The following is a 118,727-nucleotide window of genomic DNA, read 5'->3' on the forward strand; positions in this document are numbered from 1 at the left end:
TGCCTTGGTCCATCAGTTAGGCAATTAGGGATGAGCAGGGCTTCCCAGTGAGAAGTACTGACACAGTATATAGTCTGGAGAGTCCCTCCAAGGCCCATGCTGTGAAATGCATCCTACAACTCGCACTGACTGCTTGAGAAGCAGAGGAAACCTCACTACCTAGGCTGTGCCTGAGAGAAGCCCCCTTCAGGGAAAGCAGGGCAGGGCAAGGAAAGAAGAAGGTCTATGCCATTCTCTGGCCTCAGGTGAGTCACTGTGTCCCTCTACCTCTGTTCCCTTTCCTGTAAGACGGGCTTACAGAAATGATCATACCCCATGGACTTTGGGTGAAGAATGAAAGAGGCGCATGTCTGGGGAAAGCACTCTGCATCGGGACAGCATTACCCTCTCGGCAGGAAAACTGCTCTCCGCCTGGTACATACATTAGATGTTCTTCCAAGAGTTTCACACTTGCGGCCTGGCTGAGCGCACACACAATTTTAGAGGAACTGCTATCCACCCCCAGGATTCTGGATTAGATTCCTATTGTTCTAATAAATACCAGAGGTGACCAGGTCATAAAGAAGGGAAGTTTCATTGTCTGTCCGTCTGTCTGTTTACTTGTCTGTTTGTTTATGCCTTAGGACCTCTGACCTCAGCCTCCTGAGGGATGGAATTATTGACAAGTGTGAGCTACATTCTTACTCTATCTTGTATCAAATCCATTTCCTATCCATGATTGTTGTTGCTGTCTCTGGCCCTGCCTGCCACATGGTGGTGGGAACACATAGTCAAAAAAGCCATGAACCGATATAAGAGAGAGGAAGAGGCAGGGTCAGCAAGCCCCCAAGCCACCTAACTTCCTCTCCCCAAGTCCCACTTCCAGTACTACTGGTGCCATAGGCTAGGGACCGAGCTTTGAACAACACAGGGTGAAATAAAAGTGCTGACTAGAACCAATGGCCAGTGAAAGAAATGCGCACAACAGCAGAGCTAGACAGTCCGGGGAAGGGCTGCCTGTTTCATTTCTCCAACGCTAATAGTCTCATTTATTTCAGCTCAGCCAGCAGAAACCATAGGAATTGGTATGATCCGGAAGATTTGATTGTGGTTTGGGGGAGAGGGATTAGCTAATGCTTTCCCAGAGACACAGGGGTCTAGAAGAAATGACCCCTGATCGCCCATTCTAGCTGTCTAGAATCCATCACATCTGAGCTGTAATAGATGTGGCCACTGTCCCCTCCACAGCTGTACCTTCTTGCCTACAGCTGAACAGATCCAGGTGAGAACCCTGGGGCCTTCTGTGCTACAGTGAGAGAATTTATTCTTAGATGGTGTCCTATAAGTGTCCACAGAGACAGGAAGGGACAGATGGTGGGTGCAGTTAGGACTCTGAACCAGAATGATCCAAGAGCATGAGGTCTTTGGGCATCTAAGTTATACCCAATATCCCTGTTGCACTACCAAATTACTGCGTAATTATTACTTTTAATATGCATATTTGTTACTTTTCAGGTTGTCTGGATAAAGTGCCCTGGCAAAAGCAATGTAAGAAGGGTTTACTTTGACTCTGTTCAAGGATAGAGCTCATCATAGCGGGAAGTCATGATGGCAGATCCTTGAGGCTACTGGTCCACATCCAGGAAGCAGAAAGCAATGAGTGGCAGTTCTTGGTTGGCTTTCTCCTTTCATTCAGTCCAGGATCCCAGTCTGTGGAGTGGAGTTACTCACATTCATGACTGGTCTTTCTGCCTTCACAGAACTAACCTAGATAATCCCTCTCAGGCAACATCTGAGGCATCTTATTGTCAGTCACGCATGCATGTCTCTCAACTGATTCCAGACTCAGTCAAACTGACAAGGAACATAGCCATCACGACATGTGTGTATCACAGCTAAGGGGGAGCCTAGAAATGACCTGTTCTACAGTCTCAATTTTTTTTATTAATTCTTTAAGACTCTCATTCAATCTGTTTGCATCATATTCACCCCTACCCCAACTCCTTCCAGGTCCACTCCCCTCCCCTACTCATCCAACTCTGTGTACCTCCTCCATCCCTTTTAACGCCATCAGATTCAGTTTGCACTGCCCAAACATGCTTGGATGTGTGGCCTTCCACTGGAACACGGCCTGCAACTTAGCAGGAGTTACGTTCTCAGAGAAAATTCTCTCCCTCTCCGAGCAGTTCTCAGTTGCCAAGAGTTCCTTAGCTAGGGGAGATGCGTCATGCCCATCTCCTCTCTGTGTGATGGGATTTGGTGAGGGTAGAGCTTTCACGGGTCATGTGTATGCAGTCACAACCCCTGTGAGTTCATATGTCCAACTGTCCCACTTCATCCACAAGATACTGTTGTAGTTATATGCTACCTCCTGTCTTCCTCTATCGCGGCTCCCATTCTGCCATAATCCCTGAGTCTTGAGGGGGAAGTGTGATATAGATGGCCCATTTATGGATGCCATGGTAAGGATACAGAAAATTAGAGATTTTGTGTATTGGCCAGTTGTGGAGTCTCTGAGTTAATCGCCATCTACTGCAAATAGAAGCTTCCCTGATAAGGATTTGAGAGAAGCAGGAATCTATGTGTATAACAATAAGTCATTAGAAGCTGGTAAATACTATGTACAGTTAGGAGAGCAATAATGGTGAGTTCTCCCCTACGGCCTATGACCTATCGAGTCAAAAGCTCTTAATTTTGAAACATTGTATTGTTAATTATATATACAAGGAAAAATATAAAGTATATATTTCTGTGACTATATGTGATAACTGTATACACATGTGATATATAGTATATATTTGCACATATAACTTGTCAAAAATATAATTTTACTTTTCATACTTTATTATTCATTTATTCTGCCATCCTGGAGATCAAGTCCAGGGCCTCTTGCATGATAAGCAAATTGCTCTAGTATTTAAATACACTTTCTGTTCTTATAATGCTTTTTCAGCAAGTGAGACATCCAGCTCGTGGCTTGGAGTGTATTTTATATGGCTGCATTCTCCCCTGCCCCCGAACACAATTGTTGTCCTTCATTTCTTTCTCTCGACTACTTACTACCTCATAATTTTATTTACAGAGGGTCCAGCCTTCTGCTTGTTTTCTAGTGTCATGGAGTCAATTGTTTAAAGCTTTGTGTTAGCTATGATGCACACCTAAACCCATGAACACATTCTCTAATATCAGAAAGAACTTGGGCTAACTCCTGGGACTCGAATATTTTCCTTAATCATTAACTAAACCATAGTCTATATGGCTCCTCAAGAGAAATTCATGAGTCCTAACTACATGCCTCTTCTTCGGTCCTAATCTCTATCCTTTGTAATCCCTGCTTCATCAGGGGCAGGGGCAACACTATATCCTACTGATGTTAATTTTCCCACCAAACTAACCTCTATCACAATCCTTTACTAATTTGTTAAAAACCCTTAATCATTAAAATTCTACTTAAACTAACAGTACTATTGTGTAAAGTCATTACTTCAATTAAACAGCACAGCTTAAAGGGAAATCATCTTCATAATAATCCACAGGTAAAATGCTCAATAGAAAGGGATATTTCCATGAGATAATCACACTACATTAAAGGCAGTGAGAATCCCCCCATACTCATTCACACCATGCCAGATTACAGAGAAAATGGCAGCAGCAAACAGGTAAAGACACAGCAGTAGCAAGAGACATTCTGGTGCCAAAGTCCTCGGGACTTTGCCTAGCTGAGATTCACCCATGAGTGCTTTGCATTCTGGTGAGCAGACCTCCTGAAGTCAAGTGCCACCTGCTGCTGCTCTGACATGGCTACTGGCATTTATTGAACATACTGTTTGAATATCTATTGTACCCAAACCTTAGACTTGGGGTAGGATGGATTAATGAGTAGGTACCCAGATTCATGAGATATTCATAAAGAGTTTACAATCTTATGGGAGAAGAAAACTCTACAGTTAACAGTAACAGAGAGAGTAGTGACTGCCAAGGAGAGCTAGAGCAAGCTGATACAGAAATCACCCAGAAGAAGAGAAATCCAAAGCTACTCATGGCATAAGGTACAGAGCCTTGATCGGACAGGATTGGAACATGTAGGGATTTGAGATGAGGAAGAGCATGTTAGACAGAGTAGAAACATCAGGAAGACAGAAGATGTGGTTTACTCTTAATGTCTGTATAACGCTTGACCAGGATCTTCTGGCTTTCATTGTTTCCATTGAGAAATCAGTGTAATTCTGATAGGTCTGCCTTTATATACTACTTGGCCTTTTTCCTTTACAGTTCTTAATATTATTTCTTTATTCTGTGTGTTTAGTGTTTTGATTATTATGTGGCGAGGGGACTTTTTTTTGATCCAGTTTATTTGGTGTTCTGTAAGCTTCTTATATCTTCATATGCATATCTTTATTAGGTTGGGAGAGTTTTCTTCTATGACTTTGTTTAATATATTTTCTGTGGTTTTTTTGAGTTGGACTTCTCCTCCTATCCCTATTATTCTTAGGTTTTGTTTTTTCATATTGTCCCAAATTTACTGGACCATATTTTGTGTTAAACTTTTGTTAGATTTAACATTTTTGTTGACCGATAAGTCTATTTCCTCTATCATATCTTCAAGACTTGAGATTTTCTTTTCCATCTCTTATATTCTGCTATTAATGCTTGCATTTGTGGTTCCTGATCATTTTCCCACATTTTCCACTTCCAGAATTTCCTTGGTTTTTGTTTACTTTATCATCTCTATCTCGGTTTTCAAGTCTTGAATTGTTTCTTCCAGCTGTCTGATTGCTTTTCTTGGTTTTCTTTAAAGAATTTGTTGATTTCTTCCCATTTTTTGTATGTCTTTTCCTCCATTTCTTTGAGAGAATTTTTCATTTCCTCTTTAAAGACCTGAAACATTCTCCTAAAGGTATTTTTTAGGTCATTTTCTTCTGCTTCATCTGTACTGGGGTGTTCAAGTCTTACTGTTTTAGAGTCACTACTTTTTGTTGGTTTCATGTTGCTCTTTGTGGTGTTAAATATGTTCATACCTTGTCTACCCATCTTTTCCTCTGATTGGTGTAGCTGGGGATGTATCTATGGTGACCACTCTTCCAGGTGCCAGTGGATCCAAGGCTCAGATGGTTGCTCCTCGTGGTAAAGTCCGGGGCGTGGTTCTAGTCACCCCAGAGGTCACTCAGCACTCCCGGGGGTTGCTCTGCAATCCTGGAGGTCGGTCCAGCACACTCCCTTGGAGGTCATTTGCTTGGATCTGCTTCCGTGGGGGTCACTGGCTCAGGCCTGTTCCAGAGGAGGTTGCTGGCTCAGGCAATAAAGAAAATACAGACTTCTGGAAAGACAAAATACAGGAGAACAATCAAGAACTACAAGGAAGACCTATCAGAATTACATCTGCGTTCTCAGTGGAAACAACGAAAGCCAGAAGGTCCTGGCTGAGTGTTATGCAGACATTAAGAGACCACGGATACAAGCCTAGACCACTATACCCAGGAAAATGTTCAGTCACCACAGAAGGACAAAGCAAGATATTTCATGACAGAAGATTTAAACAGTACCTAGCCACAAACCCAGGCCTACAAGAAGTACTAGAAGGAAAACTCCAACCCAAGAAAGTTAGCTTCATCCACAAAAACACAGACAATAGATGACCTCACAGCAGCAAATCATAAAGAAGGAGGAAATGTATGCAATAACATCATCAATGATAAAAACTAAAATGACAGGAATTAGCAATCACTGGACATTAATATCCCTTAACATAAATGTACTCAACTCACCTTTAAAAAGACACAGGCCAACAGATTGGATATGAAAACATTATCTATCCTTCTGCTGCATTCAATAAACACACTTCAACCTCAAAGATATCACCTCAGAGTAAAGGGTTGGGAAAAAAATTTTCCAATCAAATGGACCTAAGAAACAAGCTGGCATAGGTATACTAGTATCTAACAAAGTAGACTTCAAACTAAAATCAATCAAAAGAGACAAAGAAGGACATTTCATATTAACCACAGGAAAAATACATCAAGAGGAAATCTCAATTATGAACATCTATGCCCCAAATACAAAGGCACCCTCATATGTAATAGAAACATTACTAAAATTTAAATCACATATTAAGCCACACACACTAAAAGTGGAAGACTTCAAAACTCCACTCTCACAACTGGACAGGTATGTCAGACAAAGAATTAGCAGAGAAATAAGGGAACTAACAGATGTTATGACTCAAATGGACTTAACAGAGATCTATAGAACATTCCATCCAAACATAAAAGAATATACCTTCTTCTCAGCACCTCATGGAACCTTCTCAAAAATTGACCACATAATCAGAAACAAAGCAAACCTCAACAGATATTTTTAAAAATTAGAATAACCCCATGTATCTTATCAGATCATCATGGCTTAAAATTAGAATTCAACAGCAACACTAATTTCAGAAAGCCCACAAACATGGAAATTAAACAATGCTCATTGAAATCACCAATGGGTCAAGGAAGAAATAAAGGAAGAAATTAAAGACTTCTTAAAATTCAACAAAAATGACTATACCAACATGCCCAAATTTATGGGACACAATGAAGGCTGTGCTAAAAGGAAAGTTCATAGCACTAAATGCCTACATAAAGAAGCTGGAAAAAATCCCACACTAGCCAGTTAACATAACACCTGAAAATTTTAGAACAAAAAGAAGCAAACTCACCAAGGAAGACTGGAAGGCATGAAATAATCAAATTGAGAACTGAAATCAACAAAATAGAAACAAAGAAAACAATACAAAGATCTTCACCAACCCTACATATGACAGAGGGTTAATTTCCAAAATATACAAATAACTCAAGAAATTGGTCATCAAAAGAACAAATGAGCATGCATCCATGTTCCCTTAGTGTCTGTAGCACATCCATCCAAAACCTTCTGGCTTTCATGGTTTCCCTTCATGAGAAGTCAGGTGTAATTCTGATAGGTTTCCCTTTGTATGTTACTTGACCTTTTTTCCTTTGCAGCTCTTAATAACTGTTCTTTATTCTGTATGTTTTGTGTTTTGATTATTATATGGCATGGGGATGCTTTCTTTTGATCCAGTCTATTTGGTGTTCTGTAGGCTTCTTGTAGCTTCATAGGAATATCCTTCTTTAGGTTGGGGAAATTTTCTTCTATAATTTTGTTTAATATATTTTCTGGGCCTTTGAGTTGTAATTCTTCTCCTTCTTCTACCCCAATTATTCTTAAGTTTGGTCTTTTCATGGTGTCCCAGATTTCCTGGATGTTCTGTGTTAAGAATTTGTTGGATTTGTTTTGTTCTTTAATCTGTGATTTTATTTCCTCTATAGTATCTTCAGAGTCCGATATTCTTTCTTCCATCTCTTGTATTTGGTTGGAAATACTTGTCTCTGAAGTTTCTGATCGTTTACTCAGAATTTCCATTTCCAGTCTTCCCTCGGATTGTGTTTTCCTCATTACCTCCATTTCATTTTTCAGGTCTTGTACTGTTTCCCTTACCTGTTTGATTTCTTTTTCTTGTTTTTCTTGGGTATCTTTGAGAGATTTATTTATTTCATCCACTTTTTTGTTTGTCATCTCCATTTCTTTATGGCAGTTTTTTACCTCCTGTTTAAGGTCCTCTATTATTTTCATGAAGTACTGTTTAAGGTCGATTTCTTCTATTTCTTCAATCGGTTTCTAGCCATAATTAAAGGACATCGAGCCTATAATTCATGATCCTTGAGAAGATAATAAGAAGGTGAACCCAAAGAAAAACATATAGTAATCCTTCTGGATATTGGAAGTAGACACAATCGCCGGGCAAAAGTTGGGAATTTGAGGGTGGGGCGAGACGGGGCCAAGGGAAGATGGGGAGAGAAAAGCGTGAAGGGGAGAATGGGGGGAGCTAGGAGGAATGGGATGCTTGGGATACAGGAAGGGTGGATATGGGATCAGGGAAGTATATATCTTAATTAAGGGAGCCATCTGAGGGTTGTCAAGAGACTTGACTCTAGAGGGGTTCCCAGGTTTCCAGGGAGATGCCCCCAGCTAGTTCCTTGGGCAGCTGAGGAGAGGGAGCCCGAAAAGGCCAGTTTCTATAGCCATACTGATGAATTTCTTGCATATCACCATAGAACCTCCACCTGGCAATAGATGAAGAAAATGACTGAGCCCCACATTGGAGCACTGGACTGAGCGCCCAAGGTCCTGATGAGGAGCAGAAGGAGGGAGAACATGAGAAAGAAAGTCAGGACCGTGAGGGGTGCGTTCACCCATGGAGACGGTGGGACAGAACTAACTGGAGATCACCAACTCCAGTTGGAATGGGACTGATGGAACATGCGACCAAACCCGTCTCTCTGAATGTGGCCAACAGTGGGGGCTGACTGAGAAGCCAAGGACAAAGGCGCTGGGCTCTGATTCTTCTGCATGGACGGGCTCTGTGGGAGCCTTCTCAGCTTGGTTGATCATCTTCCTGGACCTGGGGGGAGTTGGGAGGACCTTGGTCTTAATATAGAGTAGGGAACCCTGATGGCTCCTTGGCCTGGAGAGGGAGGGAAGGGGGGTATGGGTGGAGGGGATGGGAGGGAAAAGGGAGGAGGAGGGGATGAGATGGAAATTTTAAAATATAAAAAATTAACCATAAAAAAGAAGAAGAAGAAAAAGAAAAGAACAAATGATTCAATTAAAAAATGGAGCACAGATCCAAACAGAGAACTCTCAACAGAGGAATCTAAAAAGGCTGAAAGACACTTAAGAAAATGTTCAACATCCTTAACCATCAGGGAAATGTAAATCAAAACAACTCAGATTCCATCTTACACCTGCAAGAAGGGCCAAGTTCAAAAACCCTAATGACAGCTTATGCTGGAGAGATTGTGGGATAAAGGGATCACTTCTGCATTGCTGGTGGGAATGCAAACTTGTACAGTCACTGTAGAAATCAGTATGGCAATTTCTAAAAAAATTAGGAAACCACCTACCTCAAGACCCAGCCAATACCACTTTGGGTGTATACCCAAAGGATGCTCAATCATACCACAAGGACATGTGTTCAACTATGTTCATAGCAGCATTATTTGTCATAGGCAGAACCTGGAAGCAACCTAAATGCCCCTCAACTGAAGAATGGATAAAGAAGATGTGGTACTTTTATACAATGGCATACTACACAGTGGAAAAATAATGACACTTTGAAATTTGTGGGCAAATGGATAGATCTAGAAAAAACAATATTGAGTGAGGTAACTCAGATCTAGAAAGACAAATATAATATGTACTCACTCATAAATGGCTTTTGGACATAAAACAAATACCAGCATAGAATTCACAAACCCAGAAAACCTAGACAACAAAGAGGACCGTAAGAGAGACATACATAAATCTAATAGACATGGGAAGTAGGAAAAGACATGATCTCCTGAGTAAATTAGGAGTGTGGGGATTCTGGGAGAGGATAGAAGGGGAGGGAGAAGGAAAGAAGAAAAATGGAGAAAATACATAGCTCAATAAAAACAATTTTAAAAAGATGATCTAAACCATTTCCTCCACAAGTTGCTTGTGGTCATGATGTTTATCCCAGAAATATAGAAGGAAAACTATGACAGAAGGCAAAGAAGGACCTCCAGAAACTGAAGAATCCCCTTTGAATCTGCTAACAAATGTCAACAGCAGCAGGGAGAGAGACACAGCTCCATGCTGTCACTCCCAGCAGCCAGAGGAGGTCATTAGTTGTCTTAGGGAAGTCATATTAGATAAACTGCTCCTTGGCTTAGACACAGAAAAGAATTTCAGGACAAACCAGTATGAAACAGAGTTGGAGTATATTGAAAAGAGCAAGATACTCAGGGAATAAATAAAGTACACATGGGTGTGGGGGGAGCACAGGTGTGGGGAGAGCATGGGTGTGGGGGGAGCACAGGTGTGGGGAGAGCATGGGTGTGGGGGGAGCACAGGTGTGGGGAGAGCATGGGTGTGGGGGGAGCACAGGTGTGGGGAGAGCATGGGTGTGGGGGGAGCACAGGTGTGGGGAGAGCATGGGTGTGGGGGGAGCACAGGTGTGGGGAGAGCATTGGTGTGGGGGGAGCACAGGTGTGAGGAGAGCATGGGTGTGGGGGGAGCACAGGTGTGGGGAGAGCATGGGTGTGGGGGGAGCACAGGTGTGGGGAGAGCATGGGTGTTGGGGGAGCACAGGTGTGGGGAGAGCATGGGTGTGGGGGGACCACAGGTGTGGGGAGAGCATGGGTGTGGGGAGAGCACAGCTGTGGGGAGAGCATGGGTGTGGTGAGAGCATGGGTGTGGGGGGAGCATGGGTGTGGGGGGACCACAGGTGTGGGGGGAGCATGGGTGTGGGGAGAGCACGGGTGTGGGGAGAGCATGGGTGTGGGGAGAGCACAGCTGTGGGGAGAGCATGGGTGTGGTGAGAGCATGGGTGTGGGGGGAGCATGGGTGTGGGGGGACCACAGGTGTGGGGGGAGCATGGGTGTGGGGAGAGCACGGGTGTGGGGAGAGCATGGGTGTGGGGAGAGCATGGGTGTGGGGAGAGCATGGGGCCTGGACTTCTTAAGGGATAGTTACCGTTTACTAAAAGACATTTTACCTTAGATGCCAAGAACAATAGCTAAGAGAAAGAGATATCCAGGGAAAGAATAAGACATTCAAGTGTGGACAAGGACTATCATCATGATCATGATCATGATCATCATCATCATCATCATTTGAGACGGGGTTTCTTTGTGTAGCCCTGGAACCAGTTCTATAGACCAGGCTGGCCTCTAACTCACAGGGATCCACCTGGCTCTGCCCCCCGAGTGCTAGAATTAAAGGTGTGCACCACCACCGCCCAGGGCATATGGGTTTTTAAAGGAAAGTAATAGTTAAGTGTCTTAAAATTAACCATATACATCATGTTAGTAACTCTCAAGCTATTTTTAGAAAAATGAGAGAAATTCTGCAGAAAGTTTATTCAGGTAAGGTGGGGATGTGAATATTTGTGAATTTTGCATAAACAAGTGGTCTTTGGAAACTGGGAGATAAGTCAAAATAAAGGGACTTCCACTTTAATATCCTACACAACCATCATGTTCCCATACTGTTCAAACTACATTCCATAGGGCTACTCTTTTTGATAAGGGAAATTATAGGGTGGCTCCAGAAGTATCTTAGGTGGGGTTGTAATCTGACAAGGGTGAATCAGAAGTCACTGGGATTGCATAAGGGATTAGAAGGTATCCTTTAACTATAAAGGGAACTTCTGACAAGATGTCTAAAATTTTCAGATCTTTATCTGAAAAGAGAGAAGGACCTTTACGAAATGTTGCTCATTGTGTTAGAATCCTTGATTCTCAGTTTCCAAAAGTCTTCAACACAGTTCCTAGGGGAGGGGCCCCTTTCACTGCTTATGTCCCCATAGTGTTCCATTTTCCATTCTGCCTCATGGTTACTAAGCTGAAATGTACAGAGTGGAACTCCGTGAGACTCACCACAGCGGGATCCCAACGAGCACTGGTGGACTGCGGACTGAACACTTGGGGCTCATACAGGCTGGAGGAGATGGCATAGTGATCAGCCCTCAGCCACAGAGTGGCCATCATCCTACCAAAGCTCAAAACCAAGCCGACCCCCAGTGGACTTATGTATATGCTAGAACAGTGGCCAGTGTTCTTTTAAAAAAAAATACAACAAAATATGGACTTAGCAAAACCACAATCAAAATGTAAAATATTGCCATGTATGTGCAGAGACATGAAAAGTATGGGAGAAAACAAGCATAGGCAACCAAGAGCAAATTTGGGAAAGACATTTTTAGAAAAGAAATAGGTGGAATTTATACAGTTGAATCTTCAAACTGTAACATAGAAAATTAAAAAACTGAAAAGAATGACACTAGAGATTCAGTGACCTATCGAGGAACATTAGCCAATTTAGATAGTTTATGTTTGCTCTCACTGATACTTGGACCTGCTGTAGTCTAGATCTGCTGGGAATCCCAGCCAGGACAAATTTCATTTCGGATATTACATTCTGAGAAGTGAAAACTGCCTAGAAATCCCATTTAGTTATTTTTTTAAAATCACATTTCTTGCTTCATTGTGTTTACATATATCTTTAAATCCTTAAACATATGTAGTGCAGCTGTTCAAAACTCTGCCTGTGAATTCCACTTCCCTGTCGTTCACATGGTTTCTATTTTTCTCTGTCTCTTGAGTCATAATGGGAATAAAATGGTCATCAGAAAATGCAAGCCAAGGACCCTGGCATCGTGTGTGGTAGCGCTGAAAGAAATTAAAAGCCAACCTGGGACAAAGAAACTCCAGCAAAGAGAAATACCAGAGCGCTCTTCCCTGCTGCTGAGATCAAAGGCAGCCACCCTGAAAAGATTATCAGGAAGTTTCTTCCAAAGCTAAACCTGCTCTGACAATCCAAGAATTTCAATTCCAGATTTGTACTCTTTGCAAAACATTCAAAAACATGTGTCCACTTGCCTTTTAATAATATAGCTGATTCTATACCATTGAGGCAAACATCTGTTGGTTCCTGATACTACCCAGCCCCTTTCCCTTTGAAGTACAATCAACAAACTTTTATTTCCTAAAATAAAAGTGCTAAACCACCAAAATGTCCATCAACAGTATCAGCAGGTAGACAGGAGAAATGATTGTGCTATATCTGCTGTTAATCACTCTGCAATAACAATTAGTGGTAGTTGTTACAGAATGGATGGACCTCAAACACATCAGACACAGCAAGTATACATTATCCAATTTTAATAACATTAAATTCCAGGTAAGACTAATGTGTTAGAGGAAGCAGATGTTTGCTTAGTTGGGGAGGGGGACAAGATGTTGAACAGAGTGAAGGGGAACTTATTACATGTAGCAGTTTTGCTTGTAATGATGAATGGTTGGTGTACACTGTCAAAATCCACTGAACTGTGTAGCCAGAATGAGTACAGATTGTTGCATATGAATTATGACTCCAAGTGCCCTGAGACCTCATTTCTAGAGAAAATCCAGCACTAGCAGCCGCCTTTCTGCCTTAATTTTCTTCCTGGCTGACCTAATATGATGCTGTATTCAGTGGGTGTTTATATGCAAAGACTGTGAATAGATCATTCCATGTTGATTCACGTCTCTGAGCTTCCAGAAAAACCCTTCGCTCCTCACATGTTAACTCTTCCAAGCTCAGACTGGTGGCTCTGACAATGCTCTGGTCACAACTCTGTCTTATTGCCGCATTTCAGAATTAACTATCGCCTCTTTGGTCCACTGTTTGTTAACTACAAGAAGCCAGCAAACCTACCCTGGTCTAGCAGTATCATTATACTGTCTCCTCGTCCAGCATTTACGAATTGTGAGCACTTCCTCGATGTCTAGCGGAATGGTTGCTTCAAAAGGTGCTGGAAACAGTGGCCTCAGAGGCCCGGCTCTATTCCGTTTCTGTTCTAGCACAAAGAGCCATGAGATGTCATTTCCAGAGAAAATCCTTCATGAGCAGCCTTCCTGCCTTAATTTACCCTTGGCAGAACTAAACAACAGACACACGTGTTTTCTCAAGTCTCTCGACTGTTCATGGCCTCTGTTCCAGGGCATCCCTAAAAGCAAATTGTTGAGCATCAAAGAGGCAGGTGTGCCCCCTCCTCAGAAGGTCTTAGGAAAAAAAAAGATTGTGACCTTTTAGAGCCGGGTGCCTATATTTCTATCTTCCTCTGTACCCGTCTCCCTTTATTCTTCCTCTTTCTCTTGCAGTTTCCTTTTTTTTCTTTTTCTTGGTCCTATCGCACTTTCCCAGCACTGCTGCTTGGGTTGGCTGTTCCTTCCTCACCGGTAGGACTGATCTCCTTTCTCGGTTCTCATGGAGTATCCCGCCAGGCCCAGCCTCTTCCCCGCTGCTCCCCTCTCGCCTCCCTCCTCTCCCCCCCGCCCCACGGAAAGCAGAGTTCCTCACGAAACCCAGAGGTGGGAGGTGGGTCCTGGCGCCGGGTCCGCCCCTCAGTGCGTGTGCGAATGCCTGTGTGGCGGTGACGCGCAGGCGGCGGTGGGAAGGGGAGGGAGAGGGAGAGAAAGAGAAAGAGGGAAGGAGGCCGTCGACCGCCTGGGCTGCTGGGCTCCTGCGCGCTCACGCACCTCGCCGCCCGCCGAGGCAGGCGCAGGCAGGGCGCAGGCGGCGGCGGGCGGCATGGAGAGCCTGCTGGAGAACCCGGTGCGCGCCGTGCTCTACCTCAAGGAGCTCACGGCCATCGTGCAGAACCAGCAAAGTCTCATCCACACCCAGCGCCAGCGCATCGATGAGCTGGAGCGGCGTCTAGACGAGCTGAGCGCGGAAAACCGCAGCCTGTGGGAACATCAGCAGCTGCTGCAAGCCCAACCTCCGCCCGGGCTCGTTCCCCCGCCGTCCGCCCTACTGCCTGCTCCTACAACAACCGCTCCGGCCGCCACTGCGGCCCAGGAGCCTCTCCAGGACCACGGACAGCTCACACTCGCCACGCCGGAGCCGCCGCTTCAGCACCACGGACAGCTCCTGGCGCAGCCCCAGCCTAGCGGCAGGGTTCAGGCTCCCCAGTCGCCCCACCAGCACTCCGTGGCACCGGGGGCCGCAGCGGAAAAGGAGAAGGAGCGTCCCCCGAGTTGTTGCGCTGCCGCCGGAGCCCTGCTTCAGCACACATCCCCCGCCGCCCTCGGCAAGGGCGTCCTGAGCAGGAGACCCGAGTGAGTGGGGAAGAGGAGGTGGGAGAAGCAAGTGGGTGTGAGGAGGGGAAAGCAGCATGTAAGAGTGAAGGACTGGGGTAATGACAAGTAAAGCAGTGAAGATGCCTTGCGTAGAAACGTGTCAAGGAGATCCCCGCAAGGAAGGGTTTGAGATCCGCGTTTGAGGGTTTGTGGTGGTTGGAGCAAAAGGAAGTATCTAGACCATCTTTGGGGCAAAGAATGAGAGACAAGGACTTAAACTGGTTGGGGATATTGGTAACTTCTAGGAATTAAAGGGATAGAATTGAGGAAGATGGGGGTAAAAATTAAGCTGAGGGACCGTTGGAGGATTTAAGCTAGGAAATATTCGGAAAGTAGTTTGCCTAGTATAACCGTTAAAATAGTGAGATGCCAAGAAGGCAGGCTTCATCTGGAGGTTTGTTAAGAGCTTCAAAGGGGCTGGAGTCCAGCAACGATGATTAGAGCAGACAGGATAAAGCCGAAGGACAGCAGGGAACAGGGAAAGGGGGCCGGATACAGGGAGATGAAGGGTGGGAGACAGCACTGCCCAGGCGAAAGAGGTGGTTCTTTATCTGATGCAGTGGGAGTCAAAACCAGGAGTAACTCACTTGGGGAAGCTTTCTCCCTTCTGACCCAAGTGAGCATCTTCATTCTGTGTCCCTGAAGTGCCAACGGGGAACGCAGAAACAACCTTCCAGACTTGTGGGTGCCTCTGTTACAGCTTCAGGATCACCTGGCTGGAGCTTGTCTCTGACTCAGGAGCACACAGGGGTGCAGGGTGATTGGCACTCATGGGAAGGGAGCAGTGAGAATGGAGACAGCTGGGCAACAGTTCCATGAACTCAATCCCTCTGTAAATTTCTGTTGTGGCTACTATGGCAAGACCTCTTTCTCTTTGGTTATTTGGAAACCTCATCTTGGATTCCAGCGGAAATGTTAATTGTCTCCAGGCAGTCTAAGGCCTGGAGATTTTTCTTCACTCATGAAGTCCCTGGAATAAGAACGTGGGAGGAAGAGATGAAGGGGGCTGGAATGTTTTCTCCTCTGTATTAGGGAAGCTTGACAACCCTGTCAGTATTACTTCTCTGATTAGACGGGAGGAAAGAAGAGCTCTGTGGCAATCAGTACCTGGTCAACACTAGCCCTGATGATGTGATGCTACAGGAGAGGGAGGGGCAGAGTGAGGAGAGCTGAGCTCTTCACCTCTACTGGTCTCACATGGGATTTATGTCTGGAAGACACTCGTGAAGAAAGGCTGCATTTCTTAAGAGCTCACCTCTTCTCTGCCCCTTACCTCCCTGTCTCTCTCATCTCCGTGAAGAAGGTGGGTCAGGCATGCTCCATCACAGGGTAGGTTTGACCAGAGCACAGGATCCCAGGGGTGGAGAGCTAGGATAACCCCGCTTGATAGACCCAAAACATCTGATGCAAACCCCGAGAAAATTCTCCGTGGCCTGTTTGTCTTTCAGTTTTATGGATGTCTTTCTTTTCTGGCATGAAAAGCAGCAAGGCAGTTTTTCCTCAACACCCACATCTCAGCTAAGGACAATACTCCTCCAAGATATTCTATGGCCTTTTCTCCCAATAGAGGGAACAAATCCACCTCACTGTCCTTGGGGGCAGCCAGAGCAGCCTGGCGTTAGGATTCACCACCTGAATTCTCTCCTCATCACATCTGGTGTCTGGCTTCTCTCCTGCTACATTCTCACTTTCTTTGCATCCCACTGGGAAGCTGTGGTCATGAAGGATTGATGGCAGATCTTGTTCTGGGATAAAGACTTCTCTGTAGCCCCCAAGGGGTCCTAGAGAGCCCATACCTTCCATGTGGATATTCCTGCTAGGAATCCAGAGGTTGAGGGATCACCTGGATTCCTCTCCAGCCTCACATGCCAATACCATGTGACGTCCTTCTTTCTCTATCTTCCCTGCCCTGCTTCTGCTTCCCATGGGGCAAAAATAAAAACCAACCAGCATGATGGAGGGGAGTCGAAGCTTCTGGGCACCTTTTACCGGGGAAGCTGTGCCAGGCACTGAGGGGCTCATTGTACCATTCGCTTCTAACTTTCTCTGGTGTCTCCAGCCTTTCCCCTTCTCCCCAGGCTTACATACCCAGAAACTTCGAATGAGCACGTACTTACCTCTCCACTTTCTTCCCTTCTTTGCAAAATAACTCATACCTTGGATGGCTGGAGGCCCCCGGGGTCCCATTTCTTCTTCCATGTTTTAGCCTGACTTAACCGACATTTCCCTATAGAACTCGAGAGTGAGTCACTGTTGCTCCCTGGGTGTTTATCCCTGGGTGTGTAGCCCACTCTACCCTCTACTGGTGAACCTATTCTGAATGTTTAAGCTCTGTGCATCTCGTATTCCACAGGGCAGGACTAGATGAAGCCAGCAGGCAAAGAGAGAGAGAGGAGAGAGAGAGAGAGAGAGAGAGAGAGAGAGAGAGAGAGAGAGAGAGAGAGAGAGAGAGAGGGGGGGGAGATTTATGTAAAAGGTGGGGACCTACTTGGCCTTTCCGCCCATGCTTCTGCTAAGTCAGTTCTCTATCATGCAGAGGAGGAAGGGATGCAAGAGAGGGCTTCAGATCATAATTTTTCTGAAAAGCTTTGCTTTCTCCTCTTTGTCCTCATTATAGAAGAATGTGGCTCTAGGTAGGTGGCTACAGATGGACAAACGGTTCAAAGGGCCAGGCATTGTTAGGTACCATCTACAACATGCACAAGCACGTGCATACACGCACATGCACACCACACCAGCCGTATAGTCCCTCAACTCCTCCCCTCGCCCAACCCTGGGAGAATAAGGAGCTCAGGACCTAGGGAATGATGGATCATTTAGTGGCCATCTAATGAAGATGAGTGTGCAGCCTGTCCTCCCTCCTTCAGCTGGGGGACACACAAAGGGGCCAGCCTTGGGATCCAGGCTAAGGAAGCAGCAGTGGGGAGGCGGAGGCGGTTGAACAAGGCAATGTTACAGAAACCCTAGGGGTTAACATCCTTTCTCTGCCCGCTTCCTGCTCCCGGTAAGCAGGAGCCCCTACTGTTTATGCTGCTTAATGAAAGCAGCAAACACAGATCCTTCCTCTTTGTTTGTTTCAATCAAGGCTCCCAGTAGCTACAGAATTGATTATTATCTTTTTCCTGGCTGGAACCAGGCCTTAACCTGACCTGGAAAAGACCCCTTGCAAGGACGTACAGGACCCTAAGATGACTTCATGGCTGCAGCTTCTCTTACAACACACTTGCCCACATACTCAGCCACTTGTTTAGTTGGGAATCCCCGAGCTTGCCTGCATCTCCAGCCCCAGAGGCAGGCGATTACTGACTTCAAGATAAGATTTGGGCATTGTGTCTCAAATTCAGCTTTCACTCCAAGATCCCCCACTCAGGGTAAAAGTACAGGAACCTGAGTATTTACTATGGCTTTCTGTCTTCCTCCCTCACCTTCCTGGAGCATCCTTGCCATTATTCATTACTTTCGTCTTTTCTTCTTCACCCCCTCTCTTTTTTCCTCTGTTCCCCATTTCCTTCTCCCAGTGGAGATTGAACCCATGGCTTTGTACATGCTAGCATGCTAAGTGTATATTCTAGCACTGTGCTTCATTCGCCAGCACTACATGAAAGTCTTGAGTCATCTCCAGACCTTAGATTCACACTGGCTAGGGTCTGGGGATGGCTAAATGACTTATACGTCTTTCAATCACAGTTGTCTAGGATGCTGACTGAAGCAGAGATCTCTACTGCTGAGTGAGGGTGGTCTGCCTGAAGGTGGCAGTGTCTGGCTAGCTCACCCTGGAAGCTAGCCAACATGAAGCTAACCATCAGTGAGCTAAGTGCATCAGATGTTTGGTCTGTTGAAAAGCTGAATTCTGTGCTGTGGAGAGACGGGAAGGAAGGAAGTGGTCCTTACATGACATATAACAAAACACATCTAGAAACATTTAAGCAGGTGTGAGCATACTGCAGCTGCCTAGAGCCACCCTTTCTTCAAACATTAAAGTAAAAGAAATGGACACACAGAGATTTGGAACCAGGCGGAAGAGTTTCTTGGCTAGAGGTGAGAATTCATGTCAGAAAACAGCAAGAGCGAAAGACAGCCAGAAGGAAACTTGTCTAGCAGATTCAGCCCTGGAGACATCTGTGTCGCATGCAGACATCCCTTCCTCTGACTGGACGTACCTGCCTGAGCCATGTCCGTGGGTATGGACAGTCTCAGCATGTGTGCCTAGAATGCCTGCTTGCCCAAGCTCATTTATTTGTCTATCCACATCCACAGATTAGTCAGAAAGTGGGGTCAGAGGAAGGGTCACTCGAGGAGGGAGTGAATCCTTTTGCTCATTCCCAGAATCTGGCACACCGCAGATCTTCATAAAGATTTGCTGCCCAGACCTTTGCAAAAGCCCAAACTTATCCTCTTCCTGCCAGGGAAGAAAAACAAAAACAAAAACAAAACAGTTGTAGACACTCAAGCCATTCCTTAGCCTCTGGTGAAACACCGCCATACCCCATTCATCAGGTGACATGCCCCCCATACCCCCATGCATCAGGTGACACACCCCTCCATGCTCCCATGCATCAGGTGACACAACCCCCATGCCTCCATGCATTAGGTGACATGCCCCCATTCATCAGGTGACATGCCCCCATTCATCAGGTGACACAACCCCCATGCTTCCATTCCTTAGCCTCTGGCGACACGGCCCCCCATACCCCCATGCATCAGGTGACACGCCCCCCGATGCCCCCATGCATCAGGCGACACGCCTTCCCCACCCCCCATTCCTTAGCCTCTGGCGACACAACTCCCCTATGTCCCCATGCAAGCATCTCTCTTTCCTCACACAGCCCCACAGAAACATCCTGGCACAGGTTCCTCTTGGTCCCAGCCTAAGCAAGAAGCACAGCAGTTGGTAATGCTCACTCAGCAAGTATCTGTGCTGCCTGCATCCCAAAGGTCTCTTCCTGGGGAGGAGAGGGAGACAGAGCCTGAGTCCCAAAGGTCACTTCCTGGGGAGGAAATGGAGACAGATGGGCAGGGAGGAAAGGTAAGGGGTGTGGCTTGCAAAAGAAGAGTAAGCAAGGACCCATAGCTGGGGCCAAGTTCTAAACGAAGATCCAATTCTTGAATTTAAGTCCCACGTAGAGATCTTTTACACTAACTTCCCTTATTGGGAAGGCAGACCATTTTTTTCCCACAGCAGTCTGGACATCAACTCCATGGTCCAGGACATCAGATGGCAGCAGCTTGCTAAGAGATCCTGGGGACACTCTGGCAGGCTTCCAAGTCAGGTCACTGCAGTCACTTTCTGCTTCTCTGGAAAAGCACCGAGTACAGGTCCCTATAGAAGCTGTGCAGGGGGTGGGGGCAGACAGCTGGCTTCACTTCAGGTTCTGCAGGCCCTCAGAGTTACGAGTGAAGCGAGAGGACAAGCTGGAGTTCTCACCCACAACGAGCTCCGGGAAACCACCGCGGCACAGCCCATTTAAGGTCTAAGAGTCCGAGAACCTGGGATCTCAGAGCCTCCCCTCTAGCGGGGGTGGGGGGGAAGTCCGGTCTTAGCACGGACCAGCTGACCTCACTTGGTCCCTGCTTTCAGCCCAATTTTGCATGCAGGAAAGGGAGGAGTCGCTGTGAAGTTTAAGACTGCACTGTCTCTTATGTAGCACGACACTGGGCTCTTATTGAACACTTAATACAGCACAGTATTTCAGCATATAAAGAAACCAAGACCAAGGGAAGATAAGTGGATCATCTGCTCTCAGACAGCAGCAGTAGACGGAATCCACGCAGGTTCCTCCGGGTCTGTTAGGTCACCTTTGGACACGTGTCCCTTGCTCCTTCCTTCCTCTACTACCAGACATCATGCAAGCTAGTCCCGAGCTGGGACTGTGAGCTGGGACTGTCAGCTCGACCTTGTCAGGCAGCCAGGCAGGGCAAAGCCACCGTGGCCTGTGATCTCTATGAGCGGTGACAGCGTCACAGCGAGAAAATGCGTCTCCAACTGCACGCTCTCTTGCAGTACTTTAAGATCATTTGCCCTTCTCTTAAGGCTATCAGGGACATGTGAGTTATCACCATGCCCTATGGTGAGAAGAACTCTGTGACATTTTTTCTAAAATGGGAAGTCACAGTGTTCTCAAGGAAAAGGCAAAGTGACCTGCCAGGGACAGCAGTAGCCGGTGAGGAGGACAGAGTACAACTGGTACTTCCACGTTCATATAAAGCGGACCAGTGAGTCCGTCCCTTCTGCAGACTCCTCCTGCTGGGGGTGAAGGGGGGGACCTTCACTAGACAGCACCCTCAGAGGTGGAAAGGATGCAGGGAGAGACCAAAAGGAGAAGAGGCCCATGTGATACTAAATAGTGGCAGGGGACTGAGGGGACCCTATTATCTCAGGCCAGTCGTAAAGGATATGAGTCTTCTTTCTGATATTTTTCTTAAATGAGACACTTTTGGAAAAAAAGAAAAAACACATGAAAAGGAAGAGAGTTTCTCAGATTCTCCCAGGTGATAGTGACTACAAAAACACCATTGGCAAAAATGTGTAGTGTGTGTGGGGGTGTGGGTGTGGGTGTGTGGGGGGGTGTACATGTATCTGTGTGTTGGGGTTCTGGGAGCAGGCTCTCTTGCTGATGTTCCTTGCTGGGATCAGGAGGGTTATGCAGCTATAAAAGCAATGCTGTACTGAGTGGTATCTGGCCTTTTCATGGTGGGCTGCTATGGACAGAGGGTCTGCAGGCATCCTTCCTAAGTCCCTTCCCAGAGAAGGTCCCTGTGCTCTGTGCTGTCATCTTTTCCATCTTGTCCAGGGACTAAAGGATTTCATGGACCCCTCTGGGAAATCAAGAAAATGTCAGCTCTAGAAGGATGCTTTAAGGCCACCTGGACCAGTCTGGCAGGGTTTGGGGGAGTGACTGGGGCTTCCAAACAAGTTAGCGGCAAGACTAGGCTTAGAGCTCCTGTTCTTCTAACTCCATCCTGTTCCTCTGACTCCATGGTGATGGATCAGAAGACCCTTCACGGTTCCTGTGCTTGAGAGCAAACCTGCAGCTACCTACCTAGGTTCAGAGGGGTGGGAAATGGGGGACCCACTGCCATCTCCAGGCTATCTTCCCTATGACACAATTCCACAGAGACTGTTCTGAGCACTTCAGAGCTATCTCTTTTGGTAAAAACACCATTTCTGGGACAAGATCAAAACCATCCACACAGCTTTATCAGTCTTTCCCCACTTCCACATAGAGACATGTTTGTGGACAATTCCAGGTTAGTGCTTGCCAGAAGAGGAGGCTACCACACAGCACTGGTTGACTGAAGCCTGGGGCAGGAGGCTCAGGGACATGAAGAACCCAGGAGGAGGTTGTTGAGACTCTTACTGTATCCTTATTTCCACTAATTTTTTTTTGTTTTTTTGTTTTTTTTTTTGTTTTTTCGAGACAGGGTTTCTCTGCAGCTTTTTTAGAGCCTGTCCTGGAACTAGCTCTTGTAGACCAGGCTGGCCTCGAACTCACAGAGATCCGCCTGCCTCTGCCTCCCGAGTGCTGGGATTAAAGGCGTGCGCCACCACCGCCCGGCTCCACTAATTTTTTAATTGAAACCCTTTGAAGGGAAGAGGGCATAGAGCTCACCCACCGGGGTAGTTGTATGGAAACAGAAAAGCTGCTGTTATTTGGGTTATAAAGAAGAGCTCCCCTGTGAGCTTCATCTTTGCTGAAAAAGCAAAGGAAGGACTGAAGAAACATCCGGGGTCTGGGCAAGCTCTTGCTCTTTTCAAAGATCTTGAAATAATGTTTGGGGTGCAAAATACCCCATGGCTACATCAGGCATTGCTATAAAGCAGGAAGCATGGACTGCCAGCAGCAGGGGTTGATGATCCATGAACTCAAGGATGTGGGAGATGACAGCAGAGCTTAGTACAGAATGAAGGAATGCGGGTTGATAAGTAGACAGACAGACAGACAGACAAATAAACAAGGCCAGTGTCCATACAGCCAAGAGGGTTCTTGGATTCTGGAGTGGGTATAGAGAAAGGGATGGTGTCAAGAACGCGGAAGAGCTGACCAGAAGACAACTCCCTCTTCCTGTAGTTCACAATTAGCCCAATAGCACCGAGCTTACCTTCCCTCATCTGAGCATGTGCAGAGAAGACCTGGGGGCTCAGCATTGTGGGCTGGTATCAAAGTGAGGAGAACAGTGGACAGACAGCGGAAGAATGTGTCTATTCCTAATGGAAGCCACCGTTCCTATCTATGAACATGGAGAGTTCACCTCTCCCTCCATTCCCAGCCTCTGACTAGTCCTAACCTAGGAAACGCACTAAACACGGAGCATGAGAAAATGTTCTGATGAATGTCTTAGTCACACACATACCCCTGGCGAGTTGAAAGAGCAACAGCAGCGTGACTACAGGATGTGGTCCTGAACCATGGCCTTATCTCTGGGAGAAGAACAAGGCTGGCAATGCTGAGGCATGGCAGAAGGCACACAGGAAGCTAGCTCTAGGTTCCAACCTTCACTCGAGCAAGGGAAGGAAAGCAGAGCAAGGGAAGGAAAGCAGAGGAGAACAGAGTTAGTAGACGGGAGGGGAATCACCATTCTGCCCAGGAAACAATAGGAACCAGCCCCCAGGCTGCCTGTTTTCAAAGTCCTGCTTTTCGGCCAGGCATTTCTTGCAACATTTCCTGGGTGATGTTAAGATCCCAATGGAGGGTATGGGTGTGTTTGTGACACTGAGTGCATTACTGAAATGGGCTTGGGGGTGCATTCAGGGCTATGCAGGCCTAGCAGTGAGACATATCACCTCCCTCTCCTCACCCCTACCCCCAGTGAGGTCTGTTTGGTCAATCCATACTATTAGAATGCCAGTTTTGTTTTTGGTTTTTTCCTTCTCTTCGTGGCAAGCTTCATCTCTCTTAGCTGGCTGAAAAGAATTCCCATCTCACCCCTGTAATCCTGCCCATCCCGCTGTCACGGGTATTCTATCTGGGAAAGGCAGGACTCCTAGGGCCCCCGGAAGAGTGAACCCCTGGGAGGAAGGCTCCCTAGACACTGGGTAGTGCTGCAGCTGAGCTGCGCCCCAGGAGTTCTCTGGAGATTCTGAGCTTCCATGGTCCAGCACAGCGAAATGCAGCGGAGAGAATCTGCAGTGTGGTTTTCTCTGCAGACTCTTGCGGCTCGCTGTCCAGTGGCCAGGGCCTGGCACCAGCTGCCTCTTTTTGGATTTGCCAGCTCAAACCAGCCTCTCGCTTCCAACAGCCGGGAATGTACTCCCATCCCTGGCATAGGCAGGGAACTCTGCAATTTCTTCCTCGATGAATGGTTCCCATCCACCACAATTTTCAATCAGTCCTAAAACGTAACACAATGATTATTTAAAAACAGCTGAAGCAAAAACTGCAAAGCAGTTGGGAAGTGCTGGGTTGGGTCTAGCATCAGGATTTCCCTTGCAGAGCCTCTGCACACAAGAGGCCCTGCCCTGCAGCCCTGACTATTCCATGCTACTCAGTAACGCGCGCACACACACACTACATCCTCACCCTCTCTCTGACCACCAGGACTTCTGGAGGCAGGGACAGGCATTATCCTTTTAGGCAACCGGATTCTGGCCCTACAGCCAAGACTATGCTGATGCCAGTTGTCCCTCACAGACCCAATTACAGCCTAGCAGAAATCCCCCCTGGACCTTGACTTTCCTCTTACTCCACTGGGCCAATCATTTCTGCCCTTGGCTTGTACCCTCAGCTCACCAAGAACAGTGAACCTGGCCCTTACTCAGTGGATTGTTGCAGAAACATCTCAAGACCCTGAGAAGGAAACTCTCTCAGAGTAGGGGGACTGAGGCAGTTGAGCCTCGGAGGGCTGGATGAAGGGGAAATCCCGGAAGAGGCTTTTAGAGCTAATTACCCTGGAAATTTCCACTGAGTCCCTGTGGCCATCAAGGCTTAAATCTAAGGAGCAGCAGGAAGGGGCTCTGCAGGCAAGCGGCCTCCCTCCCCAGCCTGGGGAAAGCTCCCACCGCCAGCCTGGGGAAAGTCCTTCCTTCTCCATTGACTTCAGGGACTCCCAGTTGGGGGCGAGAGCGGAGGACAGAGTGTGGGCGGCAGGCAAGTTGCTGACGATCAGCACGGATCTCCCGGCCCACGCGCCCCCTCTGAGTGCCAGAGGCGTCACGCTTCCTCACAGAGGCTCGGGAAAGCCGCGCGCCTCTGCCGCCCCGCGCGCGCGCGCCCGCTGCTGAGTCACACGCGTGGGAGAAGCCTTGTCCTCCCCTCCTTATGCCCCGCCCCTGCTCCAACCCCCAGTTCATAAAGCCTCGACTGCTTGGGGTGTTGCTCCATAATTTCCTGCTGCTCCCACCAGCCAGCCAGCCAGCCTTTTCTCCCTTCTCCCACCTCCCCCCACCTCTCCCCACACTCGTCTCTACACCCCATCCTGCCCTACACCCACTTTTGCACCCCACCCCGCCCCACACTCACACTACACCCCTTCACAGTCCATCCTTCCCACCATTGCATAGTGGCCTGCACCTTCTCAGGATTTGTAATGAGTGTGGCGACAGGACTGGGCGCCCGGTGCTGAGGGCACCCTTGTCTGGCCTCCTGAGGCCTGGCCCAGGTCTGCCTGGGGATTCTCTTTGAAGAAAGGGAAGTGAAGGTGGAGTTGACAGGGTCTTGGATGAGGATGATGTCACCAAAGTTGATTTCTGTTTGGCACACACACACACACACACACACACACACACACACAGGCTTCTTATACCCAACCCAATACACCTGCAAAAGAGTCCCAACCTTCTTCCTGTATGTGGCTTTGGTAGATCTGCAGTGCTAGAATTCCAAAGAACGTCCTGGCTGGGCCTAAGCTGTTAGGTGACCAGGATGCAGGGAGGGTGGAGTCTGAATCTTGACCAGGTGACCAACCGGGCACAGCGTTGCCTTTGGGAGAGGAGCAGTGACAAAGTGGCAGGCCAGCCACGAAGTGAGGACTCCCAATGCGGTAGGGCACTTCCTGGTCGTCGGGGACCCTTCTAGCAGCAAGAACTTAGAAAGTGCTTGTTTCCACCCACGAATAATCTAGAACAGGCTCAGGTCGGGACTCCCTCAAATATTTGAGGTCAACTTATCCCGGCTACACGTGACTTTGAGATGACTGGCTTCGGTCACGTCATGCTCCACTACAAAACACTGAGCAAGTCTGGAAGCCGGGGTGCATGGGCACACAGCTTAGGCAAGAGCAGCCTCCTCAGCCTCCGTCTCAGTGTCACATGGTCTGGGAATACTAAACTTGACCTGCACGCCTGGGCACCCGTTGACTTTCCCCAGCCCTATGCTGCAGACAGGAGCCGTCAGACTCCACTGAAGCGCCAGTGTGTGCACTCTCTAGCGTCTAGCCACCTCTACTTGTGCAAAAAAAAAAAAAAAAAAAGCTAAAAGAAGCTTTTGCCCCATCACTGCCACCACCAATGCTTGGGCTTGTCACACCGCCCTGTTGATCTGTGTTTCATCAAATCTGATTATGTCCTTTAATTTTTTTAGTTTGTTCTTTTCAAATACATACCACATTGATATAGGAAAAAGTTAAGATGTATACACAGTGTTTGATGGAGTAACTCCCCTCTCCCTCACCACTTTATATAAAACCACTTACCCCCACCTCACCTTACCTCCACCCTCCAGCAGCCGGTGTGAGCAATTTTCTTACCTTTCAACTGATTTTGTGGGTAAAGCCAAACACTCACATGCACATCATTCTTTTTACACAGATTAGAGTAAATAGCTGCTGTTCTGCACTTAGATTTTTCCCCATATTTGGTATCAAAAGAGCTGCCTTCAATAGGTGCTGCGCACATTGCCTGGCCATGAATCTAGGTTCCTCGGTGCCCACTGGTCGTTTTGGACGACAGGTTCTGGGCAGCCTGCCTCTGGGTAGTCGTTTTGGGTGTGTTTTCCTGTTAGTGAGAGGGTTGGGAGACAAGGCAGACGTTACTGAGGGGCTCCATTTGAAATACCCTCCCATGCTGGGAACATTGGTAAATTGCTGCTCAAGATCCAGGCAGAATGTTTCTCAAGAGGGAAGAAAACTCCGGCTTAGCATGCTTTTGTTCTCTGGGGCTTTCTTTGCTGTCAAGGTTGGGGAAGTTATGGGATGTTCTAACCTCCCAAGCAGGCAGAAGCCCACTCCTAAAGCACCTCCTCCTTCAGGAGGTCTTCCTGAACTGAGCTAAGAATGCAAACGAAGGTCTCACAGAAAGAAGCTTCCCTCTCTAGTAAGACATTTCCACGGTGTCTGTATTCATCCCTTCACACATCCTAAATGTCCACAAAGTTCCAGTACTACTCCAGGCATGGGGATACAAAAGCGAGCAGAAAATTGCCAGACCCTTCCAGGAAGCTCTCTGGTCCCCCAGATAAAATGACGAAAGTTCAATGACTGAATGGGTTAGTGACTCTCGAGCAAAGGCAAGTAGAGAAGAAGGCCTGTGTGGTAAGAAATGTGGGTTAGGAACAGGTACTGGGAAACCCCCATGGGCAAGGGAGTCTCTGAATAAAGACCTGGAGGAAAGGATGGAGCTTCTGGGCTCCCTGCCGTACAGCCCAGACTAAGACAGTGTGGTGGTTTCAGCTAGACAAGACCTAGGTGCACAAGGAGCAAAGCCTGAAGCAATCAGAGAGCTTGATTGGTATCTTAGTCTCTGATGCTGTGATAAGAACACCATGGCCAAAGCAGCTTAACAGAGACAGAGTTTATTTTAGCCACATTCAGGTTACAGTTCACCCTTGTGGGAAGGCCAGACAGCAAGCAACAACTCTTCACATTACACCCACAGTGAAGAAGCAGAGAGAAATGAATTGCCAACACATGTGTGCTTGTGTTTAGCTCCCCTTGCCCAGTCTTACAGAGTTCAAAATTCTCCTCCTAGGGAATGGTGCCACCCAACAGTGGGTCTTCCCACCTATACCTGAGGTGGGAAGTCATGGCAATTCCTCACCAGTTGTCTCTGTCAGGTTTTCATTGCTGTGAAGAGACACCGTGACCACAGCAACCCTTATAAAGAAAAGCATTTCACTGGGGAGGCTCACTTACAGTTTCAGCGGTTCTGTGTGTTACCATCATGGCGGGGAACATGGTGGGGAGCATGGTGGTATGCAGGCAGACATGGTTCTGGAAGAGCCCTACATCTCGACTCAGATGCAACAGGAAGTCAACTGATAGTCAAACTGAGGGAAGCTTGAGCAAAAGAGACCTCAGAATCCACCCCCACAATGACACTTCCTCCAACAAGGCCACATAGTGGTACTCCTAATAGTGTCACTCCGTTTGCGGCCATTTTCTCTCAAACCACCAGAGGCCAATCTGATCTAGACAATCCATCGCTGAAACTCCCTTCCCAGGTGAACCTAGACTGTGTTGTCAAAACCCACCATCACAGTGGACTGTAGGGAGGGGGGTCTGGAGGATGCAGGGGTGTAGCCGATCTGGGAAGAGAGTCTCACCTGGGATTCCAGTCCGCCAGGCAGTCTGGAAATGCATAGGGACATTCTAGAACTCAAAGAGCTGGCAGACTTGCTGGAAGATATGTCCCTGCCAACCTTGAGTGAGCCAGGGCCCTGTGGAGCATCGAGCAGTGCCCAGTGTGGTCCACATAACGAAGAGCTCTCCTGCCATCAACACTCGTGTTTCTTGTCCAGAGAGAATTAAGGCCTGTTGTGAAGTATTAAGAAAAATGCACCCATAGGATGATTTTGAGTGAAGAACCCTTCAAAGGAGCTTTGAATGCTGAGTTGAGAAAACATCGAAGAAGAGGGCAAGACAGAAGCTGGGAGTTTAGGCAGGAGCGTGGCAAAACTCCAAGGAGAACATGGTGGTAACTAAGACTGAGGGAACAGGCGGCAGTCAACAGAAGCCATTGTCTCCAGATCTGGCCAAGCCCCCTGCAGCCCCACTCCAGGCATGCCTGCTGGGACTCTGAGGTCACAATGGGTGGCCTGGGAAGGGAAGGAAATCACAGGCAACCTTGCTGTAGTCACTTGAGTCGCTTACTGCCTGTGGAAAGCAAACCTCACTCAGTCTGGAGGAACTGATACATCTTCAGAGCCCCGCAGCTTTGTCTCTGGCATTAATAACTCTCCTATCCTGTTGCCCCAAATGACAGTGCAGCCCGGTGGTGCCCTTCTTAAACCCAACCTTACAACGTGTGCCGGGGGGGGGGGGGGGGTGGGAATGAGAGGGAAGCTCAAGGGCTGAGCCAAAGTCATAGGAAGGACAGGTGTTGAGATTCAGACAGTTGAAGCTCAAGAGGTCCAGCAGACACTCGCAGGGAGGATGTTGAGTGGGCCTCTGTGTGGACTAGAAACAGAAACGTAGACAGCTTTTCAGTCTTTGAGAATGAACAACACCAATAAGTGATGAGAAGGGGAGGAGGTAGAGCCCTGACACACACCTGTGCTGGGCAGTGTTGGTAGGAACTGAGATGCGGTGGCCAAAGGAAGTGAAAAGCACTTGGCAAACCCCAGGAATCGCAGCAGAGGCTGTCACTGTTGGCATGCCCATGCCTGTGCCCAGCAGGACAGTGCCCAGCATGCCAATGCCCATGCCCAATGCCTTCAGCAATATTTAATCAATTGTGACCTTGAAAGGGGGAGAGTAGCGGAAAGCTGAATTAGGGTAGACTTGAGGATGGAAAGGAAGGGGCTTCAGAGAAAAAGGAACCCCAACATGTGGACCTGATTTCCTGGTTTAAATGAAGCAACTGGAAAAAGACATTTTTAAGGCAACCAGGGAAATTTACATGCAGACAAGGTTTTAGCAGAGATTAGAGAATTACAGTTAATTTACGTAGGTGTGATAATGATACTGTTATTATATCTTTTAAAAGTTCTTACCTGTTAGAAATACATGCTGAATAAAGTGATATTATTTCTGGAGTTTGTTTAAAAAATATTCCACAAAAAATATAGGGATATAGATTAGCCAGCGGTGTTTGAAGTTTCCCCAGTGAGAAGTATAAAAGAAGATAGAACGTAGAGGATTGCATAAAGCAAATGAAGAAATCTCTTTGATGAATTTTGCCGTGAAGAGTGGTGAAAATTGGGGTGATTCGGGGGGGGGCGTTCTTTACAATGGAGGAAAGCAGGCTCCATTCAGCAGCATGCCAGCCAGCATCACGTACTGGCCACCCACTGCAGGAAAACTCCTAACCAAAGCACCGCAAGGCAATCAGCAAAGATTCCCGGAGGAAAATAATTGTTTAATCACTGTAAGTGCACAGGAAATGCGAGCATGCACTTACCATGCTCTTACCGCGGGGTGGGCACTGTGTAAATGCCCTACAGACTTTCTCTCAATATGTCCTAGTAAAACATAATGAGTAGGCTCCATTCCACAACCCAAGCCACATGGGGTTGCTCTTCAGATCGAAACCCAGGCAGCAGCAGCAGCTCTGTGCTGTTCGCAGCCTCTTCTCCCCTGCCTCCGGTGGATGACTGCAGTTACAGGCATCCAAGTTTCCCAGAGAAGATTTTGCCAAATACAAATGTCTGTCCTGGACATGGTCCCAAGGGAGTGGTGGTGGAAGTGGGGCAGCCATCAGGGCTTCAGAATAAGCCCTCAGATTCTGATACCCCTCTCTGCTTACAAACCATTCGGCTAGATCAGCCCAGTGCAATCCTTTGCCAGCTCACACTCCAGCACGGCATGCTCACAAGGCTAGAAACCCAGGGCATTGCTGAGTAGGCGAAGGGAGTGGAGAGAGGGAATGGTGGGTGTTTCTGCTGAGGACGGACAATTGTATTGATGTTTCCTCAGGGAAGAGTCAGGTCTCTGCTAACGCGGACCATATCTGTTGAGTGTCTCCTGCATGCCAGGCTTTGCTGCCATCACTGGTACTGGGGCCTTACTGGCAAACCAAAAGCCCTGCCATTGTGTTTGTATGCGTCTCCTCACAGGGAGGAGATGAACAATACAGCGGGGAAACAAGTGACTGTGCCATCGGAGCTCATGAGAACGGAAAGAACAGTAAAAGGGTGACTTGGAGGGGAGTTGCGACAGGCAAGACCTCCCTGGGGAGATGACATTTGAGCAGAGAGAAATTAAAATCGGTAGAAAACAGGGGCCCAGCTTGGTTGCCAGCGTTGGAATACCAGGCTTGAATTTGCACGAACACCTTTCTATAGGGAGAGAAGTCGATGCAAAGACCCTGGAGCCATAAGAAAATCATGTGTTCTAGGAGAACAAGAAGGGAAGGAGGCTCGTGAGACCTAGATAGGTGATAGCAAGGATGGTGGGCAAAGCTGCAGACAGAAAGGGCTTTCCAGAGAAGCTGGTCGGACTAAGACTCATGGGAAGTCAAGGGGATCCTGAGCAGAGGGATGATGTCATCCACTAGCACATTAAACAACCCAAGAGCTAAGGCCAAATAGAGAGACCACTCACTGCTATTCCATATTCCATCCGGTATATTTAATGTCTGTTGTGCATGCCATTTATGGGGCATTTATTACCGCTTTATCCACATAGCCCTGGTGGGAATGCACCCTCATCCCTATTCCACAGAGGTAGGATTTGATTGACAGATTAAGGTGACCTACCCAAGGCCATAGAGGAAAAAAAAAGAGCCATCCTTTGGCTCCTCACACAAGCTGTAGCCTGTTAAATGCAGCCATCCCTGTCCTAGGCAAGAGTCTCTCTTCCCCAAGCAAAGCCTAGTCTGGTACAAAAACCAGTGTTCAGGGACAAAAAAAACTAATGGCGCCATGCCCATATGACAGTTGTTCATATGCTGTCATAGCTGTGAACTTGGCCATTGGCCTGCTCATCTTTATCACACCAGGCAGGACTGGCTACAGGACTGGGAAATGCGATCCAGATGTAGGCACGGGATGATGGTTTACAGGTCATCGCAGAACTTTGACTGTGTCCATGATCTGTATGGCCGGGAGGGTTCCTGCAGCTGACAGAACATCCTTGGTTGGACCTCAGAGCACAAGCATGCAGGCTTACCTGTTCATGGTATGTGTGCACCTACAGTGCACATGTGTGTAAAAACGTGTACATGTGTGTCTGCATGTCCAAGAATAAGTGTGTGTGTGGATATGCTTCCTGTGTGTGCATAGGTTTGGGGAGCTAGAAGTTTAGATAAGAACCCTGCATTTTATGAGCACCCTAATGTGAGCAGGAAGTTAGGAAATGCGTTTCAAGAAAGTGACCATGGATTTGCTGGGCACCAAGGACTGTGTGTGTGTGCTTGCATGTGAGGATATTTGTTTACTCGAGTGGGTGTGCAAAAATGTGTTGAATGGTACGTGTTGGCTGATTCATCAGAAGACAGTAGGTGTTCTGTGAGCCTACAAGGTGGGTGCATGCCATGCGCAGAGTTAGTGCTTAGAGGTCAGTTAAAGCTACGAGATAGGTGGTTGGTTGGGTGAGGCCCAGGGCTATTGTCTGGTTCTAAAGCTTTCACTACAGAAGGCATGGTCAACAGCCCAGATGCCACTTACCCCAACCCTACACATGTCCTGGAGTAGAGCAATGGAGTATAAAAGGGACAACAGAGGCAGCATGAAGTCATGCAAGAGGCACAGCTGAAGTCTTAGCTGGCGGGTCCTCGGGAGGTCATCAGACCTCCATTAACTTTAGTTTCCGTCATCTGCATGACACCATGCATAACTGTAGTTATTAACATAAGATATTAACTAGGCTGTACTATTAAGTATATATAGCCACGGAGCTCTTGGGACGTTCAGAAATGACTGCGAGACAGGAACACTGTACAAATGCAGCCCTCATCGTTGACAGCCTTGCTCTGACCGTTCCTGAGACCACTGCGTGGCCACAATGGAAGAAGGATGCGTCTGGTGTTTGTGCTGCTCTGGTGTTGAGCTGTAGGACTGTGGGAGAGGCAGCCTGTGGAGCTGACATAGGCTTGATGGTCTCGACCACCCCTATTGAATGGCCTTGCTCAGCCAGGCTCAGGCTCCCAGTCTGCCAGGGGATAAAGAAACTATTTTCTGAGGGAAGCAGGTGAGACTCAATGAAGGCTCAGCTCTGTAATTGGCATGGTGCTGCCAGCCTGGCACTGGGAGGCCACCATAGCCCCTTGTCATGATCTGATGTGACTCTCGGGTTAAACTAGACTTTGAGCCGGATGACTAACTGCCTGGGTTTGCAAAGCAGAAGGAGAGAAGGCAGCATGAAACTCTGGCCTTTAGGGTGGAATAGCTGGAGTGGAGAAGGAAGAGGATTAAAGCCTTCTGGCCCCCAAGTCACAAACTGACTTTCTGTTCTGAGTGAACCTCCCCAAAGCCTTCCCCAAGCCTTCCAAATGGATATGAAGTGAGGGTTCTGAAAGATGGAAAGGATTGTATACCTTGCACCGGGGTGGCAGTGATGAATAGACCCATATGTCTATGGCATGCACCGGTGCCTTCATTTGCAGTATGTGTGTTTTGTATGTGTACACGCTTGATTCCCCCCTTGCTTTCCAGCCCTGGGGAACCAGAATTTATTTATGGATTCGGTGACAAGTAGCGGCTGTTCTGTCATGTGCCAGGCCATGTCCTGTACTGGATGTAGAAATGAATTGGCCACAGGAGTGGTTCCAGAAAGCTCATTCTAGTGGAGGGAGCTGTGAGATGCATATAAACCCCAGCAAATGCGCCAGGAAAAGCTGGATGTTGCAGCCTGTTAGTAATCAGGAGAGCTGCTGAGAGCTCATAGGTACGTGCTTCTGGTGTCTCTTAAACAGCTGAGCAAGGCAGGCTGAAAGAGGTCTGAGAATCTGCTTGCCAGTCCAAAGACATCGCAGGAAAAAGACAGGATCTGAAGACAGGTCTCCCCAAATTTCCATCAGACTGCTGTTCTGGGAACCCTGCCTTCTGCTATGATTTGAGCTGAGGCCCCTGTGAAATCGTTTTCCCTGTGAATGAGGGGTTTCCTCACAGCATCACATAGAGGAGCTGGAAGGACTGGAGGCACACAGCCACGCTCACGCTGTGAGACTGGTGTCTTACAACCCAGCCCCCAAACTCAGCATGCAATGAAGAATCTACTTCACTAAGAAATCAGCAACGTGCCCAGGGCTTATTGGAGAAGGGTCTTTTCTGCTCCACATAGCCGGCATTGGAGATGGCCTTCTGGGGCCTCACGTCTCATTTTCAGGATGGTCATCAAATGGCTGGCAGATGAGGGCTGCTTGGTGTTCCTTTCTTCATGGGCCTCTCAGTGTAACAGGCTTGGACTTTTGCTTTCCTCCAACCAGGGTGCTGGTTACCTCTTATTACCATTATTTTTCTAAAAGAGCAACAAGCAAAATAGTTCACTTCTCTAACGAGGAAAGAAACCATAAATGGAGGTTGCCCCGGGGAGTCTTTGACCCCTGAGTCCTGCCAGAGCTGAGTCCACTGGAACTAGGAAAGTTCCCTCATTGGGCAATAAAATACTTGGGAATCTCCCTGGGGAGGTATTGCTGAGTTTCTGAGGGAGACCCATAGTCCAGCATGTGGGCAAGAGGGCAAAGCACAAGGAGACTCACGTAGCATGGACAGACACTTCTGGGAGCTGGCTGAGGAAGAAGGAGTTGACTAGTAGGGAAATCATAGGTTTATGATGGGGGAACGTAAGCAAGTTTATGTGCCAAAACAAAACAGCCTAGGACACTACTGACTTTGAAGGCCAGCAGGCGATGCAGGCCTGACGGGAAATAGAGGGGACATAACGCCTGCTCCTCAAAGTCACATGAGAAGGGAAGGATGACCTAAGTCAGACATATTGATAGCAGCCCCCACTGATTAAGCTAAACTCATTCAAATGCTTTGTGTTTTGACATCTTTTCTCGCCTCCTCCCACTCTTTAAAGAAGTTCGTTTTTTTTTGGTTTTTTTTTTTTTTTCTACATATTGGATGTAGCTTGTCCTGCCCCTAATCCATGTTACAGCTTGGTTTCCGATATATTTCAATACAGAAAACGTGAAGGTGGGGTGACCTTTAATAGGTGGAGCATTAAAGGAAAGTGATTGGGTCCTGGGATTTAGGGATTAATGCTGCTCTCGGAGCTAATAGATCAGTCGCCACAGACTGATTGGGTCCCACGAGGGTGACTGTCTACTAACTTAGCTTGTCCTCTCTCATCTCTTGGGGTCCTCATGCCCTGTGAGCATCTGCTATACAGAACACTCTTTGTCATCTTGTGCCAGCTGCTGTGTCTGTGTGCGTCTAGGAAGACTTTCCCAGAGCCTCACTGCTTGGACTTTCTGAACTCCAAAACCCTGAGCCTAGCAAACCTTTTCTTTTGGTACATACAATGTCGGGGATTCATGGTAGTGATACAAAAGAGACCGAGGGAGTAGTTACAAATCCCTTCCTCCATGAGGAAGCAGTGGTCAAGTTTGTACAGCAGCATTTGGAAGGACTGATGTCAGCAAGGCTCCCCATAGGCTGTGGGGACGTGGGGGCTGATGAGGGCAGGGCTGAGTGAGATGAGTCTAGGTTCCGCAGTGACAATCAAGGACTTTGGATTAGAACGTTTTTTGCAAGTTTAGGTGTTGTATTTGAGGGAGCATGGTTGGCTTTCGAGACAGAGTATTGCTCTGTAGTTCATCTGGCTAGGAACTCACTATTTAGTCCAGGCTAGCCATGAACCCACGGCAATCCTCTTACCTCATCGACTAGACCACTGGTTCTCAACCTGTGGGTCTCTAACCTTTTGGGGGTTGAATAATATATCCTGCATATCACCTGATTCATAACAGTAGCAAAGTTGTAGTTATGAAGTAGTAATGAGATAATTTTGTGGTTGGGAGTCCCCACAACATGAGGAACTGTACTAAAGTGTCGAAGCATTAGGAAGGTTGAGAACCATTGTTGTGTTCAGATTATAGGTGTAAGCCTCCCAAGTTGCTTTTGTTTTATTTTTGCCCCACGGGGAAAAATTTTTTTCCTCAAAACTAAACCTTATAAGGCGCTGTAATGCATAAAAAAGACATGCCATACTTTTGTGAAGTGGAAGTTTTATGGTCTTCCTTCCCCGTTCAACTTTGAAGTCCGTGAAGCAGCTGGTGGAGACCCGCCGTTCTTTAGAGTTCAAGAGAGAGCACTGTGTTACCACAGGACCCACCTCATCATCATGCGGACATCTGATGGGTTGCTGTGCGTTTTCAAGGAAGGTCTGGATGAGGGGGACAAGCCAATGCTTCCCACCCAGGACTCTTGTCACCCATCTGTCCTTAGGTGGCAAGGATAGGGAGACAAGGAAAGGCTGCCCCAAAGAAGTGAGAGAGAAGTAGGGGCTCCAGGTACAGATGTCAGCCCCTGGCAGGCTCAGGAAGAGTCCTGAACCTGGCTGGGTGGTCGCCATTCCCTGAGAAGAGCCAAACATTGATTTCTGTGCCACGAGTGCCAGCCACGGGAACAGCTGTCGTCACTTGCCATGCCGAGCTCTTTCACAGCCTTCTGTGGGACTGTGCGGTGTCAGGCTGTACAGCCAAGAGGAGGACAGCTGCACTGCTTCCACAGCAAGCTGTGGCTGCTGAGTTCCCAGGGCAGAGACCGATACTCTTAGCTGTAGTCGTTAAAAAAGTCTGTCCTGACACAGGCTTATGTTTCTCTCATGGTGATTTCCCATGCAGAATCCAACCAAATCCCCACAACTTAGTGAAGCAAACAGTTAAGGGACAGGAGCCTCACAATGACCAGACCATCCCAGAGTGGGCTGCAGTGCATACAGATGTGCATCCTCAGTGCAGGTCATTTCCGCCATATGTCCCAGGGACTCTCCCACATGTCTCCCATTCAACTATCCCACCCTAGTTTCCACAGTGTCCCATTTCTGGGGCCCCTGCACTCCTCTGGCTCAGTGATGAGCCATCTGGTCTCCGCAAATGCAATCCAACAGGAGGAAGCAGGAAAATACATATCTCATCCTGCAGCTGGGAAGGAGGTTAATGCTCAAGTGACCCGGGGTGCGGGGTGGAGGGGATTTAAAGATGAAACGGCTTAAAAGCCTTTGGGGAAAGGAAGAAGGGAGAAGAGAGAAGCACAGATTTGGTCTTCTTCCTCTTTTCAAATCAGTCTTATCGGGGTGCAATTATATACAATGGATCAGCTCAGTCTAAGGGCATGTGCCCCGACAGGCACCTGAAGTTGCGGAACTACTGTCATTAGCAAGATGTAGAGCATTTCCATAGCCCCAGATGACCCGCGCTTCCTTCTTTGTCTGTCCTTTCTCTCCCATGTGGCTGACACAGACCTTCTTCCTATCCCCATCTCTGCCTTTTCTAGCTGGCTTTAATTTACTGGCACACATGGGAAATCCATGCACGTTGGGGCAGTTGGGTTGGTTCCTCTTTCCAGGGTGTGTATCCCACGGTATAGATATGTTACTGTTTGCTCATCCCTTTAGCAGATACATGAGCATTTAAATGGTTCCTTTTATTCCCCCCACTATGAATATTTGCTGCTCTGAATAGTTTTGTGTCCCTATGTGTTTTTATCTCAGGTAAATACAATTGCAGGGCCATTTGCCACGAGTATGTTTACCAAAATGCCAGATGACTATTTTGCCTTCCCACTGGAATGTGAGAGAGACCCAGAAACTGTCCAGCCCTGCCCAACACTCGGCCACTATGGTCAGGAATGAAGGACCCACTTACATGGCCTTCCCTGTCACCATGAGCCTATTTGCTGTTGCACTTGTTCCTCTTAAGAGACCTCAAACGCCCAGATGTCACTGCTGTCCCATGAAACTATTGAGAACATGGAGGCCTTGAAAGATAAGTGAGTGACTCATGGGAAGGACATGGAGATTGGGATCCCTGTGCGGGGACTCTGTCCCACAAGCCAGCCTGGGATAGGACGGTGACAAGATCACAGATCTGGAAGAAAGGATTCATCCGGGCTCTGTGGACAGACAGACTACACTCAGAGAACCCTGACCTTTTCACACAGACAGGCTGTGACAGTCTGTCCTAGAACAGCCTTGACACCGGCGCCACCTAGAAACCCAGGGTCCTTCTCCTGTCTCTAGGGCTCCCTTCACAGCCTCTAGAACACAGTTCCTCCTGGTGGGCACAGTTCTCAGGAAGGGTGGGAAGAGATGGAGGGAGGGAGAGAGGAAGAACCCCGTGTCCTAAAGATTGGGAACACAGGCACAGGCCCTAGGACAATGTCAGGGTAAGAGTCAGAACCTGAGCGAAAGAGATGCAGGAGGCGGTGGTTGCCCACTTACATGCTCATCACGACTTCCTTCCCAGCTTCAGCCAGACTGGAGTTTCAGCCCTCTGTCAATATACTGGGAGCCAGCCTGTGCCAACCACTGCTCTCAGTTTTCCAAAGGCCTTATAAAAGACGGCCAGGGCCACAATCCCTGAACCAGCCCGTTCAGTTACATTGTACCTTAGCTACAGTCAGCCTTGCGATGGGAGTAAACTCCTTTTCCTGCCGTGCTGACAAAATACTGGTGAACTGCCTTAGGGAAGAAATGCTCGTTTTGACATAGGGTTTTCCGTGGAGGGGGAGGGGCCAGTCCATCGTTCCGATAGAGGATATGGGAGGGTGTGGTAGAGTTCCTTGCATGGCAGCCCGACCAGGAAGCAAAGGGCTCTGGTTAGGACCAGAACTGAGCAGAATCTCATAGACCCTGCCTGAAGTGACTTCCCTCCACCTGCTGGACTCCATGTCTAAAAGGTCTTCACGCCATCCAAAACAATGGCCCCCAGCTGGCAACCGTGATGAAACACATGGCCCTGGGTGGAGGTATTTTTGCGTTCACACTGTAATGAGTGTGGGACAAGTCACTGCTTCCTTCCTCTTCTGTACCCAAGGCTGACAATGCACCCCATGAAGAGCTGCCATAAGGAGGCAAAACGTGCGTGAACTTGATACACCACTGTCAGGTCACCAACACAAGGCCACCTCATTTCATCTTCTACTGAGTGATGAAGTTGTGCTGTGATTTTTGTAAAAATGAATAATAGTCTTGTCAAATGTTCATGAGCACACACAATAAACAATATCAAGTGACAACGCACAATTACTATTTCCTTCACATTTAATTAGGATTTGTCTATCATCTGTCACTTACTTATCTGTCAGCTACCATCTGTCCCGATCACCCAAACCTTACACTTTGTCTGCGCTTCCCTGGTTTTTTTCCACTGATGTCCCTTTTGTGGTCCAGAGCCTGGGCTCCTGACACACGACATATCATTATTATGTCTCCTCAGTGGCCTCCGGATGTGTCAAATTCCCATTGCCTGTGGTTTTTATGGTCTCCGAAGTTTGGGGGAGCATTAGTAGAGTATCCTTAATTTAGAACTTCAATTGTCTGCTCTATTCCTCATGATCACACTGGGACTCTAAGTTCCAGAGAAGGAAGGCCACTGGAAGAGCCTTTCCCATCACAGATCCCTTTCCAGCTTAGTGAGGATGAGCTCTTTGGTCCCCTCTTTAATGGAAACCAAGGCCTGCCAAGAGCAGGGGACAGGGAGCATGACCTTGGGCAGGGGAGTGGATCAGAACCTGTGACTCAGTGTGAACTAAAACCTCAAGGGAAGACCAAGAAGGGAGCTTTGGGTGCACCTGGGGAGACCTCAGGGCAGGAAGTGGATGGAGGGACAGCAAGAGAAGGACTAGAAGCCTCAGTCATTGACTAGCATCATAGGAGAAAGCTCAAAAAGACAGACAACCAGTCAGGAGAGCAGAAGGACTCCCAGACATTGGGTGTGTATCACCTGTGGCATGTGTCAGTGCAGGTAGAAAACTGAGGATCTGGGTGACCCTCAGGGCCTGTCCTCCATGATAGACAGTGGAGCAGCTCACATCCTGCCTCAGAAACAGAGTCAGTACCCTCAGGCACACTGTGTCATCTGGTAACTGTGGCTTGCTGGGTTCTCATTCCTGAAATATCATCGCCGGCTGCTGGGCAACAAGCTGCTTGTCTTTCTATGTGCTTGATGGTTTTGCCAGGAACGCTAAGCCTCCTGTGGTCATAGGTGTAGCACAAATAATCAAAACCCAGAGACAGATATTGGGGTTCAAGATGAAGATCAGGAAAGCAAAACAATCAAGCCACAAGGCTAGGCAACTGTAGAGTGAGCCCTGAGCCTCTGTCTCCTCCCATTTTATATTCCCCTTTAGTCCTGGGATTAAAGGCATGTGACTCCTTAGGACTGGAATTAAAGGTGTGAGCCACCACCACATGAATCTGTTTCTGCACTGATCTTATGTATCCAAGGGTGGCCTTGAACTCAGAGATCCATTTGCCTGTCTCCCAAATCCTGGGATTAAAGATACGTGACACCACCGCCTGCCTTCTAGAGGCTTAGCTTTACCCTTTGATCTTTAGGCAAGCTTTATTTATTAAAACATGAATAAAATATAACTAGATTTCCCCTTTTTATCTAAAATAAAAAGAAGGTTATAACTAATATAAGAAAAACTATATACAATAAGTATAATTATATACAATAAATACAGGCAATAAGTATATCTATTAGTACAATGATATCTAGTCCATTTGCACTTGATAAATTCAGAGAAAATACTCCATTATCTATCTTATCTTGATGAGTTCAAAGTTTTGTGCCTAATTTACTTTCTATAGCAACTTTCATTACCATCCAAAACTACTTTTGATATCTCTCAACTTTATATATTTTACAGTTCTTTAGGAATTCTTTTCTGAGTCTCATAAACAAGGATAATTATAACTATAGCTATATAGTCTTCAACTACCTCAGAGACCCAAGAAGGAATCATATTAACCGGTAGTAAGTAGGAAGTGCGAGCAAGAGACTTCCAAAAATGTGAGAAATTATAGAAACAGCTGACTGCCTGAACAGTTGGGGCTTCCATCTTTAGCCTAAAGGCCTGGAGTATTTGAAAGAATTTTTTGTGAAACAGGATATTCTGAAGGACTGTCCCACCTTGTCTTGACAATCTTTGACAGTCACTCTCTTTTGTGTCCTGCTTGCCCAATTAGGACAGCATACTGTCAGCAGTTGAGGCAAGGGCATTTTCTTACCCGGTGGCTTACTTCTGCCACAAAGAAAGTAAACTTCATGTGGAGTTTCTTTGATGCCCATTATCTTCTCTGAAGTGGATTGGTGCTACCAGGGACAGATGTGACTCACTGTCATAAAAAAAAAAAAAAAAGAAAGAAAAAGGAACCAATGTTATTAAAACATCTTAAATGCCATATTCTGTAGATCTCTGTCTTGTTTGAAGATGACCTGTCTATTTAAAATATATCTCTGTTTGACCTGAAAACATACCTAATGTGGCTACAAGTTCAATTCATAATAAGTGACTAATTAACTAACCTGCATTTCCTTATTGTTTTAAACAGTTGGTAATAATAACTTTCAAGGATTAGAAATTTGCATTATTTGTTAAATGAGTTGTATAGTAGAAATGGGTATACATATGTTCTAACAAAATTAATCTAAAATTTGTATCAATATACAAAATTTGTATATAGTATTCAAAAATCCAATCCAATGTAAAATATTAAAACTAGTAGTTGTTTTTTAAAAGTAGATTCAATAATCTGCCTTTTTATCTTATCCTACCTATATCCCCCTCTTTCCTTCTTTCAAAATAAGAACCTTGAATCTAATTTTCTTTGCTTAGCCTTTTTTCTGACCATTACCAATAACATCTTGTAAACAATCCCCCAAACAATGGCAAATATCCATAAGTCACTGGATGACCAAAAACCACCCCACCCCACCTCTTGGGAATGTGGGCATTGCATTCTTTTTTACTTCCTACTGTCTGGGGGCAATAATATCTTAAGTGATCTTTGAAAGGAAAACCGGGTAATTATCAAATCCTCAGAGAGGTAGCTGTATCAATTTTTGTCCTGTCTGCATAATGGGAAAGTGCAGGGTTTCTCTCGAATTCTGGCTAGAGTAGTCTGTTAGGCTGGATCATCTCAGCTAGTCATTTTGAAATTGTTTCTGATCTTTAGGTGGTGTTTTTTCAACTTAGTTGTGTTATCATAGTCCTGGATGAATCATCATTGTGGGCCCCATCCTACTTATGGAGACTTCAAAGGTCACTGTTAGATGTGCTCATAGTTCACTGCAGAAAACTGATAGAGACTCTAACCCGAAATCATGTATAGCAAGGTAGATGAAACCTTTTTCTGGAATTATTTAGTACTCTATATGCCATTAATACTATATTATAATTTTTCTACCTTAAAAACTGTTAAAGGGTCAATATAAAAATCAGGGATAAAAATAAGGGATTATGAGATTAGTAGCAATAAAAATAGTTCTTAAATATTTGGGTTTTTTTTCTGTCCCATATCAGGGGCTCTTCTGACATGAGAGAGATTTTAGATTTCACTTTAATAAGCATTCTTGGGTTTAGAGGAGAGAGCCACACTCCAACTCCAAAGCCAGTTTAATCTTTAATTGGACTGGGACTATACAAAGACTATTTGCATTATACGTCTGTAGAGAAACGCAGAATCAAACATTTGGGAAGGCTTATGAAACTTTATCCTGTTGGAAATGTGATACACCAATAGGACAATTTACTATTTTGTGGGGAACATGTTTTTCTGAATGATTTATTCTTTTTCTTCAGCTAACTCATTTGTCCAGTGGTCTTCAGATCCCTTACCTGGATACCTTTATTCTCCTGAAAAGACAGCAACAAAAGCCTTCCCCAACCCTAATTTTGGGGAGATTTTCTTCTGGCGAGTTATTTCTGATCAAATGGAAAGCATTTGCTACTTTTATATGTTGGGGAGGAGGGAGTAGAGGCAGCGGGAAGACGGCTCCTAAGCAGTGGTACACACACCATCTCTCCATTCTGGGCCTCAGTTCTCATCTGCAAACATGAGTGGTGAGAGTCAGACATGTAGTTTTCCTCATTCTTCTTCCTCCTCCTCCACCCCTCTCTGTAGGTAGGAATGTGTTCATATGTGTGTGTACATCATGTGCATGTAGAAGTCAGAGATTGGGCGCGCGGTGGTGGCGCACGCCTTTATTCCCAGGAGGCAGAGGCAGACTGATCTCTTTGAGTTCGAGGCCAGCCTGGTCTACAAGAGCTAGTTCCAGGATGGGCTCCAAAACTGCAGAGAAACCCTGTCTCAAAAAAAAACAAAAAAAGAAGAAGAAAAAGAAAGGAGAGAGAGACGAGGGGGGTAATACTGGACATCTCTATCCATTTTCTGAAGCAGGTCCTCTGGTTGAACTTTGACTGGATGGCCCGTGAGTTGCCAGGGATTCTCCTATTTTTGTGCCCCCACTGCTGGACTTACAGGTTTTTGTTTTGTTTTGTTTTTTGGTTTGGTTTGGTTTGCTTTTTCAAGACAAGATTTCTCCACACAATGGTCCTAGCTGTCCAGGAACTTGCTCTATAGTTCCAGCTGCTGGCCTCACACTCAGAGACATCCTCCTGCCTCTGCCTTGCAAATGTTGGGATTAAAGGTGTGTGCCATTACTGCCCAGCTGAGGGTTACAACTATTAGGAATGCTGGGAAGGCAACTGAACACAAGTCCTCGTGTTTGGGTGGGGAGCACCTCACTAATGAGCCACCATCTCAGCCCCCGTTATTTTCTTTGTTGACCTTTTATTCATTTTTTTTGTCCATGTTAGATACTGAATCCATGGTCTGGTACATGCTAAGCCTTCATTCTCTTATTGATCTATGCCCTCAATCCTCAACCTTTTACAGGGTCATATTTGTTGAATTCTTAATCTTTAATCATAAGTTATAACTCATAATTGACAATCTTTTTTTGACAATCTTTTAAATTAGAAAGTTCAGTGTAAAAACTATATGTGATTCCTGAAATGGCATCAGTATTTGTGTTGGTTTCTAATACTCTCTATTCCCATCCAAGCATGTATTTGCTTTAATGAATTTACAGTAATAGATAACCTAAGCACAAATTTATATTTGACTTTCTTGCTTACGGCTACACATAGCATTGTTTTTCCCCTTCTACTTCTGACCTCTTTTTCCCCCAGCTTCATCTACTGCAGTAATCAAAGCTAACAGCTTAATTTGCACTCTTAAAACAGGAAGTGCACACATGTCGAATTCGAATTCACATTTGGGGGATGTCCTGGTTTATATTCTAGTGCTGTGATAAACACCATGAGCAAAAGCAACTTGAGAAAGGAAGGGCTTGTCTGGCTTACACCTGCACATCGCAGTCCGTCACTGAGGGAAGTCAGAAGAGGAGCTCAGAAAGGAACCTGGAGGCAGGGCCTGATGCAGAGACCACAGAGGAGCCAGCGAGCACTGTGCCCTAGCTTGCCTCTTATAGCTTGCTCAACTTGCTCCCTTACACAACCCAGGGCCACCTGCCCAGGAGCGGCACTGCCCACAGTAACCTGGGTCCTCCCTCATCCATGATTAATCAGGAAAATGCCCCCACAGACTTCCCTACAGGCCAATCAAATGCAAGCATTTTCTTAACTGAGGCACCCCCTTCCCAGATGACCCTGGGTGTGCAAAGTTGACAAAAAACTGAGGAGCTCAGGGAGGAGGTCGCCGCTCCTCACTATGTCGGGATTGTGCTCTATACTTTCCCTTGCGCCGGATGTTCTCATTTAGCCGTGAGTGTTGACCTCCATCTACCAAGAGATAAGTGCTGATTCTTTTGGACAGGCACGTAATTACAAAGTATGGATGAAGGTCTCACCGTCTTATCCATCCCTTGCTGCCTGGGGACTCCTGTTGTTTCTAGCTGTTCTTTCTTCCCAAAAAAGCAGTACTCCCTTAAACATTTGGAATAAATGCATCCCTGCAAGTATAAAATCCCAGAAGTTGTATTTGTGGATAGGAAGGTATATCCTCTCTAATTCACCAAAGCAGCTATAAGAATTTATACCTACTCAGGCAGAACTGAGAGCCACCCACTACCATCCTCCACAGCCTCAATAACACCAGCAGTTAGGCATCTTCTTAGTGTTTGCTCATCTGATAGATGAGCTATGGTGCCTCCATGCTACCTTAATTTGCATTTTCCTGGCTAGAAGTTATGTGGGGTTGTCTTTTCAATGAGGGTATATTGAAGCTCAGTGCAAGAAGGATATTAATTGACAGAATAGCTGAGAAAAGCAACTTGAGATGCAAGAGGTTTATCTTGGCTCACAGTTTTAAAGTTCACAGTCCAGCATGGCAGGGAAGACATGGTGGCTGGAGCAGCTTAGACCATAGTGGTAGGAACCACTGGTCTGTGGTAGTATAAATTTACAGTGTGGCTTTATTCATGTGCTTGAAGCTCGGGTAAAAGAGACGGGACCAGAGAGAGCTCCCAGGTACCCAGCTCTATCAGCCATGCCTCCTATCCTAAAGGTTCAACAACCGCCCCCCACCAAGAGCATCACCAGTTAGACCAAGCGTTCAAACACGGGAGCCCATGGGGAACATTAGACTCAAGTCTTCACGCCTTCTTCTGTACATGGTAAAATACAGTTCCCCAGTCTATTGCCTTTGACTTATAGTAGCATTGTTTTATAGCAATAGGGTCTCGCCACATAGCACCAGCCAGCTTGGAACATGTTATGTAGCCCAGGTTGACCTCAAACAGATCCTTCTGCCTCAGCCTCCTATAAACCACAGTGCCAGAATATCTTTTTCTTAATGGCATCCCTGTTCTCTGTTTTGTTCAAAAACATTTCCCAGCTTATAAGTTATATAATTTTGTTTCCTCCTCATTCTTTTCTTACCTAAACATATACCCTCTCTGTAACTATCTACTTAACATAGGCCCTAGCATTACCTTCTTTTATGGCTATAGCTGAACTTTGTGTGCTATATAAATCTCTGGTCTCAGGATTTAGGAACTACCCCCCACCCCAACCCCCGAAACAGGTTTTCTGTAACTTTAGAGCCTGTCCTGGAACTAGTTCTTGTAGACCAGGCTGGCCTCAAACTCACAGAGATCCATCTGCCTCTGCCTCCTGAGTGCTGAAATTAAAGGAGCGTGCCACCCACTGCCCGGCTGACTCAGGGACTCTTAAGAGGTGCCTGGGAGGCAGATTTCAACACTGGCCCTGGGAGGTCTGCGAAGTGGGACAGAATTTCGCCTCCCCAGTGACATAACTGTTCCCCCTTTGTTGTTCTACAAAATGTGATTTAAGGGAAGCTCTGGTTTGGACAAGGTACTCTAGGCATAAAGGAAGTCCAAAAGCCTCTTTCAGGTGACCCAGGATCCTTCTAGGTCTGGCATTCTCTGACGTAAGGTAACGTTGACAACAGGGCTGGGTAACTTCACCCTACAGTCAATGTAGTCTTAGCTCGAGCTTGGCACACATCGGGTATCAGAACCACAGTGTGGTAGCAGGGAAGGGACCTTGGCAGCCTGGAGTTCAGAATGAGCCCTGGTGTTTGAACTTCTGCCAGACCATGTGACTCAGAGTCCCTAGGGGGCAGGATCTAGGCACTGGTATATATTAAAATCTGGCTCTAACAGGCATCTAGGGCTGAGAGCTGCTTCTTCAGTTCAACCCCCTCAGTAAAGTGAAAGTTGTCTCAATAGAGCAAATAAACAGATGAAGGCCCACAACGGTGAATCATGAATACAGCTGGCCGTCCAGACTTCCAGCTAGAACCCACACTTCCACTTTCTCTTCTCCATCAGACATCTCAGTTACATCCCTGAACCTCCAGGAGGCAATGGGAATGGCTGCCTGAATGCCCGGGGTGGGGGGGTGGAGCCTTTGTGCATGGTGGGCTTTGTATGGAGGCTGAGTCCTCAAGTCACAGGTGTCTAGACCTTGTTTTGCCTCGCAGAACTTCTAAGGAACGGGGTCATAAAGAACTAGCTAGGATAAAAAGCATCTCCATGAACAGAGAATCGCAGGTAGGAGCTTCCTGCAGGGATGCTCACTGCAGAACAAGAGCCGGAAACCAGGTAGGCTGTGCTCAGGGCCGGAGTTTCAGTTGTCCCATGAACAATTGAGAAAGCCTGGATGGACAGAAAAGTGTTCTGCACACTCCTCCAGAGCAGTGTGTGGCCACCTGGGCGTGGCACTGGGGGTGGAAGGCAGGGAGAGGGCAGCCGAGTTTGGGGAAGATGCTGAGGGGTCCTCAGTTGGCTGAGCCTGCCTTACCTTCTGACCTCCTCCCCTCTCTGCCCACAGGAATGAGACCGTGCTGCACCAATTCTGCTGCCCTGCCGCTGACACCGAGCAAAAGCCTGCCTGCTCTGACCTGGCTTCCCAAAGGTGCGAACTGGACCTTCCTCCCTCCCCTGCCAATCTCCTTCCTCTCTGAGCCCAGCATCTAACACTAGCTGCTCTGGCCTCCTGCTAGTCTTGTGTGGTCTGTTTGCTTTTCCCTGCCGCCCCATCCTCCTATCCCACTTCCCTTCCTCAGACCCTAGTGAGTGATTCCTGCTTTTCAAGGTCATTATACCCCACTGCTCTAATCCCAGCCATGTTCTGAGCATCTTGTGTAAATCATGGATTTGGCAAAGAAGAGAGATGAATTTGACTCTACATTTATATGTATTCCTTGCGACAGGGTGGCTGGGCTCAGCTAAGCTCAACCCGTGCTCACTGCCTGGCCTTCCTGTGGCAGATTTGGTTTTCCTTCCAATCTTTCTCCTTCCAAAAAGGGGCCAAGGAGACTGGCTTTAATTTCAAGGATTTCTCAGCCCTCACTGAGCTGGCTGACAAGCCAGAGAACAAGGGCAGTGGTGGCACAGCGGGGCTTGGTGTCACTGCCCTGTGCTGTCCTCATTCTGTCTAGGCCAATCACAGTCCCTCATGCCGTCCATGGCCTCATGGTCCTTGTGGTCACCATGCTTTCACCACGCCCCCCCCCCCCGTTTCTCGCCCCCCTGCCCGCCCGCCTTGTGCTTTTTTAGCGGCCTTCCTCCTCACCCATCACTCTCGCCCCCCCTCCACCTCTGCTCTTCTCTCGGTCTCTGCCGATTTCTCTCCTCGCATTTCTCTTCCCTTCATAACACTTGTATTCTGGCCCCATCTCCAGTCTCCAGACATAGGAATTACCTGAGATCTTTGACACCCCGGCCCTCAGGCTCCTCATCCATTTAGTAAGGGTGGGTCCGCCTAGAAAGGAGCACTTACATGTAACGTCACTGATCCCCTAGTCGCTCAGTGAGGCAGAGCTGGCAGGCGAGCCTCCCTCTTGTGAATGAGTGGACAGTGAGGTCCGATGAGTCACGGACAGTCACACCTGGGCTTGAACTTGGGGTCTTGAACTCCCAATACTTTTACCATTTTCACATTTGAGATTCGATGAATCTATGATTGTGTCCCCTTTCTTTCGTTGGGAAACAATGAGGAATATAAAAAGATATGCACATGCACACGTGCACATGCTCACGCACACACACACAAATGCACACACACACAAATGCACACACACAAATGACACACACACAAATGCACACACACAAATGCACACACACACACACACACACACACACACACACACACACGGAAAGGCATCACTGCTCAAGAGGAGGTCACTGGGAAAATGGCAAGATTCTGAAGCAGAGACGAGGGGAGGTGGGGCCCACAGAGGGCTACATAGTCAGGGTCCCTAAATCCAAGGCTTAGGAAGAGGAGGGGTTCCCTGAAGCTAGCCAGGCTGGAGTAGGGGAGACAAAAGGGAAGGGCCAAGTGTACCCTGGTTTGCATGGTCTCTGCCACGTTTGGGGCCAGGTCCAGGGGTATAAGACACACAAGGCTCACTTGGATCACTGAAAACCCTTTGCCTGATCCAGTAGAGCATTAGGGATAACACCAAAGAGAAAACAGAGTAGAGTTCGGAGGGCACACGGGTGGCACTGCCGGATGAGACACAGAGCCCTGACTCCTTCCTGTGGACTGTCCCTGTTGAGTCGGCAGAGGAGGAGGGTGCCCCCACCCCAAAAGTCATCTGGGTTTTCCGTGAACACTGTGCTGGCACTGTCTAAGGACGGGGCTTCCTCGGTGAGGGTGAACAGGGACACTGAGGCCCAGGTGTGGCAGACTCTTCCCTGCCTCCCTTCCAGTCTCATGCTCTTCCGTGTTCTGCTACATGGCTCCCCTGGGGCACCATGTCCAGCAGCAGCAGGAAGGGGTTCAGTACCCCTGCAAAAGCTGAAGGTTGTTTTCAAGGCTTAGAGTCGATACTAGGGAAACCCGTCTCTTAGTTCCCAGAAGGTTTGGTGGGTCTTTTCTGGAAGCTCAGGCAATAGATTTAGAAACTGGAAGTGCCGGAGGAAGAAGGTGGGAGGCTCTCAGGAATGTCTCAGGAACGCTCTCGGGTCCCGCCCTTTCTGCATGGACCTGATGATGCATGCAGTCATCCAGGGTCAGTGGACTATCTCCCGATTTCAGCTCTACTCCCATCTGTCTGGTCTATAGTTTCCTATAGTCTGCTTTATCTATTGATCTGATAAGATAACAGCTTCTTGAATCCTTTGGGAGGACTACTCAACAATTAATGTATCAACTTGTCTGTCTGTTGCTGGTTTCTGGGGACACTCCAAACTACGACAAGTTTTCTCCGTTAGACTCACAGCATCTGTTCCTGACTCTGTCACTGATCCCCGCATAGCCTTTATCCCTTTTCCAGGACAAGGCAACATACCTCTTGGGAAGAACATACTGAACTTCCCAAGAAGGCTGTGTGAAGGTCAAAGGCCAGGCAGAGAGTCTAGCACAGGGGGAGCAGGCCAACCCCTGAAATCCATAGCCAGACCGGTTTCCCACCAGCTCTGTCCTTTCCAGAGGACCTGTAGAGATAAACCAGCTGGTCTCTACAGAAGACTTTGTGTGACAGAGGACCCAAAACCAGTAAATAAGATCTTCTAGTCGATTCTGGAAGCTCCTCCTCTTCTTCCTCTGCATTCCAGCTGAGGTCAAGGTCAACACAAGTTTGTAACAAATCATTCTCCCCCGTCACCCCCCTATACCCCACTCCATACTGCAGGGGTGAGTCGGGGACCAATCTGTTTCTTAGTCCTTGGGCTCTTGTCCTAGGAGATGCAAGAGCAGTTTACCTATCTGCCCAGTTGTGTGAGCCTGAAGCCAACACTCTAGACAGAAAGCCACAGGGGTCTGGAGGGATCCCCACTGGCTCCCAAAAAAGCGGAGAAGCCCAGTCATAGGGAAGGAAGGAGAGCCTCCCCGGGACTCCGTAGAAGCAGCTGGTAGCTGTGTCAGGGATGACCCTCGAACCTGGAGCCTGCCAGTGCTGCTTGTTGGAGAGGTACAACTGAATCTGAGTAAATCTGTGAGCTTGTCTGTGAAGGGGAGGCCAGGGACAGGCACCAGGGAGTCAGGTGCACAGGAGCACTCGTGGACTGGCAGAGGGTGCAGAGGGAGATGAAGGGGCAGAATTATAGTGGGACACCAAAGAGACTGACCCCCACACTGTTCAGGCAAACAACCTGTGCCTGCCAGCCAGGGAAGTGAACCCTCATGTGGGTGTTTGGAGACCTAGAGGAGCCCCGACTCAGCATTGCTGTGGCCAGGCAGGAAACAGCAGCTGTGTGCAAGGCTCTCCCTCTCCCCCCACCCCTGGCCTGGGGTGGGGCCACGGACATGAACCTGGTCCTGGCCCCTTCCTACCTCCTCCTCACTACTGTGATGACAGGGTTGTGCTCTGGGAGATGAATAAGCTTGTAATTGCAGCCACAGGCCCAGTGACATTCAGAACAATGGATGACCCAAGAGCTGGCCAGCGGCCTCCCAGCAGCTCTCGGAATCTTAGCCCACTTCTCTCTGTGGGTGGTAATGGGACTAGATGAGGACTATCGGCTTCTATTAGAGCAACGGAGGGTTGCACGAGAGGCAGATGGCAGAGGGAACCCAGCAGAAGAAAGAGGGACCCACAGCTGGGGAGCATGGAGCCCCAACATCCTGAAGAGAGTCCTCCCTTGGTTGCTGCTCTTTCCCCATCATCGCCCCCTTATTCCAGGCAGTCATCCCTGCATACCCGTGTATCTACGAGACAGATGTGAGGTCCAGGTGCAGACAAGGACACTAGGTGTCTTGGCAAAAAGATCATGACTAGCAAAATCTGGTAGCCGAGACAGGTCCAACTCCAAGTCCTAACCTTCTCCCTGGATGCTGACATGGGATTTTTTTCTCCTAGAACTCAAGAAAATCCTTTTAGCCATTTCAATTTGATATAAAGAAACATATATCTCCCTTTAAGCAGTCTAGTGGAATTCAGAAGTAACGACGAGAAAAAATGAAACTGCTGTACAGTCACACTGCCTAACTATTGATAATATTTGAGGTGGACAACCTGCCACGGTTTTGGTTCTCAATGCCTTGGGTTGTGCATCCTCCCCCATTAAAAAAGAGAAGAATAATCTTTCAGCCTGAATTTTCCCCTGGTCTGCACCGTTAGCATATCCAGGGCCTCCAGTCCTGGCCAGGCTCCCCACTCCCACCAACACATGACTATGGGTCGTGACTCACATGCCTTACCTGGGAACCAGCTGACCAGTGATGCCTCCAGCAGGTCCTGGAGATCTGCAGGATGCTGAACCAGTTTGATACCCTTCAGGCGGCATCTTTCTGGAAAAGCTGCCAGGGAGATCCTGCACTGGCCTGGGGAAACCCCTAATCCATCAGCTCCATCCTTCACCCAGCTGGCCGTAATGGGCCTGAAACAGATCAATGGACCAGCTTGTGTTTACTAGGCAATTAGTTCTTATGTGCCTGTTCCTTTAGTCACTGGGGCCCTGTCAGAGGCTTCCTGAAACCCATCCCACTCACCAATTTAGACAAGCCGAAGTACCATCCAGGTCACACTACCGGGGCATCTTCCCACGATATCCTTCAAGGTGCATGCCGCAGTACCCCTGCCTGCTAGGTGTTGGAACTAGGGCCTCGGTGTTCTCACACCAAGAGGGCAGTGCATGGCAGAGGAGGCCAAGAAAATTGCTTATCTCCTTCAGGGGTCCTGTGGCTATGTGGAAGAACCCTTTGGGAGCCCCGAACCTGTGAAAATCCTTCAGTGTCCTATCCTGACATTGGCACAACTGACCCGCTGGGCCTCAGGTAGGGACTGAAACCTCCCACTACAGAAACGTGGGACAGAGCAGGGGGACGTGACACAGGGAAGGTCAAGTCCTTCTCACTGGGGCTTCTGAGTACCCTAGAGACAGCATTCACCTGGGCCTGGGAGCCACGTGAAAGGGTCAGAAGCACCAGGTCCTGAAGGTGAAGAAGTCCGACCCAAGGACCTGTGTGGCCTCCCTTCTGGTACCATCAAAAACCCATTCGTGATCTTCCAGAACAGAATGAATGTACCCCAGGAGTGCCTTGCTGTTCCCACAGTGCTCAACACAGTCCTGTTGAGCACTGACTTGTGTGGGTCCTCAGGGCGCTCTTTTCAGGGTCCTGGGAGCTTGGTCCAGGGTCCAGGGTCCGCTCCTTGGGGGCTTGAAGGTTTTCTAACCCACAACTTCTTGAACTCTGTTTTGCTTCCCTTCTGAAAGACTCTTTTACTAGTTCATTTATCCTGTCACCTGCCCATAAAGATAATTTATAATTTTTACAATGGCACCTAAAGCTGGACCGAAAAAATAAAAGCAAAAATTTTAAAAATTGGGTTTTTTTGTTTTTTTGTTTTTGAATCAGGGTTTCTCTGTGGCTTTGGAGCCTGTCCTAGAACTAAGTCTAGTAGACCAGGCTGGCCTTGAACTCACAGAGATCCACCTGCCTCTGCCTACTGAGTGCTGGGATTAAAGGTGTGCACCACCACTGCCCAGCTCATTTTTTTTTAAATCAAACCAAGAATGGGGGAAAAATAAAAAGAAGAAATAATCTATAGCAAGACTGATTAATTGTCTCAGGCATTCTGAAGGCTTGAAATTAGAGACTTTAGATGCTTGAAATTTAGAGGCTTGAAATGCTTTAAGATAGGAGGCATCTGGAGATTTCTTTTGAGGTGACTTAAAGGGACATAGTAGATGTGGTGGCAAATGCCTGTAATTCCAGTATGCTAGAGGCTGTGGCAAGGACATCAATAGTTCAAGGCCAACCTGGGCTACATAGGAAGATCATGTCAAATGAGAACTAAAAATGGCAACTCTTGCTGAAGAGACCAAGACGGCCAACGTGTAGGGAGAGGAGACAAAGGTGTGAAGAGAATTCATGCACTGGTGGAAAGGGACAGGACAGGAGGGCTTGGGGACTCTACTGGAGTCGTGACCTGTCATGTACCTTCCAGCTAGGAAGGTTCCAGCTGATGTACAATTGAGGGCCCCAGAAACCCAGAACTTTTGACATCCTTTCTCTCTGTGCTTCAGTTTCTCCAGTATGACATGTAGGATACACTGTCAAACCCCAGCCTTTGTCCTAGACTCGGACACTCTTTCACTCCTGATCCAAGGACACACGTGATTGGAAGAAAAGCTGAGGAGGCTGGCCCTCACCTTTTACCTTCAAGAAGTGCCCGGGACACATCTTCAGCTACATGTTTCTCATTACTTAATTGGCAGCCTAAGTACCCTCCCTACTGACCTTGGGAAAGAATTCTGTGTCCCCTCAGAGAAGAAGGCCAGGAGCATAGAAGCTGTCAGAGGTGAAGACCAGAGTTGTTCAAAGGCATCAGCAGGCAGTGGCAGCCGTGAGCCCTGCTTCTTCTTGTTCGTGTTTAAATATTGCTTTGGTTGGACCACAGGTACCAGCACCCATACAGACTGGGAAGCTCTGTGTGCCTGTCATGCTCTATGTCCATGCCAAAGCTTGGAAGGCTTAGAGAGTCGGTCAGAGCTCCTCGGGTCCCTTGGGTCCCTAGGAGAACTATCTTACCAAACGTATTCGTAAGAGATTCATGAATCATATCGGCATGAGTTGGCTAATCATAAAGTCATCTTACTTAGCAGGATCCTGTTCACCCACCACTGAAAACATGAGTCCCCCTCCTTTCTAGGGTAAAAGATGATTCCCAGAGGGTTTGGGTACCTCCCAAAGACAGGAAGTAGTGAAGTGCTGAGCAGTAGATGAAGGATGCTGGGAGACTCCATGACGGTGTGGTGAGGAGCAGGTGACAGTGCCGACTAGGACAACTCAAACACAAGTTCAAGTCAAGGCCCGGTGTTTATGAACTCCAGCCTTGGTTAAGTGACTTGATGTTTCTCACCCTCACTGGTATGAGGCAGGGATAGTGAGAGCTCTCCTCTTTGGGGTGTTTGGGGGGCATTAAATATGATGATGAGTTGGAAAGATGCCTGGCATGTCCTAAGAACTCAGTGAATGCTAGCCGCTTGAAAGCTGGACTTTCTAGGATTAGCTTGATGGTAGAGCATTAACCTAGCATGCATGAGGCTTCCACTCCAGTGCGCGTCTGTGCGCGTGCATGCACACATACACACACACACACACACACACACACACACACACACACACTCATGGAGGGGAAGGGAGAAAAGGTGAGAGGGTGGGAGGAAGGGAGGGAGGGAAGGAGGGATGGAGGGGCGGAGGGAGGGAGGGAGGGAGAGAAAGGGAGAGAAGCAACATTTTAAAGATAACCTCTCCATTCCTGGGGTACCACATATCATGAAGAGAGCACACCACGGTGGAAGCTACTTGCTTCACGGCAGCCAGGAAGAAGAGAGATGGAAGCAGAGTTGGGCTCACAGGGAAGGAAAAGAAGAGAAAGGAAGCAAGGGTTAAGAAATCGCTATCCATCCCTCTACAGAGCACTCCCAGGGCCCTAACTTCCTCCCACCAGATCCTCATGTCCTCACGTCCCTCTGTGTCCTAGAGAGCCACAGATCAGCAGCTGACACATGGCTTGGGGGATGCATTTCAGGTACCAAGCATAGCATTCACTGTGCTGGACCCCTCAGAGAGAGGTCCTCTGTAGGCTTAGGAAGTGATGGGCTCACAGGCAGAAAACCTCATCCGAAGTTCTCATCTATGACTAATGGGGTACTGGCTGAAAAGAGTCCACATTCAAGACAGGCTCTAAATAAGGGGACCAAAATGCCACTGAGATCATAAAAGGGGGTGTCCCAAATAAAGGCCAGGAAATTAGAGCAACAGATTGGGGGATTTTCTCAACATCAGGCGGGACATGGAGAGGTTAAACCAGACCTGGGATGTCACCATGGAGGCTGGAATGATTTAGAGAGCCAGGCATTGTATCAGAAAAGTCTCCTTGCCAGCCCAGAGCTCGCCTGTCTGCTCCTCTGAAATGAGAAATCAATTGGATCTCAAGGGTTTATGGTTCAGTGCTGCCCCCGCAGCTGCTGAGCCAGCTGGGGTCTCCAAGACTTCCTCCCAAAGTCAATATGTAGTGGAGAGGTTTGGGACAATGCCCATCGTCTCAGATGCCACAGCGCCTGGCATTCCTCTCCACTGGGACTAAGGGAAATAGTGGAGCCTATCTGATATCATAGCTTGTGTTTCCCACTGGAGCAAGAAAGACCAGGCTGGGACACCAGAAAAGCTTTGTAGGAGGAAAACTAAACAGAAGTCCAGGAGCACAGTGGGGAGTCTTGCTCCATAGTTACAGCAGTGTTAGAACCCAGGTCCTAACCTACTGGTGATCCTGAACACCCACACTCTGCAGAGTCTGTAGTAATTACCTTGGTGTCTTAACAACCACAGCACCTGATAGAAACACTTCAGGGAGGAAAATTTATTTTGGCTTGTGGTTTCCAAGGGTTTTTCAGTTCATCATGGAGGGAACAGTATGGCGGAGCAACTCACTTCATGGGACTGGAAGCTTGTGTGGGGGTTGTTCAAATTATGGTGAGTTGAGGAGCTGCAAAAGAGGCAGGATCCAGAGGCTGGGTGTATCCTCGAAAGGCCTGCTCCTAGTGACTCCCCTCTGCAGGCTGGGCCTCAGGAACCAGAGGCTGGGTGTATCCTCCAAAGGCCTGCTCCTAGTGACTCCTCTCTGCAGTCTGGGCCCTGGCTCTTCAAGTCTCCTGTCAAAATACCCTGACAGACGCAATGTAAAGAGTAAACTTGGCTCCTAATTTGAGGTTTGGGTCCATGTGGTGGGGGGAAATCCCAGCAGCAGGAGGCTAAGGCAGCAGGCCTCATCACACCCACAGCTGAGAAGCAGAGAAACATGAAGTGCGCTCACGCTCCCCCTTCTCCTTTCATAGTCTAAGATCCCCAGCCCAGAGAATGGTGAGAAAATTCTCCCCTCAATGCTCTAATCAAACAATCCCACATGGGGCCTGCACACACATCTCAGGCTGAGTCGAGACCTCACCACCATGGACAACCGAATTCGCTGACCGTCACAGCTCCACAAACAGTACCCCCGGCAGAGGGCTAAGCACTCAACACTCTGAGTCTGGGGGTGGCATTGGCAATTCAAACCAAAGCAGGTACCAGGCTTCACACGTTCTCAACAGGTCCCTGGGTCACATTTCCTTGGCAGAGACCTTTTCAGGGACTCGTTGGTCATACTGAGGCTTGAGAACAGCTTCCTTCCTTGAAATAGCTCAGTGGACATTGAAGTAAGGGGTGAAGAGGACCCCCCACCACCTGGGTTGGAACAGGAAGGAAAGCACCATGAAGAGGTTCATCAGGGTTAGAGCTCCCTTGATACACCACTCCTTGCCCTGCTCCCATGGATGAGTCCATGCGCACAAGGTTGTGGGTAGTCACCCCTGACAAGCTCCGGGAGGGGTTCTGGTGGGTGAGGCCATTAAGTCCTCGGCCTCAAAATGCTGGGGTTGTCACACAGTATACACAGCTGGAAATCGTAAGTGCCGCATGAACCAGCTGTGACACAACATTGGGCTAAATGTTCTGGGAAGGTTCTGGAGGCTCATCGTAAAGCTCGGGCAGACAAGGGTGTCAGAAGGTAGGAGATTCCTCCTCCTGGGATAAGAGGACTAGCTGACAGAGGAGGCAAGACAAGGCCAGGGGTGCGGAGTGCGTCTGAGCTGTCCAGCAGGTACTGAGAAATAGGGTCTTGTGAAATCGTGCTGTGTGGTGGGTGACAAAGGGCAGAGGAGGGTCTCAGAAGACCCATCATGCTTATGACATGCGTGGCAGCATGAAGACTTCAGTGGCAATGAATGTAAGAAACAATGTCAACTCGGGATCCAGGAGAGATAATGTCCAAAGGAGGCTTCAAGACAAGCTACCTAGAGTGTCATGGAACATGGCAGTCACTGCACAGATGAAGCAGGAACTTCCAGCTTACCACCAAGACTAGCCAGCTGTGGCCATGTTGATAAATGACCTGGGCATGATAGACCTGGGTAGGGTGAAGGCTGGAGCCCAGACAAGAAGTTATTATCACTCAGACAGAAAATCCCCAGAGACAAAGCAAACTCCTCAACCCCTTGTAGGGCAGCTGTGAGGTCAAAGCTTCTGTGAGGCCAACAGGGAGGAAAAATATAACTTCTTTCTGGGGACCCTAGGGTGAAGAAAGGCTACCACCATCAGTCCCTGAAACAGAGAAGCCCTCCCCATGGCTTCTACTGCAGACCTAGCTTCTAGCTTGGGTCGTGGTGGTCAAGGAGTATGGATGAGCCAAGTGGGCTTATAGTAAATGCTCTAGCGAAGACAGAGGAGGCTTCTGTACAGAGATCTGGGGTGGGCTGAGGGTCAGGAGTGTAAGCAGGGATGGAAGGGTGTAGCCTCTGGTGGTGGCACAAGGCATCAGAACCAGGAAGCCAGCCTCTCCCTCCTCCAGATACTGAGGCATCTTATCTAAAACACTGCTGCATGGCAAGGAAACACAGTTCTCTATGGGAGAATGGTCCCCGCACCAGAGAACTCAGAAGGAGGAATGAGATCAGCCCTGGTTTGTTCTGCCCACCCTGAGTAGGATTTCCCAGCCTATTCCCTGATTTGCCTTAGGGGTTACTTTGACAGCCTATCCCCCAACTTGGTTCTTGTCTGTCACTAACTCTGGACTTCCCTTTAATCTCAGCCCTTCCCTGGTCCCATCTGGGGCAAGAGAAAATACTTGGCTTCCTACACTCATTCTGACCGTCTAAAGCAATTCTATTGATTCAAAGAAAGGAGAAAAAAAGATGTGTTTTAGTAAAGGATAAAAAATCTTGAGGGGATGTAAGGCACGTTGTTAGCTTTTGTCTAGAGAATGCTTTGTTTCTTTGTCTCAGAAGAGCTTTGAGAATGAGTGGCAGGGTTGGGAGTAACCTAGTGTGGGTGGCCAGGTCCTCAGGAGGAGCCACAACCTGAGGGAGGAGTCCTCCAGCCTTCAAAACCCTTCCATCCAGGTCTCCATAATTACTGTTACAGATGCTGCAGTGGCAGGAAAATATCTCACATCTTGTCCTTTCAGAGGCCAGCATCTGCTGCCTCTGACCCCTTGAGGTCTGCACACTTGCTCATTACCTTATTGCAACTGTGTGCCAGGTTGAGAAGCAAGCTAGCCTCTGCCTGGGGAGAGGTGGTTCCCCTCTCCAAACAAAGCTCCCATTCCCTCTCCTGTTTTTCAGCTGTCCCTGTTCCCTCCACCTCCTGACACTGCAAAGTATGACCTGCCAGGGCCCACTAAGGAGCCTAGAGGGGACACTAGCTTCCTGAGTCAGCTCTCTAGCAGAGCTTTGTGGACACAGTCTGCCAGACTCTCTCTTTTCTTGCCTGCCCCCTATAGAAGGTTTAACTTTGGGGTAACCATCTTCCGCTCTCTGGCGAAGGGAGAGGCTAACCACAGCCCCACTTTGTCAGATGAGGCAGACACAAGGTGCCACGAAGCCTTAGGTACAGAGCAGGCCGTCCCTTCCCCCCTCTCAAGCTCTCTGGACCTTCGCAAAGACATTCCATCAGCACAGAGACAGCGGACAAGTTTCGGCAAAGCTGTGTGGTACTTCTTGAGTATCTACTGCAGTCCCTTGGCACAGACATTTCTCCAGGATCATTGCTCTGAATCAGTGTTTCTACCTGGGCACGTGCATGAAGTTTCCTACAGCACTGATGTGATGGGGAAACCTGGCAGATTGTTAAAAGTGTAGGCATTTTCCCTAGGCAGTAGCGAACCCAGGGTATTTTAGCAAAGGCACCTGGACCTGGGAAAACGATCTGTAGATCTGCGAATGGAAGACCAAAGATCATCCCAGCCATTGGGAAAAAGAGGATCATCAGTGAGCTGGGCCTCCACTGTGAGGTGAGCATACTCTGACCTCTGACCTCAGGTGTCAACTATTAACTTGCATGCAGTTGCGACGAGGGACACAGAGGACGGCACAAGTGCAAAAAGCTGATCAGTCTTGGCCAATTCTGTCATAAACAATAAATGGAGGTAGTTAAAAGGCCCTAAAATCTGTCCCAGTGGTCTTCCAGAGCCCTGTTTTAGTTGGTCATGTGGGCATTCCTGGGGAGGATGTGACTCAGGGACAATAGTTCTCTATTGCTCAGATAGTTCATGGTAGGGATGATAGAATCTATAGCCAAAGAGACTCTGCCACAGCATTCTTTGCAGACAGGCAAGAATACTTCCTCGGAGACAGTTGGAGTGGCACAAACTGAAGCATTTCCAGCATCTGCACCCTTGCATAAGTAGTAAAGTTTAAGCAATATGTATCTATCCACCTGTCCATTCATCTACCCATTAACATTTATTACACACATCTTAGGAGCCAACCCAGTGTAATAAGTACCTGTGATTTAAGCAGGGGGTGGTGCGCTGAAGTCTAGGGGAGAATAGAGACACATTGGTGAATAATTCGAATGTCATTGCTGAAAGAGAATCGATTGTCAAAACCTGCCCGTCTGGAGGTGAGACGCAGGATGTAGAAGGAGGATCAGCTCTTCCCACAGTCACTAAATGAGGACCAAAGAAGTTCACGGGAAAGAGGAAGGTGTGGGTGGGAGGGTTGTGCAGAAAGAAATTGAAGGATCCTGTGAGGTGCACGCTGCTCTAAGCGGGCTCAGCAGACTTGGGGGCAGCATGGATGGAGTGGCAGGTCATCCAATGAGGTGCTTGCCAATGGACTTCTCTTCCAGCCCAGAAAATCATCCAGGAGTTCTAAGCAGAGGATTGACAGCAAAACACCTGCGTTTCAGGAATAAAAATAGACACGGCGGACAGATGAGAAGAAGTCATGAAGACTTACATATGCTGTTATGTGCCAGAATCAGGCATGCACAGCAGGATCTAGTGACCCTCAAACCACAGCCAGTGTCCCACCCTGAGTGACCTTCTCACGTGTGATGTCTAGCTCCAAGACATGGATCATCTTCTGTTGATCATGTGTGATGTTCCTCTGAGCAATACCTGTTCCTCAATCTCTCAAAGACCTTCACTCACCATCTGTAAATGATGCACTATCAAGTACGGGCTGGTCATTATTGGTGGCCTGGACCCTTGTATACACATGGGCCCAATGTCACATAGGCACTACCAGTGCTTTCTCAGAGTTTCCTTTTGCTGCCATCCACATTCTATTCTTTTGCCATTTCAACTAGGTGTCCATGGCCAAGGAGGAACCTAGTGAACAGTTCCACTTACATTCTAACATTTTCCCAGACAAGTGCATTGTTCCTGGGTCCAACGGAACTGAGGTCACCTAGACACCTCCTAGACACTCAGGGGCAAGACTATAATGAAGCTATTTTGTTTGCAGAATGAGTGAATGACTCATTTATAAAACCCTGGTTAAGGCTAGGCTGGCTAGTACCTGACTTGAGCTCAGTAATACAGCCTGTGTCCTGGAAGAAGCATTACTCTGGGTGCAAGTACAAGGGCTGTGCACCAAAGATCATGTTCTCTGGGTTGCAGTGTGTCAGGGACTATGCAGTCCTCCATCTGTGATAATGTAACAGGATGATTCTAGGATGAAATCCCAGCATTAAAATAAAATCTGTCTAAACAGGGTATAGAGCCCATTCTATTGATGCTTAGACACCAAATAAATGTTCTGAGCATGTAGGACCATTCTGCTCCCTGACTAAGAGTCCAAATCACAAATTTACACAGTGGACTCTGGACAATGCCTATCCAAGGAAGGTCACATTGTGATGGGTACAACCAAGCAGTCTACGTGGAGGCAGTGGGCACAGAGAAGCCAATAGCCCCATAGGTAACAATGCTCAAAATCAGGACCTCTTCTCCATGTACAGAACAGGAGTCAGATAAGCCTCAAGGAAGCCAGTCCACCTGAGGGCTGACAGAGGCCATATGTTACATGGAGAACCTTGCTTCTCAGTTTTGTGAAGGTGGTCAAAGGACCAAATGGGGGAAAATACCTTTTAGTTCAAAATATCTCATGTTGTGCGGTTTTGGCTCAGAAACAAACCATTCCTTCTATTTATTATGGTTCCGGTGTGTGCCAGACAGTAAATATATGCTTTCTCTGTTCCTTGTGGCAACCTTGCAAGGTACTTCTACATTCTGTAGATGAACAGATAGAGCTACAAATACAGGGCTAAGTGGACCAAGGTCACATAGTGAGAAATAGAGTAGAATTATGTGTCATACTTCCTGGCAGTGAAGCCGTGATCTCGGCCCTGTTGCTGAGAGCAGTTCGGGGGGGGGGGGGGCTCGTGGCCACTTCGCATCATGTTGCTCATAGGTGAGCCCACGGGAAAGAAGGCAAAGCCAGGACCTACCCACCAACCTACACTGCCATTGGCAGAGCATGGCTGTTAAAGATAACAACTCCGTGAAGCCTCCTGCCAGGCACAAGTCAACAGCCAAAGAAAGCCAATGGATCTGTAGCCCTGAGCGGTCCTCAGTGCCCTAGAGTCTTGGGCACTCTGAAGATAAAGTGGCCCCTGAATGTCAGGGCCAAGGTTGAAGCAATGACAGGCTGAAGAGAAGATGGTGAGGGAGTGCTCCTGCCCAGCCCAGGAGGGAAGGTGCCTATTTGGGGAAAGGGCCATTTCCATACATTTTGGGGGGGGATATATGTGCCATAGCAAGAGGAGTTGAAGTCGGGTGGTCAAAAGGACTTTCTGGTGACTGTAGTGAGAAAACATGCAAGATGTCTGGAGTTAGAGTGTGCCATCCATGGAGTTTGTCTGGTGGCAACACGGGCAGCGGTAGAGCAGAGTGCTGTGTTGTCGAGGGAGGCTCCTTGTGGCTGAGACAGCCCCGTGAGCTCTTTTTCATCTGAGGGGAGCAGGGAAGACTGGGACAGCTGGTAGAGATGAGGCTAAGAGGGTTCTCTGTTCCACCTCTGGAGTCTGGGACGCTCTAAGGAGTATCTCTGCTCCTTAAGGTCGGGAAGAATACAGAAGGGGCCTTCTGACACCGTTTGAGGTACCTTTTGGAGGGGGTCAGTCTTGGAAGAACTAAATCCTGAGGCTTCCTAGCTTTCCAGTGCCAGGAGCACCTACCTCACTACCCCCATAAAGTTGGGAGGGCTTCGCGGTATGGCCCTCAGGTCTCTTCTAATCCTAACCCTCTGATACCATCTGCTGCACAAGCCATTCCCCAGGCCCTTGGTTCTCTTTATATCATACACCTGTACCACTTATAGTACATTTATCATCTGCATAGCTCTCAGTGGGGAAAAAAGAATCAAATAGAATTCATGCCTTGGCTTCTAAGAAGGGACAAAAGTTTTTATTCAGTGTGTATCCTGCGCTAAACACTTTATACGCGTAGACTCTCATGTTCCTCACTATAGCTCACTGAGGTTGATATTGACCCTGGTTACGTAGATAAGGAACCCAAGGCTCAGAGGCAAAGCAACGTGACCGGTGCCACACAGTGGTGGGGCCTGAAGCTGGAGCCCAGCTGCTAATTACACCGCTGTTCTCTACTGTGCAGTAGACAAGGACACTCTGAGGATGGTTCTCGGTGTTCTGAGACAGAACCGGGAAACTACAGCTATCCGAGGGAGCTTGGAGGAAGGGCTTAGCCCTGAGCTGTGAAGTAGGGCAGAGTTTGGAGGGTAGTGGAGAAAGAAGCAGGGCAGGTCACTAATTCCCTTCTTAGGGTAGGCAAGAGGAAGGCAGTAATGGCTCAACCTGCTGAGGGCTCCACGGGAGAAAAGGGGAGCCAGCAAAGAACAGAGGCCCCTCTAAACCCAGCAGCGCACGCTCCCTCCTCTCTACAGGCCCAGTCCCAAAATGAAGGTCTGAAGGAGCCGACGGCCATTCCCTCTCCTGAACACACTGAGGGAGTCTAAAGATGTAGCAAGTCCCACTAAGCACCCCAAGCAATGACCCTGGAGCCACACCAGTGGCCACTGCAGTGGTTAATACCATGTATAGCAGTGTCCTCAAGCCAGGCGGTTTTAAGATGGGCGGCCTGGACAGTTAAGACGCCCGTTTCCCCGACTGGGGACAGGTGCTGGATCATGAAGTAACCTGCTAGGGTAGCCCAGCTGCCAAGAGGACAGATCCCCAACGTGAGCCCAGTCACTCTGCCCCTGTTCTGAGTCCTAGCCCCAGGCGCCCCCTCTACCTGGGTGCCCTCCCAAACTCAGGCTTACCCCTGCCTTGGACTTTTTCCAGTTATAAGAGCCCTTTCCTAGAGGGGCAGCAAGAGATATCCACTAATCCCTCTCACTGGAAAGGACTAGAAACAGGCAGGTCAGGCAACATGCACCCTCCCCCTATCCCCCAACCGAGCACCGTTGCCTTCTGTTCACAGTGATGGCTCCTGTGCCCAGGCCGGTGGGGGCATGGAGGACTCCGCGGTGGCAGCCGGCAGACCCAGTGCCCATGCCCCGAACGCTCAAGCCCAGGAGCTACAGCAGGAGGAGGAGCGACCGGGGGCGGGGGGCTCCCCACGGGCTGGCCCCCTCCGCGCGGCCTCCCCTGGCCAGCAGCAGCCTGCCCTGGCGACGGCGCTCTGCTCCCACACCCCTGCTGCCTCCGAGTACGAACTCTCCCTTGACCTAAAGAATAAACAGGTACCCAGGGCCTCCTAGGGGGGCGGGGAGGGTGGTTGAAGGGCCCTGCCTTTGGGGGCTGTCCAGCGGTGCCAGGGACCCGCAGGCACACTTCTTGCCAATGTTTCTCCCCAGCTGAGCTACCTACCTGTCCTTTCCTAGAGCCCAGTTTCTCCGGAGGCCATGTTTAACCCCCACCCGGCCTTTACCTGGCATGATTCATGCCCTGCACCACAAGGCCTATAGCTAGTACATCCAGGGGCTCTGCGCTTTAACAAGGTGCAAATTTCACTTTACCCAGAAGAAATAGCCTTATTGCCCTGCTTCCCAAGAGTAAGCCTAATTCTAAGGCACGCACAAGTGTGTAAGTGGGCACGATTTCCAAGGCTGATCTAGTTGAAGGCATCAGAGCCTCCCTACTGGGAAAGGGACACCTGCTTAGAGGGAGGTGTAATTGTTAGAGTCTACCAAGAAAGAGACTTGAACTGGGAGAGGGAGATATGGATTCCAGTCCTCACTGTTCCTTCAGCAATGGCCACGAAACACTTTGAGCCTTGCTTTCCTTGCCAGCAAAACTGGGAACCAGACCTTCAGTTCCTGCCAATAGCCCTGCTAGCTCTATCGTGTGTAGGCCCTAAAGACCCAGTCTTGGCCTGCAGACAAGGCAAATCTCAGGAAGCCAGTAGGACGAAGGAAAGCCAAACTAACTTCATTCCTTTTGAAGGACATTGATGCCAAGCTATCATCCTGGTTTGGGACCAGCGGTGGGCAATGTGCCTGAGTTTTAGTAAAGCATTTAACAAAATCCTTCATGAGAGCTATGCGACAGGACAGGATCGTGTGGATGGGACGACAGCACAGACAGGTGGGCTTTTCACAAGTGGACATCTGCAAGCAAACCCCACACCACCAGCGTTTTCTGTCAGGTCTATGGCCAGGGACAGTGCTGTCCTTGGTCCTGCCCAGTTCCCCGGTTTTGAGAAGGCACTGGATAAAAACATGAAAGCTCTAGGTACTAAGCTTTCTCGTGAGATAAGACTGTGAAGCACAGTCGCCAAGAACCTTAACAACTGAAGCCAAGATTTGTTTTTTTTTAAAAAAAAAAATGGACAGAAAGATGCTTCAAATGAAAATAAGTCAGAGAAAATAGGAAGAATTCTAAAATCCTGCTCACAGTCTTATGATGCCCAAAGTTCCCCATATTTTGCTTTTTGTGTTGGATGAGAACACGGCCCCTGGAGCAGGAGCCTGGGGCTCTGGTTGAGTGTAAGCTCACAGACTCCTGCTGTTAGTGAGGGAACTGCACACCAGCCTTGGGGGACCCTTCAGAGCAGATCCCATAAAACCACACACGGGACAATGCGGTGGCCGGCTGGCAGTCCTGTACCGTACACACCTCAGGATCTTTGGATCTTCTGCATTCTGGATGACAAATGAGAACTCCTGAGGTCCCTGAAGAAGGAAAATAGAGCAGGTTGTGGTCATGTGAAGAAACCATAGATTAGAACATGAGTTTGAGATACGGAAGGGCTGAGGTGCGGGAAAGAGATGAGCCACATTTTCTATCCTTCCAGAAAAATATAGAGATGCTGATAGAGGAGAGTGGCAGATAGAGAACATTTTAGGACAGTGTAGATGCCTGGCCTGTGCCATCCTGATCTCTTTATTACTGGATTAAGTGCTAGGGGGATCAAGACAGTGTGGTGTGGGGGAAGGGCTATCTGCAAATACCCCTACAATTCCATGGGTCTCTCCACTCCTCTGAGGCAGAAACCATATTTTGTACCTTCCCCCAGCATCCAGCCAAGTGTCTTGGATGTAGTGTAGAGTGGGTATCATTTTTTAGTAACTATGATACCTGAAGCAACAAGCAGCAGGGGACCAAGGAGAAAGGTCAAGTCTCTTGCCTGCCCCGGAAGAGGGATTGGGGTCCTATCCCATCAACCCAAGGGAACCTGGCTTGAGCGGAAGTTAGTTAAGTGCTAGGTGACTTGATGGGAAACGAGGGGGGGGGGGCAGGGGTGCTGTGACAGACTCAGATGGGACTGGTGACCTGTTAGTAGTGTTCCATCAAATCCTAGCAATTAGGTTTGCATTTCAGGCCATTCAGCCTGAGAGACAGAGCCCTCCCTTGGATTTTGTATCTTTCTAGACTAACCTTAGGTAGAGTAGGCAGGAGGAGCAGGGGGCTAAGGCAGATTGAGGCCAGAGCAAGATTACCGAAACATGGCCCATGTTTACAGCAAACTGAATTTTCTTTTCTCTACGAAAGAGGTGTGTGACCTTGGGCAAGCTGTTTGCCTTTTCTGGGCCTCAGCGACCCCACATGTATCTCCGGGCTCTGCATGCTCCCCTTTGCTTCTGTCTCCACAGTTCTCCCTCCTCCTAGCTCTCCTCCCTTGGCCTCTTAGTTTCCAGGTGTGTCCTCACCTTTCTGGAAGCTTCTCTGGCCTCTCATCATCCTCCCCACCCCGTACCCAGCACAGAACCTGGTAGTAAGACTGTGTCTTGTGGTAGAATGTTCACGTAGCTTGTGGGGTTCTAGGTTCAATCCCCAGCACCAGAGTGAGGTGAAATTAAACCATGGGAAGGGGTGTCTAAAAATTAGTAAAAGCCCTGTTTACTATTGAAGAAAAAGAAGTATGAAAATGCTCATTATTTTGGGCCAACTTAGTAAGTTAATTTAAGTCATGCAGTGATGGCGCACTCCTTTAATCCCAGCAGGTGGGAGGCAGAGGCAGGTGGATTCCTGAGTTCAAGGTCAGCCTGGTCTATAGAGGGAGTTCCAGGACAGCCAGGGTTACACAGAGAAACCCTGTCTTGGAAAAAAAAAAGTTAATTTAAATGTATGGAAATATCAAAGATATCAAGAAAATTCAAATGATGTTGTTCAAAAGAATGATTTAAAAGATGTCCAGAGAATGAAAAGGAGGAAGGAAGACTTTGTGACGAAGAGAGACAGGGATGAGCATGAAGCCTAAGCCAGGTCCTAACTAGAACTCTTATAGAGAGAGGGTTTAGTATTCTGACCCTGTGATTACCCACAATCATATGGAATCTGTCAGTTCTCAGGCTTCGGGTTGTGGGTAACCATGGCCTCCCCTCTCCTCCACCTGGTTTCCCTGCCAGCCAATCCAGACCCAGAAGCGTTTTTCTGGCTCCTTGTTACCGCATATCATCTCCCTCCTCAACCCTTACTGAGCCTGCCCCTAACGTCCCCCCAAATCCCACCCTGTCCACTGCCCCACTGGAAGCCAGGCCAGCCTCCCTCTTGCCTGCACCCCCGGGTCACCTCCTGCCAGCTCCAGCGTCAGCTCTGCCTCTCCCACCTGACTGCCACAGCATGGCTGAGTCATCTCCGCAAAGTGCACTTCTAATCACTGCGGCTCTCGCTTGAAACCCTTGATGGCTGCATTTATGTGCAGCACAAAAGCTTCCCTGGCTCCCCTGCCGCAGACCCCAGCCCACACCGGGGTCCCTGCTGCTCTTATTCACAGCCCCTGAGTCCCCTGGCCAGCCTTTGCATCTGCCCCCCCCCATCCCATCCACAATGCTTCCTCCACTGGAAGCGCTGAACCTAAGCGGTCTCCACTGTGCTTCTCGGGTGGTCTCAGCGTATACTTGTCTCATCTAGAAGCCCCAAGCTGGGTGAGCCCTTGTAAAGAGCCCCGCGACGAACACTGCTGTCCCGTAGCTGTCCACTCATACAGACGAGGACTGTGTTGTTCTCTGGCTCTGGCAGAGCTGAGCAGATTATGCTTTGAACACTCACAGGGTGCGGGTGGGGGCAAGGATTGTACTTAGTAGTACAGTCCACATGGAGAGCTAGTGGTTCCAGAGTGGTACACTAGCTGCCCCTCTGCTCTTGGCCATCACTGTTCTCCTGCGCACAGCACAGTCCCTGAATTCTAGGAAAAGCTCAGCCAGGGAATGAGTGGGTGAAAGAGATCTGCCCCAAGCTTCCCTGCACCTCACTGACCCCCTTCCCCAAGACCCTGCCTCAGGAAGGGGTCCTCTGGTCCAACACCCTTTGCCCCTTCTTCCCTGGTCTGCTCACTTCTTGTAAGGATCCTTAGGGCTGCAATCTAGGGAGCAGAGGGACAGAAAGTGTAAGCGCGTATGATCCATAGGTATGAGGAAAGCCACGACTCTTTGGTAAAGCCATTGGCAGGGGTACAGGCTCCATACCCTCTATGCTATAGAGGTTCCAGTGTGATGCCCAAATCCTCCAGCTCCCCAAGGAGTTTGCACGCTGCTCTCTGTTGTAGCTGCAGAATAGGCCATTGTGGCTGGCTGTCCAAATTGTAGAGCTCCCTGGTCTGGCCAAACCTCAGGGCCATAGAGGTCTGGTCAGAAGCATCCAGGCATTGTCCCCAGTCCAGGCTCCACAGATGTTACAGTCTGTCACCTTTCTTGGCATACCTTCTAGACCCAAATCTACAAAGTTCAGCCTCACCCCAGGGCACCTGGCCAAGAAGTGGTTTGTAGAAGGAGTGGCGGGCTGCTTCCCGCCTGGCTCCTGCATGGCTAGCTTAACACATGAAGTAACAACACACAAATTGTATTCATTTAAACACTGCTTGGCCCATTAGCTCTAGCCTCTTTTTGGCTAACTCTTACATCTTGCTTTAACCCATATTTAGTAATCTGTGTAGCACCATGAGGTGGTGTCTTACCAGGAGAGATCTTAACCTGCGTCTGTCTCGGAGAGGAGAGGCATGGCGACTACCCGAGGTGTCTGCCTGACTCTGCTTTCTTTCTCCCACAATTCTGTTCTGTATACTCCGCCTACCTAATTTTCTGTCCTATTAAAGGGCCATAGCAGTTTCTTTATTAATCAATGAAAGTAACACATAGACAGATGACCCTCCTCCATCAGTGGTTGACTAGGTTTCCCTGAGCCTCGGTTTCCTCACTTGTGAACTCGGGTGCTGTACTGAAGTGTCTCTAGGCTCCTTCTCACTCCAGAGGTGAGATTCTACCCTGAGTAAGAAGGGACCAGAGGCCCAGGCTGTCAGGATGGGAGTGAAAATGTCGCAGGAGGTGCCCCACTCTGCTTCATTCTCAGAGAAGGGTGTCACACTGCTGCCCTCTGCTCACAGCTGGTCCTGGTGACACCATAATGCAAAGCACACAACCATTTTGGTCACAGAATGAGTCTTCCTGTGGTGCGCATGTAGGTGCCACCTAGGGCTATCTAAGCACTGGCTCTCTGTGAGGCAGACTGCAAAGCCTTTGCCATGCATTGCTTCCCAGATTGGCATATTGTCACTGTACCATATCACGGATGGGAAGACCAAGACACAGTCCGTGGCCTGAGCTGGCACCTTCCCATCTCTGCCCATCACAGTGCACTGTATAGATTCCACCAGTCAATGCACACAGCCTGACCTGTTGTAGAGCAGCCCTGCAGATGGGGTCTCTTGCTCTCGGGCTGATGTCTGACTTTACTTTGCCAAGTTCCAGAGACGCATAGCACGACTGGCTTTAATGCTCTCAGCTGAGAAACATCAAACCAGAAGAAACCCTCCCTCACTTTTGAAAGAAGCCCTCACCCAGTCCAGACTCCTCAACACTGTGCCCCTCCCCCACCCAACACCTCTTTTCCACCCTCACTTGCTGCCTTCTCTCAGGGCCTTCATCAAGCTTGGTTGTCCTGGCTTCTGAAAAGAGGGAACATGTTCCAATGACAGTGAGAACCCCTCACTCCAGGCAGAAGCTAAGAGATCTTTCTCTTGGGAGCGGTCAGGCCACAGTTCATTCCCCATGAATCATAGGACTCAGGGAGAAGTGAACAGACTTGCTCCTCGACCCCCCCCTAGCCCCCTGGCACCCCAGCTCACTCTGTCCCACAGCACTCCAGGCTGTCTGTCACCTCACCTCTCAGCTCTCTACTTGACCCTGTTAAGAACAGGCAGGGTTGGGGTGACTGGGCGGGCCTGACCTGGAGCACTGCAGAACTCCTCAGTCCTATGAGAATTTGTCTGGCAATATGAAGGGGGAGAAAGGATGAAGAATTTGGCTCTCAGCCTAGATCAGGGAGAAAGTCTGGGTTTTATTTCCCCCAAGCATAGGAAAGAGTTCACTTTAGCTCATGACCACAGGCATTTACTAAACTCCAGCCATGGGTCTGGTCCAGCCCTAGGCAGAAGGGATGTCTTTGAGGGGCAGCATGGGAGTGCTGAGAGCTCAGAGCAAGGCAGAGGTGCAAGCATTATGGGCGGCTTTAAAGGATGGAAGGCCGTACTGGAAACAGCTGGAGCCAGTAGGGGATGGCTGTGCAAAATGATTGGAGCAGAGGGTAATGAAGTAACTGAATTTCTGTGCTTCCCATGAGCAGCTAGGCACTGCTTGAGTATTCGGGGTAGCTGAAGCATAGCAAATGTCTCAAATAAATGATGTCCCTGTAGAACCTGGGGTGAGAAGAGTAAACAAAGAGAGGGTGGGTAGTCTAAATATCTCCCAAGATTTATGGAAAAACAGAGTGTCAAAGACCAGTTTGAACAACGTTCTATATTGGCGGGTTGTTAGGGGAAGACAGTTTTCTGGAAGAGGCACATTTAAGACAGGTCTTGAAGTGAGAAGAATATATGTATCTTGAGAAGAGAGGCTGAGCAGTGGCCCAGACATGCCCAAGGTCCACCAGCACAGAAGACCTACAAGGAGCCATTCCCCTGTGTGATGTTTGCTCATCACATTATTAGAGTGGCATTCTGATTGTGGGCAGGGTATGAAGATAGCAACCGGGATTCTATTTAGAGTCCTGACAAAGGCTTTCCCTGGGATGCTTCTCCTCTTAATTAGCTGCTAATTATCAGCCAACATAGAGTTGCTCTCTTAGATTCCCAACATGGAAACCATGGAGGAGGCTCCAAAATGGATAAGGAAAAAAAACCTAAAATGTACTTAGATATTTGAAAATGGTATGCACATAATTTGTGATTGGCATGCTTAGGGACTCTGCAGCTAGAGTCTGGGATTGTTAGTCTGCCTGGGGACAAGGGTTCTGAGTGTCAGGAGTCTCAAGGAGGAGCATCAAGAGTTTCAGAAAGGAGGGGAAAGGAGGTGTGAGAGGGCCGGTGCTGATGAAGCCACGTAGCTGGCCTTCTTGGGGATCACTTTGGAGGACCTCCAAAGTTGTATGGTGCATAGAAAACAAAGAACAGAGGGGCAGAGCAAGAGGGTAGATCAGGAGTCTGACTTTTTGGAAAGGGGGCTGAGAATAGACTACTCCTCCAAGAGGTCCAGTGGGAAATAGAAGGCTAGCTGGTGCCTTGTGGGTAAAAGAGTCTAATAGAGAACTGGGGGAGGGTCTGAAGGCAGGAGACAAGCGGCAGATAGATGGATGGAGGTTGGAAATGCAGGTCAAGAAACAGAAAGATGAGGAATGTCCGAAGAAGATAGATGCTATGGGATCATTTGCTCTGCATCAGACGGGGACTTTAAGACTCACAAAAGCAACCTGGGAATTTGTTCTCTCATTTACTCCCTACATAGGATGCTGACTGTGTGCTGGAGACTGTCCAAGGAGTGGGGACCAGGCAGTGAAAATGGCAAGCGAAGCCTCTGCCCTCACAGTGCTTGGCTTTGCTCTGTTTCCGTTATGTCTTTGCATGACTGTAATCACAGGGATCTCAGAGACAACTCAAGGGAAGAAGGAGACCTGGGGGCTCATAGTTTCAGTTCCATCACAGCTAGAAAGGCATGGAGTAAGCATCTTACTCCACAGGGGTAGGGTCACGTGGTAGGGCTCTTAACAACATTGTATATCAGATTGTGAAGACAACCAGATTCTGGGTATAACCTTCAAAGGTCCATCCCTAGTAACCAGCTAGGCTCCACCTCCAACAAGGTCTGCAATGTCCCAAAATGATACCACTGGCTCAAGAAGGAAGATTTAAAATATGAGCCTGTGGGGGCCACCTTATATTCAAGTCAAAATGTTCTATCTATGGCATCTCATAATACAAAACACATTTGTGTATAAGCTTATCCAAGACTTAACAATTCCAACACCATTCACAAGCCCAAGTCTTGGGAGAGCAGGAACAAAAGAAAGGAAGGAAGAGGAAGCAAATACTCTCAAATTACATGATATATTTGAAAATAACTGTCTTTATGAAACAGAACACTATGAACAATGAATATATCCTCCCAAAAGTTGGGGGAACTCTGTACTACAGGGTCACATTAAGACTCAAAAGCAATCTCTAAATTATGAACCTCTGTTTAAAATATGAGTTACAAACTTCTGATCTGTAATGACACAAAATAAATATTCTCATTCCAAACAAAGGGGGGAGGGGCTGAGAGGAGACTACAGAAACAAGAAGCAGAATACAGCAAAACCAAACCTCATTAGGGTATATATCAAGTTTCTAGCTTGCTAGAGATGGCGGCATCATTTGAGTTCCACCACCCCTGGGCATCCTGACCATTTGCAATCCACACGACCTCTTTCTTGAACTGATTCTACCAGTGCCTACCACCTTCCTAGGCAAACAGATACTCCATGCTCCTGGCATATCTAGCACACATCTCCCTGGTCGGGGGCTCCCTAAGGTGAGGATATGACCCCATTGGCCTTCCAGCCCTTCCTTAAAAGTCTAGGTCCAAGCCTCCATGACTTCAGTAACTCTTGTAGTCTTGATGCCTACAAAATGATGCCAGTTAAGTAAATGACGCCAAGTTGTGCCGAGAGCATCAGCAGTAACCAGGCCATTTTAGGCCATGGCTACAACAGCCTCCGAGGATTTGTATGGTTAAACCCGGGAGAATAGCTCTCTAGGCAGGTCCTTCACAGTTGAGGGCCCTCCCATGGCACTCTCTGTTCAAAGGTAAGTCTTTTGGATGAGTTTGCAGTTTTACACCCTGGAGCCTCCAGCGGGTGGTCTTGCCACTTTAAACATATCTTAGTTGGGGTCACTATTGCTGTGATGAAACACCATGATGAAAAGCAACTTGGGGAGGAAAGGGTTTATTTCTTTCACAGTTCCATATAACAAACAGTTCATCATGGAAAGCAGGAAGGGCCATGTAGGAGGAGGCTGCTCATCCATTTCCCAGCTGCCCAGACTCTAAATAATCACATAGAAACTATATTAACTACAACACTTCTTTGCTATTAGCTTATGCATATTTCTAGCTAACTCTTACATCTTAAATAAACCCATCTCTATTAATCTGTGCATCACCATGAGGCTGTGGCCTACTGCAAGGTTCCACAAGGTTCTGGTAGGCTCCAGCTCTCTGACTCCACCTCCTTTCCTTCTCTATCTGCTTGGAATTCCCACCTTGCCCTATTCTGCACTTCAATAGGCCCAATGCAGCTTCCTTATTAACCAATGGTAATAAAACATATTCACAGCATACAGAGGGAAATTCCACATCCATGCAGTAACTCATACAGGGCAGGAACCCTGAAGTAGGAGCTTATGCAGAGGCTGCAGAGGTGTACAACTTACTGGCTTGCTCCTCATGGCTTACTCAAACTCCTTTTTTATAGAACTCAGGACTGCAACGGCAGCACCCACAATGGTTTGGTCCTCCCCCCATCAATCACTAAATTAAAAAAAATTATGCTTTACAGGTTTGTTTATAGCCTGATCTTATGGAGACATTTTCCTAATTGAAGTTCCCTCCTTTCAGATGACTTTAGTTTGTGGCATTGATATAAAACCATTCAGCACAGCTGCTATTCTGGACAAAGTTTTTTGTATCTTTCTGCACTGATTTTTGCTCCAAATTGTGACTATATGTCTGGCTAAAAGTGCTCAAGAATAACCCTGTCCAATTTGAATCCTATGCTGTCTTGAAATTCCCATTAAACTTTTTAATCCAGGCTCACTTAAAATTTCAGGGTACAGGCAGGATGCAAACAAAATGTTTCCCCACTGTATCCAAAAGGCAGTAGCCCAATTCCCGATAGAATCCTTGTTCCCATCTGAAATCTTATGAGCACAGTCTTTTTACTATCTACAATATCATCAGCATTCCAGCCTTGCAAGCATCAACCGATTAATCTCTGCAAACAGCATTCTTAAACTCCTTTCTCCGAATCTTCCAAATGCTTCCGACAAACCAGTTCCAAAGGCCTAAGAACCTCATGGCCAGATTTAATTACAGTAATAAGCTCTTCTGTGGCATCCATTTTCTGTACCAGTTGGTTTTGTGTTGCTGTAACTACAATACCTAAGAGAAACAATTTTAAAAAGATGTAGTTTGGTTCACAGTTTGTGAGGGTTTGGTCTATAATTGCAGACGAAGCTTCATAGCATCATAGTGGTGGGGGCTGCTCACATCATCAGAAAACAGAGCATGACAGGAGGAAGGCCTGGCTACAACCTGTCTTTACTTACTATTTCTACCAGATAGATGCTCACTTCCTTAAAAGGCTCTACACTCTCCATCCCCCGTAAAGAAAACCACAGTGCTACAAGCTGGGGGACAAGCATTCAAAGTACGAGCCACTAATGTGTAGGAAGGACTTGGTAGGACAGGAACAAGAATCTAAATTTGGTTTCTTCAAACAGCATAGACATTGATCTTGAAGGTGTACCCTCCTGGAGTCATCTTGGCCAGTCTTCTGCCTCAGAGGGTGATGATAATTACCTAGCTTGCTTTCTATTGCTTTGACAATCATCATGACCAAAGGCAGCTTGGGAAAAGGGGTTTATTTGGCTTAGAGATCATGGTCCGTCACTGAGAAAAGCCAAGGCAGGAGCCTAGAGACAGGAACCAAAGCAGAGACGATGGAAGAATGCTGCATACTGGCTTTCCTTCATGGCTTGCTCAGCCTGCTTTCTTGCACAGTTCAGGGATATCTACCCAGGAATGTGGCACTATCACACTGAACTGAACCCTCCCAAATCAATCATTATTCAAGAATATGCCCTAAAGATTTACCTACAGGGCAGAAATTTAACAATCTTTAAAAAGTTCAACATTTCCTCAATTGTCACGCCACATTTCCTTCATAGGATACAAAAGGATACAAAGGTATTATTCCATCTTAAACCACAAATCACTACTTACCGCTACCCTGTTGTACAAGGTTCCTCCAAGATTAAAACATTCCATCCTTTAGGAAAGTTCCCTGAAACAGAAGGTAAACAACTCAAGATATAGCTTCAGGAAGTCCCTGAAACTGAGCGGATTCACTATGCCTCTACCTCCCGTGCACTCTCACAAGAGTGCTGAGAGTCACTCAGACAAGCCAAGCTGCCAGGAAGACTTCTGAGATCAGGCCAGCTAGCCTGGAACAAGCAGAAACCAGCCAGGCTACCAGGAAGAGGTTTAGAGCAGAGGCAGCTGGAGAGGATGCTCTCCAGTCTGTTGTGCTGCCAGCAGGCTGTGCAGAGTACTTCAGTTTCCAGCTTTGTGAGCTGTCATCCATGCTGGGGTGGGCTTTGATGATACACCTGTCTTTAAGTTATTTCTGTCCCTGTGAGTAACCCCAATAAAACTCAATGGTTCACACACACACAAAAAGACTTACCTACAGGCTAATCTGATGGAGACATTTTCTCAGTTAAGGTTTTCTCTTCCTGGATGACCCTAGCTTGTGTCAAGTTGAAAAAAAAGAAAAAAGAAAAACTACCCAGTGCAATGCTATACCAAGCAGATAGACTCTTTGCCGTCTTGGAACTATCTTAGGTAACTGGTTTCTTTTTAGGTATTTCTTTCACTTGTTTATGGAATCCTATCACCTGCCAAGACACTCTTGGGTCTTGGTTTCTCCAGGAAGTAGAAATGGACCAGTGGGAAAGAGATACAAAGTCTGTACCTTCAATGAGTTTCTCATAGTCATTGAGAAAGGATTTTAAAAGTGGGGATAAAGGGGTGCTGTGCATCTAATTCTCTGCAACATGGCAATTTCTTCCCTTGGGGCATACAGGAAATCATACACCCTAGATTGTGCCTTATTTTAAAAGGTTTACCCAATTGCATCAGACCCACCAGAATTGTACCAGGCTTTTTCTTTTGGGTCACCAACCAGCTCCCAGATCATGACACAGAGACTTCTTATTAGTTATGAATGTTCGGCCTAGCTTAGGATCATTTCTGGCCAGCTCTTTTTTTTCAGATTTATTTATTTATTTTGTATATAGTGTTCTGTCTGCATGCATACCTGCAGGCCAGAGAAGGCACCAGATTTCGTTACAGATGGTTGCTGGGAATTGAACTCAGGACCTCTGGAAGAACAATCAGTGCTCTTAACCATTGAGCCATCGCTCCTGCCCCCTCTGGCTAGCTCTTTTAACTTAAATTAACCTGTTTCTCTTTATCTATCTTTTGCCTCGGGGCCTTTTGCCTTTCTTTTTCTATGTCTTACTTTCCTGCTTCCTCCAGTGTCTGTCTGTCTGGCAGCTGCCTGGTTTCTGGTCCTGGAGGTATCCCTCTCTCCCCCATTCTCTTCTCCTTCCTCTCTTTCTCATTCTTTTCGCCCTCTTCTTTCTTCTCTTCTATTTCTTCTTTCTTCCCATCAGCCCTGCCTAGCTACTGGCCAGTCAGCTTTTTATTAAACCTCTCAGGTACCTTAGGCTGGCAAAGCGAAACAAAAGCAGCGTGTCTTTACATAATTAAAGATATGCAGCAAACACAAATGTAACACATCTTTCCTCAGTTAAAGTCATATTCCACAGCATAAGCAAATATAACGCATCTTTACATAGTTAAGTATTCCACAAGGATGATTTCCCTTTTGTTAACTGCCAGCCAGTTGGTTGGAAATAGGTTTCTAATATACTGGAAACTCATAAGGATAATGTCTATCACATTAATAAGACCAGCGCAAATTCAAAGGGGGAGAATTATAGACCACAGGCTGAGGACTCATTGGGACCATCTTGGAATTCCGCCTACCACACAGCTGGAAGGTAGCTACTTGGTTTCTCTACGTAGCTCCACGGGTACCTCTAAGAAACCTCGCTCTCTGCCCCAGGGGATCTGCTCCGGCTCTTGCAGGCATCAATCATACTAGGCAGAAAAGAAGATCATGGCTTTGTGGGTTCTCAGGGCTGAACTCTAGCATGTCTACTGAGGCCTAGAACAGGGATGCAGCTTTGCCCCAGGCGGGCAGGTCCTCTGACGGAACTGCCCTACCCAGAGAACCCAGTTGAACTGTGTCCAGATTACTGATGTAAAGAACCTGAGAAAATAAGCATGTGTTATTTTAACCTGCTATGTGTTTGGTAATTTGATAGACAACATACTTGGTATGAGTCATTCTAAAACTGGATTGGGGATGACACCCATGGCCTTACACAAGTTAGACAAGGCCTCTGCCACTGAGCTACATCCCCAAGTCCATTCTGATATGCTTTTAAAAATCGCCTTGAAGACTCCCCTGTAACACAGGGATCCCATGTCACTGGAGTACTTCCTCCTGATGCTTAGAGCCTGCACCTTCTCAGACACAGCCGTTGGTGGGCTGAGTAGATCAGGAAGGGGGTTACAGTGCTGTAGTGAGGGAGGGACTTGCCTTTCCATCTGCTTCATGGATGGCAAACCCACCTTTCACCCCCCAGCCCCACCCCCATCCAGATTCCCAGAGAACGTGGGAATGTCAGTACCAGAGCGACTCTCCTACTCTCTGTCCATTCATCCAGATTTTTAGCTCCCGAAGGAGTGTGTGCAAGCGGAGGGTAAGGATAAGTGAAGGGCATAATTTCAGAGACAGGGTACACATTTTCACTCCTACAGATTCAAGGGGCTTTCCCGAGGAGCCCACAATACTAATTAAGCCCATCTTCTTAGTTTTAGCCTGGCCCTTTGGCTAAAGTCAAAGCTCTCCAAGGAACGTGGTTCAATGGTCAGTCACTTCCAGGGGTGGGGGGGGGCGGTACAGGGGGAATGTCCCCCTAGTCCTTTCTTGAGAAGTTTTGATAAAGTAGAGAAAGCAAAAACATAGCAACCTAAGTGAGGCTGGGGTTCGGGGGTCAGAGATGGAGGGCAGAGCTGAAGGAAGTGAGGCAAAACCCTGAACACGGGGATGCCAGGAGCGATGCTCAGGTGAGGCCCTTGCTACACAGCTCCTATCGATACAACTGTGATTTGAATCATGCTCCCTGAAGGGGAGCTTACTCTTGGGCCATTGTCCTCATAATGTTCACATTTATTGACCACTTCCCATGTGCCCGAATCTGGACCGGGGACTGACCTTGCAAAGATGATCAAACCCAGATGCCATGCTTTTGGTACTCCCAGGGAAACAGAAGCACCCCAGTGCACTGAAGTGAGGGCCGAGAGTTTCGTTTTTTGTTTGATTGACTGATCTTAACATCATTGTTTAATTTTTAATTTTTAATTATTTTTAATTATGCATCAAGGCAGAAAACAACAATATAATAAACTCCCATACAACCATCACCAAGCTACAACAGTCTTTATTAATGTTTTCTTAATATTAATATCATGCTAGCTAGTGCATTTTACATAATTTCAATAGAAATTCGGGAAATGTATTTTACTTCTAAATATTTCTACATACATCTCTGATGTAAACGTTCTTTAATAATTAAGAGATTAGATAAATGGGACTTCCATCCCAGCACCTCTGTCCACTGCCACAAGGCACCTCCCCAAACCTGAGTGTAATCCTCCATCTTGCCTCTAGGAGTCTTGGCATATCAGGCTTCTCTGGTCTGGAGTCTTCTGATGTGGGCTCCCAGTAAAGCCACCTTGTGCACCGGGGACTGTGGTGGGCCGTACTGATCTAATCCATGCTACTTCCACCTTCCCTGACTGAGCCGTTTTCTCTGTTCGTGCTGCAGATTGAAATGCTAGAACACAAATACGGGGGCCATTTGGTATCCCGACGCGCCGCGTGCACCATCCAAACCGCTTTCCGCCAGTACCAGCTCAGCAAGAACTTTGAGAAGATCCGTAACTCGCTCCTGGAAAGCCGCCTGCCCCGGCGGATCTCGCTGCGCAAAGTGCGGGCGCCCACAGCCGAGAGCCTTGTGGCGGAGAAGGCGCTCCTGGAGGGCTGCGGACTCCTGGGGCTGCCGCTGGGGCGCTCGCCCTCCCTGCCACCTACCTTCGCAGGGTCGCTCACCGAGCTGGAGGACTCCTTCACCGAACAGGTGCAGTCCTTGGCCAAGTCCATCGACGACGCCCTCAGCACCTGGAGTCTCAAGACCATGTGCTCATTGCAAGAGGGTGGCGCGTACCAACTCCACCAGGCCCTGCACCAGAGTGCCGGACAGCCAGGCCTGGAAGCCGAGGCGCGGGAGCCCGAAAGTGGCCCAGGGTCTGGAGATGAGGCCAGCGGCCTGCCGCAGGGTCACAGCAGTACCCTCATGATGGCTTTCCGGGATGTCACAGTGCAGATCGCTAACCAGAACATCTCTGTTTCCTCTTCCACCGCCCTGTCTGTGGCCAACTGTCTGGGCGCACAGACCACCCAGGCCACAGCTGAGCCAGCGACCGGCCAAACGGAGCAGGGGGATGCCGCGGCTCAGGAGGTCTCCGAAGCCCCAGCCTCGGAACAGGAGGAACCCCCCAGTGAGAACTTAGAAGCGGTGGAGAGCCCAGCCCAGGGCGCACATGAACAGGTGGTTGCGGAGGCCATGGTTGAGGAGGCAGTGGCCGAGGAAGCAGCGGAGGAAGAGGAAGAGGCCGGGCAGGCAGGGAAAGGGACCGAGGCGGGCGACAACTCTGAGCAGCTGAGCAGTAGCAGCGCATCCACCAAGTCCGCCAAATCTGGCTCAGAGGTTTCTGCCGCTGCCTCGAAGGAGGCCCTGCAGGCGGTGATTCTAAGTTTGCCGCGCTACCACTGCGAGAACCCAGCCAGCTGCAGGTCCCCCACGCTCTCCACTGACACCCTGCGCAAGCGACTTTACCGCATTGGCCTCAACCTCTTCAACATGTGAGTCCCCAGAAGGACGGGAGGGAGGGACCGAGGGGAAACTTGCAGGGTACCAAGTCCTGACAGCATCTTTTCTGGGTCCTTCATGGCAGTTTGTGCCTGGACTGAAACCCCTCGCCGGAGCTCCCAGGAAATGTTTAAGAAGTACATACTATATTTTTCCCGATGACCAACACATCAAGCATAGGTTTTTCACAATTGTTTTTTAAGATGAAGAAATGGTTTGAAAAATGGGAAAATACAGGTTGAGCACACGCAGGCATCGTTGAGGACTAGAATGGGTTAGGAAAACAGTGTTATTACACTGGGGTCCCAAAATGAGGAAGTGGTGGAGAGGGGGAGACAGTGTGAAAATGAGATAGAGTCCCTGCTGAAAAGGCTCAGGTAAAGGTGGTTGCTGTGCAAGCCTGGCACCTGAGCTCTGCCTCCCAGAACATCCACAAAGGTGGAAGGAGAAAGGTGTCTCCCCGGAACCATCCTCTGACCTCCTGTGAAGGCATTCCCTCTCCCACAATAAAATTTTATTTTTAAATATTTTTAACGAGATAGAGGGATAGGTAAGATGAAAGAAAGACAGGAAGGATGAGAACCAAGTGGGATAGAAAAGGAATTAGGGAATGGAAGGAGGGAAATTAATGACTGCCATAACTCAGAGTCCCAAACAGGACTCCATGCAACAAGAACACACGCCACCCAGTGACACAGAGGAAATAGACCTCTCCCTCCCTGTGAGACAAAAAGTTCATGAGACACTCACTAACCCTCCTCATCCATTCCCTCCTAGCTCTGCCCCGGGGCAGGAATCATTGCCTGCCCTCATTTATTCATACAACTATTATTTATTGCATGCCAGGCATGTACTGGATAGATGAGTAAAACGACCCCTGACCTCAAGATGCTCATGTCCTGCCATTCCTAGCTCACCTGCAATCCTCCCAGCAGCATCTAGAGATAGAGAACACCCTCCTATTTTACAGAATAGCAACCAGGCTCACAAGAGGGAGGGAGGTTGCACACTGCTCAACCTCTTTGGAGGTAAACCTAGGCATGGCCAGAGTCATCCATTCTTTTGTAGATCAGGCTGCTACCTGATGCACATGAAATCAGATACTCTCATCCTTCAAGACAGTGATTCCCAGTCCATCCTTAGTGAAGAACCAGTTCCATCCCCTCTCCCTGTATATGGGCTGGTACCTTTGCAAAATACAATACAAATGAATTGCTAGGAAAGCAGCCACAGGCTTGATGTCCTGAAAATGTCAAGCGTTTGAGAAAAGGTTTCTAAGGCTCATTTATCTCCTCAGAGCCAGTGAGATCCAGCTCCAGGAGCAGCTGAGGTGCAAGCTGGAGGAAGCACCTCCTGCACTCCCTGGGGGCTCTAGGGACTGTCCAGAGCCTTAGGGAAGGGACAGAGAAGGGAGCCTCTCTACTTGCTCCGGATTCTCCTTGAGTCAGACCTCTTCTCGCTTCAAGCCCCATTCCTGTCCCCGCCCCCCACCCCATCCCCATAAGACAGTTGCTCCCATGGAGAGCCCTAGTAGTCCCTGGGAAGTAGGTTTCCCAGGATGTAGAGGAGTCAGGACAGCAGCTCCAAACAGCCTTGGCTTCCTCTCTCCTCCCCACTCCAACCTCTCTGCAGAAACCCGGACAAGGGCATCCAGTTCCTGATCTCACGCGGCTTCATCCCTGACACTCCCATCGGCGTGGCCCACTTCCTCCTCCAGCGGAAAGGCCTGAGCCGCCAGATGATAGGAGAGTTCCTGGGCAATAGCAAGAGACAGTTCAACCGCGACGTGCTGGAGTGAGTGCGCATGACACACCCCACACCCCCGCTCTCCCTCCTTTCACATCCCTGGACCCAAGGATTCTCATGGTTTCTTTAAAGATGGGAATCCTTGCTCCAGCTTCCTATAGCCAGCTGAGTGGCTATAGGTGCATCGTTCATTTGGTGGTAGGATGAGCCTGGAGCCTTTGGACACTCCAGGGACACCCTTGGGCATGAGAAACAGTGGGGAGGGTATATAAATCATAATTAATGAATTGTGCTGCTCAGACCCACTTCTGGGGGTAATGGCCCCTTAGCCTACCTTCTTTCTCTCAGCACCCGTCCCAGAAGCCCCTGGGACATTCCCATGCCAGGGCGGGTTTTCATATTAGTAGAGGGAAAACATGGAGAAAACGGGGCTGAAATGAGTGTAATTAAACAGGGAAATACTGAGTCCATAAACATGAATTAACCAACAAAATTACCACTGAAGAGCCTATGCCATAACTGCAGTAAATGATTGAGGTGAGGTGTTCAGGAACTGCCTTAACTATGCTGGGCTTTGCACTGCTCCGAAGCTCTGTCTCCAGAGTACAGGGGTGGCAGTTCTCTGGCAAAAGAACAACAGGGCCTTGGGGCCTCCTCTCCCCTGGGAAAGGTAAAGAGGGTCCCTAAGTTCTACTCTAGGCCCCCGGGAAAGCCTGTCCTCCTCTTTCTTGTGCCCTACCCTTTCCTCTCTGGAGACTGGGGCTGGGGCCTGAGATTGCACACCTAAAAGAATAGTGAAAACTAATCGGCTCCAGCATTCCCATTCGCTGTCTTTTCTTCTCCTCCCTTCAGCTCTCCTTTCCCTGTCCTGGCAGCCCTGTTAGGTGATGTGTCCTGAAATGATGCTCAGGAAATGATACAGGTACCCAGAACATGCCACGCAACGCAAGGGGAGGAGAAAGACCCCATGTTCTGCCACGTCCTATCTTTTGCCTACTGTCTCTTTCCTCTCCTTCCATTAACTTCCCATTTTCCACTAACTAACTTCCTTCTGTCCAGCTGGCTCACACTCTCAGGTGATTTGTCTCTCTCTCCACTGGGGAGACAAAAGTGACCCTGCTCTCCTTACGGGCTTTGTCTATTTTCTTCTGCCACCCCCATCCCCATGCGACCGGGCCAGCATTCTACTACCAAGCCCACATTAGATCTGGAGCATCCAGGACGAGGGTTTTGTGCTGAACGATACAGTGTCACACCGGCTGTCACACTTCCCAGGTGACCTGGCGTGATAGGGGTGGATGAGACAGACCTGGGCCTGCTGCTGTGGCCTGTGCTGCAGAAGACCGGGCCAAGGATTAATCTGGCAACCAAGGAACCCAGGCTTGAGCTGGACCCACATCAGCTAGCATTTCTGGTGAGAGGTGGCTGATGGGTAGATTTTACAAATTGACTGTCTCTGCTCCTGGGTGCTGGTAGTATGGGAAAGGCGTCTGTTTAAGTCCCATTTCCTCATCTGTAAGATGAGAAATTTGGGCTGCATGATCTCACAAGCGCCTCTGAGTCCTGTGACATCTGTCATCTTTCCAATTCCTTGGTACACTTACTGGTTGGTGACTGGTTTAGGAAAGAGAATCATGTGCCCTAAAAGGGGGTGCATGCTTTGTCATCCTGCCAGAGAGTCCCCGAGTTGCCTTTGGGCTTGAGGGCAGTGCTGGGGCTTCAGGGAAGAGTGGGATGACCACGGTTATTCATTCAACAAACACTGAGTGAGGATTCTGTGTTAAGAGTGGACCTGGACTGGGCGTTCTGTATTTGTCTGTGGGAATAAGCATGGCTCCTAGTCTCAGGGAACTCACACACCTGGATGTTGATGGGGAGGGATGAGAGTAGAATTTAGAAGGGCAAGAGGAAGACAGAGGCTTTCTCGCTGACATCCTGGATGTGGGAAGAAGAGTGGAGTATGGAGCACAGGCGTGATGCTACCCCCACAGATACCTTATGTCCCACACTTTATTCTGCAGCCCAGAACCTCAGGATCTGACCTCAGACACACTCAGTCCCTGGACTGACTCAGCTCCGCAGGACAGAGTCCTATGCACCAAGTTCATAAACACCTAGTTTGTGCCTGAGACAGAGTTGTTCCTTCCTGCAAAAAGCCAAAAGCACATGGAGAATAGAGCCAGGACTCTGGGAGCATTGGTCTCTCTCTCCCTGCCACCCCAGCCACCCACCCTGGAACATTAAATAAAGTTCTACCTCCTCCTTTCTTCCATTGGACAGAGCACAGGCAGTAACAGCTGTCCGGTGCTGCTTTGCACAGGTTGGGAAGGCTCTGATGGGGTACTCTATGGCTCCCCTGCCCCCGCTTGAGGACATTCAGCAAGTCACATCTATGTACATAGCTGTCTGCCAAACAAAAGGACATAAATCCCCCCCATACCCTCAGAGACTGAGACATGCCAAGCCACAGAGTTCCCAAGAAGCAGCCGCAGGAGGGAAGACGGGGGTGGAATGACTCTCAGAGGGAAATTATTATTTTAGAGACAACATTCAGAACTATGAGGAAAAAGCAAAAGGCTGGGGAGCCAGAGCAGAAGCTGCCTCAAATGCTTACCCGGGTCTGATTGTACCATCGAGTGCCCTGATCCCAGTGCGGCACTTGGAGTTTCTGGTAGCTGACAGCTGTCTCTGAGCACTGGTCTCATTTTCGTGGAAGACACGTTGCAGAAAGGAATGTGTTGTGGTTTGAATGTCAAGTGTCAATGCTCATCTGCCTGATCTCCCGCTGGTGGTGGTTTAGAAAGTTGGAGAACCTTCTGTTATCTGTCCGGTTGGCAGATACAAGGCCAGGGTGGGGAGGGTAGATGATTATAAAACCCACCCTGGTTCTGATCTGATCTCTCTGCCTTCTGATCTGCTGAGATGTGAGCAGATTCCCCAGCATTCCCACCACCTTCAGTCTTCCTGACCAAGCTACCCCAGCTACGATGAACTGCATCCCCTCAAACCATGAACTAGAAAAAGAAGTCCATTCTCATTTAGGTTGTTTCCCATTGGGTGTTTGATCATAGCAATGAGGAAGATAGCTAAAACAGAAAATTGGTACTGAGAAGTGGGGCCATTGCTCTGATAAGACAGACCTTGGGCCTTAAGACCTAGTTAAAGAAAGACTATGGACGAGTTTGGAGTTGTAGGCTAGAGAAGTCTTAGAAGGCTGTAAGGAGAGCCGCGTAAACTGTTACGGTTAGAGTTTGGAAGAACAAATGTTGACTGAAGCACAGACAATGAAGGTCCAGACCCCAGGACTGTAGAAGTGACCAAGGACTCTGTTAGGAACGGACTAGAAGCCATTCTGTCAAAACATCCTACACAGATTCTAAAGTTTTGAGTGACACTGGATTCAGAAATAATGGATTCTGGGTTCAAGGCCATAGAGCATTAGAGTATGACATTCTTATCATGTCACTGCAAATACAACAGACACTGTTGTGACGTCACCATGAGCCCTGGATGCAAGGCGGGAAGGTACAAGGGTTGGGATTTGCCTTGTTGAGCTTCAGTCTTGCTTTGGTCCAGCCCTTCCTTGCCATCCTCTCATGCCTCCCTTTGAAACTGGTGTGTTTACTCAGTACCATTTAATGTCAGAAATATAAAACTTATCTTTGGATTTTTACAGGGGTTCACAAATAAGATACTGTCTTGAATCTCAGAAGAGATTGTGGAATTTGGGATTTTGAGCAGTGTTGGAACTGTGAGACTGTGGTGACTCTAAGGATTATACTGAATGCATTTGGCATTTAAAAAGGGCACCTAATGGAGGCGTGATGGTCTGGATGTGAAATGTCTTCTGCAGGCTTACATGTTTGAACATGATTCCCATCTCACACAGTGCTGTTTTGTAAAATCTCTCGGGCATGGAGCCTAGCTGGAAGACACAGGGCTCTAAGGGCAGAACTAGTTGGTTATAGCCGGGTTCTTATTCCAGCCCATGCTCTCTGTTTCCTGATCCAGTAAGATAAGAGGCCTGATGCTCCCATTACCACCAGCCTGCCCACTACCATTCCTTACCATAGTGGACTCTGTTCCCTCAAACTGCAAACCAAATTAAATTCTTCCTACCTTAAATTGATTCTTGCCAGGTATTTGGTCACATTGCAAGAAAAGTAACCTTTTATAAAAAGTAACAATATATAGAATAACTTCTACTAGGCTTATAAATAAGAATAAAAAGTACCTAAGGGCCACATCCACTTTAGAATGTTGCTATTTGTTTTAGATGTCCATCTTGTTATGTAAAAGTCATAGTATCTACTGAATTACATGTTTTTTGAGACAGGGTTTCTCTGTGTAACCCTAATTGTCCTGGAATTCACTCTGTAGACCATAGACCATGCTGGCCTTGAACTCACAGAGATCCACCTGCTTCTGCCTTCTGAATGCTGGGATTAAAGGCGTGCGCCACCACCACCCCACAGATTACCTTTTTAAAGCAAAAGTTGACAAGTTGAATCGCCTGAGACTCAGGAAGTTTCTGTAAATGGTAGCTCTTTCCATTTTTATTTATCCTACCTAAAACCGAGAGGCAACAGAACCTCTCTGCCGCTTTTTCAGTGCAGAAAACAGGCTGTGCCTGTTCTGGTTTGATGTCTGCTCACCAGATTTGGTGTCTGCTTGCTTGGATTTGCCAGGGAGAGAGTGGCTACTTCTATGGGGAACTACCCCATATCCTGAAGGCATCCCTTCTGAATGTAGAGAAGAGACACCTTGCAAGCTCAGGTATACATAGGAGCCAGGGCAGGGTTAGGATCTTTTAGGGCTAGCTGCACCCCTCCCCCACCACACCCACCCATGGTTTTCACATGGCCGGGAATTTAGCTCTGCTCTATTTCCTTCCTAAAGTGTTCGCTCCAGCAGGTTTGAAGGCCGGCGGATGAGAAAATCTTCTGCGCCAGCTGTGAATGGTCTCTCTTCTAGCGTGGATGATTCTTTCCGACGTGAATCATAGGCACAGGGAGGACACCCATGTCTATCATTTCAATTTGAATGGAAGCTTTAGGATTAAGCTGCCAGCAGGAACTTTCTGGCATGTTCCTTCCTTCTCCTAGTTTTCTCAGTCCTTTGTGAAGTTCTGGGACTCATTAATTCGCATTTGATGTTGGAGTCAGGTTTTCACGACTCCATTCCCACCAGCATGTGTTGGCCAAAGTGTAACAGACTTGTTCTTCCCAGGATATTGTGAAATGAAGACAGATTGTCTGTCATATGTGGCAGTTTGTAAGGCTGTGGCCTTCCTTTCTGGCTAGCAAGAAATCTTTTGAGAACATCTTGCCCGCTGCACTGTGTATAATTTCAGAGCAGACGTCATGCCTGAGGAATTCCCTTGAGGAGAGGAAAGTGAGGCTGGGGCCCTGGAAGACCCTTCCAGGGTCTGGAGGAAGGGAGAGAAAGAACCGTGTAGAAAGACTCAGTGCTATTTCCACAGCTTCGAAAAATTCTCTGCTAGCAACCAGAGGTGCGAACGGATGTCTCTTTTTAAAGTATTGTCTGGGGATAATACATAACCTAATGGTAAGGCACTTAGCATGTATAAAGTCCCAGGTTCGAGTCCTGGCACCGTGAGAGAAAAAAAACAAAGCAGTGGTATCCTTTCAGATTTGACCTTTTACCTCTCTAGGCATCCCACCCTATCCCTGACGTGGATAAGGATGCTGTCGAAGAGTAAATGGTCATGAAAGCTGAGGAGTCCCTTGCTCCCTGAACTGGAGACTTTGGGATCCCCAAAGACAGGGTGAAGATCTCCGGGCTTGAGGCTCCCTCTGGTATACACATTGGGAATTTACACAAATGGATATTTCTAACTCCCACCCCCTCCTGATCTCTCAGGGCCCTAGCTCTGGAGGGGTCATTTCCGTGCCAATCAGCCTCTCTACCAGGAGACTTCTAGGAGGGACTTCAAGGAGTCAGCATGGCCCGAGGAACTCTAGAACAGTGGCTATGAAGCCTGATAAAGATCACGCACTGTTTCTGGCATCCAGGATTCGCCTGCGCATGGGCATGACTCCAGGAATCTCCCATGCAATGCCTTGTTCCACCTCAGCAACGGCTGTGGGAGTGTTTATTTCTAATAATGCAGAAGCTAAGGAACAGAGAGGTTAGGGAGCTTCCCCTCAGCCATATAGCTCATAGATGGCTGAGACCTCCAGCAGGGTAGAATGAGCCCATAATCCCGCAACACACCAATGTCTATGCCCAACCCAGTGAGAAGATTGGTCTGCTGCGTTCAGGGTTCTCATCCACCTCTGCTTCTGAATTGCAGCCCTGGAAAACCCTGTGGGCACTCAGCTATAGCGCAGTCCTCATCTTGCCGAGGTAGAACAGGGATCTAGAGAGAAGAAATGGCTTGTTCACTGGCCGGTGGCAAGGAAGTTGAGCGGAATCAGGTACAACTCCATCCCCTCTACTCAATTTCCTGGGCTCTGATTCTCTCATCTGGGAAAGAGCAGGGCAGAGAATACGATTCCCAAGTCTCAAGAGGTCTGCACTAGATCCAGTTTCTTGTTTGCTGTGTGTGTTAAAGCACTTGCACATAGCTGACATTCGGGCAGTCAGCTGCTGGTGTAGGAAGGGGTAGTCTCAACACCTCCACTAAGGGGGACTTGGAATCCGCTCCTTTTCCTAGCATGTCAACATGGGCTTGATCTCCAGAAACAAGGAAAGCTACTACTTACTAAGTCCTGCTCCACCAGGCCCTTTGCCTACATTGTCTTCATAAGACTCACACCAGCTCTGTCCAGAAGATGTGACAGGCATGTGTTTGTTCTGTAGAGGAGGGAAGTGAGGTATACAGGGGCTTAGTGACTTGAGCCAGACTGCATAGCAGGAACAAGACTCCAGCCCAAAGACTGGCCTCTTCCCATGCCCGATATTGTTACAGCACACAGTCCTGCCTCTCAAAGTGTGGTGCCCTGACTGGCAACATCAGCATCACCTAGAAGCCCTCTGGTTGATGCTACTGGCAACATCAGCATCACCTAGAAGCCCTCTGGTTGATGCTGTCTCTGTCACTGCTCTAGGACCACTGAATGAGACCCTCAGGGGTGGGTCCCAGTAATCCAGGATCAGTAAGAGCACCAGTGGATTCTGAGATGTCTTTGGGTTTCATGACCCCTGCTCACCGGGAGGCCATCAAGTCCAGCAAGAGAGAAATCTGTTCTGGCATCCGCAATGACTTCTCATTGGTCTGGGTAGTTACAACTGAGTACTCTTGATTCCTGAGTCCTCAGGCTGCGTCTGGCGGGCATCCCTTTGGAGGTGGCCTCAGAGAAGACCTTTGTGTCCCAGTGCCATCTCAGGAACACCAGAAGGTCCCCCTGAGTCAGCATCCTCTCACTCTGTTTCCTTGACCCCATTTACTTTCCTAAAAGGCCTTAACCTTTATAGAGCATGTATGAGTTCTGAGTAGAAAAAAATAACCCTGCAGCGGATGAGAATATTTTTAATTAAATTGTGTAAGCCAAGCACTGCAGAAGAAAAGCAGGGTTCCTGCATCCCGTGGCCCTGTCCCCTGAAGCGCAGCTACTTGCTTCTTCCCAGGCCGCAGCTGGGCTGCGCTGACAATCTTTACCATCTCTTCTGGCCAATTAAAAAATCCCTGCTGTTGCTATTACCTATTTTCAGCTCCCAACCAGTTCCTTTGTCTGCCAGACACTGTCTTGTTCTCCTTTAAAAGGGGGAAAAAAAAGATTCCAAGATGACGCAATTCGTTTTGATCAGAGTTGTGTAGGATGCTTCATTTCCCACAACACAAATTGATTGGGTGAGCAGATCAGTGTTAAGAAGCAGGCTGATGTGAGAGTATACCTGTTCACACAGATGCGGCCCTTCTGAGGTTTGCAGCCACCCCACCCCCTCGAGACCTGCAGGAAAGGAGAAGGCCTAAGCAAACCCTCTCTTCCCACCCTCACCCCTGATTCACTGGCTGATCCATTAGGCAGGTTCAGACAGACTCCTGAAAGCCACACATGTCCGCACACCCTGGCTCTCATCACGCACTCCCTTCCTTCTGCGGGTGGAGGAAGCAAGTCTGTGTGGCCCTGCTGCTTCGCCACCCAGCGTCTGCAACCCTCCAGAACATCTCCCTGGCAGAGGTCTGGGGTCAGTTCCAGATCATCTTGGCAAAGGAGACTAAGTGATCCTAGGTCCCTGGGTAGAATGTCCAAGGGCTCTTGAGCTTTTCCAGCTGACCTTCAAGAGCAGAGTCCTGTTTCATTCAATCTCTCACTCCTCACTCTTCCTACAAAAGTTACTGGGTTCATGTACACCCTAGGGAGCAAAGGTGAGACCATTTTGCCTATCCCAAAGCAGACCGGAAAAAAAAACAACATGTTCCGACCATGCAAGAAATTTTTAAATAGACAGAAGCCAGGTCCAGAAAACCATGGAAGCCTGGAAGACCAGAGGATTTTCAAAGTTGGGATTAGATGGCATGAAAGCAAGACTGCAGGAGGAAGAGGGGAGAGGGGAGCAGAGGGTGCTAAGGGCCTGCTAGCTTTGCTAGGAATTAGACCTTCACACAGGGATGTATGTGAAAGGCTCTGAAGAAAAGCAAGCAGAAGAGCCAGTACAGATCAGGCAAGCATCCTGGAAGGATGGTTCTTAAAGATGATTTGAAGGTAGAAGGTAAGAAAGGACCAAGCCCATAGCCACAACCCTGGCTGCATGGGGGAGGGAAGTAGGTGGATCCCGGAGCCTGTGGCAGGTGTGGGAGGAGAGCATAGAGCTGTGTCACCCACCGTGAGTGGCCTCCTGAGGGCTGAGGATTAAGGACACTCATCCTTACATATAACTAACTGTGCTGTGTCCTGAGCTCATAGCATTGGAGTAGGTAATTCCTGATACATGTATATATGTATATATATATATATACATATATATATGTATATATATATATTTTTTCAGTTTAAAACGGAGATATATGCTGCACCTAAGGATGTCTTATCTGCAGAACTGATCGAACTAGAAATTGTCAAATATTCACTTACACAAGTCAAATTGTTAAATGTCAGGTAAAACAAAAGACTCATAACCTGGTATCTATGCAAGAGAAGTCAACACATCCTACATTCTCATGAATGTCACCCAATAAGGATGTTCAGACCTCAAATGACTCAACTATATATATTAAAAAAAAGTATGCCACTCATACTCCTGTGGAATGTGGAAGCAATGGTGATGCTCTTGCTCACTCCCCAGCTATCAGTGGCTTTTTATAAGCAGTGGCAATAAGCCATAGAGACCCAGCAATAAGAGCACGCAGAGTGAGAGAAACCCTTGGTAAACGCTCAGCTACGGTAGCAATTAGAGCCACTGGAATCAGCGAGGTCACCTAAGGAAGGGTTTTAAGCCAGGGAGGAAGGCCTGGGGGCCACCTCTAAGTCAGAGGTCAAGTAGAAGAAGAGCACCTAGAAAGAGAAAGGGGTCACCCCAGGAAAAGGCAGTGCTCCCCATACCTGTTGGGATGACAACTAGAGTCTATTGAACCTGGTGACATGGTGACCAGGGGTTGCCTTGATAAGAAAGGGTGAGAACATACACTGGGCTGGAGCCTGGGAGAAGTGAGGAAGCAAGATGGCACCAACAGGGATGTCTTCTCGGAGTTTGGCTCCAAACAAAAGCAGAGACAAAGGGAGTGACCAAAGAGCAGGGAGGCATCAACACAAGGCTTTCATTTGTAAACTAAAAGAGACGCACACTGGGTCTTAATAATGGTTTATGGGGCTGTGGGCTAGAGTTGTTACCCAGTGTGTGTAAGGCTCTGGGTTCTGCTCCTGGTTCTGGAGGGCAGGTATAAGTTAGTATAGGAGAACGAGCAACTCAACACAACCTTTCACACTTAGCGGGCCAAGCTGAAGCCTCAATCTAGTCTCATGCTCACTTAAGTACTGGCCCAGGTTCACAATGAGCTAGAGACTCATCATGGACCAGCCTTCTCCATAGCTCCCATTCCCGCTCCGTCCTTCCGTTCCAGATTCCTCTGAGCTGCACCCTGCATTCACCCTCCTCTGCTTCGACCCGGACTCAGCCCCAACACATCTGGCTTGGACCCCTGCAATAGCATCTTGACTAGGCTCCCTCCCTTTCATTTATTCTCCCCAGAAACCATAATAATCTTCAAGGAAACTGGATCATATCACTCCGCTGCGTCTACCTTCCTGTTGTTTCTTGCTGAGTTGAGGATAAACTCTAGAATCCTCATGGCTGGCAAATCTCTGGCAGGTCAAGGTCCTATCTGCCCCAGGCCTCTGTGTTCTCCAGGTTCTCTTCCTGTCTGCATTGCATTTTCTAGATCCTTGGAATTCTTGTCTACCACCGGACCTTGGTATATACATCAGCCTCCTTAGCCTACCTACTTCTCAACAATGCAATTCGTTTTTCCGCTCTCAACTGAAATTGCATGTCCCCTATGAGTTCTTTATGGGCACAGCAACACAAAATATGTCTTCTTCGTCTTTGTGCGGAACATGTCCTTTCTCCACATAGAACCTGTAATGATTATAAAGAATTTCAGAGGATGGAAGGTGAGAGCCCAAGCTGCCCTTGACCATATGATCCTCCTGCCCCAGCCTCCTAAGTCCTGGGATTATAAGTGTTTGCCACTACACCCTGCTATAAAGAAGAGTTTCACTCTGCTTTCAGAGCACGGCTCCCTGTCGCTGTTAGGATTTCTATTGCTGTGATAAAAACCATAGCCAAAAGAGAAACTTGTGAAGGAAAGGGTTTATTTCTGCTTCCAGTTCCTCATTACAGTCCATCACTGAGAAAAACGAGGGCAGGAACTCAAATAGGGCAGGAGCCTGGAGGCAGGAGCTGATGAAGAGGCCATGGAGGAGTGTTGCTTATTGACTTTGCTCCTCGTAGCTTGCTCAGTCTGCTACTTTATAGCCACCAGTCCAGGGATGACACCTTCCATGGTGAGCTTGTCTTTCCCAAATTAAGCATCAATCAAAAAATATGCATTATAGACTTGCCCACAGTCTAATCAGTGGGGGCATTTTCTCAGTTGAGGTTACCTCCTTCCAAATGACTGTAGCTCATTTTACATCAAGTTGACATAAAACTAACCAGCATCTCATTCCAGAACAGAGGCTGTTTGTGTTGCTAGCCACTTGCAGCAGGTCCTTGCCCAGTCTTGAACTTAGGAGCCATTTAGCACATGTGTTGAAAGCAAGCCAACCAGCCAGTCACTCCTGGAGCTCTGGGAAGGCCTAGAAAGGGGAAAAGAAGAAGCTGGGGGTGTGGACCCTCCTGTGGGGTATACACCAGGTGGACTCTGACCCGGAAGGAAATCAGCCATGCTCCCTGACACCTTTGGCAATCAAGAGGCTCCTTGCATAGCCATGGCTACTGCCTGTATTAATGTGTCCAAATGTCCTCCACTTCCCAGACCCCCACTGTGAATCTGGAGGAGATAGAATCCGTTAGGAAGAACGACTTTAGCACTAATCACTGAGAAACAGGGAACATAGGAGGTAGGGAAGGCGGCCAGGCCTGTCCGGGAGGTGTTCCTGGAGTGAGGTCTGTGGGATCCCACGCAGAGCCAGTCCCTTCGAGGAACACGTTACAAAAGTAGCAGGTAGCAATTAATAGCTCCTGAGATCCAGACCATAGGCTTGTTACATACTTAGTGAGACATGATGAGTTGCTCTTCTCCTCACTTGACAGAAGTAACTTAAGGGAGAGAAGTTTACTTTTGTTCCTGGTTACTGGGGTGCAGCCCATCAAAGCTGGGAAGGCACAGTGACTGGGGAAGGTCCATGCACAGCAACACTAGTGGGAGACAACAGCTCCTCACTTCTTGCGGGGGGGGGTCGGGAAGTAGAGAGGGAGTCAGAAGCGTGTTGCTGGGGGCTTATATCTGCCAGCTAGGTCCTGGGCTCCAAGGGTCCCATAACCTCTAAAACAGTGCCACCAGGTGGGACCTAGGTGCTCAGGCACATGGGATTGTGGGAAATGTCTCACACTGAACATGTAACAAGCCCTAAAGTAACCTGCAATACGCAGGGTCCAGAGGGAGCCTCCTGACTGATGCTTGGAGTCCTGGAGCTGTATACGCACACGGGGAAGCCCCAGAAGAAAGAGGCGTCCCTGAGCTGGGAAAATCTGTTTTCCTAGTTGTGGCAGCACTAGGCAAGCAGCCAGGGTGCCCAAGAGACCCTGTGTGTAAAACTGGGAGATGAGAAGACCCAAAAAGAGTGTTAGGGCACAGTGCTGAGAGGGGAGGATACCTGCTCTAGGTCCCAGAAGCATGGAGATTTGGTAAACTGGTCAACAGTCTGGTCCCTTTAGGGATTCCGGGTGACCAAGTAGGATGGGGAGGGGAATTTTAAGCTCTAGCAGATGCTACAGAATAGAAGTATGGAGAAAGAAAACGAGGAAGGTTAAGGATGCAGAGATGCCAGCCGAAATCTATACTGAAGAACCCATCTCATTAGGGTCACAGGTGACAATCCTGAAGATGACTGTCTACCGGAGCACACTGCAGGGAGACAGCACAGTCTGCCACCTTCCCCAAGAGATCACAGACCTCACCAGGAAAGCAAATAATGGCTCCCTCAGTAGAAGGTGGAATAGCCACTGCTAATCACAGGGAGATGAATTCCAAGCCAGCCAGAGAGCTACATCCTTGTTTGACACTGTTGGGGATATCCATGGTGCCGTCACAGGTGGGCTGTGAGCTCACCCTGCTTCTGTGCTCTGCTTAGGGAATATCAGGGTTGAGAGGAGGGTGGGGCAGGTTCTAGGAGTTGGCCTTGGTTCACCCACAGTTATATAAGAAGTGACTATTATGGAAGAGTGAGGGCTTCCCCATGTCTCAACTCTTTCTTTTACCTTCTGGCTGGGGCTTTGTAGCCAGAAAATGTTAGGATTTCTCTCCAGGAGGTCAGTGTCCTGGAACTGCACCTGCTATCACAAACACTGACGCCGTAGTTAAGAGCACTGACTGCTCTTGCGGAAGACCTGGGTTTAGTTTCCAGCACCCATGTGGCAGCTGACAACAGCCAGTAACTCTAGCTCCAGGGGGATATGATGCCTTCTTCTGACTTCTGAGGGAATTGCATAAATATATTGCCCTTACATGCAGGCAAAATACTCATGCACATAAAAACTAAAATAAAAATAAAAAAACAAATCTCTGATGCCCCGAGGTGCATCCCAGGGAGGTGGGTGGGAGTGGGAGATGCTGTGTCTATCCATAGTTCCAGCCCCTCTCTGTCCCTTACTACCCCACACAGAGTAGCTCTGATAGTCTGGGAGGACAAAGGCACCTCTCCCTGGAAAGGCAGCTCCCTGGGGCTTGGTGATGGCTAGACTCCCACTGCAAAAGCTTCCAATAAATGGGCTGAGCTTCCCCCTACCCTTTGCTTCAGCTCCACCGCCCCTGGTTTCCACATCTTAAACACCACGCAGAGAGTTGATAAAGAATGCAGGCTCCTAGGCCAGCGTCCAAATGTTCTAACTCACTGGATCTGGACGAGGTCCAGAGAGCTGCATTTAGCTAACACCTTCTCCATCCCAGCTCAGGGCTCTCAGGACAGGCTAGAAGATGCTGAAGGAGAGGCGCTCTGGCTCCGTGGCCATCCTCCCACTCCTATCTTGGGTTGGGAACCACATTTCGCCCGACTGCTTCTCCGGAACCGCTCCTGGTCTCAGACTCTCGGCTTATTACTGGAGCTCTTAGCCACCGTCCCGAGCCAGTGAACCGGTGAGCTGGCAGGGTGCGTGTCACCTGAGTAGAGGGCTGAAAACTAGGCCATTGTGCTTGACTGGGCAGAGCCCTTCCCCCCCAGCCGCCCCTTCCTTTCCTGCCTCCCCCACAGAGCCTTGCACCTACTTCCACCATCTAGGGGAGAGACCTGGCCCAGAGCTCTGGAGGCAGAGGGATGTGGAGAGGGGCTTCTGAAGAGACACAAAACCGGGGAAGGGAGTGTTCAGGAGCCCACAACAGAGGGAGGGAGGAGCAGAGATAGACTAATGAGTCAGGCCTGGACCTTGGAGAAGCCGGGACTTTTAGTCAGTGTTGGCCCAGCTGAGCCCACAGCCCTCTTCGGTGGTTTTATAAGGGTCCCACTCTGGGGTGAGAGGATACATTGTGTTCATTCACCATCTGCTCCCAAGTGTGTTACTGAATACACACTTTACACAGTCATCTCTCCCTGACTTTTTCTGTCTCTCTCTGCCCTCCTCTGTCCACCCCTTCTTCTCTTGTGTGTTTTCCTTTTGTTCTCTCCTCTCTTCTTCAGTCATCTCTTTGTCTCTATCTGCTGTGCTCTTCCCCGTCCCCCTTCCTTGTGGCTCTGGTTGTAGGACTCACACCACACAGGCTCTATCTCCTCCCATCTCTGGCTCTGGTTTGGCTCCTGTGCCCATATTGCATGGGCTCTGTCTCTGTCTTTGTGCCCCCTACTGCACAGGCTATCTCCTTCTCCACTCTGTGGCTTGATGCCTGGCTCCTGCCTGGGTTGAGCCCTGGGCACCATAGATGCTGACCCCATGGTGCTCCCTCACAAAAGCAACAGAAGCCATTCAGCAATCAGAGTGCTCTCTACCTGGGTGGACTTGGAAGATCTGGTACCCATGCATCCTTCTCCATCCCAGACTGGTTTTCAGGTGTGGCAAGCCTCTTGCTTCCATGCTCTCGTTGCCCCATCCCCGATCCTACCCAGACAAGCTTGAGACAAGCCTGAGAGAGCCCAGTGAACTCAGCTGAGGGTAGCTCTGGCTTTACCCAGGGCAGGGTGAAGCAAGAGGAAGGATCAGCTCTTCCTTCCTCCTTAGCACTCTCTGGGTGCTGACCTCTCTTCCTACTCCCCGCTCAGAGGGGTGGCAGAATCCACACACCTCCATGCCCAGATCACTGCTTCATGCCACCTCTCTTTGCTTTCATCTGACAAATGACAACAGAGTTGGGGGTCTCTTGGTTTTCTGCGATCATGGGAGAGGTGGGTCCTGCTCAGAGACACCTGGCCTCTCTGTGGATGTCTGATTAGCCCTGCTGGGAGTGCTGGGGTTGAGTTATAAGAGGGCACCCTTGAAGGGCAAGGTGATTCATGCCCACAGTGTGCTTTGACAAAGTCCTGCCAGGAGAACTGAGGAGACAACAGAGGATAGGCCATGAAGGAGCCAATAGGGAGATAACGAGGGTGGGGGCATGTGACAGAGATGACAGACATCAGCTCTAGAGCCTGTGGGCATGTGCCAGCCACATTATGATAAGTTTCTCTTGGCAGGAAGGTCTAATGTTGGAAGTAGCAGATCGGCAGCATGACCACGCCCAGATTCTTGCCACCCCACATGAGACCCTGGGAATAGAGCACCCAAAAGAAAGTGAAGGGGTAGGTCTACAGAGAGAAACTGTACAGGCTTCATCCTTTCCAGGCAGCCTGAGAAAAGGGGGCGCAGGAAAGACTCACCCACTTGGAGACTCTAGTGGTGAGAAAGGGACCTCTAATCAGTCTTGATAGGTTATAACATTTACCTTCACCCCATTTTTTTCCTGAGGTAGGATCATTGTTACCCAAGCATCCTTCTGCTTCCATGTTCTAAGTAGATAGGACGGTAAGTATGCGCCACCATGCCTAGCTCATCCCATTTACTTTGTTTGACCCTCAAATCCTTCAGTGAGAACTTGGGTCCAGAACGGAAAGACCTGAGCTCAGCCTTCCACTACCCTTGGTGTTGCTGGGCACCAGCTCACTGTAGTTGGCATTTTCTTTAGGCTGCCAACCAGCTCCCAAATAAAGACACGGAGGCTTGTTAATTATGAAAGTTCGGCTTAGCTTATGCTTGTCCCACTAGCTCTTATAACTTAATTTAACCTGTTTCTATTCATCTATGTTTTGCCTTGGGACATTTTACCTTTCTTTCATTCTGTATGTCCTGGTTTTCTGCTTCCTCTGTGTCTGTCTTTCTGGATGGCCCCTAGCATCTCCCTGACATCTTCCTCTCTCCCTGTCTTCTTCTTCTTCTTCTTCTTCTTCTTCTTCTTCGTCTTCGTCTTCGTCTTCGTCTTCGTCTTCGTCTTCGTCTTCGTCTTCGTCTTCTCCTCCTCCTCCTCCTCCTCCTCCTCCTCCTCCTCCTCCTCCTCCTTCTTTTCCTTCTCCCTAAGTCTAAATTCCTCCTCCTATTTATTCTCCCTGCCAGGAAGTTCCCCCTATAGTTCCTCCCTTGTTACTGGCCATTCAGCTTTTTATTAGACCAATCAGGTGACTCGGACAGGCAAGGTAAAACAGCAACACATTTTTACATAATTAAACAAATACAACACATCGTTGCATAGTTAAACAAATATTCCACAACAGCCCATCCTCCCTAGGCCTCAGGTATGTGACTGTGGGACAGAGACAATAGGCAATAACTTGCCTCCCAGGACTGCTGCATGAGGTGAGAGGTGGCAGAAGAAAGCTGTTCACCTAGGTTATTCAGAGGAGACCCCAGAGCAGGAGAGAAAAAGCTGTAAAACTGTTTCCATTCTTTCCTGGCTGGAAGCAAGTCAAGTCGTCCCTTCTCCCACCTCTCCAGGGTGGCTTCACCTTACCCCTCAGCTCTAGAGGAGTTGAAGGGGGCTGACCTTACCCCTCCTGCTTGCTCTCAGCTGCGTGGTAGATGAAATGGACTTTTCCAACATGGAGCTGGACGAGGCCCTGAGGAAGTTTCAAGCTCACATCCGCGTGCAAGGGGAGGCCCAGAAGGTAGAGCGCCTCATCGAGGCTTTCAGGTAAGATGAATTCCCAGCTCCTCTCTCTCCCTGATCCTCCAAATCCCCTGATTTCTGGGAAACAAGTAGTGAAGAAAAGCTGCCATCATTCTGGGCTAAGAGATGCTTCTGGTGTAGGTGGGAAGGTGGACTGGAAGAAAGAAAAAGAATCCTTTAGTGAGTCCTCCGAGTGGGCAGCTACATGGGACCCTCTCAATGGCTGGCTGTGTGACACTCACCAGAACCAGCCCATTTTACTAAGCACATGTGGGAGGTGTGTACTGGAGGATGGACAGCCAGCCATCTCCCTGTGGGGCTGGGGAGCTCACGGTCCTGCCCTACACCCCCACAGCCAGCGCTACTGCATGTGTAACCCCGAGGTGGTACAGCAGTTCCACAACCCAGACACCATCTTCATCCTGGCCTTTGCCATCATCCTTCTCAACACGGACATGTACAGCCCCAACATCAAGCCTGACCGGAAGATGATGCTGGAAGACTTTATCCGAAACCTTCGAGGTAAGAAGCTGGACTGGGGAGGTGGGGTAGAACGCTGCACGATGGGGCCTGGCCCTGTTCGTGTTAAATCTGTGACTACGAGCCCTAACGGTAGATGTTATTTGTTCCTGAGGACCTAGTCACCCCTAGCAGGCTGGGGAAGTTTTGTACTTTCCAGCATATGGAGTCTCCAGGTACCACAGCCCTATTCAAAGTAGCAGGGCCCTACCGCAATGCCTTCTGCCTTCTGCGTGCTGTGGACCATCCCACTGGGTGACCTCCAGTCATTGGCACTAGACTGGTATCTGGGTAAGGTCGACCCTTCTGACCTCGTTTCTTAGGAAGAAGGAGACTTGGAATAAGGCTTTCCAGCTCTGAGTTCCTTGAATTCAGCCTTGCAGGTCACTTGGTAGCACCTGCTAGGGAAACCTTTCTGATTGATACCGTGTGCCTCTCACCGGGACCAGACCAAAGCTACCAGCATATAATGCATGTAGTAACATGGGCAGCTTTGAGCATTGAAAAATCAAAGTGCCAGAGGTGATACCGCCGCACCTGTAATCTCAGCACTTTGGAGGATAAAGCAGGAAAATTGCGGCTGGCTCAAGGTCAATCTGGGCTACAGAGTGAGTTCAAGGTCAGCCTGGGCTTTAGAATGATACCATCTCCAAAAATCAAAACAAAAATAATCAAAGTTATGCATGTGTGTACTTAATAAAGTAAAATAATTCTACAAGGTTCATTACAGAAAAAAGAGAATAGACTCTGCTGCTCCTGTTACCACTGCTGTTCCCTCAAGCTATACTTTGAGTAGGTTTCCGTTGTTTATTGATTCATCTTGTGGTGCTGAGAGGCCAGGGACTTCTGAATGGTAGGCAAGCCGTCTGCTACTGTGCTACATCCCCAGGCTGTTGGCTATGTGTCTAGTGTTCCTTCCATATCAGTAAATGACATGTTTCTTTCTTCCTATCCATGTTATAAACACAGACTGCATAAGATGAATAAATATGACAAGAGTTTATATTCACGGACACCCGTGTGCTCACACCTGAGTCTACAAACTGGCCATTTCCATCACCCAGAACCTTCTCTCTCATCCCATCTCACTTGAGACACCCTCCTGAGCTTAGCATCATCTTGTCTTCTAGGGCTTGTTGCCTCCTGAGATATAGAAATGGAGTCACACAGTACAAATACTGTGGTATTGCAAGGGGGAGTGAGTACTTAATAATTTTTTTATTCTAAGCAATGTTTAAATTTTCTGTTATATAGAGTTTGCTTCCCATTCTTCAAACACCACCACTAAAATCCAGAGAGGGATTGGAAAGCCAAGTGAACACAGCCCAAGCTGGATCTTGAGAAATCGTGGCTACAGCTTTTCCACCTTCCTTGGAGTCTGTTTTAGATTTGTTTTAGACTTGGCTTCCTATGTTTATACCACTGAAACACCTGGTCCTATCCTGAGTGTCAATATTTTAGATCTGGATGGTTCCCTAGGTGTTTTATCTCCTGGTCAGCGTCAACCATGACATCTCCTGAGCCATGGTCCTGGTTCCTGGACATCACGGCTTCCTCATTTGTAGTTGGTTTGCAAAGAAAAGGCACATTGGAGACAACGCAGCAGCCTGCCTTTTTCTGCCCTCACATGTGACTGGGAGCCAGCTGGAATAGGATCCCAGCCTGGAAAGACGTAGCTTGGGTGTGGGCATGCCCTGCTCTGTCTTAGCTGAAGTGCAGCTCTGCCATCTGGTTCCTGGCCTTGGGAAGGTTGTTTTTCCTCCGTGTCTGAAAGTCTATGGGTTCTTCTGGTTGCCTTTGTGTAGAGAATTTTCACACTGATGTTTTTCTTCATCCACTATAAGTTCAGGCCAATCTTTTCAGTCTAAAAACACCTTTCCAGCTGTGTGATGTTTTCTGATACATAGTATCCTTCCATGTCCCTAAGGAATTGTTTCCAGGACCCTGTTGGGTGTTCAAGTTGTGTGTGTGTGTGTGTGTGTGTGTGTGTGTGCGCGCGCGCGCGCGCAGTGGCATATGTAGTTCACCTTCCTTTATACTCTGAGTCATTTCTAGATGAGTTCTAAGGCCCAATACAATTTAAATGCTTCTAAACAGTTGTTATATCATATTATTTAGGGGATAAAGACAAGGAAAAAAATCTGTTCATGTTTGGGACAAATGCAGTTCTTGGAATACTTTTGATGGACAATTGGTTGAAGCAAAGCTATGGATAGAGAAGCAGTTCAGAGCGTGGTTCTGGTCACTTATCTTCTCTCTTGAATTCCTTAACTCAGGTGTCAGATTCCACTTGCATTTACTGTGTACCGGAGTTTTCTATGCAGCCATTTTCGTGGCTGGCTTTCTGGAAGGTGCTCTTCACCTTACCTCTCAAGTCTTCGTCCTCACTCATATTCCCATAATTGCTCTGCTTTTTATTTCCATCCGATAACTCTTTTGCTCTCCAAATATTGCCAGTATATAACATCGGGAGCAGACAGGCAGGGGTCACTGCCTGTGCTACCTCAAGGCATGAGCCTCCTCTTAGCTTCCTGCTCAGCTTTTCTGCTCCAGTGAGGGAAGACGCCTATAACTCATTCCACTGCCCCACAGTATCCATTCTTGGTACCCTGTCCCCTGCTAAAGGGGACGGGAAGTCCCAGAGAGAAAAGACCCCAAAGAGGACAAGACAAATAGATGATCTTCATGCTTATGGGGAGATACGGGGTGAGGTCAAGGCAAATGCACAGAAGACAATAGAATTGCAGAAGCAAAGATGCTTTGGGGGAGCCTGAGGACCCACAGGAAAGCGGCCTAGGAGGTGGGAGCAGAGGATTAACAGACATTGCTGAAAAGTCTATCTTTGCTTTAGTGGGAATAGGGAGCCAACTGTCAAAAGCTTTAGATCAAAAACAAAACACAGTCAAGGCCACTTCCTGGTGCTCTGGTGTGGAGGGAAATCTTTGACCCCTCCATATTGGTAGGTGTGGATGACGGCGCTGACATCCCCAGAGAGCTGGTGGTAGGCATCTATGAAAGGATCCAGCAGAAAGAGCTCAAGTCCAATGAGGACCACGTCACATACGTTACCAAGGTGGAGAAGTCCATCGTGGGCATGAAGACGGTAAGTGCCCGTGCTGAGCAGCACTCCCTGCAGCTCTTGACTTCCTCCCCATGGCGGACCACCCAGCCAGCCATCTCCTGTTTCCTATTCTTTCTTTCTTCCTGACATCTCCCCAGTCTCTCCCTTACCTTTCTCAAGACACTTCTCTGTGAGTCAAGGACTGAGTTTGCGCTGTGCACCAGGCACTAGATCCTCTTTCTCCCTTTGCAAGATGTCCTCATCCCTCTTGCCACCAGCTGCTGTTACTAGGGTGAGATGTCAAAAGGAAGTGGCCAATGATCTAAGGTTGCAGCAAGTGGATGTCCAGCTGAGAAAGTTTAGGATGCCTCTCACAGGAAGCGGTGGATGGCAGGAGTTCCTGGAAGGGTTCAATGAGTAGAAGGCAGGAAAATGAACTGTCTACACTGTGGGTCCAGGCAGCGTGTTCTAATGTGCAGTGAGTTTTAAAGCTGGCATCCTCTGTGGCACACTATGCTACTGACACCTTACACCGGGTGTGGGTAAGGTGGGGCAGGTGCGTAGTCCTTCTACTGGAGGGGCCTTTGAGCTCTCTGTGCAGGAAGGACCCTCAGGTCAGAGCCTCTGTGACTGAGGACTCAATGCTTGTCTGCTCCGCAAGCCAGCTGATATTTGAGTTATTAGGGTACATCCTGGGGTCCCTATAATCCCCTTTCCCTTGCACGCTTGTGTTTGAGTGTGCAGTAAAGAAACTGGCATGGATTTCGCACGCGCATGGTCACGGAGGGAGAAGGCTGATATTAGGTCGTGAAAAGTCTGAAGACTTATCTTAATTTCTGTTCCTCCTCCCATGATCTCATTAGTCAAGCATAATGAATCTCTGGATCTGCTGCCCTAGAGGTGTGATGATGGGAACAGAGACACGCCCCCCTCCCCGCCATGAGAGGCTGAGGGCCAAGCATTGCTCCCCTTCCTCCCCTCCCCCACCATGAGAGGTTGAGGGCCAAGCATTGGTCTTTGCATAGGAGTAGAACCCATGCCTGCTCCCTGAACCTCTATCTCCTCTTCTAGAAAATGGGTGTCATGGGCTAGGAGGAGACCCCTGGGGTGTCTGAGGCTTCACTATAGAGCCCTATCTGGGTTTCAGGTGCTGTCCATGCCACACCGCCGCCTGGTCTGCTGTAGCCGGCTCTTCGAGGTGACTGACGTGAACAAGCTCCAGAAGCAGGCCGCACACCAGAGAGAAGTGTTCCTCTTCAATGATCTCCTGGTGGTGAGCAGTGAAGGCAGGGCTGGGCAGGGGAGAGCTGAGGCTGGGGCTAGCCCTGCCTATTGGGGCTGGGCAGGGCGAGGCTACATGTGGAGGCACTGGGCAGGGTGGACTGAGACTGTGGCCGTGGAGGATATGGCAGCTCCTACTTGGTAAGCCATGAATCACAGAGACAGGTCAAAGTGGAAATGAGCTGGACCCCAGACAACCGGCTTCTCCATGATACAGAAAACCTGGGCAAGGCACTCGGCCTTGACATAACTGTTCTGCCTGGAAGGTCAGCAGAGGGCCACTGTCCCGGGTCCCAGGGAGAGGCTGAACAGCATGTGTATGGATGGTATATTTCTCTCTGAAAACAAGTGTCCCACAATAAATCTTTACTCCATCCCACTGTGCATGGAGTTGTTCCAAGTGCTGGGAGACAGGCAGGGCTGAGTGAGTGCCTCCCACAGATGTGTACTCTCTGGAAACTTCTGCAGGGTCCCACAGAAGCACCTCTAGCTCTCTCCACCCTTGCCATTCTGGCCTGGTGAGTCTCTCAGGTCCTCTTTCTGTAACCAGAATACTGGAGCACTTGGTGCCTGTCACTCACTGGCAGAGCCAATGAGAAGAGACTGAAGCTGAATCTTAAAATTGCTTTCTTCAGAGAGCAGATAATCTGAGAAGGCAGTGGATTCGCATTTTAAAAGCCTGTTCCATCTCCTTCCAGCAGGTTACATAGGGAGCAGCAGGGGCAATGAAGGCTGTGAGCCCCCCCCCCCCCCGTCAGGCAGTCACTGGGGGAATTTGTGATCTGGCTTCTTTAGTTCCCACCCCCTTGCCCTCTTCCCTCTTGCATTAGAAACTTAGGCTCAGGCCCTTGTTGGAACACTGAGTCTAGTTAGTGACTGTCTGCATTAACCCTGGATTCCTGCAGGAGCATGGGGTTTAGGAGGAGGAGCTTAACTCAGAGTATATGTGTGGACAGTCGGTGGTAAATACACATTTTTGCAACACAAATGTATCTGTATAATACGGGATGTTAAAATATTCCTCTAGGTTCCTCATGTCTCCTTTCACTTCCACAGAGCCATGGTATCTTTCTGGGCACATCAGGGCCTCCCGTCTACCCGGCTCCAGATCACTCCTTCATCCCCCAACCCCAGAGATCTCTGGGCTCATTTGCTGTGCATCTGGCCCCAGGAGCTGCTTCCCACTGCCCAGGCCTCCTTTCTGGCAGCTCCTTCCCTTCCAAAGCTCCTCTGGGTGTGGTTACTTGGCTCTCTTCAGGCGGGTCGCTAATTGAATGTGGCCTCCCTGGTGGCCTCTTGCCCAAGTAAGGCAGTCTGCCCAAGCACTTTCTATTTCTAATCCTATTTTACTTCCTTAAAAACACTCTCAAGTTTCTGAAATTGCCTCGTTTGTCCCTTGCTTTGCCTTTGTTGGGTGGCTAGAGAGGTTTTTTTTTCTTAACTGTCTTCCTCTACCATCACACAAACCCTTTGAGGGAAGGGCTTTCTGTCACATCTGTCCCTCTGCATCCTCCATGCCCTGCTCATAAGAGCTACTAAATAAAATGTAAGTTTACATATTTGGGCAACTGGTGAATGAATCTTTCATATTAGGCAGAAACAAAAATTGAAGGAAGGAAGGAAGGAAGGGAGGGAGGGAGGGAGGGAGGGAGGGAGGGAGGGAGGAAGGAAGGAAGAAAGAAAGAAAGAAAGAAAGAAAGAAAGAAAGAAAGAAAGAAAGAAAGAAAGTGAATAAGACCATAGCCAATGGGAGGAGGAGTGCTTTGAAATCTATATAAAATGGTAGTGGGGCAGAATGGCTGGGTGTCAGGGGAGACTTGGGGGCTTGCTTTTTAGTTTGTGGGTTTAAATGCGGTTTTGAAAGGAAGCTTTCTCTAAGGAGCATTTTGTGTTAACTTAAATAATGAGAGTAATCTGGCCATGCAACTGGGGGTGGGGAGGCGGGAGTTGTGGAAAAGGAGTGGCTGCCATAGGACTGAGCTCGGCTGCTTCAATCTACAGAAAGGAGGACACTGTGATGCCGACATAAAGCCAGAGTGGGGCAGAGGCTGGATCCGGGAGGGCTTACGGGCCGGGGCTTCTAATGCAGAAGTAGTGGGTTCTGGTGACTTTTAAGCAGGATGGTACATGTGTATTGTGCCAGGTGTGTGTGTGGCATGACTGCGTCTGATGTGCATAGGTGTGCATCTTTGTGTATTGACAGTGTTCACCATGTCTGTGGTCACTGGTGCCTCTGTGCACACCTATTTGCAGCGGCCCCTCTCACCTGTTTCTGTCCCTCCCCTGGGCAGATTCTCAAGCTGTGCCCGAAGAAGAAGAGCTCCTTCACATACACCTTCTGCAAGGCAGTCGGCCTCTTAGGCATGCGTTTTCACCTCTTTGAGAACGAGTGTGAGTCCTGGGGCCGGGAGGGTGGGAGCTTCCCCCTAACCCTAGGCTTCCTGCCTGAGCCTCCTCGCTGTGGTGTGCTCACCACTGGGGTGTGGCTGGATTCCAGATTATTCCCACGGCATCACACTGGCAACTCCACTCGCGGGCTCTGAGAAGAAACAGGTGTTGCATTTTTGCGCCCTGGGCTCTGACGAGATGCAAAAGTTTGTGGAAGACCTGAAGGAGTCCATTGCGGAGGTGACAGAGCTGGAGCAAATCCGGATAGAGTGTAAGAATGGGCCCCAGTTTCTAATCAGAAAGATGGGTTCCAAAAAGGCAGAGGAAGCCAGCACACACACCTACCTCTGCCTCCTGGGAACTCCCACGCCTGCTCTGCCCCAGCCTGAGCCCCCTCCCACCCCCTTGGATTCCTAACATTGCTGCAACATCCCATCCCAATGTGGGTTTGCTTCACAGTTACACTGAGCCCTACCTCCCAGGGTACACACATGTATGCGCACATCTGCCAGCCTTGTGGGGTGCACAAGGGCCTTTCTCACCTCGAACACTGCTGCAATGTCCAGAACAGCCTAGGGAGCTGCTCCAGGCAGAGCAGATCCATGAGACCGGGAGGCAAGGTGGTTCGGCGATATTCTGCTTACCTTCGCTGTAGCCTGCAAGGTAGCAGTTTTGTCCCCTTTGAGAAGGTCACCAGTGCTAACACAGGCAGAGATGGCATATGCAAATGAGTCCTATGCTTAGCCTCATAGTCTTTCTACTATGAGGACTGAAAGAAGAGGTTCTGTGTATAATCTCTTAAGAAAACAACCCAAAGTCGAGCTAAAATGAAGCCCAGAGCACAGGATGCTGCTTGACAAGGTAGCAGGGGGGGGCGGGGGAGTCACGGAACACATGCTGGTTTTGTACAGTGTTGGTTTATTTGGACTCAGGGGATTCACAAACAGACTCTTTTCAGGGTCAGACTAGTTGCATAGAGGGCCCAGTAGGGCTACTTGTTCTGGAACATTCTCAGAGTGTGTCTTGAAATGGATTTACTTTTTTCTGATCAGAATGTCACAAATGGCTCCAAGCTGCTTAGAGAGCCACTGGCCAGCTGTCCTCAGCTGTACTGAGAGAAGTACTGTCCTTCTAGCCCAAGGGCGTCCCAGAAGTCCTTTCTCAAAGCAGCAGAGGCACAGATCTGGTCAGAATCCATTATGTCAAATGGGAGAGAAAATGGCTTCGGAAGACAACCGGGGTGTGTGTGGGGGGAAGCAAAGCAGGAAGGAAGGTAGGCGGAGGAGTGGTTCTCAGGGGTACCAGGGGTGACGGAAACCGGCTGGCCATCGAGGCAGGCAGAAGAAGAAATGAGTAACGAAGCAAACGGAAGCCACAAGTAGTCACCATTTAAATACCTGCTACACACCCGGCACAGGGCAGGTGACAGGACCCACCACTTAATTCCCATTTTCCATGTTTGCATATTCCTCTTTCAGGCGAGAAAACTGAGGCCAGCAGGGCTTTAGAAGGGAGTCTGAGTTCTCACAGGGAGTGACCATGAGCATCACACCCAGGCTCTCTAGACGCATGTGTAAATAATTATGGCTCTAATTCCTCCAAAGCCAGGAGGACCTTCTTGGGCCAGCAAGTAACTAACTCAGTAAGAATGCCCTGAAGTGATGGATCGCCAGTGTGGCTCCGGCAACGAGGACAAAATGCTGGTCTGGACACTTCCTGCTCCCTATCCCTGGATTCTAGACAGCCAGAGAAACAGCAAATGGAGCCCAAGTGGATAGTTTTAATAACGGAAACTTGAGTCATGTCCCATGGAACCAAGAAGCTGAGAGAATGCTTTAATAATACCTGTCAAATCTACACGGATGGCAACCATCAGGTCCCTAGAGCCACTGGGAGGATAAACTGGGTAGCTGGTAATGCAGAAAGGCTCCAGTGAAGGATCAGCTGGGACATGTGTCCCAGCTACACAGGCTGTGGAATCTGCCCCTTGGGGGAGCACTGAACACCCTTCAGGAAGCTCCGCGGCTGGGGTGGGGGAGGGGGCAATCCTGCTAGGTGCACGTGGATGGACCGGGTGTCGCCAACTGTGCCTAGGGACCACAGGCTGCATTTTCTTGCACACTGTCCTAAGGCTAATTCTTGGCACACTTGCCCAAGTCAGTCCTAGTTCTGTGTGTTTTACTTTAGGTAATCTTCCTAATGACATTGGGCAGTGGGCCCAGCTGTCTCCTCAAGCAAGGCAGAGTAGGCTAGGTAACGTGCCTAAGAACTGTTAGTCCAGGGTGTCAACCCCAGCCATTTGCCTCCCCGTCCCACACCGGTCTCTGGCAGTCAAGCAAATCTTGCCGTCACCACTCACAGATACAGCGCCCAGAGATTTAAGTCGTTCTCAGTGCTCAAGCCCAACCTGAAGTCCCTGTCGGAGTGGGCAGGAACAGGTTCTCCTACCTCCTCCTGCTGTCCCCATATCTGTTTGCTCCCTGGGGCTGGGGTGGTTGTGGGAGGATGCCTCTGTTCATTGCTTCTCCCTTCCTTAGGGGAACTGGAGAAGCAGCAGGGAACAAAGGCTCTCTCTGGAAGGTCTGCCGGAGCCCAGGGGGACCCACAGTCGAAGCAAGGATCACCCACAGGTGAGACTGGGCTCTGCCCTTACCTGGCCCATTTAGAGGCCACCACAGTCCTACTTGGCTCTGGGGACTTTGGGAGAGAGGATACTGTTTCTGCAGCTATTTCTTTCCATGGAGGAGTCCCAGGCTTATGTCTTTAACCTTTAGTCCTTAGCTCAGGGTGAAGAAGAGGTGACAGAGAAGTATATCCAGTTTGCAAACTGTCTCAGAGTGCAGGGTTGTATGTGAAATGTCCCCACTTGCTCCTGGAGTCAGGCCACAAGCCCTGATGTCCTAGCTTTAATCCAGATGGGCCTCAAACTCTGTTTCTTAAGTGGTGTCTTCAGATTAAATTTCCCCACTAGCCTGGTGGAGTCAGAATGAGTTTAGGACATGGTTTTCCCTCTGCTCAGAGCTGAAAGCCTGCTTACCCCAGCCTGACTCTATCCTTTCTGTCCGCTACCTCAGTTTCTCCCACTGGCAGGAAGTGTGGAAAGTGGGCTTGGTCCTCCCCACAAAGCCCTCTCCTTAGGAGAAATTCAAAGAAAGACAGGAGATACCCAGAAACCCCATCCATGGCTCAGGCATCTGTTTATCCACTCAGTCTCACACCCCACCCCACAGTCAGAGCTTAGAACATGGGCACTGATCATCCACGGGCATAGGACAGCTGCTTGAGCTAGGAAGATAGTGGATTCCTACAGCCCCAAGCCCAGCCCCCGCCACGAAGCCCACCTCTATAGATAGTCCTAATGGCAGATAAGGGATAGACAGCATTCCAGAGACTGATGGCACAGCCAAGACGTGCCGTTCCCGTTCCCAGCAGTGTTTCAGGCTCTGTGCTGTGGAAAGCCCCTCTCCCATAACTCCCCTTCCGCCTAAACCAGCCACCCCCGTTCACTCTACAAGGGCTCAGGATGTGGGTCACTGGACATTTTCAGGTCCGCCTGGATTTTCCTCTCAGTTCTCAGATGAGACTGTCCACCCTCCCAGCTTCTGTTGTGGGAGCTGCGAGCCCCTGTCAGATCTGGACATGCATCTCCAGGGTTTTTCGCATGGTGCCCTTCACCCTGTAGTTGCCTTTGCACCTGGGGAAGCAGAGGGCTCAAAACTGCTACCCTGGGGATGGGGAGTGAGAAACTCAGAGGCCATACTTCAGAAGACCCTAGCCAGGAAGAGTCATCGAGTCTTTCCTGGAGGGCCACGGGGTCCCTGATGCACACCAGGTGGCGAGAAACTGGACTCCTAATTACCAGCTGCCAGCAGCTCCGCAGATGGCAAGCACTGTGGCCGGTTGCTGTGGGCCTTTAAGATCCTCAAAACGCCACAATTCTCCTATGTTACAGTGACCATAGCAAATGACAGTCCCTCCTTCAAGGGAGCTCTGGTGGAAGGGGGCGGGTTTACATGGTGCCCACAGATCAGGGCCCACTCAAAAGTCAGCTTTCCCTAGACTGTCTTTGCAAGGGTTCAACTGGGAGAAAATGACTCCAGAGTGCAAACATCAGAAAGAATTCCAGGGACCTCCCAGTCTATGGAGGTCCAGAGAGGTGCAACATACTTCCCAAAATGACACAGCTTTTCAGGTGGCCAGGCAAGGCTCCTGCTATCCAGCCTCCTATGCCAGGTAGCACCCAGTACAGTGTGTGTGGCACATACAGTCTTGCTACCCACACCACTAGGAGTAGAGATGCCGGATGGGGAGGAGGAGAAGGGTCACGGGCTCCAGGCAGGACTGGTAGAGAATGAGCTCTGTGCTGTTTGCATTCAAAGCCAAAAGGGAAGCCATGGCAGGAGAGAAAGCAGCGGAGAGCTCGGGGGAGGTAAGTGGAGGCCTGGTGGCATCCAGGTGAGTGATCCTGTGACCCCTTGTCCCTCTTCTCACTGTCTCTGTTGTTTCTCTTCTCAGGTATTAATCAATGCCTCCCCAGCCCGACTCACCATTTTACCAATTTCAAGAGATACAATTAAAAGTTACTGCTAGCATGGGTAACGCCACTCTTCCAGCGCCTAGTTAAGCCGCAAGCACTGCCAAACCGCTCCCCAGCCAGCCAACCCAGCCCACTGCCCCCCAGGGCCAAACTCCCGGATCAGCCCGGGGGCTGAACCCACGCACTCCGTGGCCCTCCCTTCCATGCTCTTTGCATACCGCTTCCCCAACACACTGCTCACTGCCCCCCAATACATGCTGTATCAGAGGCTCAATGGTCCACTTCCAAGTTCTTTCATTCCCTTAACAGGGAGCCTGGACTCCCTCCCAAAGTCCTCCCTAAAGTCAAGTCCTCCATGATCACTCCTGGGGACATTTGGATACCTCCTGGGCAAACGGGAGGAACGGGGTTGAGACAGTGAGAAGGAACTTTCTCCTGGAGCACTAGTCTCCAGAAAGCTGACCCTGGTGTCACAGGAGAAAGGGAGGCAGCACAGAACTGAGATGCCTCGGTTTTTCCTGGGGAGTTGAGGTGATAGAGCTGAAGACCCTCCTCATTGGAGGAGAGGCTGCCATCTCCTAACCACAAGGGAAAGGAACCTAGAAATAATAGCTGCCTCCTGCCAGACCCAAAGCAGCCCCTAGAGGTAACATCCACTGCCTCCCATTCAGACCCTCTCCATGGCTGTCAGACCCTGAGGGCCACCAGCTCATAGACAGTCCTCTCCCACACCCACTAGTAGGAGGGCTCCCCTAGGTGTGAGGGAGAAACCCACCCAGCTGCCTGCCAAGCCCTGGGGAACCACAGGATACCTGGGAGTTCAGTTTCTCTCTGTCCCTGCACCCCACCCCCTACGTGTTTCTGGAGGAGGCACCTTTACCCGGAGGAGCTTCCCGCCCCAGCAGCTGACCAGCCCCCAGGGTGGGTATTCCATCCCCTGCCCTGCGCCCGCATCTTCCCGCAGCTGCCCATTCTCAGCCTTGCAGATAACCCTAGCCACCAACCTTTCAAAGCATCCTCCTGGGGCTACCCACGGAGAACCAGCCATAGGGTGCCCCTCTTCCCTCCTACCAGCCCAAAGGGGTCTCATGGCTATCTGCAAGGCTGCCCCGCCCCTCCAGCTAGCTCCAGGGATCCTGCCAGCCTCTGCTCCCCTCAGCAGAGGGCAATCTGGTCATCCTATAGCCTCTTGGCTTGGCCCTAGCCTCTTTTCCTCCAGCATTGCTTAGCCAAGCACCTATGGCAGGCACTCCTCCATCTTCTCTGAGCTATTCTGACTGCTACCCATGTTCATTCTCTCTCTCTCCCCCTCTCTTTCTCCCTCCCCCCCTCTCTCTCTTCACTTACTGAGTCTGAACTGGGAGGGGGGCTGGCTTGTACATGGAGGGAAGTAGAGACTGTGCAGGCTGAGACTGAGGACTATGCATTGGAGCAACTGGGGAGGAAGGATAAGAAAGGCTCACTGGCCCTGAATTGTGTAGCCCAGCTTTGGTGCACCAGACACAGGGTGCCTGCGAGTGGGGATTAGGAAGCAGAGAGGGTGAGCTTGATCAGGCTGTCTCAGGCCATCTCTGGAAAATTATTCAGAATACAAGTAGGTATGAGGTTAGCCTGTGCCTTGCATTAGTAGCAGTGACATGGGCCCTTCTGCCTATGACATCCCCTGAGATGACAGAGGCACTGCCATGCCCTCTGCAGGCTGTGTGTCTTGACAGCAAAGAACTCTGGGACCCCTCGCCCCCATTTAGGGTGATTTCAGGCCTGGGCAATGCTGCCCAGGTGGAGAGTGAGGGCAGAGAAAAAAAAAAAAGCCTTGTGGCAGACAGATGATGATGCTGGAGCTTGAGAACCTTGAGGGGCAACATCTGATAGGGGCTGCACAAGCTTAGGAAGGCCACCCCTGAAATTACACCTTTAGGCGATAAACAGGTCTGGAAAATGCTGCCCTGGGGCTCTGACAGGTGTGAGCTGTTCTGACCCAGGCCTGGAATAAGGTCCGCTCCCTGTGGCCTCAGCATCCCCTCTGTGCCCTGAGAAGCTGGCCGTAGGTGGTACCTGGGAACAGACAGGCCCAGAAGGAAGCATCTTCAGAGAGAAGGGTCCCAGCCACCCCTGGAAGGCCCACAAAGAGGATGGTGGTGTCATAGCCACCAGCTATGGAGATAGGGACTGGGGTAGAAGAGGGTGAAGAATTAAGTAGTTCCCCTTCCTTTGTGTCCACTTCCTCTACCTCTTCTGCTAGCAAGAGGGGGCTAGATGAGTTTCTACCCCTAGGCCTATCCGTGGAGGCCTCTCATGAGTGAAAGATCTCAGGCGCAGGTTTAAGGGGACAGACTGTTGTGGGGTCAGGAGTTTATTAGAAGAATTATTGACACCATGGGGCAGAGACAAGGACATGGCAGGGCTCTAAGGAGACGCCTAGTGCCAGTGACAGACCATGAATAAGAATGAAGAGAGGAATCAGGGCCCACATGGCCGAAGTGGAGACCTCTTCTTAGAGCCATCTAAAGGAGCATGGGCCTGGCACCAGGCTCTCAGAGTCCCGGGCAGGAGTCAAGGATATGTGACTACCGATAACCACTTAGACGTTAACATACTCTGGGCAAGAAACCTGGACACCCGGAAGCCTGTTAGCTGAGGACTCAGATGCAGTGCCCTCAGTGGGCACCTCTCAGTGTTCGTGGAAGTAAAAGGCAGCGGCTGCAGGTACTTAGCCTGAGCCAGTTCCGGTCTGGACTCTAACATTACATTCATGAGTCTGTCTAGACCATCTGCTCCTGATCCATGCAAGGAACCAAGATGGGGGCTCTGTGTCGTCTCTCTGCCCTGTAACATGCAGATCTAACCAAGACCAAGTGGGACAGAAAGCTGATGGGGACTTAACTCTCCCCTTGACTGTCTTTGCAGATCTCAAATGCAGGGATCATGGCCTTAGGGAGTATAGGAGGATAGGTCAGGTTCACAGGGCCCCCTTCAAGGTATCCTGACATCCTGGGCTCAGGCATCTTGATGGCAATTTAAATAATGAGGCTTTCTCCTTTATCACACTGGAACCACTTGGAAGATGGCTCTCTTTCTCAAGCTCAGTGGGTAGAGAGTACATAGGGAGGTGTTTTCCCTGCAGAACCATCTCACAGATGATGAGCCTGGGGTCTGGAGACCCATGGCTGTCACAGGCAGTCCCTATACAACCACAGAAGGGTAGGTTTAGAAGCAGTTTTGCTGTGGGCGGAGAGACCAGCATGGGGTCTATGCCAGGGCTGAGAGCATCCTACAGATGGTAGGCAGAAGAGGTCTGAAGGGAGGCTGGGGAGGCTTGGGTGGCCTGCCCCAGCAGCTGGGAATTAGTGGTAACATTTCATGCTTCTCTGGCTGTTTCTAAACTAGGTGTCAATTCACAACAGGCTTCAAACGTCCCAGCACAGCCCCAGATTGGGGGTCGAGAGGGGAGAGCCACCACCGCCATCACCACCGCCGTTGCTGCCAGACCCACAGCCTAGCCCCCTGAGGGAGCAGCCCCCACCGCTGCCGCCGCCGCCACCCACACCCCCAGGCACCCTGGTGCAGTGCCAGCAAATTGTCAAGGTCATTGTCCTGGACAAACCCTGCTTGGCCCGCATGGAGCCCCTGCTGAGCCAGGCTCTGTCCTGCTATGCCTCATCCTCCTCAGAGTCCTGTGGCTCCACACCCTTGCGTGGTCCAGGCTCCCCAGTTAAGGTCATTCACCAGCCCCCGTTGCCCCCGCCCCCACCCCCATACAACCACCCCCATCAGTTCTGTCCACCAGGCTCTCTGCTTCTCCGGCGCCGCTGTTCCAGTGGCTCGAGGAGCCTGGTGTAGGCTTTACCCTTAGCACCCTACTATTCCAATGGGCTGTCCTTCAGGAGCCTGGGCTGCCCCTTGCCACTCCTCACATCTTGGCATAATGCCTTCCTGGCTGCTGATCACTGTTGTGGAAAGAGAATGCCCTGGCGAGATGGTTTGCTTAACCCAGCCATCCTTCACCAACTTATTTGAGTACCTTACCACAAATATGTAAACACCTTCTCATTCTTCCAGGGGCCCCACATAGCCAGATGGGCCATGCCTTCTCTGTGTTCACCATGCTCCCCTACCCGGACTATAGATTGAAAAACTGAAGCTGAGGGGCTGTGGGCTGATGGGCTTGTGGTCTTAATCTCTTAGTATTCATGCCTTGGGCCAGTGGACAAGAGCAAAAGGCTGGACTGGCCAGCAGCACAACCCAGGGCAGAGGCAGACTACCCCAGCATAAGCTGTATCTATAGCCAAGCCGAAGAGGGAAAGGCTAGCCCTGGCTCCCTGGTGAGGCCTAAGCCTAGCAGAGGAGGGGGGCTTTATCTGCTGCTCCTGTCACTCAAGCCTGTAGTTAGGAGACTGATTCTCCCAGGGAACCTTGGCTCCCTTCACCATGTCAGCTCTCCTGCCACCACTAGAGAATTCTGAGCTGCCCCGACCCAGGAAAGATCTGAGAAAGAGACGGGGGGCAAGGTTTTCAGTTCTGTCTGGGTCATTTCAACAGGGCCCCAGGACTGTGAGATCAAGTCTGCGAAGTGCACTTTCGAGAACATTTCTTGGTTCTCGGGCCTCAAACAACACTCATTCAATACCGAGTGTGCACAGGTAGTTACCCATAAACACATGTGAGAACCCATGTGAAGCCAGAAGCAGGGAGATGGGGTGCTGGGCAGTCCGGCAGAGGGATGACTTGGCCTGGAGTCGTATGCCTCCGTGTATGCAGACAAGGTGAAGCCCTGAGGTTCTAGGATCACTGTGTCTCCCCTGCTGGCCCAGCCTTCAAACAGTCCCTCCCTGGAAAATGCAGGCTGGCTTCCAGCAGGGATGGCGAAGAATTCCTGGACCAGGGAAGAGCCAAGCAGGGCTCTTCAACTTTCCAGGCCTATCAGGGACAGATGAGGCGGCCCCGTAGACTACAGGAGTGATGTCATAGGCTGTCACAAAGCAGACCAGCCTCCCGTGTCCTATGCCAGCAGCTATTTCCGACCTTCCTAGAGATGCCTCCTAGTCATAGCCTGTTTTTAAAGTTTCCCGAGAGGCGAGAGGCACAATGAATACTGCCATGGCTGGAATTGAATTAGCTTCTCCTGGCCCCTGCTGGACCCTCCAAGATTCAGCACTCTGGACCAGAGAGGAGGAATCCAGGCTCTTATAAAAGACCAAATGACCTCATTTCATGTGCATGCATGTGTGTGCGTGTTTTCACCCAGAGGTCATTATGATGTCACCCAGGGAGTTTCTGGCCTTTTCTGTAGCTTTTGGCCAATATGCTATCTCCCCGAGGGGCTCCCAGCCTATGTTTTTCTGAGTCGGCTGCCTAAGTGACAGATGAGCGCATTACTTGGACACCTCACCCATCTGCGCTGGGGCAGAAAGGGTTAGGGCCTGGGGAAAGCAGAGCTTTAGATGGGACTGGACGAATGAGAGGGCCAAAAATAGAAGGAAATTTATGACTCGTCGGGAGGATGTGAGGTATAAAGGAGTGTGAGTTATGAATGTGTCTAAGTGTGTTTCTGGAGCAGGGTCATGGTGTCGAGGGCTGATGAAGAGGAACATTAGCCTTGTTCACACTGTCAAACACTGCCCGCTGCTCACATCAGACTTCCAGCTAACAGCGTCCCCTGTCCCTCCTGCCTCCGCTGAAGTCTGACTTTCCTGATGAGCTCCAGTAGAGGTTTGGGAGCTGGCCTACCTGTGAGAGCTCTGAGGACCCTGACTTCCAGGCCCCTGGCACCTTTTCCTCTGGGAGAGTTTTCCCTTAGCTGACCTAGATGCTGCTGGCAGGAGCAAAGTCCAGCCCAGGAAGCCACAACAGGGGGTCACAACATGGACCAGTCCTGAGCTCCTGGCAGGGCTTTGAGCCCCACTAGCCCAGGGCCGGGGGGGCCAAGAAGCGAGGCTGGCCCACCTTACCAGTCGGGCGAAGTTAGAGCCCCCACAAACGTTGTGTCTCTCCCCTGCTTAGCCAGCCTACTAATGGTAGAATTTATCTGTACCTGGGTCCCCAGAGAACCTGGGAGAAACCTCCTGCCCCTCCCCATGGCAGTGACCAGGTCAGGGCTTGAAGACCCCAGCTGTCTCAAAGTTAAAGGAACAGTGCAGTACTTACTGGCTGAGCTCCCAGATCTCGTCACCCCAAGATGCCCCTCATCAACTCTCTAGGCCTTACTGTGGGGAGCCTGGGCCCCTCTCCCAATTTATCTATTTGGCCCCAACTCCAAAATCAAGTGGGAGGTGGAACCAGCCTTCCTACCTACTTGTAGGCAAATCCACCTCCAAATGTAGGTCCTGTCTTGGCAGCCTTTCCTGGAAACGAGGCTGTCTGTCTTTTTGTTTGCGAAGATGTCTTGCTCCCACAAATATGTATCAGCCCTGGATCTTTGACACCCCCACCCTTCTGTCCAGAGCCTGCCACGGTGTCTCCATTACCCAAGAGAGGTCCCTGATGTCCCTCATCTGTCTCTCTCTGCATCAGCTGTCCATTTTCCTGCTGTACCTCTCCCCGGCTGCTCACCCTCCACCAGATGGAGTGACAGTTCTCTGGGGACAGGCAGGGTGGCTGCACTCAGCAACTAATCCAAATGGCAAATATTTTGTAACAAAATAGCCCAGAGGTATTTTATCTGTTCAATTCATAGAGTTTTAGAGATTCTATTGAAATGTGTCACTTGAGCAAACCCGTGGTCCATTGTTTCTTTCGCTCTCGTGGAGTGGGGTGGAGGGGACAAACATGACACACCAACATGCACGCCACCTCAAATCAGAGTGTCTCCCTTGCTAGGATCCAGAAAGACGATATACTGACTATCACTTCTTGGGGATGCCCAGCTTCTCTCTGGCTGCAGCCATCACTCTTTGCCCCATAAGGAAGCTCTGTCTTAAGAAACTGAGTCAGGACTAGACATGGGATGGGTGGTACCGGGGCATAGCTGAGGTAAAAGGTCAGAAAGTTGCTCTTCAAGAGCAACTTGCCTCCAACCCCAGCTGGTACATGTGTGCATTCAGTGGAGAGGAAAATACTCACACCCTAAGTCTGACACCCAATCCAGGGATGGCTTAACAAAGCCAGGTTAACAGACTTGGGTGAAGGAATTGTGGGGCACCATTGTGGAAAGACAGTGTTTCCAAACCCTTCCCATGTGTTGGGTCTCCTGCTGGGAGCAGGGATGGACTCCAAGCCTATGAAAGAGCAAGACAACAGCCAATTGGTTAAAAGATAGGTTCAGAGATGTGCCAACATGATAGCCTACTTCTGTAACCCCAGCACCCCGGAGGCTGAGGCAGCAGGGTCACCGTGAGTTTGAGACCTACCTGGGATGCTTAGTGGGTTCCATGCCAGCCCAAAATACATAGCAAGATTCTGTACCAAGGACACAAACAAGCGATATGTCTGGGAGCTTGGGATGAGAGCTGAGGAGAGAAGGGCTTGAGTTTACGCCCAACAAGCTCAGCTCAGCGGATAAGGCAGGAGATCGCTAGGGGTGCTTTCTCCTGTCAGGTCAGAGGAAAGAGTGTCAGCCAGGTATCAGTGAACCTCTTCTGAGGAGGAAAATGATTGGCACCTGCAAAGAGGATACCAGCTTGCCAGGTGACCAGAATTCTGAAGACCCAGACATCAAAACAGCTCCACAGGCTGGCCCCGTGATCCTAGATTAAAGCCTTTGGGAACATAAGTTCACCCTTTCCCAGGAAGTGGGAAATTCCAGAAGAAGCAGATACCAGCTTGGACCTGTCCCATCCTGGGAATTCTCTGACCCAGAAAGCTAAAGACTGGTCCCTTGAGAGCATCCACAAGGGCTTCAGCTGGGGCTAGGCAAGGGAGAGGGCCTAAGGCCAAGAGGACCCCAGGACCAATGATGTAAGCAGGCTAGCAGGCAGCTCCCCCTCCCAACATTCTGGCCCCTGCAGTGTGGTCCAGGAGAAAGGGCACCACCAGAATGTTCTAATGGAGCCTCTGGGTCCATCTGTCATAGGTCAGCGCCTGTGAGGACACTTCATAGATGGAGGAGTCACACATTGGTGACTGACTTTTCCAGGGGTCCCAGAATTTCTGAGTTTCTGACTGAGAGCAATGGGCCCAAATAAGAGGCTGGTGCCAGAGTCGGCGAATTAAATAATCAGCTCATACACAGCTGACAGGCAGTGGGTGGGAAGAGCACTCATCATTACACGCAAAGCTCTACTCTCAAAGCCACATAAGGGAAATCTCCTGGGAGAGTCACCCAGTGTGGTGACAGGCAAGAGGTGACAGGGTGAGGTGAGTATCTGAGCAGAGGATGTCCACAGAGGGCAGTTCATCCTGGTCAAGCCAGAGAAGCTGTCTGAAGCCACATCTACAGGGCAGATAGAAGCCAAGACAATGTGCCAATGGCTCCTGACATATAAATTTACCTACATTGAAAAAAAATTCCACAAAGGTATAAATATGAAGCAAACAAACAAAAAAAAAACACTAAGGAAATCATAAAAAAAAAAATGGCCTTCTAGAATATCCAGGTCAGATGACCTGGATAACCCAAACCAACAAAAGAAGGGTCTGAGGGTGGGCGGGCAGATAGCTCAGGGAGGCAAAGCTGGGGAATGAGCATGCTGCCCCTGCGGGCCTGAGAGGAGGACGCTGGAGCTGCCCCGTGACCTGAGGAGGCAGACCCTGGGGCTGCTGCCCCTGCGGGCCAGGGAGGAGGATGCTGGGGCTGTCCCTGTGGCCTGGGGAGGCAGACCCTGGGGCTGCTGCCCCTGTGGCCTGAGAGGAGGACACTGGGACTGGGAGGACACTGGGTGAGATCCAGCCAGAGTAAGATACATTTGCATGACACCCACTCCCACCCGATGCCGAGATTCCCAAGAAAGCAGTTCTGTTCTGTCTTCCCCGCACTCTGGCCTTCAGATGACCACAGACATTCTCCCTGGGTAATCGTACAGCTGTGACAGCCTACCAAGTACCATGTCCATCGAGTCCTTTCAGCCAGCTCCTTCCTCTGACCCACAGCCCACATCACAGTTGAGGTTCCAGCTGCGGATGAGCAGTGAGGGAACACTATAAGAGCAGCCATCCCAGGGTACACACAGCTGACTGTTCTGCTCCGCATCCCTCCAAGCAGACCCTTCGGAGGGTGGACAGGTATCTCCTCT

At 49.0% G+C, this 118,727-nt stretch overlaps 1 protein-coding gene across 2 annotated transcripts; it reads left to right on the top strand.

The window, feature by feature from the left end:
• Positions 1-14,136: 14,136 nt before the first annotated feature.
• Iqsec3 (IQ motif and Sec7 domain ArfGEF 3) lies at positions 14,137-113,399 on the top strand. 2 transcript variants are annotated; one of them, XM_038320181.1, is made up of 14 exons: positions 14,137-14,666; positions 46,775-46,858; positions 63,159-63,420; positions 78,174-79,270; positions 80,910-81,071; positions 97,675-97,797; positions 98,129-98,295; positions 101,256-101,395; positions 102,501-102,626; positions 104,926-105,025; positions 105,132-105,293; positions 107,560-107,652; positions 109,402-109,451; positions 112,947-113,399. In XM_038320181.1, exons 1-14 carry the CDS (start codon positions 14,137-14,139, stop codon positions 113,397-113,399), a joined length of 3,549 nt encoding a protein of 1,182 aa, XP_038176109.1. The 2 variants fall into 2 exon arrangements, with proteins under 2 accessions (XP_038176109.1, XP_038176110.1); XM_038320182.1 differs by lacking the exons at positions 14,137-14,666; positions 46,775-46,858; positions 63,159-63,420; positions 112,947-113,399 and adding an exon at positions 109,538-109,612 and having other exon boundaries at positions 78,180-79,270.
• The last annotated feature ends 5,328 nt before the right edge of the window (positions 113,400-118,727 follow it).

This window comes from Arvicola amphibius, chromosome 2 (assembly GCF_903992535.2).
Source record: "Arvicola amphibius chromosome 2, mArvAmp1.2, whole genome shotgun sequence".
Lineage (NCBI taxonomy): Eukaryota > Metazoa > Chordata > Mammalia > Rodentia > Cricetidae > Arvicola > Arvicola amphibius.

What these genes read in the sequence shown, in the direction of transcription:
- Iqsec3 (XM_038320181.1), top strand. Translation starts at nt 14,137, where the DNA reads ATGGAGAGCCTGCTGGAGAACCCGGTGCGCGCCGTGCTCTACCTCAAG. An exon ending in CTTTATCCGAAACCTTCGAG is followed by an intron (nt 98,296 to 101,255) that starts GTAAGAAGCTGG and finishes CCATATTGGTAG; the next exon opens with GTGTGGATGACGGCGCTGAC. An exon ending in GAAGCAAGGATCACCCACAG is followed by an intron (nt 107,653 to 109,401) that starts GTGAGACTGGGC and finishes TTGCATTCAAAG; the next exon opens with CCAAAAGGGAAGCCATGGCA.